The sequence below is a fragment of the Catharus ustulatus genome, chromosome 3 (assembly GCF_009819885.2).
Source record: "Catharus ustulatus isolate bCatUst1 chromosome 3, bCatUst1.pri.v2, whole genome shotgun sequence".
Lineage (NCBI taxonomy): Eukaryota > Metazoa > Chordata > Aves > Passeriformes > Turdidae > Catharus > Catharus ustulatus.
The window spans coordinates 10,647,350-10,791,528 of NC_046223.1; the positions used below are offsets into that span (position 1 = coordinate 10,647,350).

A 144,179-nucleotide genomic window follows, 5' to 3' on the forward strand; every position below is an offset into this window, starting at 1 on the left:
GCACTAAAGCAGTAGTTCAACAATATCTAGCCCTGATGCAATTTTTCTAAAGTAGATTTTAGAGTATTATCATCCTCATTCCACAGGTGAGGAAATAGCTTATGCAAATTGCTGAACGTCACTAACTAGTCAACAGTGCAGGCTCAAGGCTCTCTCCCCCCTCCACCACACTTTACAGGAAATGGAATTACAGAAAATTTCCAAATGAAAAATGTTATTTTTCGTTTTAAGTCCTGTCCTTAATAACTGACACAGAGACCACCAATTCTATGCTCTGAAACATCTGAGAAAGGGGAGACATGTCCAAGCTGATTTAGCTAGCAGGAGCTCGTATCAGTAAATGAGTGAGAAAAAACATTCAAACACACTTTCCTTCTGGCAGTGTGAGTGCTGAGGTTTTACTTGATATTTTCTTATTTCTATAGCTGTACATGCATCAACTCATAAATATCCAGGCAGCCCCAGTGCATTTTTACCGAGCAGAACTTTCCAGCCACTAGGTTTCCCATATTCAGGTCTGCAAAAAACCAGAGAGGGGACGCACAGCTCTTTGTCTTGACCAGAGGTAAAAAGGATCTCACACCGAAGAGATTCTCCTGCTCCAGCATGCCCCTTTAGCTTGAGAATTAACATAACAGAACAGGTTTAGTTCATGAAGACTTGACACCACATGTGCTTTGCAGTCTTCTTCTACTCTCAGCAGCTTTCAAGCTCAAGCAATGAAAGACCAGGGTGAGTGGGAATAAGAAAAAGTTTACTGCTGCCAGTGATGCTAAAAGCCCTCGTGAATACTGTGGTCTCCCAGCAGCTTGGGATTCCTTGCCAATTAGTTATCCTTCTCTCTTCAAAATAATTAGTCTTTTGCCCTTCACTTTATAGATTTTTGCACCAGAATTTTCTTCTATGTTTTTGAACAGTGTTTGGACAAACTCACAGTATTTACACAGCAGAGCTCAGTGGCATGAGGCAGCCACACTGGTTTGTGTCAAACCCATCTACTTAGGATATCACCTGCTCCATGCAAAGCAAGTTCTTGAATTCAAACAGTTTCAGCTGGCCCCTAAAGAAAAGTGATTTCCATAAAGCTTGCTCTTCCCATGATAGGTCAAACATTTTAACCTGCCAGCCATGCCTCCTGACAAATCTTGGCAAATACAGTTCATTAGGTGTTGATCACTCATTAGAAAAATAAACAAATGCATAAATAAATAAAATCACAGATAGCAAAATCAGCGTAGCATTTACAGAACACCACTGCTGGTGGCCTTACCATGACAAAAACCTCACACATTTAAGGACATCCCAAAGCAGAATGCTGGAAACTCATATCAGTGCGATGAGACTGACTCAATTTGGCATAAGTTCTAAAGGTTTTTTTAGGTAAGAACCTATTGCCTTCAGCAGGATATACCGATGCTCAGAATGTCAATTGACTCTGATTTCATGTCTTTTAACTCAAGTAGATGCCCTCAAAATTTTCTAGTCTTATTCTCATAGACTACATAGAACAGGTCAGCGTTCCCCGCATTAAGCTCTATCTGTGCTTCAATACAGTATGTTTTATGTTAGTAGCTTTTTCTACTTTCATTGCACTCTGCGCAGGGTTTTTATAACTAACATACAGTAATTTCAGGAATACAAGCCGCACCAATTTGACTAAGATTTTGCTCCTAAACTGGAAATGTGGCTAATACTCAGGAGCGACTAATATGTGAATAATTTTCTGACATTTACAACCTCAGAAGTGCCAACCAGAGTGCCGAGCCGAGCTGCTGCAAAGTCGGCATTTTGCGATTGTTACAAATTGCTACTCTGTTGCACCGCGGGTGGAGCCTGGCTGCCTGCAAGCAGCACGGGGGATGGGGAGAGAGGAGGGAGAACTCTCTCCTTCCCTCCTCTGCCGCAGCCCAGGGGAGAGACGGGGGGGCCCCGCGCCGCCATTGCCGCGGCTCGGGGAGGCGGCGGGGGACCCGGGCCACCCCTGCCGCGGCTCTGGGAGGCAGCAGGGGGCTCCGTCCCCACCTGCCGCCACTGCCGCGGGAGCGGGGGGGGCTCCGTCCCTGCCTGCCACCACAGGGCAGCGCCGGGCTGTGGTGACCGAGCCCAGTAGCAGTGGCGGTTGGCCCCCAGTGGCCCCGCCGAGCGGCAGCGCCGGGCTGGGCTTCCTGGTCCCGTCAGCAGCCCCTAGCGGGCCAAGCCTGCACAGCCCGAGCCGAGCCAGTAAACCCCGCCCTGCCGCCGTTCTGTTACTATTTGGCAACTTCATTGCATGCGGGTCCTCACTGCGAACGACAGAGCGGCTTATATTCAGGTGCGGCTTATTTATGGACAAAAAACGAAATATTTGCCAACACCCAGAGATGCGGCTTATACTCAGTGCGGCTTGTATTCGTGAATTTACTATACTCTGATTACACTGAAAAAGGTCACTTAATCCTCAGCCAACATTGCTGCACAGGGAGGAAGGGATACTCCCAAGCTTCACTGCAACCAGGACCCAAGTGAAGGCAGCACTGTTCATGATCTCTTTCCTGGGAACACTCTTGGGAAAACACAGGGCACCCTTTCTGGAAAGGAGAGGACTGGTGCTCTTTCCAATGAGTGGTTTTTAATTTACATACATTGACATAGACATTGTAGGAAATGGGTTTGTCTTCCCCAGTACAAGCCAGGCATAGACATACCGGAGGAAACCCAATGAAGAGCAACTGAAGTGATTAAGGGATTGGAGCATCCATCATGGAAAGATCCTGAGGCAGCTTGGGTTGCATGGGCTGGAGAAGACTCAGGATCTTATCCATGTGCATAAATATCTAATGGGGATTTTGGATGGCAGTAAAGAAGATGGAGCCAAGTTCCTCTCAGAGGTACTCAAGAGGCAACTGGCACCATTTGAATTACAGTACACTCCATTTAAACATAGCAAAAACATTATTACTGTAATTGTGGTCAAACAGTAGCAGGTTGCCCAGAAATTTGCATCATCTCCATCCTTGGAGATATTTTTAAAAAATCTCTATATGGTCTTGAACATTTTAAATTGAAATAAAAAGTTAGTTATCAGCATTCATGACTGTGAACATCCACAAAGTATGAATGTTTGCTTATTTAGATTGAGAAAACTTTTCCAGCTGCCTGGATGAAACCTCTCCTAAGAAGATTTGCCCTTCATTAGCAACTAGAGATGGTGAAGTACCTTAGCTTCCCTTACCATACATGCCTTGCCTGTGACCAAACAAGATGTCTCCTTCCAAAGGAAAGGTGGGAAGTCTGACTTCAGTACAAGGCGAGCAAAAGGGACCAGGACACTGGAAGTTCAGAAACAGGAAGGTTAGAGCACAGTGGCCTGAAATTCAGTGACACCTGTGTCCCATGGGGAGTCTGAACTACATCCAGAAGTCTGGGCTCCAACATCTCCAGTGCTTTAATACCACAACAGCTCGATTAAACACAGCTCAGGAGCTCTGTCCTATTGTAATAGCATTAAAATGAAAATCTTCCTGTGAGGGTTTCTTTTAGGATTCCTCCACACATGTCCCCCCACCAAAAAAGCCCCTGAGCCTTAAAAATCTCATATAAGAAGCAAAACTGTTCTATTCTCACTTTCCCCCCCTCCAGCACAGATGTATTTGTAGTGCTGGCAAAACCAGATTAGAGTATAAACAAAGCAAGCAGGAATTTAAGGTATACAAGCCTTACCTTGATGAAGGTAATTATTAGGTCAGCACAAGAAAAATTGATGAGTCTAACATAACACTCCCAAACAGATCAAGAGTCTTCATATAAATTTTGGTCCTGGCTCCTATAAAACCATTATCATTCCCTAGTATTGTAATTTACAGCCTGATGATGCACTGAATCATATTTTAATTTATCTGGAAGATATAAACAAACATTCTTGGGTGGAAATTAATACCTGATCTTTGGCTACCTCTTGTGGTATAAAAATCCAGAGAGAAATTACATTAAAAAAAAACTTAAAGGAAATCATTGCACAACTGATGAGCTTATCAAATAATTCTAAGGACAAAATTAGTTCTTAGGGGTTTTGTGTATAAGATGCCTAGAATATTTTGCTGTGAAAATGAATACCAGGGTATTCACAGGGTGAATATTTCTGTAAGTATATGCCAGGGATGGCATCTGTTTTCATACACAAGTGGAGGGAAAATAAAGAACTAAATCAAAGCCTCAACTCTTCCATTTTCCTAATGCTCACTGTTCTGCAAAATGTTTCATGCTCTTGTAGGAATTCTGTGTTTAGAGAGAAAGCTGTGAAGCACTGCTAACCTAAGGAGAAAAAACCCAAGGAGCTGACATGAACCTCTGCTATGCAACAGGAGCTCTCCCACATAAAACCAGGCTCAACAGCTCCAAGTAATCACAAGTATAGTAAAGATGTAAGATATACAGTTATGGAGAGGAGAATCATAAGTACAGCTGGCATGCTGAGAGAACATCTGTACACTCATTGTACCACAGTTCATCAACTGTTTATTCCAGCAAGTAGCAGATGCAAAGGAGAAATGGGAAGAGTGTGAACATGAATCAGAATTGGTTCAGATATAGAGATTCAGGTGGTCTGAGTCAAAGAAGAAAAGGTAAGAGATTCTCAAAGTCAGACAGAAAGTCTATCCAGCCTCCAACTGGAGAAAATCAGTGTAGCCCAAACAAGGCTCATGGCTCTTATAAGTTCTGGTCTGCATGTAGATGAACCCAAAACCTTCTTTGGTGGTTACAACAGAAATTCAAAAAGTGGACACACTTCCTATTTAACATAGGAACAGACACTTGTCCAAAGGAAAACAGAATTTGTGCAACTTCAGTGTCTTACAGGTTTTTAAAAAGGCCTGACAGTTTGGGTTCTAGAGTAGAAATTCAGGTCTGGCTCAAGTAATCTCCCACTACCACTCAACCAACTGGAGAACCAGCAAGATCCCTGGATCACATTAAATGGGGGAAAAACACACACTTCACTTATACAGTTTCTCTTCTGCACGACCAATTCAGTATAGAGAAGGGAGTTCTTTTTCCCGACAATTTAGCATTCTCTAGCACTCAAGAAAATGTTCCTACCTGTATTGTCAAAAGCATGGCTTGTGGAAACACTGTCCAACATGTCCTGCACATTCTGCCATGGAATTTAATCCAAATTCATAAGTACTACACTCCTCTTCATGCTGTGGGTGTTAGGAAATAAGCTCTTCTGAGAAGACTGCAAAGTGCCCAGTTGTGTACCAGCATTAACGCACCACACTAAAGCCCCCAAGTAGCTGGGAAAGTCAGTGGCAGTCTGTGAAACAAGATAGGCAACACAAACACTACCACAAAGGAAATTGAATACTCTGCTGGATGATAAGGAACTACAGGGAGATGACTCCTGAACTACCAGGAGCATACTGCAAAGGAGATCTCCACGTGGGATTTTTCAAGAAAGTAAAGTGCAAAAGGGAAAGTTCTCCTAAGGAGGAGTAGATCAAAAGAGTTCAAAAACATACTTATGTCCAAGTGGTCCTTTGTAGCCCCACATCCTACAGAAAAAGGCACAATCTCTCCTTACATGCTAACCTCTCCATGGCAAGCACTCACATTCAGATAGCTACAGAGAGAAATAAGATTTCATCACCAACTCAAAAAGCCATTATAAAATTTGCTGAGGAAATTGCAAGCCCAAAATGGAAGCCAGCTGAGACTACACCCTGCAGGGTCATGTATCATTAGCACCAAGTGAACCAAGTCCAAATGTCCAGCTCACTGTTCAGGAGGAAACAAAAGCACTACTATATACGTGGGCAAAAGCATCATCTTTTTCTAATCAAACCTGTCTTAGGCTTGGGTTCAGAAAAGCACTCAAGCATGTATTTAAGGCTCTCTTTTTTTATTTTATTTTCAGAAAATAGCCCAAAACACACATTTACCTGTGAGTACTTGTTAACAGCTGTGAATAACAGTGAAAACCATAACTAAAATTTTCTGAGAAAAAGATGTTATAAAAAACAGCAAAATGTGATGTGATTGTCCACTGTATTGCCTTACCTTTTGTCTCTCTGATAGGAATACTGTGGGGCAAACAATGAACAACACAAGACTGCTTCCACACTAAGACAGCCACAGACAGTAGGCACAATATCCAAGTCACAAAAAATATATAACCAGCACATAAGCATATTCTTGGTTTTATTTATGGCAGCACCACAGAGCCAGTAAAAAAGTGAATAAAACAACTCCAGGTTTGAGACCATTCTCAGCCATACAACTTCCAAAAGAGATCATTTGCAAGAGTCTGAAGCAAAAGTTATGACCCCATTTAGTGCCATTCACTAATAGCAGTAAACATGACACAGTTTTCTCACCCCAGCTCAGCCCAGATGCCTGCAGTACATTAATAATCCTGTCAGATCTGTCAAGGGGACACAGCACTTGCTGTTCTGGTGATGCTCTGTCCCTGTCTCCATTCAAATAATTTGTCTTTCATCACCATCAGAATTGTTTTCCAGCATTTCTGTTTGACTCAATGACTTTTGATCTTTGGCCTAATATTCCATTCACCCTTACCAAAAATCAAAACCCGCACAAATCTGAATAACTAGCTAGAAAGTTGCTGGCTAACAAATCCAAAAGATTGCAAAGGTAAACTGTAACCTATCTTATCATGTGATTAATACAAGTTGACTCACATTCCAAGGAGGCTACATTACCTCCCTGGGAAATACTCTTCTGCACCAGTTATTCTTAGGTGTTATTTCTGATTAATTATGCTCTCACTCCATTAGAAAACTGATGGCCAACTTTGCGTCTGTCTCTTTGCTTTGTACCTTACAGAGACAAGCAGTTATAAAAAATTCATAGGAAGGAATGAATAGATGGTCAATGTGTCCAAGGAGGTGCAGCAGCTCAGGTTTTCCACGCTAGGAGTATGAAAGTAAAGGTCATAGAAGCTTCAGTTTATACAGAACCATATTTCCCAGGTAGAGTTGTAGTTTTTCTCTCACAAAAATGCATCTGTAGTTTCACACAGTAGCATTATTAACAATTCTGTGAAAAAATACCAGCTGCATCCTCAGTTTTATGAATGCAAATAGCCCTATTGGAGCCAAGGGGAATACTCACATGTATTTTAGACACATGCATAAGCAAAGGCAGGACCATAGCCTCAGCTATAAATATTTATGTCTGCAGTACAAGACAGCCTCAAAAATGCATTCACAAAACAGAGTATAATGCAAGATCCTGACAATACAGGTTACTCCACAGAATATCAATGGGAGGCGTTTCTTTCTTGCATCCCTTTGAAAACCCCAGCCTCTATTCTTTTAATAAAGCTACCACTGTCATTTCAGCAACCTTGGTGAATAGTACCCACAAGATGTAAAAAGAAATAAAATAGAGTAAAAAATATAATAAAAATAATTTGCTAATGCCAATGTAAAAATCTTTTTAGCTCATTTATTGATTATTAAACGGGGTACTAAAAGGATCTGACTTTGGAGCACTAACATACATCTTCAACTAAGATTAGCACAAATCAGGCAAACTCCCACCTCTCTCTTCCTTAGAGATTTAAAATTAGATTCAAGTGACTAATGCAGATAAAAATATTCATTCATTTCAACTATACAATCTGGTTTCTTGGCACAAGTGTTTGCAGAAAACAAATGTTAAAGCAAATGCTGTTATTTAGTTTGGAAGAATATTTCTACACAACCAATAACAGAATAGAAATACCAGCAGGTGACTTATGCAGCCAGTCAGAAAAAATATCCCTCATGTTTGAAACAGTCACTTCACAGAGGAAGAACACTTGTGTAAAAATTTTGTCAGAACCATTTGAGCTCAGAACATATAAAATAGAAACCACAAAAGTACTGAAGGAGAAGATAGACTTAGTCAAAACAAATCCCTCAATCTAAACCCAAGCCAATAGATTGTTTTTCCCCTTCAGTTCAAAAGATTTTGGATCAGACTCCTCCAGCTCCATTCCATTTCAAAGGCTCACACAAACCTGGAAGCATCACCCTGCAAGCAAATTGCAAGCACTTGGTCTGTATATCTTTGCAGGATCAAGTCTTGTAGAGCATCACATACAAGTTGTAATTAAAATAATTTACATGCTGCTAGCAAGTCAGCTAAAGCAAGCACATCAGGTTCCCAGCATGGATTTCAATTTGCCTCAAAATTACTCAAGGATAGGAGCTCATATTTTCAACATCATCCTAGCTAGCCTAGAAAAAAATGCGAGACCCAAGTGACAGCTATTTGATTGGAAGGTGGTGGGGATGGCTATTACTTGGTAGGTGTTTACTCACTGCCTGGATTCATCATGAAAGCAAACATCCAGACTATGCATATGCTACCTACAAATGTGTCACAGGAAAAAAGAACAGGCTGGGTTGGTTTCCCATACAGAACTATATGCAGAATCAGAACAGCTCAGAAATTTGTAGTGGAATCTAGTGGAATTAGGAAGTGAGAACCTAATGGGAGTCAGTCCCAACACATGGATCCCGTCCTCACCTGCCCTTGCAATTCTCAGCAAACCCAGTCCTGAACAGAGCTGTTCTCTACTGACTTCTTTCTTCACCTTGATGCTGTTTCTTCACAAGTTGCAATCACTTAGTTGGTTGTAAAATCCAGAATGAGCCGCCTAGATGAATCTGATGAATCTTTTAACTTTTGAAATACTGAGATTAGGTCCAGTGGATCCTGAAAGAAGCAGCTATTCTTCTACAGGACCACTTATCTCTCCAAAAGGACAGTGGAAGTGGAGACAGAGTGTGAAAATGAACTGGTGTGTCAGAAATCCAATTTCTCCCTCTATGGGTAAAGAACCTCAGAGAAAATCAACTGATGATGGAAAATACCCCCACAGAACATCACCAAGGCGACTGCAGCATTTTCTAATAGCCATGTATATTACCTAAAGCATTAAAATACACATATACTGTTTGGGTATTTGGTTCAAGCTTTTATAAATCGTTCATCTCAGCTGAAGCATGAGTTCTTGCTTTAAGGAGAACTGGAGACAACTAGTTTTCATTTTTGTCGGTTGTTTTTTGGTTTTTTTTCTTTTACATAGGAGCAGCACAGTTGTTGAAATCTCTTTGTTTTGTTTTAGATCTGTTTGGTTAATCCATTGTGGAAATAATTATTTTAAGGTCAGAAACAATTCCACTCCAATATTTATCCTTGCTAACATTACAGCACAGGTGCTGGATATTCAGGGTGACTCCTACCCCCACAAGCCAACTGCCTTGTCTCTGACATATAAATTGTGACATGTTTAATTGCAAACATTTGAGGAGTTACCCTACGCAGGAGCTCAGCCTTCAGAGGTAACTGTGCCTGCTGCAGAATCGTCAGATTGGAACATCTCTGCTGGTGCTTCTGAAAATCCAGGACAAAGCTTGGAGTTTCTTCTTACAAGGACAGTAGTTAAATTTTAAAATTGAAACCCAGTGACTGGCAGAGACCAAAATTTTAACTTCCTTGATCTTTTTCTGGATCCTCTACTTTTGGACATTTCTAAAGAGGCCTCAGAGGTTTTGATAGATCTCACACACCTCATCTGCTGTGACAAGTCCTTTGCTTCTCAGATCAGTAATATAAAACTTTTTATTTAAGGTTTTGCAGCAGAATGGTTGGTGCATTAAGTCTCATTTATGCTCTATCACTTACTGAGCTGACAAGTAATTTAATTATTGAATTTAGGAAACAGCAAGGTTTATGTGTTTTCCTGAACTTACTAAGGATAATATTTAAGAAGCCTAATTCATAGGATGGCATCTGAAACCAGTAGATCAGGAGGGAAAGTTATTAGCCTGGATTCAAGGCTTTAACTGGAATAATGTGTGTTCTCGATCTCCGTGGATTGTGTAGTCAGAAGGGAGATATCTGGCTAGATGGGATTTTGCACATCTGTCAGTTACATCAGAGATCCAAATGCAAAAGCCAGCATGTAAGAACATTATGTGGATTTGTGTCCCTCTCCTGAGGATCTGGGGTCCATAAACCAATGACTGGATTTCAAAGAAACATGGTTATAGTATTTTCATCTGTGACAGGTACTCCTGTCACAACTCCAGAGTGGCTCCCAATATTTAAAGGGAAAACATACCCATTCTTCCCACAGCCCCTGAGAAAATGCAAAAGGCACTGCTCAGTATGAAGAAAACATATACCAAAAGTGGTTTAGCACCTGACTTGAAAACTCCAGAACTGGTCAGAACCAGCACAGTACGGGAGTATTTTTCTTCATTCATATGTGCTCTGTATATAAATCCATGTAGAAGAGTGAGTGGTTGTATACTCTGAATCACACATTAGAGATATGCAAGGAAGCTCACTAGAGGGGCTGGAGCTCCTAATAACCCAGAATCAGATGCTATTTAATAAGAAAACTCCATGACCCTATTTGTGGACATTTCCTATCAATCCAACCCATACCCCTCAAACTCTGCTTCAAGTATCTTAGCATGACAACATCTATTTGAATGCTCTCAGAAAAACCCAGGAAACACCAAGAACAGTTGAAACTGATGTGTTACAGAATAGAATTTCAAAATGCCCATGCCCAAATTCAGCAAATTTCCCATTTTCACCTAGGGAGAAGCTGTGAAACTAAAATTCCAACAGAATTTAAAATACTGAACAGCACTAAACTCACAAGTGAACCCATGTGAAACACAAATTTCCCCTTGAAAAGAGACAAATAAAAGCTAAATCTGGTACAAAGAGGTGAGACAACAGAAATCCCTAGTTCATGTAAGCCTGTTCATGCTCACACAGACAGCACTGGTGATGACTTTTCATCACAAAGGTGACCCCAAAATGTCTCAGTGCTTTGCTTTCAGTGCTCCTCACTTTGGAGAGTGAACTGCTGAGCAACACATCTTCTCTTGGCTTCTCCAGCATGGAACCCACTAATGCAGTTCTCCATAAACCAGCAGAAAAATCACATTCTCCCCACTGATCACCCTTCTTTTCTTTCCAAAGACTAGGTATTTTACAGTCACAAAGGTCATATTCTGATCAAGTTGCATCCTTTAAAACACTTCCCTCACTTTCAATTTTCTTTTTCAATGGTACACACAGGTTCCTAACAAAGCACAGGGCATACCAGCCAAACAGGAATTTGCATGAGATCTCTGAGGGTTTTACTCCCCAGAGTGATAAGCACATCACTGTACAGGTACTTCAGACTTAGAAAGCTAGGAAGGCAACATAGGAACTTCTTTTATTTACCCACACAATGTAAAAGTGTTTACTTGACCCACCGAATTATTCTGATTACATCCTTAGTCAGAGGGCTCTTTGTTCCTGTGATCTCATGAGGGTGGCACCATTAAAAGGAGTCCTATTTGTTTCCTTTGGATCTTGTTTGGAAAGGCAGTCATTTTAATTTGAAGCAAGGACTGACACTTTTTGCATCATGACAAGACATTTTCTGTTGGGTTTTCTCCTGAGTTCACCTGTTTATGTTTAATAAAAATGCTCTTTTGTAACTCATGATGGGCTAGAGAATTCCCAAACCATTCAAAATACTTTAAAGTTCTTTTGGGACACAGCCAGATACTTAATATTGTATTACATTTTATAGTTGTCACTTAATCAAGCTATTTAATATTATAGTACATTTTAAAACTGTCACTTAATCACATTTTCTTGACCCTTTTATGTGAATTAAAGATCACTGTAGATAAAAAATGGCATGCTTTAGTTTAAATAGATTCAGTATGTCCAGTTTGACAGTTCCTTCTGAGACATTAAAAGAATTTTCTGTGATTAATGTGACCCCCACACGTTAGGTAGTATAATGTTCCATTTCTTCAACCATTAGTGGAAACAGCATTAGACAGAAGGAGCCAAAACTTATCTGATTGTATGTAAAGCTTAAAAAGTCTAAAGATAATGTACAGCTCTGTCTGGTGTACTGTGAGACCAAGTTAAACCAACTAAGTATTTTCAAATGGGAAAAAAATGTTCAGCAGTAACGCAGTAACCCTACATTCCACAATGAAAGATCTTACTGCAGCTTGCTCAGGAAAGGAATAAATGCACTTTCTGCCATGACAGGTGAGCAGGATTGTCTGTGCTTAGTATAAATGATTGATATTCATGCATTCTAGTCTTGGAAGAATTCTTACCTACACATTTACTCACAAGAGTATTTACTCACATAAGACATGTCCATCTTCAGAACCATTTATAATGGCAATCATCATCATCATCATCATTTTATGTACAGTAATTTCACAATTATAAGCCACACCATTTTGACTAAAATTTTGGTCTGAACCCAAAGTGTGGCTTATAATCAGGTGCGGCTTATATACAGACAAAGAACAAAAAGTTGCTGGTTTAGTTTCTCCTGTTGAGAAAGGCAGGAGCTTCTCTTTGAAATGGAGAATGTAAACCCCCTCGCTCCAAATTATTATAATTTTGAAATCAAGGGGCTTTCAGGCAAAAATATGGAAATTAGGAATAACAGTTCTTTACTAGGGAAATTAAAATAGAAATACAGTAATACAAAGAAACAAACTCCAAACCCTGACAAAGTCAGAGTACAACCTGACACCCTGTCAGGAAGGGTGTTGGCAGCAGTTCCATTAAATGGTGGCTGCATCCTCCTGCAGTGACAGATGTGGTTCAGTTGAAGCAGTGCTCCTGTAGAAAGTGCAGTTTCCCTCCGGAGGTCCAGTGGTGATGTGGAGAAATCCCGTTTCCCTCTGGAGTCCAGTGGAAAAAGGGGCTCCCTTAGTGTCCCAAAACCTCTGTTTTTATTTTGGTAAGAAATGCTGGGCTCTTCCTCCTGGCTGGAGCAACTTCCAATGGGATGAAGTAATTTTATCAGTCACACAGTGGGACTCAATGGGCCATTAGCAGAAAATGACTCTCTGGAGGAAGGATGGGTTGTGAAAAGATAAAGAACAATGTCCTGCCTGGTTTCAATGGATGACCCACTAGTAGAATATCTGCCATTGAGATAAGGATCACTGCTCCCACCCTCAACAGATGGTGATAGAATAGATACCTTTTATCACACCCTGTATTGTAACGTTCGGCTTATAATCAGGTGCAGCTTATATATGGACAAAGAATGAAAAGTTGCTGGCACCCGGAAGTGCAGCTTATACTCAGTGCGGCTTATAATCGTGAAATTACTGTAGTTGATCCAGAACTGTGTCATTGAAAAATTTTATGCTTTGAAGTTATACATAGTAAATTACCTTCTCTTATAGGTATGTTTAAAACTATTGTCTTTTACTGTAATCTTGATCCTAATTTATTGAATTCTAATTGCTCTTCCTTTGCATCTTAATCTTGAATCAGATGTACCACATTTGTTAACAGCTGTGACTCTAAGTGCTGCCCATTTTTAGAACATTCTGTGTGCTTTGCTTGATTGTTTAATTAGAATAAATACCCTTTTTAATCCTTGAAGTGGGGCATAGTATAATAACATTGATCTTTCATTTGACAGCAAATTTGTTTGATAACAGAACAAGGTTTAATGTAACCAAATCAGCAACAGTAATTCATTTGGATAGTCAATTAAAAATACTGTGTATACAGTACCTCTGCAAACAGTGAATAGTGGGCTAAAATAATCAAGACTTGAAAAGAACCTGCACAGAAATCAGGATGTTGATGTTGAAAAATAGTTCAAACTTATTTACAATACCTGCCAATGAGATGCATGTGGGTATAAAAGCGTCTCTAAAAATGTGGTCGCTGGGACACAGACAGGACAGCCTTTGCCTTCTCCCTGGAGAAATTAACCAGCTTTTGCATTGGACTCTCAGCAGCTTGGGAAGAAGACACCTTCCCCTCCATCCAAGGGCAGGTATCATCTCAAGCAACCACATTGGCAACGGCCCACGATCTGACAGCAGTAGAGCCTCAACATGTTGGGCTACAGCTTACCTACACCCTTCTCCTATCACCCTGAATAAAGCATCTAAAAACTAAGGTACAAGCACGAGGTGCAGTAGAAAGTTAGATACACACTTTTCCCTCAATCCAAAAGAAATTCTAGCCAACCAGACTAACTGAAGACCTCAATGAACCCAAATTGCTGAGCCTCCACATTAATACACATTGTTGCTGTAGTAGGGATGTCACAGGCATTGAACAGTGCTTGAATGAAGGAGCAGAGGAGTAGAGAGGACAGGTACTATTGCCATCAGTAGGTAAATTGATATTATCATTTTCCCTTCATCTATTTTTTCCCTTCCTGTTTATCATCAGCATTCTTGGATCTTCAATTAGATTGTAAGCTCCCTGGGACATAAACCAGGTCATTACTGTGTCTTCAAAAAGCGATCATCACAAGGGGCCAAAACTGTGTCAATGCTGCTTGGAGCCTTTGGGCAAAATATTACTAAATTGCCCTTCAACTCCAACCCAAAATTATAGGCATGCTGTGTGCAGTATTTTGTAAGCCATTGTTTTGCAACGTGGAAATATGCAAGTGAACATGATACTTGAACAACATAATTCATTTTCCATTCATGAGCCACAATGGATATCTCATGGCACTGTTTGCTCTTCAGTTTCAAATGTGAACTTGCATACAAAGTCAAGCAAATGAGCTTTCCTTCACGTTGTTTTATTAATCTCTTGGACTACACTCTAAGCCCTAGAAGAAGAAATTACAGTTGCTGTTGTCTCACAAAAGCAGTGAAATTGCCAAAGAACTGAAATTGGCCCTAGGTTGTGTATGAAAATGGCTGTAAATCCTCTGCTGCTTTTCTAATCCTTCCTTATACCAGCACTGCATTTTGTTTAAAATTAGGTTTTACAGCAGCATTCCTTAAAAACCCTCATCTTAACTTTTGGAGGATATCCTTAATGACATTATTGGTTTGAAAAGTTTAAAGATAGCTTTGTTTTAATTTCTCTTTAGCTTTTCACTCAAATATCCCATGTATGACATTATTATAATTCTTCTGTTGGGTTTATACCTGCAAACTCCTCTCCTATTCTTTTGTTCTTGGGCTAATCTTTTCTTTTATATTAATGAAGCCCTTTGAAGTATCTCTTCAAATCTTCAACTAGATTCCTTTGTGACTCTTCTCCTCCCCCTAAAACTGATAGGGTCTTTTTATAATGAAAATTATTAATACTTCCCCCATTTCTGGCATTGTACTGTCAGCTTTAAAATGTTCTATTATTATTTCTGATCTTAAGCTGCTTTCTCCTGACCCAGGAATATTGGCAAATTACCGACCTATAGCCAAGCTTTTATAGGGAAAGTCTTGCATCAAGTGGTAGCCTTTCAAGTGCTTAACCACCTAGTAATAATCTTTATGACAAATGGCATCCAGGTTTGCAGTTATGCCTAGAGGGCTAAGATTGTCCCTTAAAGTGGTCAATGACTTTTTATAAAACCAAACCCTGAGTATCATGTCAGCTCTTACCCACCTTGCTATTAGCACACCTCGAGACACTGTAGATCACAGTAACCCTTTCTGATCAGAGGCCAGCTTATAAAACACACGAGGCTTTGTTCAATCCGAAGACATCAACTTGTCACTCCAGAACATCATTTATCCCTATCGAGCAACATGTATCATTTTCTTGTAATCAATGCAGAGTCCATTGCTCCTGAGTGTTAGTGCAGCTAATCATTAAGATAAATATAATTGTTAAGAGTACTGACACTCCTTTCAGCTGCTTTATGCAAAGAATTGATTTCTACACATACGGTTTGGCATTTTACTGTGAATCAGTCTCTTTTTTCTCTCTTTTTTCTCTTTCTGCGCCTTTATCACATTGCCCTAAGGGCAATGCAATGGTTTAAAATAATGGATTTTGCAACAGGAAGTGTTTATAAGTAGCTATTTTCCAGAATTTTGTTTTAGGTCATCTCTTGCAATCAAAAGCATTCCTAAATGCTTACTGGTGAGGTTCCAGATGACTGGAAACTGGTCAGTGTGATGCCCATTTACAAAAAGGGTAGGAAGGAGGATCCTGTTAATTATAGATCAGTTAGCCTGACCTCAGTACCTGTTAAGTTTATGGAAAAGTTTACACTGAGTGTCATCACGCAGTGTTTACAGGATGGCCAAGATATCAGACCCAACCAGCATGGGTTTAGGAGAGGCAGATCGGTTTGACCAACCTGATCTGTTTTTGTGACCAGGCGACCCACCTGATGGATGCAGGGAAGGCTGCGGATGTTGTCTATTTAGACTTCAGACAGACCGTCTCCCACAGCAAATTCCTGGAAAAGCTGCAACCCATGACTTGGGCAGGACCATTCCCTGCTGGGTTAAGAACTGGCTGGATGGCCGGGCCCAGAGAGTGGTGGTGAATGGTGCTGCATCCAGCTGGGAATCTGTCACCAGGGTGTCCCCCCAGGGGTCAGTGCTGGGGCCTGCTGTTCAGTATTTTCATTGATGACATGGATGAGGGCATTGAATCTTTAATTGGCAAATTTGAAGACGACACTAAGCTGGGAGGATTGTCAATCTATTGGAAGGGAGAAGGGTTCTGCAGAGAGACCTGGAATGGTTGGATGGATGGGCAGTGTCCAATTGGATGAAGTTTAACAAGTTCAAGTGTTGAGTCCTACATTTTGGCCACAATAGCCCCCTGCAATGTTATAGGCTGGGGATAGTGTGGCTGGACATGCCCAGACAGAAAGGGACCTGGGAATACTGATGGACATGAACATGAGCCAGCAGTGTATCCTGGTGGCCAAGAAGGCCGATGGCATCCTGGTCTGTATCAGGAATAGTGTGGTCAGCAGGAGCAGGGAGGTCATTCTTCCCCTGTGCTTGGCACTGGTGAGGCCACACCTTGAGTGCTGTGTCCAGTTCTGGGCCCCTCAGTTTGGGGCTTAAGCACATCCAGAGGAGGCAACAAGGCTGGTGAGGGTCTTGGAACACAAGCCCTGTGAGGAATAACTGAAGGAGCTGGGGGTGTTTAGCCTGGAGAAAAGGAAGCTCAGAGGTGACCTTACCATGGCGCAACATGAAACAAAATGTTCCTTAACAGGTTTTTTCCTGGTCACCCAGCTGAGTATAAGTTCTACAGGCAAACAGCTTTTCACCTCCTAACCACAATTCATTGCTTTAAAAAATTGCCTCATCATAATCAGAGGTTTTGTCATGGCTTTCATCAGAAAAACAAATCCAGAAACAAACACAGATGACAAGAACTTTGACTGTGCAAAATAGAATCTAAAACAGTGAAAACATGACAAAGTATTGGGATCAACTGCCTGAGGAGGTGGTGGAGTCACCATCTTTGGATGTGGTTTAAAAAGGACTGGATGTGGCACTCAGTGCCATGGTTTAGTTGAGATGTTAGGGCATGGGTTGGACTTGATGATCTTGAAGGTCTCTTCCAACCTAGTAATTCTGTGTGTAAAATTTACTGCAAGCTAGAAATCAAGACTATTAGCCATGGAGCAACATGAAACAAAATGTTCCTTAACAGGTTCTTTCCTGGTCACCCAGTTGAGTATAAGTTCTACAGGCAAACAACTTTTCACCTCCTAACCACAATTCATTGCTTTAAAAAATTGCCTCATCATAATCAGAGGTTTTGTCATGGCTTTCATCAGAAAAACAAATCCAGAAACAAGCCCAGATGACAAGAACTTTGACAGATGCCTTTGTTTGATGCAGTGATCCTCCCTAGGTGGATAAAGAACACAGTCAAGAGTGGTGAGTATTTTTTGACAAGTCTCATTTTGCTGAAATGGAAATATTGAGGGAGGAGGTGGCTGATGAAACTCGTTCTCTTAATAAGAAAATCTTCAGCTAGACCACAGACAATGATATCCTGCTGATTTTCTTTAACTTGGTCTCCAATTATCAAAAAGATTTTTTAATCAAAATTAGAACAATCAAGCTTATAAAGTGACTTTTTAATGTTCAGTTATGTTTATCTCCATTTGGTCTATTTGCTGTGTTTAATCTAAAAGATGAGACAAGTATCACACATGAATGACAAACATTTGGCAAATGCCCTGTTCAAATAGTCCTGTTCTCTCATATGCCCACCAGCACAAGACTATTTGCATATCCTCAGCACTCCCTAACACAACTCAAGTCTTTCAGCTCTCACATTAACTCCTACCCTGATCTCACAAAAGAACAAATTAAAAGGCAGTCTGTAGACTTCTCGAGCCTTGCACAAAGAGACTAGGACAGAACTAAGAGCGCAGAAAGCTGAAATCTGCTGGTTCCAGTAAAACCAATCTGAGTCAGCTGAAAGCTCCTAAGGGACTATCAGAGTTGTAGGTCAGGTTGCTGCTTACTCCCTTGTTTCAGTCCTTGGTCACTGAGAAACATCACAGGTAACAGTTCCATTTGCACACTCAACATTAATCTGAAAGTTCTGTCTTGAAGCTGGAGGGGAGCTTCACAATTGAAATACATTTGAAAACACACACACATACACATGCAATTCTGATGCTCCAAACCTGAACTTGGAGCATTAGATGCATACACCAAAGGACTCCAACACAAACCAACACTTGCTCCTGGCAAAAAGCTATTCATTGCTGAACTGGGGATTCGCCTCTAAGCCTGTATACAGTCAATGTTGATGAGGGAGGGGAGCAAGCTGAATATTAAAAACTGCTGCCTCAAGAATAATATAATGTACAGATTTAATCATAGTAAAAAATGATCTGCAAGTAATTGTAGTCATTACTACATCTACTCAGAGCTGTGGGTAATCATTATGTACGAGTGAATTAAATCAAATTCCATATCATGGGCCTGATCCTAGAATTTCTTCAGTAACTTCACCTCCTATTAATAATCTCCCTGAGTGTAGAGAGTCTATTTGCTTCTATGGATACATTTCTTACGTGAGTAATCTTGTGACCCTTCCACATTTTACCTTTAAATTTAATTAAAATTTAACCCCAAAAACTTAAGAAGTAGACTAAAACATAGATATCCAAAGATGGGAAATGAATTTGTTTCACTTTGCTCTTCTTTCTGTAAAGGCACTAAAGGGGGTAGAGAGAAAGAAGTTTCAGTGTGGAGCCTACATAATGGAAAAGGCAAAGCCTTCCAAAATGAAAAGCTGAGCTCAAATTCCTTCCTTTTGTCACTAAATCCAGGCATTAGCATGGTACTGAAGACACAGGTGTAATCTACTGCACAGAGTGGGAATGTCAAACCCCGACTCATGAAGATAACCTGTTTACAAAAAAGCTCTCGAAGGGTAGAGCTGGAGCTAAACTCAACCTAGTTCAATAGCTGTATGAATTATTAGTAAAATAAAAAAATTATAGGTGCAGTTTCTTCTCTGACACTTATGCCAAATGTAAGAGACTGAATTTTAGTATACTGCAGTGAAAATATATCCAAACCACAAAGTTTTACTCCAGTGGTCTTGTGCTGACCTCTGTGTATGTTTGAAATTAGGAATAAGAACTGAGGCCCCACACATACCCGTTGTGGAGAGGACAAATTTTAACCCTCCTAAGAGTGCCAGGCAGGCATCGTGCTCTTCCAAAGATGCAGGAGAGAAATCAAACTAGTCTGAATTCTTCCTCTCATGCCTGTGGTGAGGTCACGAGAAAATATGTTATAAATCGAGATTGGGGACATTTCCAATGTTTTTCTCATGGTGGACAATCTAGTAAAAATAGTGTTGAGGGCAGCTGGTGCAAGGAGAGACTACAGTGGTTTGCTTCTGAACACCCACAGCTAGACACGTACACTCTCACTACTAATACAGGTAACAGAGAGCAGCAACGCAAAGGATCAGTTTTTCTCCTGAAACAGAAATGAGCTGGCAAGTATAATCAAACAATGAGAATAATTTTTTTTCCAAAGAAGAGCGAGAGCAACAACAAAAAAACCCCAGTGAGAATTATGATGACAATGTAAGAATGCAATCAGTAGAGAAATCCTGATAAATGAGGACCTTATATTTTTAAATGCCTTAAAACCAGTACAAATAAATATAAATTTGAATAGAATTCAATGCACAATTGAATTAAAAGGGGAAAATTCATCCAAATTATTAAAATTCCACTATAGAACTTGCAAGTAGTTTATCTAGATAAAGCTATAAAATTAATAAAACAGCAGCAAAAAGGATTGAACTTTTGCTGTCAGTAAGAAATCCAAATCACGGATGAGAGTATTAAAAATGCTGCATAAAGAACCCTGCAAAATATCTTCCAGTGGAGAGGAACTAATGATAGATGAATGTGCACATGTAATTGAACATGCAGAAAAGAAAACCAACATTCCAAGAAGGAAAGCATAAAAGCTATCAGGGGTACTGTCTCTCATGTGAATATCCACAAGAATGAGATGCATACAAGGAGAAAAGGTACATTACAAAAAAATGCAGCCTGCTCTGTAAAATAATATACACGTTTGGCTCTACATATATTCTTCATTAGATTATGATGGGAGCATGTGTCACACACACAGTCGTCAGGAATGTGGGCAGGAACATTCAGCCACATAAAACTTGGCTGGTTTTGGGTTTCATTACCTACATCAGACCCCATGTTGTTCCCATGATGGGAAACTTCCCTTTGACTTCATGGATAACAGGATCAGGCCCTTGCTCAGCAAAGGGTTAAAAAATAAAGTGTAGCAAAATGCTTGAAGTGCACCTCAGCTCAGAAGCAAGTCACTCCAAAGAACTAATCCATTTTGCATTCTGCACCATAGGAAATATGATTTTCCTACCTGTGTTTTGTGTTAAGTTGTTGGGCTCAGCTAAATCAAAATTCAAGCAAAGCAAACCCACATGAACTTAAAATCAAATGAAATTTCACACTCCCCCTGCACACTCAAACAGCCCTACACAAAGGTACTTTCAGCAGACGAAGCCAGTGCACCTTCTAAGAGTAAGCAGAAATAGAGCACATTTGTAACAGACAAATTAGAAGTGCATCAAGGTACTGGATGAAAACATTTTTTGAACATACGCCAAATACACAGTAGGAATGGGTTAGAAGGTTAAATCCTTTCTAACCACAACTTAAAGAAGACTTCATAGTAAAAATATCCTTTTTTAACTCTTGTCTTTCAAGAACACATCACAACTTTTGTTTCCATTTGTTTTAGTCCTTATTTCAAAAGAAGCATTTGCTGTAACAGCTCATTTTTTCATGCAAAATACTGAATCTAATTGCGGAAATATGTCATTCCCTCCTCTCCGCCACATGGCATGAGTTAATTATGATGAATGAAAGTAATAAAACCCAAATCTTTTTCAAACTAAAGCTCCTGTTAAATTACTGGAAATTATATGCATGCGTCTACAATGAGGACACTGCAGAAGGTCAAAGATCTTGCTTCCTGCATTTGGCCAAACTATTCAACAGGCAGCTTGGCTGAACCTGCACAGACACGTTTTTGCTGAGCTCTGGGGGAGCCACCTAAGAAAAGCAGCTTAGTTCAAGGCTGGTGATTTCACTAGAGCATTTCTCCCCATCCCCATGGAACACTAAATATTGTTTACCAGAGTCTATGACCTGCCTTATATGTTCATGGCAAGCTATTTTTGGATGTTCGAGACCAGGGCTTGGAAGAGTAATATATCACCTAACGTGATATACATGTTTAATGGAGGGCCCAATTTCCCTAATACAAAACTTTATTCTGTGGCATTGACATGAAGCAGAAGGAGTACAGCAAATTTAGAGCCAGATGCTGTCCCTCTTATTTACTCTGCATCACACCCAATTTCTCCAGTTGGTCCACTAAGACAGGTAAACCATTAAGGCCTGTCAGGGTTTAACCCCAGCCAGCAACTAAGTCCCAAAGCAGCTGCTTGCTCAGTCCCTCCACCAGTGGAGAGAATCAGGGAAAGAAAAAAAAAAAATTGAAAACACATGCATTAAGATAAGAACAGTTTAATATTAAAAAGAAGTTTTAACGCCCCCCCCCCCACTCAAGTCTAGTGTTACCACCAATAATAATGACATTTTTAATAAAAGATGAGAGAGAGATGAAATAAAACAAGATAGACAAGGGATTCACAGCACAATTTCTCACCATCCACTGAACAAGTCCAGACAGTGGTCAGCCCCTCCCAGCCAACTTCCCCCAGTTTATGTACTGGGCATGAAGCTCTATGGTATGGAATATCACTTTGGCCAGTTCTGGTCAGCTGTCCTGGCTGTGCTCCCTCACAGCTTCTTATGGTACTCCTCGCTGTCAGAGCATGTGACACTGAGAAGTCCTTGACTTAGGGCAAGCACTGCTCAGGAACAACCAAAACAACAGTACATTAACATTGTTCTCATCCTAAACCCAAAACACAGCTGTGAACCAGCTGCTAAGAAGAAAATGACCTGTATCCCAGCTGAAAACAAGACAAGGTCCTACTCAATAAAAACACAACAGGCAAAGCGTATTCCTTTCCTGTCTGCAGACTCTGTTTCCAATTCTGCGTGCTGCAAACTGCATCAGCTTATTGCTGTTCTCCCCGTTGTTTGTTTCCTCATTTTTGCTTAACTGGCCAACAGTTCTGTGGCCCCCTCTTTTCTTCTGGGTATTCAGACACTATGTTCTCCTTTCATTTCCCCCAGCTTACCCACAGCTCACTTTGGAGTCTTTTTGTCTCCCTTCCTTTCATCATCAATTCATTGAGGTTTCGTTGTTTTTTTCTTCCCACTATGCTGATCTCCCACTCCCTATGCTTCCCTCTTATGGTCCATTTCACAGATGGACCACAGAAGACATGGAAAAACCAATAAGGAGAGGAATTCCTAATAATCGCTGTTAATGTATTCGCTTCCCACAGATGAGTTTGAAAGCTTTGAATCTTGGTATAAATCAAGGTGTTACTTTGCACAAGTCAGCAGGGGTTATTTTGCATTAAAAAAGTATTTGTGGGAGCAGGTTTATCAGCAGCAAAGCAAAACTTACCATCTTTGTAAGTTTACTTTCTCTAGCCATGATAAATGGCAGTTTTGCAAAACTGAAATGCATAGAATTAGAAACATTGGTTTTTCAGAAACAAAAGACCTAAATTCTGCACTTACGTTCACAATGAAGGATAACTTACTCTCTAAGCAGTACTCATTTGGAGTACTCATTTGGAGGGCTCCTTGAAGCCATCAAGAAATCAAGTGGAATTCAAGTCTCTAGTCCACTCATTGCTCATTCTTTTGTCTTTCACTGTATAGGCAAGAACAGAGATGTTACTAGCAAGTAAATAACATAAGGGTACAAGTTCCATATTTTCCACTCATGTGGATATGTGAGCAAGAATCTAAAAACCTTTCATTTGTTCCAGCCCTAGTCAGTGCACACTTGGCTTTCAGAAACTGGCTTTGGGATGGTTACCCAGAGCTCCCATGTCCCCACTACACTATTGGGAATAGCTAATTAAGCTACTAGGAGGAGGTCACTTAATTTTGAACTTGGTCATGCACAAAAGGAGGAGGAAATCTCAGACCCACTCCAGGTGGTATTTCACAAACTATTTTTGAATGCAATGGACAACCAGAAGTTTCAACAGCCTCCATCATCTTTGCAAAAGAAGAAATATAAGGATGAAAGAAAACTAACTACAAAACCCATCTGCAAGCAAAATACTGATCTCAATTTTTGAGGATTAGGTTTTTTGGTTCAGCAGTTTGGCATGGAGCTTATAAATATCATACAGAATATATTGTTGTTTTCTAGCATCCTATGTCCCCAAACAGAACTGTGTGTTGGAGTGGGATTAAATCCATTTGCAAGGCTGTAGTTTAAAAGAAGCATATTCTAAGCTTTATCTCATTGTAGGTTGAGACAAATACAGTAATTTCATGACTATAAGGCATACCCTTTTGACTAAAATTTTCACCCGAACCCGGAAGTGCGCCTCATAGTCCGGTGCACCTTATATATGGACAAAGTTCGGAAATTTGCCAACCCAGAAGCGTGAGCCGTGAGCTGCGGGGGGAGCCGGCAGGGCCGTGGGAGTCGGGTGGAGGCAAGTCCAGGGGCCCGCGGTGCCGTGGCTGCTGGGTGTAGGGGGGTCGGCAGAGCTGTGGCTGCTGTGTGCAGGGGGGCCAGCAGAGCTGCGGGTCCTGGGTACAGGTGAGCCCGGGGGCCGGCAGAGCCGTGGTTCCTGGGTACAGGTGAGCTTGGGGCCCCGTGGCTGCCAGGTTCAGGCGGGCCCGGGGGCCTGCGGCGCCGCTCCTGCTGGGTACAGGTGGGTCTGGGGGCCCATGGTTGCCAGGTGGAGGTGGGGCCTCAGCCAGCAACCACACGGGGGGAGCTGGGGGTGGATCCTTGCTGCAAAAAAAAAGTGCGCCTTATAGTCCAGTGCGCCTTATATAATGTACAAAGTTGCGAAATTTGCCAGGTCCCAGAGGTGTGCCTTATGGTCGTGAAATTACTGTACCCTCATCCTACAACTAGAGGCACCACTTCTGGACACAGGTCTTCAAAGGGCAGAATGACACCAACTTCAAGAAGTAGGTTTCATAACCAAAGCTGGGTCATGTGAGTTTTTACATTTTAGCTCAATATTTATAAGAACATGTCCTCATTTACTAAGCTTCTGGGAACATTTTCACAATTAAAAACCAAAACAAAACAAACTGAAAATAATTGTCAACATACTGACAACAATTGGCAGCTTTCAGAACAACTTACAATGCCATCTCCATGCCTTCAAAATCTCTCCCACAGTGAAACTTCATTACCATCCCATCCAGATGCTCATGTTAAGCTTTGAAGGTTCCCTTCATTCCCATGCCCCCTTCTATGTAAATGAAACTCTAAGAGTTGAATCACAAATCCTATGTCATGTTTAAGAGTCACATCAAGGCAGTTCTTCAGACTTGCTTCAACCTCATATAATGGGTTATTAGCAATGTCATGGCCTGAGTAGATGCAATAATTTATACTAAGGTGAAAAACAGATTTATGGAAACATCATATTTGTGATCCCTCCTGTCAAAAGGGAACTGCAGTGAAGTTATACTGTAAGTACTCCTGATGAAGTGTAACTTACCATCAAAAAGCTCCCAGGACCACCTCAGGAAAAGGGCAATGTGTAGCATCAAAACTTTTTGCAAATTTATTGCACCCACACAGATTCTGGCAACAGCAGCTGAAAATGGGGAACTCCAAATCACAAAATCATCTCCTCTAAAACCTCTGGAAAATGAAGTGGAGAAGCTGCCCCAATGATTCAGCCTTGGCAAATTCTACAGGAGCACTAGGACTCAATACCAGCACAGGGAAGCTCAGATTTAATCTGAGATGATGGGGGAGCTCAGATCATACTTGAGGTGATAGAAGAGGTAAGCCTGATGAGCCCATTTTGTATTCCCTAAAGGCAAGTCCAGCAAACACTGCAGCTCTTCAGAGCAGAGGCTACTCACACAAGAAAAGTAAAACCAGAGCACCTGGAATGGTGCCCTGCATAGACAAAAAAAAAAAGCCATTTCCAAAACCACACTATGCAAATTTCACCTACTTGCACAACATTCACTCTTTGTTGCAAATGTTTTGCATAGCTGAGATTTCACAACGTTCAGCGCATTTTAGGAAAGCAGGAGAGACAAATGTATTGGGCAGAAGGCTCACCTCTGGCTTTGGCACGTGGAACTTTGGAGGCATGAATCATCAGTCAGCTCCAGAAGTGCTGAGTTTTGGAGTCTCTGTGACCCGCACCCACAGAGAAATTATCTAGGAGGGATAGATGTCTCCGAGTAGGACCATGGCGAACCATGTAACACTTTTACCAATGGCACAGTCCTAACCATTAAACAGTTTTGACCAGCTTGAGTGAGAGAGTGAAGAATGTGAGCACAGGGTGATAAAACACACCCACTAAGTTGAGAAAAATATACATATTCTGATGGGTTCTGATGGGTTATCAAAGGTAAGAGAGCCCTCACTACAAGGCAGTTGGTTGGATTCTGAACTGTGGCTCACAGATTCACAAATGAACCCAGTTTTCTGGAGAGAGGCGGAGGGGCAGGAGGGGTGAGGGGGTGGAGAAAAAACAGCCCAGGTCTCTTTTAGCACAATGACTCTAGTACCGTCAAAAGGTTTTTTCTTCTCTCCATCCCTGACCCCATATAAGTGCTATCTTAAATATTCCTAGGTACCCACTGGTCTGCAAAGAAAAAAACTTTAAAGAAAACATAATCTTTCATGGGCTGACATTACCTAGCTCCCAGCACAGCTACAGACAAGTTGCTGTGAAATGCAACAACCTGGTGGGAATTGGAAAGCTCTCTTTTGACTGCCGTTATTATCTCTAAAGCGTCTCTAATAGCAATCCCAGAATACAGGTTTAAAGAAAAATCATTTTAATGGAGGTCCCAGTACTACATTTTTATGTTGCACCGAGTCAAACTATTGATTAGGTTTACATTAATTTTAAAAGCACAAAGAATTCGTCATGATTTTTCTCCCTTTGATATCAGCATCCATCAGCAATTGCATCAGTTTTCCGCTGAGCTGCCAAGCAAAGTTAAATAATGATGCGCTTCCTCTCCCTGACTTCTTATTCAGTTTGGTTCAGCAATCTTGACCAGCCACTTCCTGTCTCCCTTATTGCACCGTCTGGCACTTACTTCAGGCAAGTCAATATGTTTAAATTATACCTGTACCAGGCATAATTAATCATAACGCTTTCTGCTTTGTAATGTTATTTGAAGTTCTGCATGGTGTTCATAAGCAGAAACCAAAACAAAAGTTCAGTAGTGAAACCTGTGCCATTCCCCCCTGCCTCCTCATTGAGTTGGACCTCCTTGGATTTCAGAACAAGAGATGATTTCTCAGGAAGTCACTGCTCCCCAGAGGTTTAGAATTACTGAGTTTTAGTAGACTGACAATACATATAACTCTGATAATCAGAGACATTTTGTATGGGACCAGCCATACAGGGCAGTTTTTTTGAAGTCAGAGCTTGGTGTTCCATGTGTAAGAGAACGGCCTTAGAGGTGGTGAGCATGGGACCCACCTCTGAGTCACAGCTCTACCTTTATAGCTGCAGTTCCCCAGGGCAGGTAGTAATTTATAGTTGTTAGAGGCCAGCAGTAAATTACTCCCCCCAGTCTGGCTTCAAGTCAAGCTCTCCAACCAGCCACTGGAGACTCGGCAGGAGGGAAATGCAGAGAGCGAGAAGTGGTTGGCATCCCTCCCTTGTTCATTCCAGCCTTGTCTACTTCTAGAGAAGAAATAAATAGACAACTTACATGATTCAGCTGGACAGGGTGCTGGGCCACCTAGTCTAGACTGTGCTTTTGCGAAGAAAGTTTGGGCCAGGTGATTCTTAAGGTCCCCTTCCAACCTAGCACTCTATGACCCTATGAGAAGTACTGTTTTATCCCTCTGCTCAGGCACTCTGCTCAGAGGTCTGGACTACTGTCCCATGGTGGAGAAACAGGAGCTCTGTCCAAATCCAAACACTCATCCTGAGAGGAGGGGACCCTCAGCAAGAGTTTAGTCGGCCACTGAGATATTTCTTTTAGGTGTTTCAGGAACAAAAAGTTTTTTGTCAGCAAAAATGAATTTTCTATATAACCCATGGCACAGGCGCCTTTAAAACACTTCAAACAAAAAAATAAAAGCAACAACGAAACCTCTTTTCTAAGAGCATTCCAAGCAATTTTACAGGGATTAATTATCCTTATTCATTTTTGTCTTTCCATATATTTCAGCTCTCCCACAGAAAACTAATCCACTGGATTTCAAATTATGGCATAATTAGCATGAAATTAATTAGCATCTGACCTATCCCCTAGTTTTCCTCCAGCTGAGACTGCCAACTTTTAAAATAAGCCTAAAGCAAGAATTGTAAGAGTAATACAGTAAATGGGACAAAGGGTTTTTAAATTAAAGAGAGTTTCAAAAAAGGCAATTTACAACCATAAGTCTTTTCCTGACAACAACCCCAAAACTTCAGTCCTCAAACTAAGTGTTGAGGACTATTTCACCTATCCCTGACACAAAGAGTTCATTTGCAAAGTCCACAATCATCCCTTCCATCATTTAAAATTCTCATGGCTTTTCAAAAGCAGAGCCTATAGTTATCAATTAGCAATGCCTTTTAGTCCCATAATGCAAATTTTCTTTTTCACATAACCTCTCCAGATACCTGTAAGAATTTTTAAGTCCATCACATATATATAATCAGTCCCCCAACTGTATCTTAGACGTCACTATTTCCTTCATCATTTACAGACCTCTGCAGTGTCTCTTTTTGCCATTGTACATATTTTCTACATTCTTTCAGGTTCCTATTCACTATCTAGTACTCAAATTTGTCGCCCTCCTTCCTCCTTCCTCTTCAGATTTCAACCAAATGTCCCAGTCATTCTTTTTCATAGTTGCTTCAATCACTACCATCCCTCTCTTTCACATGAAGCCTCTTAGTCACACATACTCAATAACATTTAACTCTTTTGCTTTGCTGGGCTGGAGTGGCACACAGCATCCTGGCAGGATTCATTGCCTCCTGTGGAACACAAGTTTTAACCCATAAAAAAAGGACTGTGCTAAAAAAATAATCAAAAGGAAATTTTCCTCATTTTCTGCCATGTTCACATGTTGTTACAGCCTCTGTGAAGTTTAGTAACAAACAGTTTCCTATCTTGGAAGCACAAGAATTCCAGGTGCAAATGCCACTGCCTATGCACTAGAAGGAAGTACTACAGACACAGCTTCAACAGGAGGATTTTACAGCCCTGAAAGTGAAACATTCAGATGTCACCAACACCACAGCAGAGAAACTAACAGCTTGGATAAAGCTTGCAGCAAAAATTGGACTAAATTTTTAAAATTACATGTGCAGGAAAAAAGTACCAAATAAATGTAGGGGTATAGAAAATACACACAGTACATAGAAGACTTTGAGAATCTACACACACCCTTAGAGATTCCACGTGTAGAATGCAAAATACACTTCATTCTCTCATCATTAGAGGTTACATTGAAACCTAGATCTTGGTCAACAGAGCCACAGTATTGTCAGTCTTTGAGAACACTGCAACTCACTCAGAAACCACAGAGAACAACAACCAGAAAGAGAGGGAAGGAAACGTTCTGTACAAACACAATATATTTTCAATATTAAATTTTCATTTCACAGGTCTTTTGTTCACCTGGGCACTTACTGATATTGTGGTCTAACAACTCTGCTCTTATAGACTGCATGGGCTGTTCTTTCATTCTGTGGTTGCTAACATCGTTTTTTCAGTGGTTTTTCTTTATTTTTTTCCCAAAGATGAAAAGAGAGTGCTTTAGAGTTTTTTTATGGGGTGGCAGGAAACAGTGCCCCAATACACAACTCCCAATGCACTCCAAGCTGTTCTGCACTTGAGTTAAACAGCCCTGGACTCTCTGCTGCTGCTGTTCTTTTTCCTTTCAGCAATACAGAATCAAAAGAATCCTTCTGAACTCAGACAGATGAAGAGCCCAGTAAAAACTAGAGAAGGAAAACAGCAAAACAGCATCAATTATCACAGCTAGTCCAAGAGCAGGAGGAACCTGCCTCGTGGTCAGGTATATTTTGGTCAGAGGAGGTAGAAGTGGGGTGTAGTCCAGCTGCTGGGCTCTGCAGCTGCTGAGGTCACTTCTCATGCACACAGATGTCACCTGCTCTTCTGGACCAGGCACAAAAAGAGGGCAAACAGCAGGTCCTGCCCTGGACAGCTATTGCAATCCTATCTGTTGGCCCACATGTCACGTGTCAATGCATTTCCACATTGTTTGCCCAGTTCCCAGCAACAGTAGGCAATTTCAAAGACTTCTTTTATCAGGATGTCAAACTAATGAACCAAAATTAGGCATCCTTTAACTTAATTTCTCTTCTCGTATCCCTAAATAGTTCTTTCAGAATGGAACAGTTTTTGATAACACTAACCCTTTACCTCTCCAGAATCCACACTATTAATTCTCATAATAAAACCTATTTTAAATATATCTTTAATCCTCTGAGAAAACCAATTTCATCCTTGAATGTTCCATTGATCTACAGTAAATAAATAGGCATTAGGGAGAAACATTGTTTATTTATTTGCTTGCCACTTAGAATTTAATCCTGGGATTCTAAAGGGATGATTATAAATTTCTCTAACAGTCCCTAGGGTATGTTTTGAATGTAGTCATCTAAGATAGGACTCTTGCACTCCAGGATGCCACTGCATTACAGCTTACAAAGATTATAGCCAAACAGCACTCGTTTATTATAAAGAGGGATGAGTAGTAATTCCAGGACACACACTAGATGAGATTTCAGCCCTATCTAGTTTGTGTACAGTGTGGAACGTATTTGGAAGCTTTCCAAAGCCTGCTTTCATACCAAGCAATCTCACCAAGAGACTTCCTGGCAAAATCTTGTTGGTAAAGAGAGGGGTTTGGAGCTTCTTCAGTGAAATACAGTGTCTACCACTTATCAAGCTGAGTGTGTACAGCTGCAGATTTATGGTTATGTGGGAGGACTGCGGGCATCTGAACGCTTATACTAGAAAATCTAAGGTCAGTGGTTGCTTCTCTCAAACTTTCATTCTTCTTGAAAAATCAAAGGATGGGAGTTTTTTGGAAGACACAGGCCTAGGAATACTGTTCGGGAAGGGACCAGAAAAGTCATTGCAGCCCATCACAAGCCCATACAAGTGGAAGAATCAAGTCTGCTTGACCATGAGCTTTTACAACCACAAGCCATAAAACGCTCTCCTGACTCCAGAAATGAAAAGCTTAAGTTCAAAAGACTGAAAATTATGAAGACCTCAGCACATACCCAGGAAAGCAGTAGCTAATCACAATTTCAGGGGGGGGAAAAAGCAAACAAAACACAATAGAAACAAAATAAAGATACCAAAACAAAATCCTTATTTCCTATTTTGTCCAGCCTTCCCCTGGGATGGAAAAAAACTATCCACTAATAAAAAGCTCTTAATTCAAAGTACACTAGGAATCATTAGGTCATAGTGTTGGATAAACTAACTAGACTGAGCTTATCTGTGTAGGGTTTCCAGGTCTCTGATCATTTTCCTAATGTCCCTTTCTAAGCCCTTCCTGGTCTGTCATCACAACTTCAGCAAAACCAGACAGCGAGGAATGGTAACAAAATGAGTAAACTCTTCAAGCAATATATTTCTACTGCACTCTCAAGGAGTAGGAGGATGTTATTCAGCAGGGAGAAGTGAAAGAAATGGCTGCACCATGATACAATCTTTCTTAAACGCCTTGGAGACTCCAGATCCCCAGTGTATGTCAACACGCAGCCTGAAGGAGTAGCTGAGCCAGAGCCCTAGGTTGCACACAGCCAAACTAAATGCTCAACACAGCGAGGGTGAAGTCTGCTTTGTGTCACTGGAGAAAATTATGCTGATATCTAACAGATGACATTTGCCAGTAAAAAGGACTGTTCACATTGTGTTTGCTTCTGGGAGAACATTCCACATCTGACATGCATCCACAGTTCATTCAGGTACTGAGTGTAACCTTGCTGTAGATGGCTTCCAACCTGTTTCACTGGTCCTACCAGAACACAAATTCTCAAGATAACAGTCTTTTCTATTTAATTTATTAATCTTCTTCATGCTCATGCATGCTTCATTCTTTAATAAATATTAATTAAAGACTAATCATATTAATTGCATCCAGGTGCTGAACAAATTTGCCATTTGTCTTTGCAATGCAGAGCACCATGGGCCCTGGCCATGTGGAGAGAAAGGCAAGAATGGAGACCAGCTCTGTCCCTGCCTTGTATCTATTATCTCTGGGCTCCTGTTGCTCACTTTGCTGCTCAGAGTTACAGACTGCAGTCTCGTTGCATAAGGAGTTCTGTGAACACAGGACACTAAGGTGGTCTCTGCCTCAGAAGTATCTATTGTATCCTGGCATGAAGGCAAAATGCAGACCGCCAACACTCTTATTTTCCTCTCTTATTACAGATTCTGCACTGCAAATACAACTTCAGCACCATAATGCTTTACACGTAAACCAGTCAGTTATCACTTCTGGCTAGATTTGGGGGCAATGAAAAACAGAAAGGCCAATGACTTGCCCCAAATCGCAATGAAAATTGTCAACGTAATTGGAAATAGAGTCCTCATCTGCAGAGGTCTGCATGATGTTTTCAATTTATGGTCAAAATTAATCAAACTGAGTATTTTGCCACTGAAAACTGCACACAAGAACACAAGGGTTCGGTTTCCTTTAAGTCATTTGCAAACCAGAATTTGGAGAATAAATTCCTGTTTCTATGTTAACACAGACTTGGTTAACACTATGAATCACATAGTATGGAGTGAGACATTTCTGTCTCTTCTAGATCTTCTTTAAGTCAGACACAAAGAGTTTAGCCAGGCAGATCATGCACATAACAATTACTTGAATCTTATGAGAAAGCCCTCCAAGGGCTCACTTGCTTCTTGAAGAGCCAACACACAGAGGAGTTCCCTGCGATGCCTTTCATGATCTCTATTGTTCACAGGGTACTAAAGTAATGAATAGCCTTTATTTTTCCAAGTTTCAGTCACAGAATGCTCATGCTACCATTAAAAGGAAAACAAAAGCGCAGAAATGCCAAGAAACTATGTAACACACAGCCCTTCATCACTTGCCTTGATGCACAGTGTTACAAATTTTATCTAATCAACTGACATTTTAAGTAGTGGAGAATTTAACAAGAATAACAATGTGGTGACAATTTAGTCTTTCTTACCCCTCCATAAAAACACGGTCTTCTGTTTGGTCTAGATTTAGGTCAAGACATTTCACTAATTTGCTAGTCATTAAAAAGATATTTTTATACCCAGCCTGTAATATTATACTCTTCAGTGATTATGATAGTTCCCAACAGAATTCCAGACTTGAAAATGAAGGCTGGGAAGCTGAGCTGCAATTATGATACTTTAAATAATTCCACAAAAGTAGAACCACTGTTAAATAATTTATAGCCTTTGATCTTGTCACAGATCTACTGAAATCTTCACATCACTCAAGCTAAATATTTTCAAACAGAAATGGGATAGGTTACTTCCCTCCAACCCCTTCTGTCATGGTGGGAGCTGAGGAAAATAATGGTGCCAAGGGCCAAACTCTTCATTACTTTATTGTAAGCTCCTTCTCACGTGAAAATTCTTCCTCTGGGGTTCAAACATATCCAGAGATATGTTCTTTCATCACAGTACCTTGAAAAGTTGAGAAAGTAGTATTTATTTTAGAATCACAGAATTTTTAGGGTTGGAAAAGACTTTTAAGATCCTCAAGTCCAACCATCAACCCAGTAACACCACTATTGTCACTCTTTAACCGTGCCCTCAAAATAGATTTTCCTCCAAAATGACATAATTTCCAGTATGTTACAAAACAGAAAATGTAATCTTTCAACTCTGTACTTTGCACAGCTATAGAATCATAGAGTTGGAAGGGATGCACCAGGATCCTCACAGTCCCAGCTCCTGGCCCTGCACAGATCACCCCAGGAATCACACCATGTGCACGAGAGCATTGTCCAAATAACTCTTGAGCTCTGTCAGGCTTGGGGCTGCAACCACTTCTCTGGGGAGCCTGTTTCAGTGCCCAACCACTCTCTAGGTGAAGAACCTTTCACTAATATCCAACCTAAACCTCTCCTGACTCAGCTTCAGGCCATTCCCTCCAGGTCCTGTCGCTGGGCACACAGAGAAGAGAACAGTGCCTGCCCCTCCACTTCAGAAGAGATCAGTGCCTGCCCCTCCACTTCCCCTCACAAGGAAGATGAAACTGCAGTGAGGTGTCCCCTCAGACCTGTCTTCTTCACGCTGAACAGACCAAGTGACCTCAGCAGATGCTCTCAGGCCTAGAGAGGCACTGAATACAGCCACTTCACTCAGGTGTCAGCTCCTAAAGGCTGGTAAACAGGGACATACATGAAAATGTAGACTGCTGAACTGCATGGTTAAAACACAAAAAATAACTTGTAATTTGTAATCTGTTCAGTCACAATCCACCTCAATGTGGTCCTTAGCACAAGATATATGTGGGTCTGCTGGACTCAGCTCAGAGGAGATCACTGAAGATGATCCAAGGGATAGAACACATCTCTTATGGAGACAGGCTGAGAAAGTTGGGGTTGTTCAACCTGAAGAAGAGGACTCTCCAAGGAGACCTGATTGCAGCCTTCCAGTACCTATAGGGAGGCTTATGAAAAGAAGGGAAAGGGACTATGGGAAAATAGTAACAGGACAAGGGGCAGTGGTTTTAAACTGGAAGAGAGCAAGTTTAAATGACAGTAATTTCACGAATACAAGCCGCAGCAATTAGACAAAAATTTTGGTGGAAACCGGAAGTGCGGCTAATATTTGGGTGCGGTTAATTTATGAACAAAAATGTGATATCTACCCTTACCTAGTATCATACCAGTCTAGTCTCGAGCCGAAACAGTTTGAAATCCATGGTTTCCTGTTGTTCCGACGATGAACCAATCAGAGAACAGCTTCTTGCCTACCTGTGGATGGCGGCGTTACTGAAGGGCAGGGGTTGTTATCGGGGTGAGTTACCTCGGCGAGTTACCTCGGCAGTTTGATAAAAGTGTGTGATATTTCTCTGTACTTTTTAAAGTGTTTTCAGTCTTGTGCGGCTGCGGGGCTGGCTGGGCTCGCAGGGAGAGGGCTGGGGGAGCCTCTCGCCCCGCAGGGAGAGGGATGAAGCGGGCGATCGGCTCGCAGGGAGAGGGCTGGGGGAGCGGCTCAGCCCACAGGGAGAGGGGTAGAATGGCCACTCGGCTCGCAGGGAGAGGGCTAGAGCAGCCGCGGGCCCCGCAGGGCTGAGAGGGCTAGAGTGGCCACTCGCCCCGCAGGGCTGTGACGGGTAGAGCAGCCGCTCCTGTGCCAGCACGGAGATGTGGCTCCGCTCGGAGCTCAGCTGCCTACCCGCGCGGCTGAGCGGCTGTTTAAAGGCAATGCGGATCCATTGGGAATGCTCGCAAAATGACCACACTATTGTTCCTGTCTTTTTCAGCTTGTAAATAAAGGGTGTGTCTTTTTTCACTTGGAAACAATGTTTCCAAGGTCGGCAGTAAGCCAGTAAGCCCCGGCGATCCCACGATTGCGTTACTAAATGACGACTTCGTGAAAGTTCGCAGCGAACTAAAGTGCGGCTAATATTCGAGGTGCGGTTTATTTATTGACAAAGACATCAATGTTGCCAACACACCGGATATGCGGCTTATACTCCGTGCGGTTTGTAGTCGTGAATTTACTGTAGATACTAGGAAGAAATCCATTACTCAGAGGGTGGTGAAGCAGAGGAACAGGTTGTCCAGAGAGGTTTGTGAATAGCCTATCCCTGGAAGGCAAGGTCAAACAGGGCTTTGAACAATCCAATCTAGTGGGTGGCATCCCTGTCCATGGCAGGAGGATTAGAACTAGATAAACTTTAAGATCCCTACAAACCCAAACCATTCTATGATTCTCATGTCCTGCTACTCAGAGATACAGACTGCTCAGTTACTATCAAGTTCAGTGGCCAAATAATCTACTCTCCAGTGAAAACTGAGGTTCTCAATCAAACACATCTTACAAAATCAAATTCAGAAGCGCTGGTGTAAATTAAAGGTTCGAGCACAAGATCAAGCTATGCTGTTGGAAAAAACTTACCTCTAATTAGATGAGCCCAGTAGCTAAGAAAGACAACATATCTTAAGTGCCTTTCACTGGAGGCAAACCCAAGTCTGCATCCCATTGCAGCCCTCAATGCCTACGTGCATGTTTATGTACAATAACAGCAGCTCTGCTGACTGATAACTTGTTAAATTGACACAACTTGACTGTCAGGGTCCTAAGACTAATGAAACATGTAAAGTATGCCAGAAGTAAACAGCAGCTTTCCAGGAAACACTTAATTTGCATTCTAATTAATGCAATGTGGGGCAGAAGTCATAAATAAAGGATTCAATCACGACTCACTGTATAATAGGCAGACTAGTTCTACACACTGATATGACAGGCAAGCACTAATGTGGGGTTATGGAAGATGCCAGACCTAAACCAGCTCTTCAAATCTGCAAGAGACAAAGAGGTGCAGCACCTAAAAAAAAAAAGGTTTAATGCCGCAAATGTCTTTTAAAAGTTTCCCTTCCTAGGAATAAATTACTTTTTTCTTTTCTGAGAAGATGAAAAGTGTAAAGAAAATTTCATCTAGAGGAGTCCCTGAAAGTGTGACAAATAGGATCTGTACACCACACCTTCAGGTTTATTACCACTGGTGATGAGTACTGCTCATACCCTGAATGCCCTGGTAAAGATTGGAGTCTCACTTTTCAAACAGCTTGCAGAAGTCTTCCCAAAATAGCTGCCACTACCAAGGAACTCTCTGCATGCTCCTTGGAATGATGAGCACCAGGTCTGAATCTTGCTATTACAGTAATTTCACGATTACAAGCTGCACCATTTTGACTAAAATTTTGCTCCCACACCGGAAATGCGGCTTACACTCAGGGGCTAATATGTGAATAATTTTCTGACATTTCCAACCCCGGAAGTGCAAACCGAGGTGCTGAGCCAAGCAGCGGCCAGTAAAACCCGGGTTTACGCGATTGTTACAAATTGGTTACTCTGTTGCACAGCGGGTGGCAGCGCAGGAGTAGGAGGGAGGCAGGGGAGCTCCCTCCTTCCCTCGTGTCCCGCAGCCCGGGGGAGGCAGGGGCTCCGTGCTGCCAGCCCCGCGGCTCGGGAGGGAGGCAAGGGGTTCCCTCCTGCCTGCTGCCGCGGGAGTGTTCATTCCCCTCCTACTGCCGCCGCCGCCATGGGTGCCAGCGGGCTCCCGTCCCCTCCTGCTGCCACCGCCACAGGTGCCAGCGGGCTCTGTGCCCCCACTGCCACTGCGGGGCAGTGCCGGGCCAGGGTGAGTGAGCCCAGAGGCAGCGGCCGGCCCCGAGTGGCCCCGTCGAGCGGCAGCGCCGAGCTGGGCCACACCAAGCGGGCCGAGCCCTCATGGTCCGAGTCGAGCCAGTAAACACCCCACCATGCCACGATTCTGTTACTATTTGGCAACTTTGTTGCATGCGGGTCCTCACTGCCAACGACAGAGCAGCTTATATTTGGGTGCGGCTAATTTATGGACAAAGAACGAAATGTTTGCCAACACCCGGCAATGCGGCTTATAGTCCGTGCAGCTTGTAATCATGAAATTACTGTACATTTTTCAGACCTGTCACACATAGCATATTGCTTGCAATAGGCATTTTTTGAATTAGGTAGAGTTTGAGGATGGCTTCCTGCTATGATCTCATGTATAGCCTCACCCTATCACAATTATGGTGTTCCAGCCACTCCCTTCTAGGGACTATATTATGCATTTAATGCTAGCTGGTGAGCTCTGAACACAATGCGGCAGCAGAAAAGGAGACCAGTTGCATTTAGCCACAATAAATTAATCCACATAAAACCATTCAGAAATTCAATTTTGATGTCCTTTTTCTTGTGGGATGGTGCATGTGGTTTACGTTACTTTGAGAACACTTTGGTAAGCCCTCTGTTGTATTTATTAAATGCAATCAATTCAATTTAAGAAAAAGAAATTAAATTACTTGCTTTCTAATTACAAATAAACAAAATTATTTAAACATCCAGCTTTTCTTCCCTGCTGAAACTACAGTAGAAAAACTAGCCTGTGTAAGCGACAGAAGGTTATTGCAAACCAATCTGATGAAATGAAAGGGAACAGTAAACATCAGCACCATAATAAAAGTAAAGTGCCTTTTTGCTTTTAACTGTTTCTCCTCACTTGCTTTGCATTTCCCCACTACTCCACCACAAGCAGCAAGTCTTTCCATGAAACCCTCTATGCTCATTTGTTTTTGTGAAAAATAATTTCCCAGTAACTATTTGGTTTTTTGCAACCATACTGATAAAATATATTACTGGCAGAACTCTCAGGATTATAAATAGGTATCATTCTTTGTTTAATTTCAGTAAGCCAGGACAAAATCACTGAGGACTTTTGCACACATTACTTTAATTAGGAACAACGTACAACCAAAAACAAATTAGGGTCTTGCCTTTTATTTGTGCTTATTTCTGTTTGTTGATGCCCTTCATGTAATTAGAAGGCTGAAAATTTTGGTGGTGTAATAGCAAAGGTCCCAGGGTCCTGACAAACGAGGAAGGGGCAAAGTCACTCACACTAGGACAGTAACTACCAATCTGTCAGAAAAGTGTTTTGTTTTGAGGTTTTTGCTTGTTTCCATTTTTGTTAAAATGTTTAAGATGTGTTACTTTGGTAAATATCCATCTAATTCAAAGTGCTACAAGTTGAGCATGCTGTCAACACTGTGCTTGAAGAAAGCCTAGTCTGAAAATTTAATACATCATTCCAGCTGAAACCTAACAGACAGTTACTTTCCTCCCAAATGTTCACAGTCCCTCACTGAAGCCACGAGAGACTAGAGCTGACATTTTATATACCTCGAAGTCAGACAAGCAGTGCCAAAAATAACCATAAAAAATGAGTGCGAGCTTTTCTTTGGGTCAATTCCTTCAAGGATTTTCCTTAAAATTCATGTAAATGATCTTCAGGTAGGACTTTCAGTCTTGTGGGGGCTTGCAAGCACTCTGTATTATGAGCAAACAATAAAACAACACAGAATTGATATGATAAAAAGAGGAAGTCCTCACTTCACATAGAGGAAGTCTACACTTCACATTTGGTACTGAATCCTGCCACCATGGCCATGGACAGAGGAATCACCACCAGGACTAGCAGATCTCCAAGGGTTAACCAGCGATGGGTGAGGGCGGGGTCATGTTCCAGACTAGTAGTGGAGCTAAGCCACAGTATTCACAAGAAGGGAGCTGGAAGGATTTGCTGTTTGAGAGCCGTTTCATGCCACCCTCAGACAAGTATCCTGTAGAAGCCAGCAGGACACTCCTCTGGTTATGGACTGCAGCAGGATTTGGGTTTGGCTCTGAAGAAAAGGGATTCATAGGGGGAGCTTCTGGTAGCAGCATGTACACAAGGGAAGTTGGGCACAGCAGCATTTTTCTTTCAAAATCTCCCTGCTCCTGAAAGGCCACCCATGGGACACAGCCATCTCTCATGTAGCTATTGTTTTCCGTGGACATGTGCCATGTATTAACAGCCTCTCAGGCCTTGAGCAGAGAAGACAAAGACTGCCCTCTGCCTTTCTGCCTTCAGAGGCCACTTGCAGCACAAAAAATGCAAGACACCAGAATACAGCTACCCTCCCAAAATAGGCTCCAGCAGCACCCAAGACAATTCAGGGCAGCAACAGAAGGAGCCTTCCTGGAAGAGATGAAGGGTACCTGGAGCAGATCACCTCCAACCATTGATTTAGTAAGCACATAGTCCAATTTAAGAGCCAGGGGTGGAATGGTAGTGAACCAGGAGAAAAGAAAAGGAACAGTTTCACGCAAACATTTTATTAATTTCACCACTGTCAAGTCAAGCTTATCTACTACAGAGAAAATGCTGAGAGTAGGGGCTGGAATAAGAAGGCTTGACTCCTTTCTCAAAGCAGTATTTTAAGGAGTGCAATTAGATTTCCTTGCAACCTTCCCCTTCATTGCTTCCTGAGGATTTTTTGGGGGGGGGCAGGGCAAGCATTCCCATCAGAAGCAGGATAAAATTTAACAACAGCAGAGTTATCAGAAGCTTCATGTGTCAAATAAACACTACATTTCTCACAAATAGAAAACATACAAGTCATAAATCAAGCGTCCAGCAGAGAGGTTTGTCACTGGGAAGGTGTCAGTGCACATGGCTTCTGCCCTCAGGCTGCCTGAAGGAAGTTTTGACCCAGGATATTAATACAGCTTATTTGATACAGAGTGAACCAGGCTGGGGCTCCAAGCTCTGTTTACATTACAAGACTGTGGGCCTTTGGGAGATTAACACCTAGAGAAAACACATCTGTGTTTGTTCTGGGTGAGGCTACAATTTAAATTCTTACGTTATCACACAAACTAGACATGATAGATAATCAATGTCCTGTGATAGTTAGTACTGAGGAACTGAGCTAGGTTTTTTTTTGCAGGGTCATTATTCAGCATATCATTCTTGCCATGTTCATTTCTATTTAAAGTCAAATCAGGCATTTATTTTCCTGAGACTTTTATGAATGCATTCGTATATTTTCATCTCTCAACATAAAGCCAAACTGCCTGCATTATGTCAGTTCTGTTCTTTTTTTTTTGCAGGGGTATAAAATATATTATATTGTTGCAAAACATTATGTCACAGAAATCATACAGACATCAGACTAAAAGGAGTCTTAAGAGAGCCTCCATCTATTTTGTTACCCAGAAGCAGTAGCAAGTTTACTTGCAGTCATGACATATGTCCATCAAATTTCTCAAAACTTTTAGAAGAGAGTGTGCAACATCCCTGGGTAATTTATTCCAGTGATTAACAACCCTATCGATAGAGTTATTTTTTAAACAACCAAAAGTCTTGTTTTGCTACTAGTGAAGCCAGTGTCTGGATTTTTTTTTACATCTTTCATCTACACCTTAGGTTAATCTACACTTTAGGAAACACTGACAGCTGAATGCAAAGCTATGGACACACTGCCCCTATAGATATCAAATGAAATACAGAGACACAATGGAAATCTGGGCAGAGAGAGCAGCAAGCACAGATCAGGGTCAGTAGCACTGTTGAGAGCTAAGTGTGTGATACACTTTTTCACATGCCTGAGCAAGAAAAGCACTGATCTGATAAATCTGAGTTCAGTTTAGCTTTTACAGAGAGCCTTCTATTAAACATGTGAAAATATAGTGCTTGCAATCCTACACTATACAGCCACAGTGACTGATAGATCTGCACTCCCTTTCTAACAGCAGTTGCCTACAAGACTTACACCCTTCCTCAGACATACCTTTTCTAGAAAAACACACACAAATCTTTCAATCTTTCAGCACAGATCATATTTTCTAAGTCTCAAATAATTTGAGTCATTCTTCTAGATTACATCCCATCTGTCTGCATCACTTTAAAAGAAAAGAAAAAACACAGGTCCAAAAATCCAGCTGCTGGCTTTTGGCCACTGGACAGAGACGTCCTGCAACTAAGAGCTGGTCTCTTAATATCTCATCTTTCATTCCTGTTCCACTTTCCAGGCACTAAAGCTCCATCTTCTCTTCTGATGCCAACTCTCTGTGCAGCTTCAGATTCTCTGACACATACCACTTTTTCAGTTCTATAATCTGAGTGCCTTCATACTGATATATTTTTCCCATGTGTCATGTTCATTTGTTCTTCTAATCCTGTGTGCTAAAGCACTTCTGTATTCTCAGTCTAAATTTTACATGTTCACTTTCTATCCCATCATTCAAGCCACTAATGAAAGTATGGATGGGAACCAGGCCCAAAATTAAGCCTCTTCAAGAGCAAAAGTGAATTCTCCTTTTAGCAGGGTATCACTGCTAACTGCCTTCTCAGCGTGGGGTTTTTAAAGAATCAGGTTGCCCCCTGTTATCCAGGCAAAATTTCTCCAGTTTACATGAGAGCATATAATCTCCCATAGTGTCAAAAATCCTGGTTTAAGTCAAGATGTATCACATTTACAACTTTTGCCTTATCCACTAAGCCAATTTCCCTGGGAAGGAAGGAAATTAGATTGGTTTAACATGATTTGTTCTGGACAAATACATGTTGACTCTCTTTTATCACCTATTTATCTGAATGGTGTTTACACATGGACTACTTTATAATTGGCTCTAGTATCTAATACCTTTTAAGATATCAAGGTTACACTGATCAGTGCATAACTCCCAAGACCCTCTCCCTTCTCCCCCTCTTATAGATAGATTCTACAGTCTGTTAAGAATTCAGTGCAGAAAAACATGTCTCCAGGAGAAGCAAGACTTTGAGTGCATGGTGATAGTGCCATGTGCAAATTTAGGCAAGAAACACTGAACTGTTTTCTAGAATACCTGGGAAAAAACGTTAAGTTGAATTTATCTTTTTATCATTTTGGGATGAGATAAAAAATAAACAGTCTAGGGTACATGACCAGAAATTAATATTGTATAAACAGAATCATTCATTGTCACAGAAATACGATCCCTATTATGCAACCTATTCCAGCTTCCTGCCAATGGGTGATTATTTCCTACAAAGTATTTTCCACTGCTTTGTTCAACAGAGATTTAAGCAAATCAGTAAATAGCTTCCCCATACTTCCCTTGGGAAATTGTTGAACAGCTATATAATAGTCAGTTTGGTCTCACTGAAAACAATAATACAATACTGAAACATATTTAATAGCAGCTAATTGTAACAATAAATATATAGTAGTAATACTACTCTTCCTGGCTTTGTCCCACAGAGACAACTGTTTCCATTCACAGATATTATATCTACTTTTTCTTCTGTTCCCCCTCTGATTTCCAAATACTCACACTTTTTGTGTTTTCCAGTGTACACAATCACAATGCACTTCAGCATCTGCAGAAGTGTCTGGAGCATCCAGGAATGCCTGACCTATTTTTTGGGTGCAGTTATCCCACACTCTTGTTGGTATCTACTATGGTTCTTGGTGCACAGAAAAGCTTTCATCAAGGAGATGATCTTGCAAAGAGGAAGAACGAGAACACTACATGAAACTCCCTTACAATTTCATATATAATGCCTCATATATAATGCTTCACCATTTATTTCTTTACACCAACCCTTGCATTTTTTGAAATGGAGGGGGATTAGATATGATGTTGATTTTGGATGCCCAGCGTATTGCTCTCTCTTTTGGGTAGTGGCTGGGACTGAAGAATACCTGTAGTACCACATGATAAACCCACTGTATTAATAAATGCTGTTTCACATTCTCCGTGTGTTTAAATCAGAGGCAGTTGACCTGTTTAGGATATGATCTATTCAGATAATAAAATCCACATGGCACATTGTAAAATGTTTTAATCCATGATCCATGAATCTACTTCTCTAGAAACAAAGATGGTTACAGACTATAGCATATAAAATTTGCCCTGAGCGAGAAAGCCAAAGCCCTTTAGCACAGAGACATTTTTGAATTGTGAACTTTATAAAAGCCAACTCATAAGTTCTGCAGATGTAGCTTATTGCTGAGAAAAATCTAAGATGTTAGCTGCCAGTGTTAGCTCATATAAGCTGGTATTTTAAAGTGTGCTGTATAACTTGTATTGTTTTTCTCACCTTTTCTATATAGTAAAACCAAGATATTGTAAATAAGGGCTTGGGGGGGTGGGGGGCAGGTGGGGTGTGGCAGGAGTGTTTGGGAGTTTAATGTGGGTAAGGATGTGGTTTTGTCCACTGCCATTTCTAAAACTTGTACAAATCGAAGCATATTTTTAAAGGGGATTTTACAACCTGTTTAATAACTTTTTTAAAGCTTCTAGTATTGCATCATGGGACTATGGATATGGTAGGTCTTTTCCTGCACAAATGAACAAAGAACACACCCAAGCAATGCTTAGTGACATTAATAGCAGTTGCCATCCAAAAATCACTTCTGATTTTTAAGCAAAGGAATCCAGAAAAGCTAGCTGGCTTGAAATGTTATTTAAAGACATGGGGTTTGGACACAGACCCACACAAGCTGTTCAGCGGCAGATTACGCAGACTGTATCAGTTTTCCTCAACATTATGGCTGCCTACTACTAGAATTTTAAGTTGTTCTTATCCAACAGCAAAAAGGCATAGAAAGTTATTCAAGGTCCTGCACAGAGGGATGCCTTAGACGGATGATGACTGGCTCTTTCTTTCACCTGGTTGGAGGCAGACACCACTGAATTCTGTGTATCCATGGTAGAACTTGGCCAGAGGCTTTTCCTTTTGGTATTTCATGCTTTGGAGAAGCTTCTTTGCAAGCTAATAAAAATAACAGAAAGATGAACAGCTTTAAACAGTTTACAGGAAGGCAGATATAATTAATTCACAAGTTGGAAGCACATTTGACAGAAAGAATTGTTTTGTTACCCCCAAACAATTGAGAAGCTCATATGTGAAATGTATGTACAAATATATCTGCTCACTTAAATCCATACATTTATACGACCCTAACTGAAGACACTGCAGCCATCCCTCACAGCTAGCCATGAAGATGATTTGCAGAATAATCTAAATACTGCTGTGCAAGGAAAAGCTTGATCAATAGGCCCCATAACTTAGAAGGTATGAATTTATGTTACCTTAATGGTATGTCTAAGAACGTTAAGACCAATCAAAGTCTATCCAGCTGGCCACATTTACCAGAGCTTTGTCTTTCTTTGGGTCATCACAATTGTGACTTCCACCAAACCCAATGTCCAAGACTTACAACAATGAGAAAAGGATTATTTAAGCATTTTCTCCTGCTTTTTCTTTTTTTTTTTTTCAACCATATTCACATAAACTTGTCATCCATTTGCATATATTTGAGCAGCCTGCCTGACTATAAGGTATCTGCATTTTTATGTTCATTTCTCTGACATCTGGAGTGCTATAAATTCAATGTTTGCCTTCATTTTTTCCTTTTCTCTCTCCCTCTATCCCCTAAAGAAGTACTGGCAGTAGCACAGATCAATCCAGTCACATCCAGATGCAAACTCAGTGGAGATTTCTGAGTTTGAATGCCTCAACTGGACTAGGAAGTTAAGAGTGGTGTGGAAAACAACATCAGTGGTGCCTCTGTAAGGAAAAAGCAGAATTGCCATCCACTGCAACCAATTCAGAGGAAAATCCTAACAGTGAACAACTGAAACAATTGAAGTTGCCTCAGGGCACTTTGGAAGAGAACACTGAGGCAGGTATGATGAGCTCCCACCCAACTTCTGATACATCCCTGCTGGGGAAGCAGGAGTTGATTCCAACACCCCAGGGAAGAACATGCCTCAGAACAGCTCCAGGCTGACCAGTTGAGCAACTCAGCCTCCCTCTGTGTTTCCCTCGGGATGACTAGATAGGTAAAGAACCACCACACCGGTGAGTGTGGGGACACTGGATATTGTACCATGAACATGGAAGCTGTGCACGTGTTTACTGGGAATGTCTGGAGAAGCCAAGTGCCCAAAAGGGATCCAGGAGGACCACTTTGCAAATCTCTGAGATATTGCAACACACAATACAAATGTACAATTAAGTTTTGTAAATCTGGCCAGACACCAAAGGCTTTGGAATTTGGCTGAACACAAAGTTCCCTGATTCTTCCCCTGACTCTCAGCTTTCCCTGCAGACTGAATCAAAAAGTACGGATAATACCAGGCTGCTCATTCTCCTGCTGCCCATACAGTGATATATTTTTCTTGCTCCATTGGGACAGATGAAATAAGGGAAATGAAAGCAGGGTCAGCCTGGTGTCTGTTGAGGGATCATCTCTTACTAACCAAGAAATGGCAAAATCCTCCTAAAGGTTCTTTGGGGAATATGTATTTTGTCCCATGCTTTTACTGTAATTGTGTTAATCCGATAGATTTGCTAAGCAATAAAGCATTGACTGGCATGTCTGAGGAATGCCTGTTGGGGAATGTGTCTGCACGGGAAGAGGACTAAAAATGCAGTTTACATAAGGGTGCAGACTGTATCTGACAAAGAATACATTATAGTATATGTTTCCTTCATGGTAAAATACGATGAGGTAATGGGGAACAGGGTTAAAAGCTGAAGTGACTATATTTATGTGTCAGGTTCAAGGGGTTGTTTAAATTTCTAGACCCGATCAATGACAAATTTCAGCTCTGCTTCTGTCCGTGCTTCAATAGCCAGTGAGGGGTGGCTACTGCGTGTCCAGCTAGCAAACATTTCTATGCTGGACTACTTTTATTCTCTTAAACTGGCATTTTGAGTGGATAGTGTGGTGCCAAGCATGACAGAAATGGCATGTAGAACAGGGAAAGAGTGAAGTTAAATTATGTGGAATCGATCATAATGAAAAATTTCAGAACTAAAGCAAACCTGCAGCTATTTTGTTTATCACTCATCTACACATCTTCCCTCCAATGAAGAAATCACCTCTTTGAACAGGTGATTGTCTTTACAAGCTGCAGGGCACATCAGGAGAATATTTTAACAGTTTAATTTTCTCTCCTACTGAGTTATGCTGCCCATAACCTCTGGAATCACACAGGATCCAAGAGCCCACAGCTTTTTTTTGCTGTTGTTGGCTGTTTTCATTGCTAGAGCTCAAGTCCTGTCAGCAGAAGCTTTGCAGCGGATGCACAGGGAACCTGCCTAACATGTTATATACTGACACAATTCCAGCAGTAGTCAGTGGTCTCACATAATGCAGTTATTTTTTCCAGGCCTGTTTTCTTCTTCCAGCTGAGTTCCCAAAAGGCAGCAATGCTTTAATGGACCCACACAGTGAAAAAATTAACAACAGCAGCATCCAAAAGGCTTTTGTTTGTTATTGCATCCAGCCCTTCTGGAGTTCTCAGATGAACTGGAGGGCAAGCTTGGCTAACATTTCCTGACTGAAGTACTGAGAGGGACTGTCCCAAAATTCTCACAGGCCAGAGCCACCCTACTTTCCGCTATGCTACTTAACTAATGAGAAATAAGTGTATCAAAGTATGTCACACCTCTCAGACACCTGCCCGCTTCCTCCCCCTTCATTTGCCTGAGGACAGCTGATCATCTCCAAAGAAGAGAGGGCATTTCTCTAGACTGTCACATATGCAAGGGGTTTTGTAAAGCATGAGAAGCACTTGGGCCACCAATACAACATGATGCAGCTTTGCCACTCTGAACAGAGGAGATATTCCAGGCTCAGGATTGATTGTTTGGTGGTTTGGAGTTTTTTAAGCAACAACCAAGTATTGTCATTTTCAATAGAATCTAAGCTGCTGAAGGTCCCAGTTGCCTCTGGAAATCTTTGCCATGAGGCTTTCAAATCCACATTGATCAATGTTACAATAAGCCATTTCCACACATATAAAGCTCTGGTTTACTGCAGAGCTGGTATCTCAGGACAAAGGCTTGTCCATGATAGATGCAAGAGACAACCTGACACCTGCCCAGGTGACAGCCGGCTTGATCCATGCAAAGCCTTGTCAAATGCAAAGCCAGTAATGGGAATTGCAAAAGTTCGCACTGGTACAGATATGCTGAAAAGCTGCCTACTCTTCTTACCGTAGGAACAAAAATGAAAAATATCCCTTAATTCCTCTGAGGTTTCATCCACGCAGTTACCTACAGGCCATGCATGCATGCTGTTCTCCTGTATCATCCCTTATGCCTCCCCCCACTTTGGCACAAAGCGCCAGATAAACAGTTTCAATTGCTTGAACAATGATCTTGGAAGTAAAGTATTTCCCTCCTTGCCACAAATCTTTATAAGTAGTGAAATAAACACCACAATGTGCCTTCTTCCAACAGCTGGAAAATTATGGTCTGACTGAAATGACATCATTGTGTTTTCCTATGGAATTTCTGCGCTGTGAGATTTCAGGGAGAAACTGTGTGGTGGCTTGAGGTGGGGTGAGAGAATGCTGTGGTGAAGTGGACAAATAAAAAAGGTGAAACTGTCCTAAAAAGGCCCTACTGTGAAATAAACGTTTACAAAAAAACTGGAAAGGTTCCTTAAAAACAGATCAGACAGGCTGATCCTTGGCTCACAGTCATTCCTTGATTCCAGCCTTCAACAGCCCTAGCCAGTCTAGCATATGATATGAAGTCTCTCAACTTCTTATATGGTTCTTTCCCCTTGTCTCATTACATTACTAGAAAAAAAAAAAAAAAAAGATGTGGAAGATATACCCCAGTAAGGGAATATCTCTGTCAAAGCAACATTTCAATTCTAACAGTTTTTCAAACAAGACAGCACTAAATCTACACCCTTAATTACATACTCAGTTGTGGATGGCAACAGAATGTGTGTGACTACACTGGGTGTACTGCAATTCCCTTTCAGGTCAGGTGCAAAAGGAAGACCGCTTCCTAGCAATGTGCCTCACGACTAGAATGAAGAGTGAGCAAACTGTTTGGTGGTAACAATGTTTAAAACTGAATTTGACCAGTTGGCAAGAGTAGAAACAACTGCCCACTCCTGCCAAGAAATGGTAAGTTCAGTTTTTCATTGTCATCACATTTTTTTCCTAAATTTATTTTCAATTCCTTACCATGCCAGGGCCACCCAATTTGCACTCCCTGGTCCAGGAAACCCCGGTGTCATTAAAAGGTTAGGTCACCTTCACTGAAACTCCTCTGGGCACAAGTCTCAGTAGCACTCAATGCAACTCAGTAGTACAGTTTGACGTACTTGATAGAGGGATTTTAAAAAAAAAGTCACTGAAACCTAAGAGAAATTCTGAATTTACTTTAGAAATCAGTGTTTCACTATAAACCAACCACTTATGCCAAGTCATAGCTGTGGGAAACCATCAGCAGCACTGGGGTTGACTATAGGCAGTAACCAGGCTGAACATGAAAATTAGAAATGAAACAGAGCATGCAAATAAGAGAAAGACAAAAGATATCTTTGCTGAAATTTCCTTTCCATTTTAACACATATAGAAGGCCTTGAAACACCTTCTTAGCGCTTTGGGAAAAAACCACAAACATTTTCAATAGCTTTGGTTTCTTTCTATTCACTTTCTCTTTTCAGTTTTCACTCTGCCCCTCCCAAATAACTATATAAACAACCATGATGGAATTGCTAAAAAGTCAGTGTGTGTGGTAAAACTTTCCCCAAAACAGAGATAAAACGCAATCACCTTGCAAAGTTTTTCCACATTCCTTTCTGTTACACAAATGAGTGAACATCATATATTCACACCTGGAATTCTGTGCTTCATTTGTTAATTTTCTTGCAATCACTGCTGTGATAAGCAATTCCATTAAATTATTAACTTTCAATTGCTCTATTTAGTGGGGTCAAGAACGAAGAGCAATGAGGGTCTATCTTCAATACTTCGACAAACAACAAAATTGATGTATAACTGTGCATAGGATTTTAATGTATCCAGCCCTATATATAAACATAATTTTGCGTGATTTATATCCCTAATTAGATTCCCATGGCAACATTCTTCAGCTAACAATGTGTATCATAATCACCTTTTCTTCATACAAATGATTTTCTTAACTTTGCATGCATATCTTAGCAGGTTTCATTTTTAAAACTCATGTTTAACAGTTTCTCTCTTGTTACCAGTAGGGGTGCTACAATAAGAAACTAATTTGCTGTAAAAATTACTCATTTGTCAAATAAGCATTAAAATAATTGCTCCCCTTTTGACTGTTACCCTGCTGTTTCCAGTCATTTCCAAAAACTAAATTATTTACTCATTTGAAAGTTCAGCTGTGCATATTTTAATTGATATTCCCTCATAGGACTCATATTGTTAATGACAATAATTAACCCGAAATGGCTGTTAAATAATTATGCTGAAAAGATACAAAGTATTTGTGCAGAAATTAAAATCAGCATTTGAGAAACCATCAAAACATACAACTTTCCTATTTTATGGGATAGTATGGTAATAGTTCATAATCAAATTAAGGATGAAAAGGAAAGATGTAGATTGCATGCTTTGATGCAGAATACTTTATGTTTCCAATATAGCATGGTATTCTAGCTAACAATTCGTACTCAGTCATTTTAATAAATCCCTAGTATTGCTATTCCAGATAGTAATATAATGTATTCTCATGAAGTCAGTGCAGTTAGGAACGTAGTAAACCATCCATTAATAATATTTCTCTGCCATCTATCTATTGCATTTCATTCCAAGGAATCAGAGCCCTGTAATAATTTATAGCTTACAGAATTAATGCTGAAGGTTTACTTCTGGCAAGCATTGTTGATTTCAGTGATGAGAGCTAAAGCCTATTCAGGCCCAGCTTCTTTCTTTGGACACATCCCAGGCCAGATGCATTACCGACCTATTGTTTGTGGAACCATTTATATCAGTATAAAATCATTTTTTATTTAGCTCCTGTGCTTGTCGATAGTGCAAGTTACAGATGAAGCAAGCTCTGTATGCCCTGCAAAACAGACACAGGATGGGTTTGTCTACACAGGAAACAATCTAAATTAACTAAGGATGTGATTTTAATGTGGGTTTCTATATACAACTATATTAAGCCCATGTGGACTCACTCATTCAGAATTAAAATAGCTCTAATTCACTTTAATCTAATTCACTTCCAAAGACCACAGAGGGGTTTAAAGTTGTTTAATCTATTTGAACAGCTCATTTGAATCTACATGCCCAAGTGTTCCCACAGACACTCACACAAGCAAACAAAAGTCCAACAAAGCAGTAGAGAGGTTAAGAGAGGTTGTCAGAAAGTTTTACCTCGTGGCTTTTTGGTGGAAAATTTGGTTTTCAACTACATATTCTCTTTGAAAAAGGTGTTGACATTGAGTGTTCCTAAATTTCAGCTGGAAACCAAACTCCCTTTCTTTTAGAAATAAGAACTGCTGCTGCAGTATTATTTGGTTGACCATCACATATCCCTATAGTCTGCAGTCCAAGTAGCTAGCCCGGAACACTGTGGTCAACCAGGGTGACAGATAAACCAAGATTCCTCAGAGAAATGGATTTGGAGCCAGAATACACATTTACTATCTTAAACCAAACCACATCTGGCTTTTGATTTGTTATTAATATTCAAGATTTTGAATGTAGAAATAACTCTCTCACCCCCTACAGATCCAAACAGTCCTACCTGAAAAAGGTTTTTGAGTAACTTTAGTAATAGTATACCAACAGAGCATCCTCAAACTGAAAGGTTAGGTGGTACTTGCAATAACACCAAATACTCATCATCTATTTGGAAACCATCAACTCTATGATCTTGTGCTATGCTCTTGGAGGAATACAGATGCAGCTGAAGTCACAGTTTAAAAGTCACAAAGTCCTGGCATCTTGCTCTTGTTAGAGGAAAGCGGGGGGGGTGCTGAAGGGGCAACAGGGTCTCTGTTCACAGGTTTAGTTGGGGGTAGGCAACAGGCATATTTAGGGGAAAAAAATGTTGGCACTTTTGAAAAAGTAATTCCTAATTACTGAATGCTATCATTTAGTAAAATGCTTCATTACAGCAATTTAAGTACCCCTGGCCAGAGAACATTAATATGAATGCATCTGTCTTATTCACTTGAGTTACCTCTGCAATTCCTGTAAGTTTTCACATACAGTTCTGGGGTTTTGCATGTGTAACCAGCAGCATTCACAACTCAAACATGCCTCTGTGAAAGTTTGGCTCATTTAGAGCTACCTTCCACATGCTCTAAGATATTTTGGATTTTGACATATAAGACAAATAGCCAACAGACAAAGAGCATATTTATTAAAAAAATAAAATTCTTCTAATTGCTCAACCTACTCCTGCCTGAAAAATAAGTGCAAGCTATTACTGGCACCAAACGACTCCTAGTTTTCACTGGCCAGCAAAGCTGCAAGTTCAATGAGATCAGTAAACAGTGTAGGTTAAGTAACTGATTACTAATATTTTCCTTGAGCTACAAAACTTTTAAATAAACAACAACAACTGTGATCACAGTAACCTTCCAGAGGTTAACAGCATGCAGGTGGTCAATTGGAATTAAATGCAAACCAGACGGCTGTGGCATTATAAACTGAACATCTCAGTTCACTTTGCTTCAGGAATTGGATCTTCTTTCTCAAAAGCCTCAATGATACAACACATAAATGTCAAAATGACAAAAATAAGGAAGTATGTAATAGACTAAGCATTTTAATGCATTTTCTGGCTCACTTTTGCAGGCTGAACTGTCTGTGTTGACCACATTTGATGGCATCAGTACTTACAGTGTCTGTGTGCATGAGTTTTTAACAGCTGACATAAACAGAGATGGCCCATCAACCAGCTGAGCTGTGCTGCAGGCTTGTTGTAAACCACTGGTATGATAGATTTTATACTTCATTCATGATGCCACTTCACTGTCCTTGAAAGACAGCTCAAAGTATTGGCAATCAGATGTTTAACTGGGAGCAGGTTCAAATCCAGCTAGTGATGGTATAAACACTGATAAGAATGGATTATTTATATCTGTAGACCCTTTTTAAGGCAGGTCTCTCTCTGTTCCTAAGCCAAGAGGAACAGCTAATACAATTATTGGCCACCAAGAAACTTATTTGAAAGGTTCCCCAGAATAAGCGCAGATTTGAGTTACAGGAGCTGAGAACGGTCTTGTCTGGAACAAATGCTTTCTCCAATATCATCAACAGGGGCTGTGAATGAAATCCAGATACATCATCACTGATAAGGACTCCTCTTAGAGGACTGAGCAAAAGTTACCTATGTGGTTGCCAAACACAATTAAATTGAGCACCTGAAAATTGGAACATTTGTTTGAACCACAGTGAGCACAGCCTGGCAGAAAAGCTCCTACTGGAAGGGAAAATAAAAACAGAGGTCAAACCTTGAAAAGACCTTCATCTCACATCAAATTTTGGGTAAGTACAGTGTACAAAGCATTTGCTTAAACAGCTTCTAGAAGAATGCTTTTCAAAGCTGGAGTCTCCTGCTTCCTCACTGGCCCTATTCCAGCAAATGAATGCCCCAAACCTACAGGCCCTGCAAAGAGCAAGGGACAGAAGTATAAAACACAGAACCATGACTATGTCCACATGCACCAGCTAGCACTTGGATTCTACCAAAAAGCACTAGCACTTCTGAAACTTGACACTGCTCCGAGATGCACATTCAACTTGAGCGGGTGCCAGTAAATAAATACAAATCCGTTGTCATGGTGTTTTGTAACAACTGGTTCCTTAAAGTTAGTTACACTCATCTCCTAGTGAAGCATTTTGCCTCTAGGTAGAGTTGCTTCTCAGGTAGCAATATCACCTCCCAATCTGTATCTTAACCCAGACTGCAAGTCACAGGATCTCCAATGTGCTTGTGTGCAGCAGTATGGACCCATTGAGCTCAGGGCACATGGCCCCAGTCAGCCTCTAGCAGCTGCTTCAAACCAGGTAGTGGAAATAATGAAGTTCAGAGATCTCTAAAGTGTGTCTCTAAACGTTGTCATTTGTGCAAGGTTCACACAGAATCATAGAATCATTAAGGTGGGAAAAGACCTCTTAAATCATCAAGTCCAGCCATTAACCCAGCACCACCACCATGTTCTCCATCAAACCATGTCATCAAGTGCCATATCCAGGCATTTTTTGAACATTGCCAGGGATGGCCACCACTTCCCTGGGAAGCCTGTTCCAGTGCTTTATAACCCTTTCCATGAGAATTTTTTTTTCCTAACGTTCAATGTAAACCTCCCCTGGCACAACTTGAGGCCACTTCCTCACAGCCTATCACTTATTACCTTGGAGAAAAAACTGACCTCTACCTGGCTGTAACCTCCTTTCAGGGAATTGTAGAGAGTGATAAGGTCTCTCCCGATCCTCCTTTTTTCTAGGCTAAACACCCCCAGTTCCCTCGGTTGCTCCTCATCAGAGCTGTGCTCCAGACCTTTCCACACCTCAGCTGCCTTCCTCTGGATGCTCTCCAGCACCTTAGTTCCTTTGTTGTGCTGCTTATGGAGGAGGCATTTCCTCTGTAGACACGTGTACCTGCTCACAGCTGACCCCTTCTCCACAGCATTGCACAGGCAGGTATCTAGGTATCTGCTGGCCCTAGATCAGAGCTGCACACATGCACCACACCTCCGTGTTTCTCCCAGCCAGCCAAGCTGGGTGGCCAAACCTAAGGAGGGAGCAGCTGAGCTCCAGCTGCAACCTTTCCCTTACTGGTAGTACCAGTTGTTCCCTCTTCTTTCTGCTCAGCCAAAATTTTTCAGAAAATTTATAGGAATTTCATAACCTCCATAAAATCTGGTTTAAATTGGCCAGTTCAGAAGTTATTAGGGAAAACAAACACTTTGGCAAGCTTTTAACACACTAACAAGGTCTTCAGCCTCAGCAAACACTTAGAAAATTGAGTGAACAATTGAACACTGAATATTTTTAACCTCTTAAAATGCAGGTTAACCTGTGCTGCAGTGAGTGTCCAACTCTAAAACAGCTTTCTAAAAACAGGTCTGTACTACTTGCCATGTATTTGTTCTGTGTATACTTAAATCAGCTGGTAAAAAACACTGAACCAAGATGTACCTCAAAAAAACTATTTCTATTACTAAGAAATTAAAGGAATAAGGTTTTGCATCTCACCTGAAGCAATGGAGCCTTAATTCTTTAATGATACAATGATTCTGTTACGAACAAACTTTGACATCAGCTCCGAGGAAAGAACATGTAACAGTGGACTGCATGATGCAGAGGAGAATTTTTCAGCCTCTTCAACTTCAACCAGCATTACCTGTGAGTGATACATTACAGAACTGAATGCCAGAAAAGTGGATTTTAGAATAAAAAGTATAGTGTTTCGTAATTTGATTTAAATCAATTATACCATCTCTCACTGGAATACTCATGAGCTTCAGAAATAAAATATATAAATGAAACCAGCTGCTCCGGAAACTCTTTCCTTGGGATAGATTTCATTTGAACTCAACTAGCTTTCTTCTGCAGCAAGTTATTGTGATGCAGCATCAGAGTGGAGAGCACACAGTACTGTACAAGTTACTGCGAGGTAAACAGTTTTGGTTAAAAAATGCAGAAGATTAAAATCCTTTCCTGCAATGGCTGGCTAAAATCTGAGGAATTATTAATTCCTCTGGGGCTGACAGGGAAACCAAGATAGTTACTGGCACCTCAGCAAGATCCATTCATTTATAGCTATTTACTATATCACATAATCTTTCTGATTTGTCTCAGTCTGGAGCCCCTCTGTGCCCAACAGCACTGAGGTCTGCAGTGTTTACAGTGAAGAATAATTACAACTGGAGAAGCACATGCAACCAAACCTCCATGTTCTTTAATCTCCAAGTCTAATGCATGCGTAGATTTTGGCATCACTCTTAAAATGATTGTTTGTAACTAAATACCGTATCTCAGCGCTTAGATACCATGATGACTGAGCTTTTCATAAATCAGAATAAATATATAAGGCAAAATCCTGGCTGTACTGAACTCAATGGAAGCATTGCCAGTTACTTTAAGGGAGCCAGGGCTTCATGCAAAAGGTTTTCAGCAGCCCAAATTGTCCAGCATTTTGATTGTAGTATTTTCAACTCCATTTGAAGGCCTCTTTTCCCATCCAGCATCTGCAGTAGCGTGACACTGAGATAAAATTGCACACTCAATTCCCAGTCAAAGTAACAGGAGAGTATCCTTTGTTAAAATAAGGGGCAATTCCAGCTTCAGTTGACAAAAGCAAGGTACAAAACCCTCTGAATTTGTGTAGATTCCCCAGGGCTTTTTCTGTTCCATATAGCAGACAGGGTCCTGCCTACAGCAGAAGGGAGCATCCTCACTGGATATAGATTTTGAAAACATGCAGAAACAAAACAAAGGAAAACTCCACCTCTCCCCCTTTTCTGATCTCTTCTTAAAGAAACAATCATCTTCTCATACAGATGCTTATGTATCTTCTCTTAACATGTTATCCAATTGTCTTAAATTCTTCTGTAGTGTTACAGTTAGAACATTTAGTTCTGTTAGTCAGCTTCCTTCAAAGAGAGTAAATGTCTCATTCTACAGTCAGAGTACTCAAAGAGAAGAAAAAAACCAGCTTGTAGCTGAAAACAAGATTATTTTCACAGCCACTGTGTGCTTAACTTTCCCCAACTCAAATAACTTAGAACACAAAAGCAGGTGTCATATGCAATAAGTGGTGATTTAGGACAGCCAAGTGAAATAATGATGTATGCACTGCTCTATCAGGCTAACAAACTCCATTCACATTGATATACTTAAAATACTTGCATTCCTAAGAAGTCAAAACCAGGAATCTGTTTGTATAGGATTAACAGTGTCAATTAATATGCATTACGAGACAGTAGCTTCTATAACAATAAAAACCAAAATAAATTTAAAATTGTTTATGTCTGTAAGTCCAAATGTTCTTGTGAATGAAGAGAGAAAAGGAGGAGGAGACAGAAAAAGACAGAATTAAATAGGTTCTTTCATAATGACGCAAAAAAAGTTAAAAATGTGATTTCCTTCCTTTTCCTGAAAATTGAAAATGCAGATCCTGTTCCTAGAATATATCAAAGTACAGTAATTTCATGATTATAAGCCGCACTGAGTATAAGCTGCACTTCTGGGTTTCAGCAACTTTTTGGTTTTTTGTCCATATATAAGCCGCACCTGATTATAAGCCGCATGTTACAATACAGAGTGTGATAAAAGGTATCTGTTCTATCACCATCTGTTGAGGGTGGGGACAGTGATCCTTATCTCAATGGCAGATAATCTGCTAATGGGCCATCCATTGAAACCAGGCAGGGCATTGTTCTTTATCTTTTCACACCCCATCCTTCCTCCAGGGAGTCATTTTCTGCTAATGGCCCATTGAGTCCCACCGTGCGACTGATAAAATTACTTCATCCCATTGGAAGTTGCTCCACCCAGGGGGAAGAGCCCAACATTTCTTACCAAGATGAAAACGGAGGCTTTGGGACACTAAGGTAGCCCCTTTCTCCACTGGACTCCAGTGGAAAACCAGATTTCTCCACATCACCACTGGACCTCCAGAGGGAAACTGCACCTTGTACACCAGCACTGCTCCAACTGAATCACATCTGTCACTGCAGGAGGATGCAGCCACCATTTAATGGGACTGCTACCAACACCCTGCCTGACCGGGTGTCAGGTTGTACTCTGACTTTGTCAGGGTTTGGAGTTTGTTTCTTTGTAGTACTGTATTTCTATTTTAATTTCCCTAGTAAAGAACTGCTATTCCTAATTCCCATATCTTTCCCTGAAAGCCCCTTGATTTCAAAATTACAATAATTTGGAGGGAGGGGGTTTACATTCTCCATTTCAAAGAGAAGTTCCTGCCTTTCTCACCAGACACCTGTCCTCCAAACTAAAACAGCAACTTTTTGTTCTTTGTCCATATATAAGCCGCACCTGATTATAAGCCGCACTTTGGGTTGGGACCAAAATTTTAGTCAAAATGGTGCGGCTTATAATCGTGAAATTACAGTAATTTCACGAATACAAGCCACAGCAAGAAGACTAAAATTTTGGTGGAAACCTGAAAATGCGGCCAATATTCCGGTGCGGCTAATCTATGGACAAAAATGTGATGTCTGCCCTTACCTAGTATCATGCTGGTCCAGTCCCGAGCCAAAACAGTCTGAAATCCATGGTTTCCCGTTGTTCCGACGATGAACCAATCAGAGAACAGCTTATTGCCTGCCTGTGGATGGCGGCGTTACTGAGGGGCAGGGGTTGTTATCGGGGTGAGTTACCTCGGCAGTTCGATAAAAGTGTGTGATATTTCTCTGTACTTTTTAAAGTGTTTTCAGTCTTGTGCGGCTACGGGGCTGGCTGGGCTTGCAGGGAGAGGGCTGGGGGAGCCTCTCTCCCCGCAGGGAGAGGGATGAAGCGGGCAATCGGCTCGCAGGGAGAGGGCTGGGGGAGCTGCTCAGCCCGCAGGGAGAGGGCTACAACGGCCGCTCCCCCCGCAGTCGCAACGGCTACAACGGGGCCGTTGCCCCTGCGGGGCTGCGAGGGCCAGAGCGGCGCTCCCTCCACGGGCTGCGGGGGCTAAAACGGAGTTGCTTCCCCCGCGGGCTGCAAGGGCCAGAGCGGCGCACCCCCCGCGGGCCGCGGGGGCTAAAACGGGGTCGCTTCCCCCGCGGGCTGCGAGGGCCAGAGCGGCGCTCCCCCCGCGGGCCGCGGGGGCTAAAACGGGGCCGCTCCCCCCGCGGGCTGCGAGGGCCAGAGCGGCGCTCCCCCCACGGGCCGCGGGGGCTAAAACAGGGCTGCTAGCCCCCGCGGGGCTGCGAGGGTCAGAGCGGCGCTCCCCCCGCGGGCCGCGGGGGCTAAAACGGGGCCGCTTCCCCCGCGGGCTGCGAGGGCTAAAACAGGGCCGCTTCCCCCGCGGGCTGCGAGGGCCAGAGCGGCGCACCCCCCGCGGGCCGCGGGGGCTAAAACGGGGCCGCTAGCCCCCGTGGGGCTGCGAGGGCCAGAGCGGCGCTCCCCCCGCAGGCCGCGAGGGCTAAAACGGGGTCGCTTCCCCCGCGGGCTGCGAGGGCCAGAGCGGCGCTCCCCCCGCGGGCCGCGGGGGCTAAAACGGGGCCGCTAGCCCCCGCGGGGCTGCGAGGGCCAGAGCGGCGCTCCCCCCGCGGGCCGCGAGGGCTAAAACGGGGTCGCTTCCCCCGCGGGGCTGCGAGGGCCAGAGCGGCGCTCCCCCCGCAGGCCGCGGGGGCTAAAACGGGGCCGCTCCCCCCACGGGCTGCGAGGGCCAGAGCGGCGCTCCCCCCGCGGGCCACGGGGGCTAAAACGGGGCCGCTAGCCCCCGCGGGGCTGCGAGGGCCAGAGCGGCGCTCCCCCCGCGGGCCGCGGGGGCTAAAACGGGGCCGCTTCCCCCGCGGGCTGCGAGGGCCAGAGCGGCGCTCCCCCCACGGGTCGCGGGGGCTAAAACGGGGCCGCTAGCCCCCGCGGGGCTGCGAGGGCCAGAGCGGCGCTCACCCCGCGGGCCGCGAGGGCTAAAACAGGGCCGCTCCCCCCGCGGGCTGCGAGGGCCGGAGCGGCGCTCCCCCCGCGGGCCGCGAGGGCTAAAACGGGGCCGCTCCCCCCGCGGGCCGCAAGGGCTACAACGGCCGCTCCTGTGCCAGCACGGAGCACGGAGATGTGGCTCCGCTCGGAGCTCAGATGCCTGCCCGCGCGGTTGAGCGGCTGTTTAAAGGCAACGCGGATCCATTGGGAATGCTCGCAAAATGACCACACTATTGTTCCTGTCTTTTTCGGCTTGTAAATAAAGGGTGTGTCTTTTTTCACTTGGAAACAATGTTTCCGAGGTCGGCAGTAAGCCAGTAAGCCCCAGCGATCCCGCGATTGTGTTACTAAATGACGATTTCGTGACAGTTCGCTGCGAACTAAAGTGCGGCTAATATTCCGGGTGCGGCTTATCTATTAACAAAGGCAACAATGTTGCCAACACACCAGCAGTGCGGCTTATATTCCGTGCGGCTTGTATTCGTGAATTTACTGTACTGTAATCACTAATAAACACAATTATTTTGGACAAGAACAGGTTATTACTATAAATTCCAACTAAATAATGATTTTTTTTTAAAGACCTACAAAATGTTTAAGGAATGGAAGGATAACTGTAAATGGGGGAAATTTCAACACCAGGAAACAACTCACTTGTGATAAGACTCATGTTCACATTCTTTGACACATTCAGTTGTTGTCCCACATGGCACAGTGGTCTCAGGATCCCTCATCTCTTTACTACTATGAAAAAAAAAATCTTATTAAAAAGGGCTTAAGGCAAAGTGGGTCAAGGAAACAGGTGTGGTATATTTTAAGTAACAATTTCTTCAATGAGAAATGGAGGCATGAGGTTTGACCCCAAACAACAACATCACAGAGAGAGGATGGGAAAGTTTAAAGTTTGAATGACAACTCCCCTGAAATGTGCATGTGACCTGGTAACCCCTGTGAGACAAGGTAGAGCTGAGTTAAGAAAGAGAGAGGGCTCCAAGAAACAAGCTTAAGGTTTTTGGAAACAAATAAACCACTCAAACAGGAAACTACCTTTAGTGTAACTGCAGGCATCTACAAACTCTCTCTACAAAAAAACATTTTCAACAGCTGGAAGAATTACCCCATCTAAAGCATACTTTAAAAATATATATCTGTGGAGAGATAGGATGACCCCCCAAAAACACATTTTATTTCAAATTTCAGCACTGGACACTTTGCCTTTCACAGTATCTAAGTCAAATACCCTTCTGGCTTGACTGAGCTGTCTTTTAGAAGACATCCTTACTTTCAGTCATGGAGATGGTAATTCAAGGACCATAGAGCAGTAGATTATGACAATTGAAAATATATTTCCTTAAAAAACACAAGTAGAAAATTGGGGAATATTATCAAGAACCAACTTGCAGAGGAATTGCCACTAGTAAAAACCACCACATGGATTTCATATCCACTCAGTTTCCTTAAATGTAATATGAGATATTAAACTTCTATTTCTTCTGGTCTGAGGCATAATAGGAATTAAGCTTTCCCTCACTTTGCCAACGGACCTGCAAAGCTGTTTACCTGGCTTTAAAAACAAGCCTACTCTCTCAGAAGACAGAGTACAGAAATTAAGTAAGATCAAGTGAGCATTCAGCATGACACCTAGAAATATACTGTAGAAGTAACAGGAGAAGATTGGCCAGATTAGGCACAAACGAAATCATGTTGATGAGACTACTCTCTTGTATTACCAAAGAAAGGGCTAAAGCTAATGCTTAAGGTGACCTGGGACCTCTGGGAAAGGCCATAGAAAAATAACACAGATTTAAGGATCCTGCATTCGCCCCTTATTTTTTCTTTCTCTTTTTTTAAATTTATTTACTCTTTGTTTTTCTGAGCCTACAAATTGCAGAGAAGCAGATGGACTCCTCTGAACCCCACATTTCAGTATTCGCCAACCATCACCGAAAGCTGTGAAAACAGTTCTTGTGCCCTCAGGATGCAGCTGAAATTAAAGCACACAACTTTATTGAGGTCGGTGCAAGCCTAGAGATTTCCAAGTTGCATGTCTCTGTTAATCAAAGTGACTGTGCCAACATGATTAGGATACCCACAAAGCCAAGTCAATCAAGCAGCTAACTGAGGGAGACCACAGAGCAGATAGCAAATACCACTGGAGTTGTACATTGTCTCAAAAGATTATCACTGCAGTTGTTCAAACTCTTGTGACCAACAAGGGATTTCAGTGACTCATTGCTATTGTGTTTCTGCAGTTCAACATTATGTCCCATGCATATTCTGGAGCTCTATAGCACCACATGTGTATAACAATGTGCCACTCTTAATAAAATATCTCTGTGGTAAAACAAGTACCAAAAATATTCGCACAATAGCAGAATGCCAACCAAGTCCTGAATTACATTAAACAACTCATTGAATGCCATTCCAAAACAGCATCTGCCATGGCCTCAGGAAGTAGCTTTAAAATATATATATAATAAAATAAGAGATTTTTCTGAAAGATCACAGCTTTTAACATACCAAGGAAACGTCAAGAACAAATTAACATATGACTCACCTCCCTGAGGTCTATCCCATGGTTTCATTATCAGTCAAGCATAATCCATTGTTGCAAAAGTAGTTCAAAGCATCGACTCCATCCATGTGCCACACTGAATACACAGCAAGTCTTCATGTATATACAGCATTGTTAAAAAAGGAGGATGGCAGGATAACATTTAAAAGGAAAACAAACAACCCCTCCCAAACTGGAGTTGGAAAGACCAGCAAAGCCCATACATGTCAGTAAGGGCTAGGAAAGAATATTGTCATTTTTCTGACAGTCTTAAAACTTTCCCAGGAAAATGATGGTCTGCAGCTGGGGCACACCAATCAGCTCCTCTGCCAAAGGTCACTGGGGGAAAAATTCCCTGTGGTGGTTTCTTAAATAATTTTGAAACGACAAATAGCATGTGAACATGAATGCTTGCTCCCTCAAAGGATTCCAGCAGCAAAACAGGGCCCACAAAATTCCTGTTGTTCTCCTGAAGGTAATGCTTCCAAGCAGAGCAGAGTGTCTCCTTCGGATCAGACCAACCAAGCATGCTGAAATGAAAACAACAGACTTAATTGACAACCTGGATAGGAATCATAGAAGAGCCCCCTCCAAGAGACACGGTTTGGGCTCCCGCCACAACTAAAGAGGTAGATGTAACTTCTGACACAGACAAGCTCTGAGTGTCATATCAGATAAAGGTAGGAGATAACAAGGAAACCCTCAATATATCAATCTGTCACAGAGAGGTGTCAGGCACAGTACGAATCTGGCTGAGTTAAGGTAAAAAAAAAGAATCAAGATATTAGGCTTTTACTTGGATTACTGAGAGAAGGGAGAGGACTGTATTTTTCAATTAAAGTCCTAATTTAAAAAATGCATGTGCAGAGGGTGCTCTAATGGTAGATTTTGGCTGTTGAAGAGTGGATAAGCAGTGGGGGGAGCCCTGCAGAAGTTTCTAGGGATGCTGCTCCTTCCTCTTCTTTCTCACAGCTGTTGACATGATACAGGTGCCTCTCCATGCCAGGTAGGGACTGAACTGAAAATATTCATGCTCTTCTCTCCCCATTTTCTTTTTTCCTTTTCAGAGTCCTGAACTGAGTTAGCAACAGGAGGAGCGGGGGAGCCTTATGGATATGATGGACAGCACACACGGGCACCAAGCCATGGAATGGCATCAGACCTTCCCCTCAAGAAACGGTCCTTCCTCTGCTTGAACTCCAAGCACCAACAGAAGACAGGAATTCCACTCTCCTAGGGACCCTCATCCCTGGTAGAGTCACTGTTTGCAATCACTGCACTTCAGGAAACCTGGAATTTGGCGAATATCTTTTGGTGAGAATCTGTTCTCTGCGATAAGTCTTGAAAAAAAATATGTAGCTGAAAGGATGGCTGCAATAGATTGGAACTTCCCAGCCTCTTTGTGGTCACTACCACAGAGACAGAGGACCCAACTCACAATGGTTCACAAAAACAACAAAATATAAAAAGCTTAAAATGAACTCAAACTTTGAAGCATCGCTGGAGTTTACCATGAAAGGTGAACTGTGCATATATATAGAACAGGAACACTGCAACACACAAAGTTTTCTACAGATATTCGAGACACCCTTTCAACTCTGATTCACTTAAGCAAAACATCACTGAAGCAATGTTAATCCTCTTGTTTACAGTTACACCCACGAGAGAATGGGAATTCACAGCTCAAGATCAAACAGATACACTAAAGGGAGCTATTTAACCTCACTAAGGATAGCACCCTGTAATTACTGTATTAGGGAGGCTGGATCTTTCAATACAGGTTTCGCTTAAATAGGGAGTTTTATTCAGCTCCAGTTTTGCCCCAGCCTCATATCTATTTCAAGTTAAAACTAAACAAAGTACCAATTTATCAACCATTTTTTCAGGACACCTGATCATCAGAAAAATATATGAAAGAGGCAACACAGCTAAAGCATCATTAAAAGCACAGAGTAATCAAATGCAAATATAAATATTTTTACTTTTGCACCTGCAAAGCACAACTGTTTCCAAGGACAGGGTGAAAATTGGAGAATCTTGAGGAGCTCAGGGCAAACATAACCCTTGATGGTGAGACTCTAAACATCCTACAGTCTATGTGTGAGGTCTTATTAACTGTCACAGAGAATTTTTTGGGCAACATGAGTGCCTGCTTTTCTGATCCTGTATTCACATTACCGTCAGGAGGTGGCTTTTCCACCTGTAGCTTTTTCCACCTTTTTCCAGCCTTAGCCTTAGGAAGTAGAGTGCCTTGGCTATATGGAGTAGATGTTCCAAAATGCAAATCTGGGGCCTTTTGTCACACTGAAAGCATTTCAACAAAATCTAGGCTTGGTACTTCAGTTCTAGTAGTAGCTCTAGGTTCAACATGAATGCCAGACTACAGAAAGTCCTCTAAACTATTTAAAAAGGAATTATTTAGTTAATATTCCTACTGAAGTTTGCAGTTAATAAATTATCCACAAGAATTCACCATGGAGTCTGCAAGATTTTGTGAACTCATTCAATGACAACACTCAACATACAAGTGCAGGATTCCTGATAGCAGAGAATTTACTCAAATCTTGATATCTTCCACAAGGAAGAAAAAAATAGAAGGAAGCCTGTTCCTGTGAAAACAAATGGATTTTGCTAGCAACTTCACCCGAATGATCCCTGTTGCATTAAAGTCAAGTAATGCAACTCCTCTGCCCTTGAGAAACCCCATCCACTTTTAGCAGCTGAAGCATTCGAGATCTACAACATGAAGCAATTGGATTTTGAATGCAGGTTGCTTCATTTTAAAACATTACTGCTCTTTGATGTTTATCTGTTTAAGAGAGTTTATTGCAGATAATTCACAGCAGGAGTGCCCTGTGGCATCCTCAAAAATTATATTAAAAATATAAAAGATAAGAAAGGAAAACATAATAATTATATAATCTAATTTTTTAGGGCTCACAACAAAAATTAAATCCTAATTTTGTAATGTGTATGCATAGAACTATTTCTGACACATACCAAAAGCATGAAGCCATCATACACAGGTCTTTTATTGGAAAGTCTGACAAAGTGAAACAGCAAGGGACTCAATACCATATTAGTTAGGCTTCAACTTTATTTAGAAAATGAGTTTCAAGGATAAGCCAGAAACATATGGATGGCAGGTTGTTATTCACAAACAGAGTTAATGCACAAATGGCATTTTTTGATGAACCAGTACTCCAACAACTTCTGCAGTCACTCCCCTGCATCGCTTAAATTAATTAATGTCAAAAAAAGACCACTCTGGTACATGGCTTGGTTTGCTCAAGGTGTTGCTGAAGGTGCCCATAATACACTAGCAAATGTAGTCAGAATAAAGCAAAGCCATTATGACCCAAAACCTCCATTGCGCCAAGCCCAGCGTAGTGTACAATTAGCAAAACACAAACATCATTACCATGCTTTAACTGTATCTTTTGGAGGCAGAAACTTTCAGGCTGCATCTTGAGTTGCTTCCTGAGTAGCTGATCTGGTCTAGCTGCAGTATAGATCAATTATTATGGATCAATTTACCTGTAACTTCACACACAAGAATCAGAGAGAGTTATTCTATACTACCATTGCAAGCAGAAGCAGTATTTGTAGAATCACACTGCAAAGGAGTTTTCACAAAGGAAAGCCTCAACTGACAGATCTTCCACTGAGTCATCCCTTTCAAAACAACCCTTCAAAAGAGTCCTTCTTTCCAGAGGTCTTAGGATTAGACTGAATTTTCTTAAAGCCTAAAAGTTCTTTTGGGGTTAGTGCCTTCACAACTCAGCCCCAACTCAGTCCACATTTAACTAGATGATCTGCAATTCATGTCACTCCACAGGACTGGTAAACCTAGAGAGTTTCTCAGAGAAGGGAAGAGTTTAAAGATTATCTATCCCAGATGCAGTGGCTGGAGAAAAATGGGTGATTCCAAAGGATAAATGAGAACAGATATCTAAGTCCCTGTTTCTGCCAAAATGAATGAGGATGGATTCACCACACATTCAAGGGTCAGCTCTGAGCTCCTAAGTTTCATAGTCTGAGATCCACATGTTGGGATCAATACAAATGCCTTTCCAGGTCAAGAAGGGTTAAGAATAAAGACTAACTCTGAAGAAATACAAACAAAATCAAAGATACTCTTCCACAATGACTAAAATTTCAGATAGCAATGCAGTTCAACAGAAAAAGGGCATATAATTCAACACACCTGAATGGGCTCAAGTAGATACCCTAGGAACCAAATTCTTTGAAAACAGACAAAAGAGTCTTGATTTAAACACCTTGGGAATCTGATGTGATAAACAGCCTAAACAAAAAAACCACACAAAACTGTAGAGTATTTCTTAATTTGAGGAGAAACTGTGCCATGGACTTCATTACATTCTCAGCTTGCCCTTTTATCCCAGTGCTGAAGACTGCTGATACAGTAAATCCTATTCAGTAAACGAAAAAATGCAACACAGACAGGTACCTTTCAAGAGAGGCATGCATAGGCAGAGGACTATCTGAGGAAACAGCCCTTGTTCCAGCTACTGCACTCTGCCCATGTGCCTCCTTTTTGCTGTTAATATTACTCTATCTCAAGACCAAGCAAAACTGAAGTATTTGCTAAACTTCTAGATGTAAATCCTCTTAATTTTTATGGCGATCAACCAAAAATTAGATGCTCCACCTTGCCAGACACACTGAAAACATTGCTTTCAGACAAAAAATATCCCTTGAATACCAAAGGTTTAAATATTTCCTTCTCCAAAATTATGCCTTTATGGGAAAACAACACAACAGACTATGTTCTGTCTAAAACTGAGTAACATTTCTTCCTGGACAGGCACCTCTGAGTGCTTACAGCCAGCAAAAGGCAGGTGGGAGGATCTAAGCCACTTGACTACAGCCCTAAGTGCATATTTAGCTCAACAAGTTGACCAAAAGACACACTTGTTCTGCAGAGGGGATCTGCAAAGGCAATTCAATCCCATTCTGCCCTTTGCCGCTGAGATATGGAGGCCTTTAATTGTCCTCTGTCACTATTTTACTAACACCACATGTATATACTGGCTTATTAGTGAGGGCTACCTCACTAATTTCTGCTGACCAGAAATTTCTGCAGAAAATGAGAATTTAGGAAATTTACACAAGTCTGATTTAAATGTACATATTTCTTCTGCTAGAATCCAACTCAGATTTGAAAAGAGAAACAAATAAAATTGGAGATTTGTTACACTTAACATTATCTCCATAAACAAAGGTGTGAATGAAAGACTCCAAACATGTATTGACTATTTTTATGTAGCTTCTATTTCATGACCATCACCAAGGTACTTCTCACACATGAGAGAGGGAGGGAGAGAGGAAAAAAAAGATTTAATATATAACAGAGAGGAAAATCCTGATGACGTTAATCTCAACCACAGAGAAACAATAGTCTGAAAGCACACCAGATCTCTCTCCAGTCCCAGGCTGAAGCCCAGCATCCAGCTCATTAAAGTAAATAAAATATAACGGTGAATGAAAAAGAAAAATAATAAGAAAGATCACATGAATAATAGAGAGAATCTGAGCACAAGTCCAACCAAATGTTGTCAACTATTATTTAATTTTTACTTTGCTCTCTCAGAGAAAACACCAGAGAGAGCAGGGGGAGGGGGAAATGGAGAAGTGTGTTAAGGAGAGAGAGGCAAGGATATTCCAGAGGGGTTTTGATAATATAATCACTAAAATAATATATATACATTTTAAAGCCTTTTGACATTATTCTCTTCCAAAGATAATACAATGGAGAGTCAGGAGGGAAAAAAAAAAAAAAAAAAAAAAAAAAAGGTAATGTTCAGAATTGCAGGAATATTTACACTGAAACACTGAAAAGCTCTGGGTCAATATATCCCAAATATTCACTTCAGTCAGGATGGAATTTGGCACAGCATGGACAGTTGTTTACATAATTATTATGTGGGTTGAATCAGTTCTTGACAAAATAAAGAAGATTGGTATTAGTAAGTTAAGTCACTCGTATATAAAATTGTTAGTATTCAACCAGAGATAAAATTTGGATGTAAAAAAGATGTATAATCTTTTTCTTCTGGTTTAGGAGGAACCTAATCATAACTGTTCTGAGAAGTCTTTTATGCCCAAATTCATGCAGATCTTTCCCAAACACCTAGGATAATTTTTAATACACTCTTCTACCTACCAAATCTCAGGAAAACATTATGACTTCTGATAAACACCGCCAGAACTTTTTGGGGCATGTTCAAAGACCCAGGAGATTTAGTCTGTCACAGACAACGGAAATCCTACTCCACAAGCTCCCAATTAACTCCTGGCAATGTTTTGCCAGGTACTGGCACAAAGCATCTATGAAAAAAAAATGTATTAATAGGTATTTGAGTAAAAAGTTTTGGATTCTCAGAATCCAGGTTGTGCAGGTTACATAAATTTAATTATTACACTACCTTGAAAATCAGTCCTTACTCTTAAATCCAGAAGAAAACCAAAAATCATGATGATTGCTGTTAGCTTCAGTGATGACAGATTTTCATCTCAAGACACAGAAAGGTCATGAAAAAACCAAAGGGTTACCAGGTACATTTTCATTTCTAAGCATTGAGGAAAATCTCCGTCACCTTTGTTATCAACCTGTGAATTAATGACTAATAAAGACTTTTATGCTGACCTGAATACGATTCTTGTAGAGCTGAATGGACAGTGGTAGGTGGGGAGAAACTGCCCATGACTATGCATTTCAGTACAGCAAAGCAGATTTACTAATTTTTTGGTTGCCTTTGCTGTCATTTTGGGTTTTGATTTGACTGACCTTTTGTATCACCCTTCCTCAGTGTAATATACACATGGAAATTGAGTGTATAAGTAGGCATTCAAATCCAAACTTTGATTCTTGGACACAAATAGCACAAGTGATCAAATATTGAAAGTACCATATTTTAAGTAAAAAACAAACAAACAAAACTATTTTAAAAATCATCTCTACTTCTACCTCAATTCAGAATTGCAATATTCACAAGTTACATTTATTAATCAGGAAAGCTGATTGTCCAACCAGACAGCAGGCCAAAAAAGACTAACAATTATAAAATATGAATTACAAATCACAAGCACACAAATGTATTTATGAACAATCTTCAAACAATGAATTATTAATTGAAGAACTTTGTGAGCAACTTCCTACAGCAAATAAATCAGAGAATTCTGCAATCTGCACAAACAATTTATTGAATAAATTATTAATTGTGATTCAAATATTCACTCAGATCTGAATCTTTCTTTTTTAGTTAATCACTATGAAGATTAACCAAAAATCTGCCTAATTCTATTACCGTGGTGTAAATTAAAATGTACCCACTACCTGTAGTTTTATTGAAAGTAGTCAAGCACATGGCAGGAAGATATTGAGGGCATTCACACCATAATCTCATATTCTAATAATCTATTTCACTATAAAGTGAAATTTGGGGGTTTTTAGAAGCACAGTGATATATGAGAAAAGTTTCAGGTATGTGCAATTAATGGACTTCCTGAGAAAATCGGAATATGACTGCATATATTTAAAGCCCTTACTTGTAGAAGCAAATGCAAAACAGATTTGAGAATAAGATCAGCCTTTGTTATCATTAAAAGCCGGGACCGGAAAGAGGTGCTTTGCATGGATTTGCTTAGCATGCCCTCCAAGTCATCCCCTGCCCTCCAAAACCTTCTGTGTGAATTTGGCAACTTTGAGCTCATTTGTTCTCATCCTGCCTCAGTTGCCCACTTCTGTAAAGCAGATAACTTCTCTGGGCTGGAAAATAGACACACTGGGCTGATCAGGGCTTAAGACGAACAGCAAATAGTAAGATTGAAAGCCAAAGCAAGGGACTTTGACTTCTAGGAAAGAGCATCACGTTTACAAAACAGGATCACAAATAGCAGCTTTTAACTTCCCATCTTGACTAACCTACACCTTCTGCCTTTGCAGCTAACATTTATGATTACTAAACTGATTTAGAAATACCACTCTAAGCTACAGTGAACTCACAATATGTTGGGTAATAACATAGAAGAAAATAATCCAGAAAAAAAAACAGTATTAACTGCATGATCCATTATTTGGGACATACAACGAGCACTCAACATAGAAAGAAGATCTGTGATGCTTCTGACTGTGGAACATGGGGATCCCTGAACACACCCCAAAGCCACACCAGGCAGCACAGTAACCCACAAAACATGGCTCTGCTACTCCCAGACTAAAGGCAGGGAAAGAAACTATGGCTCTGCTATTCCCAGACTAAAGGCAGGGAAAGAAACTATGGCTGTGCTCATAACATATCTGGCATTCCCAATAATCAAGGACGGACTGTCAATTTTTTTTTATTATTATGGGCCTTGAGGTTTCCAAACACTGTGGGATTTCATGGCGTAATTCTCCATGAGCAGCACAGACAAGCACATCCAGAAGAGGCTTGGGGAAAACAAGAAACTAGGGAGGCACAGACAGTTTTTGTTTAACAGAGCAGGCAAAACTTTTGTGAATCATCCTGTTTAACACAGAGGGACATCTTGAGGTAGAGATGTAAGAAATGCACATAGCTAATGAAGCAACAAGAAATCTCCAGCAAATTATTTCTTAATCTCACTTTAATCTCACTTTATTAAAAAAACCTTCTAGCGGGCACGAGTGTCTATTTCCAACAAAATCCATCTTCACCCACCTGGGGATAGGAAATTTGAAGCAGAATTTGCCCAAGTTACCTTAAAAACATTGTAGAGCTAGTGCAAAGCAAATTGCAATCTCAGTTTGATAGTAAAAATTAGAAAACAGATTTTTAGGTATATTGCTGCTAATTATCTTTGACCCTCAGAACATATTACTCAGTAACTCATGGCTTTTAACTAAGGTTTTTAATAATGGTATTAATAGATCACATTAGGAACTGGTTGCTCCAAGAATTTGTAATTTTACTGAAGCCAGTGGGGATAACTGTGGATTTATACTGGTACAGTTGTGGTAGTAATCCACTCACTGTCTCTGAGGGTTTAGGTTTGGTTTAAACAGTAGAGTATTATCATTAGTCACCACAAGAGAATGAGTTGACATAAGTGTCTTCCAAGACTGAATACACACAGAAATAACTGGGTGCTGTATCAGGAGGAACCACTTTAACTAATTTGGTGGGTTTTTTATAAAAAACCAGAATTTGATATTTTATTCACCTCTATTTTATGCATCCTGTACAACAAAATCTTATCTCAGAGCCTTGATACAGAATCCACTGCATTTATTCTCTCACTGCCTACAACTCACCTTCACATCTGTCTTGTTTGATCAGAAGGGCTAACCAGTACCAAGGAAAGGATGACCCATTTAGAGTCACATTCCTCCAAATTCTAATGCCCTGTTGAATGTTCTCTCACATCTGTCTGTTGCAGCTGCAAATGGTTTTCATGCTTATGTTGCCCTCAGAACAACAAGAATATTTGCTACAGTTACAGTGAATGCATTCATTTTTTCACTTCAACAACATTTTTTTAAACTACCTGGTTTACCCTTTCAGTATTTAAAATTTAAAAATAGCAAAGCCATGGTTAGAATAAATAGCATGAATTTGCTACCTAGATTTAATTTCTGCTTGTTTCATCAGATGACTTAATTTGCTGTAAAACTTTAACCACTTCTGATCCCGGATTTGAGCATCCTTAGCTCCCTAAAGAATTTTACTGCCCCTAATATAATAAAATGTAGTTTAACCTTCACTACTAATTTTAGAATTAACTACTACAAACCTGACTAAATGGCCTTTTTTATCCCATGCACATTATCTGCTCATCATTCACTTGAACCTGCCTTCTTTCCACAGCTTAAAGTTCAGTACAGGGTTCAACAGAAGATTTAGCATTACAAAGGGTTTCTAAGTACAGAAAAGCTTCCAAAGTAAGGACATCTAAAATATTACTGCAGGAGAAGTCTTCCAAATCTCACACCTCTACAATGCAAAATGATCACAAGTTGTTGCTAATCAGGAAACAGGTGAACTGTGCAGATTAAGTGTAATCTTTCTAATAAACAGGTTTGATTTATAGTAACAAAACAAATGATGCTATGAACTAAACCTCTGTAAGAGATAGAAAACACCCAACTTCTGGCACTGATGGTCCTTAAGAAAGAGATACTCACTAGTCAAAAAACAGGCCTTTGGAAAGCCAGGTAAAACACAGCAAAAACCTTTCCATGTCCTTCCATGCATTTCCTTTTGGCAGCAGCAAAACCAGACAATCCAGTAGTATTCTTTTCATTTGGATAGGCACATGAAAAGGAATATGTTGCTTATTGTAAAGGGAATATTGCAATATTACAGCGAGTTTATTTGCTGCAGGATTAAAGAAACAGAAATTTAATTAAAAATAGGAAAACAGTTTTGGTCTCCAAACCTGCTTCAGTCAGTCTTTAAAATCCCATTAATTCACATTTCCTACTGCCAGTGTCCTGTTGCATGGAATGCCATAGGCACTGTAATGGGCACTTGCAGTGTGGGTGCAGTGATGAATAAAACCCAGTTTAAATTCAGTCTTAAGCCAGATATTCAGCAATGAAAGCACCTAAGAATTAGCAGATATTCTTAAAAACCACCAGCTTTAGGGATCCACTATGCCTATTACTGCACTTTCTGTGCTATAGTAAGACTACATTATAAAGCTGAAGTAGGGATTAAATGACACAAATCTTAATACAACCTTAAACCTCACACTTCTCATTGAAACTCCCAGAGCTCAGTTCAGAGAATCACTGAGTGTATGGGAAACAAAGTTGGACTGATGGGCAATTCCACCACCATCCAATATTTTTCATTCCTCAGACATGCCAAATTGCTCCCTTTGGAGGCTATGGCTGGGTTGTGCCAGCAGCTCATGCTGAAGGCTTGAGCTGACCCCCACAGGAAAAAGGTTGCTTTGACACCAGACATCTTCTGTGACCTTAGTTTGCCTGCATTTCCCACAATAAAACATTTCAAGCCTGCCTTGACTCCCTAAAGCACATCTGTCTCCCACTTCTAATCTGGATAACACCCTGAAGTTGTCTGAACAACCCTCTACCGACACTCTTTTGTTTTCCCCTTCCCTTATTCTGCTCAATAAAGCTGGCTTTTGGCATATTAAAGCTTAATTTGTTTAAGAACAAACAGTTGGGGGCCTGCATCTCACAGATGAAAGTGACAGATCACACGAGGAAACCAAAGACTTCAGGGGCAGAAGATTTGGCAGGTTTGTGTCTCAGCGGAGATGCAGAGCTCATTGTCATGTTTCCAAAAGGCATTACACAGGGCTCCAAGGTGGAGCTGTTTACCAATACCGCGATCTCTCCCCAGATGCAGTTGCTACTGCAGCTAATTAAGAGAACAATTAAGACTAAGGCAATCAGTCAAGTACACAGATTCGAGTCATTTTCTCCACTCTCTGATGCTGTGCTGGCTCCCAGAGGGCTAAACCTTATTCACTCATTCAGAAAATGACAGGAAGAAGCTATTAAATATCTGAAAACCATAAAAATGCAATCATACTGTTCCTGAGCGAAGCCACTCACCAGAGACCAATGCCAGGCAACTTAAGAAACTTGCTGGCCCCCAGAATTCACATACTTACAAATAAGAAAATTAATCAAAAGCAGTTCAGATCAAAATTTAATTAAAAAGAAAAGGATTGCAGAAGACTTCCTGAGATTTCTCTGTTTTATGTTTATGACTGATCAATATTACGTGTTATCAGCTCGGTGTATGACAAATTCCACTGGGCATCTTTAAAGAGGAAGTAACAGATTAAATATTGAGCTAAACAATTTAATCTCTGCTTTAAAAGGTTTTCAGATATTTGTAAAGGTAAATCCTATTAGAGTATAAATGTCTCCATGTGCTAGTGCTGTAGTCTCGTCACAGAGGAATTTGTAAACACCAGGAGACAGGCCCTCATTAAATACAAATTTCCTTCTTTTGTAGAACTATTGATGAAAAAAGAGAAAGCATTTATGTCTTCAGTGGAGACGGGAAAGGGTCTTAGGAGTGAGATTTAAATGTATGTATAGATTTAAGTAAATATTTATCACATTTCTAGAACAGTCAATGCCAACTGGCTCCCTAAATCCATTTAAACGCAACTGAGAGCACTGATCCTTCACAGCTCACAGTGATGGTGGAAAAGACTCATCTCCTGGAAATGAAAACATAGTCAGCTGTGCCAAGCACATAAAAGAACAGAGAGCTACATGTGATAAAGAAACAAATTAAGGGAAAGGCTAAATCCAAAACATACTGCATGCCTATTACATACAGACACTATTATATACACATGCAGGTATGCAATAAATACAGTATGTCATGCACACAAAGGTCAGATTGACAACAGAGATGTTAAAACCATGTAACATCCAGGAAAAAAGCACAATGCACGTGCCTTCTCAGCTGCAGGGCAGAAATGTAGAAGGTGCACAAGGCCTTCAGAAATACTGCACCCTCTCTTCACTGGGGAATACCTTACCCCACTGACCAACATCTGTTCTGCAACATTTGCACACACGTATCTTCAGTGGGACATGGAGCACACACACAGCCACAGGAGGCATTGTTCCAACCCTTGCTGCAGTCCAGAAACTGGGTAACCTTCAACAAAGCATGCAGTCCACAATCTGTGCTTATCAACCTGTATTCCCCTGCCCCAAGGACCAAATCCACCTCTAAGAAATTAATGCCAATCAGTAATATACCAGCAGGAACATCACCAGCTCCTCAAAAAGCACTTAAGTGTTTTAGCCACCTAGGCCCATCCAACCACATGACTGGTGGAGCACCAGCCCAAGCCAGGCTCCTGCATCCTTTCACCCAGAGCCCTTTGGGTAGCTTTTCTGTTTCTGAACCAGTGGCATTCTTCATTTTGCATTTGGGAATTGGTCTATTTTTTCCCCAAATTTTATATGAAAAGGGATTAAAGTAATTAGAGGTTTCACACGGTTTCCTCTTCTATCCCTCTTCACCCTCACAACCATTAATCAGTTCTATTCAGTTTCAACCCAAGACAGATAAAGAGGCAGAGGAGAAGAAATATTTCAAATGTTTGTTGTGGAAAGCTGGGTGACTTAAGAAGCAGAAATACAAAAAAGATACAAACAGATCTATTGTATATAATGTCACTGTGACAAACAAGAACATTAATAAAATGAGGCAATTTTTCTATCAGATGAGAACAAAATGACAGTAATAAGGAATTTAACAGTTTCTCAGTCAAAACTAAATAAACTCCCAAGAGCTAAATTTCAAAAAACAATGTGTTTTAAGTTACAGTAAACTTCTTCAGTACAAAAGTCCAAGTTAATAATACATACTTACTACAGATTTCTTTAAATAAAATTACTAATATTTCAAAATTATGTCTTTGTTTCAGAACAAGCCTACATATGAAAGTGTTAAACTTGGTCCTTCCAATTCCCACTCTCCTGATATTTGCATATATGGAAAAAGAGATAAAATTTTGTCATGAAGATGATGACCAGGATGGTCAGTCTTTTCCAACCCTGAACTGAGGGATGCCAAGTGAACTTCAAAGGAAGTGGTATAAGATGAAAGGGAGACTCTCACCTTGGTGGTCCTGCCCCAGGGCACCAAGAACACTAACAGCCAAAGAAGGAATGAAAAAGTTATGGGAGAGAACACAAAGGGACAAAAGCTCCCCACTGGCGAGTTTTACATAACAGCTAGCACTTCAGAAAACCCCATCACAACAATCTGGTGAAGGCTAGGAGAACCTGTCGAGGAAATGCATGCTCACAGACTGTCTCCTGCTGCCTGAGACAAGCAGCTACACCAGGCTGAACTGAACTATGGCCTTGTCTGACTATCAAGTTTTATACAATTGATTTTGAGAAGAATATCATCATTTGCCTTCTAACTCCTGTTTAGTCTTAGATTCCTATATCTCCTTAACATCAGTGTACAGATGTTTGGGGGCTGTAGTTACATATTTTCATGAGTAGTGGAAAAGATCCATGGCCCTGTGTGATTATATCTCAATACAAAACAAGTAGTGCACAGAAAAATAAGGTAGTTTTCCCGCCCTGTCTTGGATGGAATCACCACAGGGTTTGACTAATTATAGTTTTAGTATCAATAGCACCACAACCAAACTGTACATTTAACACTTGGGATAAGAGACAAGGATACATTTCTACAAAGAGGTCCTCCATCCTTTACCCTCAGCTACATACCCGGTGCTGAACCTAAGCAGCACCCATTAGGCAAAAAATTCCTGGAACTCCTTGCAGGTACAGAGATCTGGCTATGAACAGCTGGTAAACCTTTGTATCCAGCTGCTCCATGCAAACTCTTACACAGGTTTGCCTTGACTGGAATGTGCATGGGAGCTGCCATGAACAGAATGAGCCCGACTTCTTCTTTCAAGATTAACATTTGGTCTGAATTAGGATTTTTACCTTAATATACTCTAACTGTACACATGCATTACCTGTCCTTATTAATCTCCCTTCATCAGCACACTTAAGTAATCACGGAACAAATAAGCAGTGGCGAATAGATGTGAAAATAGAGCTTCAGAGGAATCTCATGCCACTAGACAGTGGAAAAATGTAGAACTGGAAGAAGCAGATACTGTACAGGTTCATCACCTTCTTCAGTTTACTTCCCTCTGAACTATCTTATTTCTGTTTTTTGCCAGAGTATCTGCCATTCACAAGATACTTAGCAGCTTTACAAAACAAACAAGAACATGCAACTTATCCAGTACATTTAGACAGGCAAGTATTCCATTTGCTGCTTCTGCAAAGAGATCAGGAAGCACCACGAATATGTTCAGTACAGCATTTGAGGACATACCAGGGCTAATCTGCCTGGAATCCCAAGAATAAAGGGGAGCTTGCCCTTTAAATGAAAACCAGCTCATCTTCTTTGTTGTTTTAGAAGTGTTTGTTAAAATGTCAATTCCTTGATATAGTTTCATATTGTGCTATTGATTATTATGTGGAACCTCCCACTCCCTTCCAGCTGAAATTTTGCAGGAGTTATGCTTTATAATCAATAGCATGCTCTGCACTGAATGGACTTGCCAGTGCAGCAGTTCTCCTCCAACACCCCCAAGGACAGCTGCAAAAAATGAGCAGGCTACCTCCCGGAGCTATCTAAGGACCAGATCCAAACTTCATTGAATTCTATGGAAAAATTCCCACTGACTTCAATGGGCTTTGGATCAACCCCCTGGGGAGGAACACTTTTTAAAATAAACATTAGGGGGAAAAAATCATTAGGACTGTAAAGCCTTTCATATTATCTCCTGGATACATTTTAAAGCAAGAGGGTGGGAATGTGCTCTTTTCTCCTTATTAATGTGTGACTCCCATTAATGTCAGGAAGAAGTCATTCAATTGTGAGATTGCAAAGGGAGAAAAAGAAATATGCCCTGACTTATATAAAATCAACCTCTGTCTAGACCCAAGTTTCATTAGGTAATTTTTAAAAATATGAGTTAGCCACACAAAATTTCAAAAATCCCTTTAGAAAAAAAATAATTTTAAACCTCCTCAATTCGTAAAGCACTTTGACAGTAAATATAATCTTGGAACTGTCTAAAATAAAAGAAGAAGAGGAAAAAAGTTATAATAAATTACATTCCACATGAGCTTTTGATGAAAATGTAATATTATGAAGACTTAAATATTATTAAAAAAATTCATATTTGTTTCCTGTTCTTTGTGCAAATCATGCTTAGCAGTGCAGGAATAATTCCTGGGGTTTTGCCTCTCCAAATGTACTTCTACCTGGGAGCTGTTCAGGCCGAGCTCCCAGGCAGGTACATACACTATACCCTTCCAAAGTGTGCAACCAGAATGCACTCAGAGGAATGACACCCAGGGCTGAGTCTGAAACCAGTAAGTTCTGACAGCTTTGTAAGCTCTGAAACAAAGTCTGGTCATTTCTAGGATCAGGATCTGAGATTTACCATCCATCTTTGCTAGTTCCTGGACAGTTCCTTCCCAGCAAGACAGAGGATCTCCTATTAGCAATCTTCTACAAAAGTCTCATTCTGCTCAAGACCTGCAGATGCATTTGCTGGGCCCAGTCATCCTTTTAACCTCAGCTTTTAAGTTGCCCCTGCAGATTGCACACAGGAAAAAAAACCTCAGGCGTGGTCATGAGTGTTGACCAGTTTGAAGAGGTCACCCACAAAGGAGTGACACTGTCAGGACCACGGGGTGGATGGGCTCCAAGGTAGGTTTGGCTCAAGGTCCAGCTGGTTGCAGGCATGAGCTAATAAACTGCTTTATCGGAAGGAAGCTCCATGCTGTGAGAAGCTTCTGCAAAGGCAGTGTCCTACAACTCTCCCTTTCATTCAATTATCCCCATGATCTAACCTTGCAGATTTAACTACAGCTACATGAATATGAAAGAAAGTTTTAAAATGCGTAGGCTCAGGGTGACCAGAAACCAAATTTTTCTCAGCAAAAATGAATAAATAAGAAAATCTTTGGGGATAGAATGAAAGCGTCATATTGCACCAGAAGTATTTTTTAAAAATATATATTCTTTAAAAACTAAAAATGTTATTAAAAGAAAGGAAAATTTCCTTTAGATCTATATTAAAACATTTTCTTTATACTTTCTTGAGATTTTGTCCTTTTACTCAGCCCAAACTAACATTTGAATTTCATCCAGACTTGCAAATAATTTCAATAACCACAAAACTGAATTTTCATTTCTCTTCTGGGATAGCTGAGAATAATATTGACTGAAAAATAAAATAATTCTAACAGGAACACTAAGAAAGAGTAAGTCATGCTCAGGACCGAAGTCACTGCATGGGACATTTCAAACATTTGTGCAAGTCTGCATTTGAGCACACATGCAGTTTTGGTTCTAGGAATTCAGACACAATCCTTTCAGCTCTCCAGTTTCCAACAATTTGTGACAAATACAGTATATTTAAGGATAGAACTAGTTCTTTTTCTATAATTACTTCATGACACTAGTGAAATGATCAAAGAAGTTCCAGAAGCTGAAAATTCATTCCAATGCAGACATTAAAATAACTGGGCTAAAGAGTCATGTTTTAGCACTTTCTTCTCAGTTATGCCCCAGAGATTCGCTTACAGCCGACACCAATCTCAAATCCATACTTCTGGGGAACAGTACAATATAACCATAAAATTACACTTGATATAAGATTTCATTGTCATTCTCACCTTTCCAACTTTCGAGAAGTAATCCTTAAAAGCCTCACAAGAAATAATATTGCAATTAAAATTATAGCATGCAACAATGATATTAAAAGAAAGACAAACTGCTTTATAGGTTTTACAAGAGCTTAAGTTCAACAGCTTTATTCAAAGATATTACAAGTGATCCTGTCTGATGGATTTTAGATATTCACTCTGGGCCCAAGGATGTTAGAGCTAAATAAAACAAACTGACATTACACTCTAAGAGATCTTCTTATTCGCTTGAGTCATGAGGCTGAAGAAAGTCAGGGGAACTGCAGCAGGTGAACCATCACAGAGGAAGAATCATGTTCTCCTGTGGTTTCATTTCACTGCTGTTGGATTCACAATAAAAGCAAATGCTACTGTGTAACAGCACTACTCCATGGTACTAACTTCCTTCTCCCTTTATTCGTTCCTCAGCTAGCCCCTCTACTCCATGTGCTCTAGTCCATCAGCAGTACAACAGGAAAAAAAACAGAACAAATGGAACCACTCTGGACTGCAGGATGAGGATCACCAGCAGCTAACTTAGCCTTACAGTCTTAAGGCAGTTAAGTTGTCACACCTGAAAGATGTAACTTCTTTGTAACTTGTCTCTGGAGCAGAGCCCAACCAATTTGCGCTTGGGAGACTTCAGGCACAGAGGGAGAAAGCTTGGGAGGACAGCCAGTTCCATGAAACTGCCAGCGTCTCAGGAGGGCCAAAATCTTATGCTGTAGCTGTCATTTTGGTCTCCTATGCTCTCAGGGGATGTATAAATCGTTCTCCTACTGTGCAGGCACCTCAGCAGAAGGGAAAGGGAAGCACAGCCTGTCACGTATCCCGCAGCCCACATTATTTCCCCAGAAGATGAAAATGCTGGGGTCAGCTGGACCTTCCAGACAAAGGGGACCTGTGCCCTGTACACTCACAGCTATCTGGAAAAGCAGAATTATTTTAATTGCTGCAGGAGGAAGCTCTAATTTATGTTCCTAGGAAGGTAGTACTTCTTAAGGCAGGGAGTTCACTTCACTGCCTGAAGCATCAGACAAGATGAAAGACAAAACTCAGAAGTTGCTGGTGAATCCCTTAAAACAAGTATCTTCAGGTTCCTGAACCAAAGGCTAAATAGCAACTTTTATTCAACAAACTTGGAAATTAACACAGGGCAGGGGGAGAGAAAGGAATGGTCTGATCTTACTTTTTAACCAAAGGATGCAATCTCTTCATAAATATTCCCAGAAATGCTCCCAAATACAAAGGCTGAGTCTTCATTAATGATTATGCATGGAAGGGAAGGGTTCTATTCGTTGCCTAGACCTTCAGCAGAGGAGAAAGAGCACCTTCTAATTAGATGAATACCTATGAAAAGATTGAGTTAATTTTATACTCCAAATGAATTCATTGGGGTCTGTCAAACCAAGAATTCTTCCTCTCTTTCCAGAGCAAAGAAAAACCAAACCAAAACTATTACATTTTTATATACTTGCAAATAGAAACTTTCCTTTTATTCTTTCTCAAGCCCAAATCCAGCCAGTAGTACTGTTTTTAAAACTCCTACAAAGAAGGTAAGACTATTGAATTCAGAAGTAAAATCACTGCAAAGAATATTTTACATTAAAGCCAAACACCACATCCTCCTGAAGCAGTATGAATGCCTTCAAGGGAAGATGGAAAATGTAAATCACTGGAAACCCTGAATATCCAATAAATCACTGGCAAGCTGGCCTGGGTTTCGGCGCTGAACAGAAGGAAAGCAAAAGAGTTCCAGAGTGCAGCAAAGATGGAAAGAAAGCGTTCATTGTATTGAGCGTGTTACACGATCCATATCGGACCTTTGTGCACCATGCTGGGGCAAAGAATTTACACGGATGCAAGGAAGTGGGAGGTGTTAAGAAGGGAACAGCACTAGAGTTTATACAAGTGTTACCAATGTTAGAATAATGTTTATCAGCTTACAGTATTTGACTTAGCATAGCTCAAGGGAAAAGGGAGAGATAACAACAGTCCAAAACACGTTCCTTTACCTGAAAAGCCGGAAGGAGGTCTAAATTCTCCATTTGAAAGGGAGCCCAATTAACTTTATCTTGTATATCTGAGTTCCTGCTGGGGAGACAAGTTCACTGGGGGTTATAATAATAATAACCCATGTGTGAACATTTTGACTACTGTATATACTGAAACATCAGAGGAGGAATATAGTATTGTGGAGAAGGTTTATTGCATCAACTCCTTTTCAGCACTGTTCTTTGGAAGATGCTTGAAGTCAGGCACACACTTGACCACTTTTATGATAGGAAATTAAGCAGTTCCCATACACATCAAAAGACTTGGCTAACCCAGCTGTACTGCTTTTCTGTAATCAACAGGGCTGTGCAGATTTATATCAGCCCAAGAGCTCACTGTCCACAATTCATTCCTCTATACCAGCTCAGAGCAGGAACAACAAAAACAAAATATTCAGCTTCTCTGCAGGAGAACTGGTCAACAATCAACCCTATGATGATGTTGAGGGAAAGAACAAGAAACACTTCACTAATTCCAAAAATAAGCTGCTGGGAGTGGACAGGCATGAAAATGCATGAAACTTGGATTCAGCCACCTCCTTTGCAACAGCTTTCATACACAGCTTAGTCATCTGCAATAAACCAGAGGCAGAAAGCTAAGTTTCATCCACACACACCTGCACATTGAACAATATTTCTGTGCAAAACAAAACATGCTGTGACACTGCAATCTGGCAAGAGAAATTATTTTGGGTGTGGTAAGATCCTAAACAACTGCACAAAATCTCAAGAGGACAAAATCTTCCAATACTAGAGCAAAGGATCATCAAATAAAGCTTGTGGAAGCAAAATTCAAAACACACCAAAGGAGGTCTAAACCCTCTCTGGTATGAAGAGCCACCTGGAGAACTTCTTAGCAAAGGATGGTGAGACCACATGATATTTTCAGTAATTCAAGATGATAACTCCTTCTGAAAACTCTACACATTGATCAGGAAATCCCCTGACTAGAAAGTACTAGAGGATTAGGAGAGTATTGGTAAAGACACATTAATCTTAGCACTTACACACTTAATCTTCTCCAAGCATACATCTACAGCTATCAACAGGAACAGGACTCTGGATTTGCTGAACCTTTGGTCTGAAGAAATAGAGCAGTTTTTATTTTATTCATTTGTCTGTGGAGATTCTTATCGTTATTTAGTTTATCTTTAAATATAAAATACAGGGACAGAAAGCTGAAAGCTGGAGAAAGATAATGGATGGTGAACAATATCCAGTAAAAAGGACCAGAGGACATTAACATTTAATAAGGAGCCATTACACACAACCACATAGTCATTTAGGTTGGAAAAGACCTCTGAGAACACCAAGCCCAACCTCTGATCACCACCTTGTCAACTAGACCATGGCACTGTCTCATACAGTCATTTCTTGAACACTTCCAGGGACAGTGATTCCGTTCATTCCCAGGGTAGCCCATTCTGATATTTAAAATCCCTTTCTTGTGAAACAATTTCTCCTGATGTCCTGCCTGAATTCCGCCTTGAAGCAGTTCGAGACTATGTCCTCTTGTCTGTCACTGGTTGCCTGGGAGAAGAGCCCAACCTCTGCCCGATTACAGCCTCCTTTCAGGGAGCTGTAGAGAGTGATGAGGTCACCCCTGAGCCACCTTTTCCCCAGACTAAACAACCCCTGCTCCCTCAGCCGTTCCTACACCAGCCTTGTTGCCCTTCTCTGGACTCACTCCAGCATTTCCTACCTGAATTGAGGGGCGCAGAACAGGACACAGCACTCACCAGTGCCAACTAAAGAGAAAGAATCACTGCCCTGGTCCTGCTAGCCACATTATTCCAGATACAGGCCAGCTGCCATTGGCCATCCTGGCCCTCTGAGCCCACCTGGCTCATGTTCAGTCTGCTGTCATCCAACACCTCCAGCTCCTTTTCTGCAGGGAGCCTCTCCAGCCACTCTGCCCCAGCCTGTGGTGCTGCAGGGGTCGAGGCCAAAGTGCAGGACCTGGCACTTGGCCTTGTTGAACCTCTTACAGCTGGCCTAAGCCCATGGATCCACCCTGTCCAGGTCCCTCTGCAGAGCCTTCCTGCCCTCCAGCAAATCAGCACTCCCACCAAACTGGGTGTCATCTGCGAATTTACTGAGGCTGCTCTTAATCCCCTCACCCTGGCCATTGATAAAAGATATTAAACAGGACTGAGCCTAATACTGAGCCCTGGGGAATACCTCTTACTAGACCAGATTATAGGTAAGCAATTTAATAGGAAAGATGGTGAAGTCCTAGAATTAATTATAATGTCTGCTACACACTGCTAAGGTTAACAAGAATTGCAAATATTCACATAGGAGTTTTGGACCTGAGCCTATTTTCATCATTGAAAGTTAACACCGAGTCCACAGCAACCAGATTTTAGGTCTTTGGTCATCAGAGCTGCTGCACAGAGATGTGGGAGATGCTGAATATAAAAATAAAAGAAAGGCAATAATGAGAATTATCATCTTTTCATGCACTACAAATTATCCTCTCTCATTTAAAAGCACTATTCCACAAAAATAATTCCTCTCCTTTGGGTTAAATTGTCTATGGAAAAAGAGATACAGTAGCATTAAACATCTCTATGCCAAATAGGTCATTTGTAAGGCCCACAAAATTTCAGAAACAAAGTTTAGAAGTTTCATTTTCAGACACATAATCTTTAGATTATGCATGTGAAAATGTGGTATAATATCTACCTGACTGGTAAACTCATTCTTGCTGTAAATCTTTGAATCAAGGAATATTTTCCACCCTGCTACAGACGTAGCTTTATGTCCAGAAAACAAATCTGGCAGAGGTGCACTTGCCAACAGATCTTAAAAAGTTCCAGTTCTTTGATTAAACACATCTATTTCTGCAGAGTTCAGTAAATGCGTGAATGGAGCATGTGACAAGCTGTTGGCAGTGTATTTATTTCTACAACACTCTGTAAATCTTGTCTAGGCTGCCTGTATCCTCTCATTTTCTTGTCTCTATTACAGTTCTTCAGCACAGTAGGTCTGTGCCCTTCTTGGGAACTGAGATGTTTGGGGCCTGCTGCCCTTAACTTCTGAGTGAGATGTACAATGATTCCTCCAAAATGCACTGGCTCTTAGGTCATACTACTTAATACTTTTTAAATACTTAAATATTAATATACTACTTAAATATTAATATACTACTTAAATATTTTTGCAAGGAGTACTTCTGCCGTGTAGATCTTGCAGAAAGTATTGACATTGCTAGAAAGGAGACAGGATGGGAGTGGAGGTGAAGCAATCTCTAAACTCAAAAACTTCTGAGAAAGACAGTCAAGGGTGTGGATGAAGTTTTCTAGGGAGTCACTTTTCACTGTCATATGAATTTTCTGACAGGAAGAGACACCCTTAATGAAAAATGCCATAGTGTCATTATGATCTGATGTAGAAACAAATAAAACAGCAAATTAGGTAAGACAGCTTAAATGTGAAGAATTACCCTCTGGCCCTGAAACTCCAGGTTTATTTCCTGCAGGAAGAGGTAAAGCCACCAACAAAGAACAAAAAAAATTTTTTAAGGTTACATGGACAATGGGATCTGCAGAACAATGTATGTCAGCTGTTCATGGTATAAGAAGAATAATTATGATTTGACATTCCAGTTTAAAATCAAGGGAGAGCAAAAATTCATTTGTACAAAGTTTAGCCCATTTTACAGTAGCAGAGAGCTGGACAAAGAGGATTCAAATGCTTTGGACAAATCACAGAAATAGACAGAAAAAAAATAGGGCAAAATTAAACTAGGACCAGTAAAAAGTGATGTTGGAGTTTTAACTGCTCAAACACAGGAAGCATGTGGTTAAACAGCAGTTCTCCAGAAACATGTTTAGGGGTTATTGAATAAGAGTCAACATGGCTCTGCAGGCAAGAAAAGAGAAAACATAATGCTGGAAGAGATAAACAGGGTCTGTAGCCTGCAAAACACACAGAACAACCCCTCTGCTCTCTGCAGTGTCAGTAGACCTTCACATGAACTCTGCATCTTCTTCAAGAGCGGATGGATCTGAGCAGCAATAGGATGAAATTTCTGTTCAAGACACATCTATTAAAAGTAAAGACTACAGCAAACATCACAAAGCACCATAAAGAACTGCCACAAAAGAAAGGGCAGCTACATAACCTCCATAACTGATTGTCCTCAGAATGGATTGGGCAAAAATGCCACAGGAAAGCATCCAACCATTCTACCCAGATTGCTGTAACGCCATACACACAGGAGGGATACCTTCCAGCCCAACTTTTAATGGATTCTGTATCCCATGGAATTGGAGGGGAATTCCTTGAAAATGAGTCAAGGGGATTCTGCTTTCTCTCTAACATTACTCACACTTCCCACTCTTTTAGGTCATTCTTACCTTCACATTCAGAGCACCTTTTGGGTTGGAAAAGATCACTGAACATCATTTTCAGTGCTGTTTGGCTTGGCACACCTGTAGAATAGGTACATACATTTAGACCTGAATGTTTCTAGTATTCTGGGGCTGCATCCCATTTGCTCTATCATCAGTACAATTCTGAGACCTTTCCTTTATTCAGGACTGATCTTGCTTTGTGCTGGCTTGGCTTCACATATAAGCATCTCTGCCTTGTGCTGCATCATTCTCCATCCCCATGCTTCCTCCCTTGGAATTCCACTGGCATCATCTGCAGCCCTGCACCAGCCTGCTACAAACACTTCTCTGCTTTAGGAGCTCTCCTTTTCATAGCTGAAGCAGACACACTGTTAAAAAGGATCTCTGCTGCCCTCTTTCACTACTTTTAGTCTGGTTGAATATGACATAGCAGACAGAGAGAGAAGCCAGCATTTCAGGGAAAGGAGAGATGCAATAATAACATTGGAGAGACCTCAGGCACTCAAATGGAGATGGCTAGAGAGGATCAAGCAGAGAACTTACGGGGTTTATCCCTGCTGGAGAAATAAACTTGAACTGAAAACAAGCTCAGACCAAGATCTATTCTACTGATCCGGATCATAGTAAAAATCTTACTGAATTCAAGCCAGCTTCAGTCACAGCTAGACCCAACCCCAAAAATAAACAAGAGAAATTACTGTTTCATTTTCTTGATATTTGATCAGTGATGTGTAAGGTAATGCCAGAGATGATCCTAGAATTAGGATCTCAGCTGGAAGACTGAGAAGTCAGGAGGATGAAGATTTCCATTGCCAAATTAAAGGAAAAGAAAAAAACCACCACAGCATAGTATGGCACTGATGTCAGTAAGCAATCACTGACATGATTGTGCCTGAGGCTTAGGCTAAGACTCCTCCTAGGACAATCTTATCATCAATTAACAGGAGTGACAAACAGTCACTTTTTAGGAACTTTTTACAGTCTTTGTTTTGCCTTCACTGTCAATGTAGAAGGATTAACAGAAAAATCATTGTCTGGACATAAGGGCAAATATTAGGACTACCCTACCCAAGGCCCACAAGGACTTGTTCAGCACTAGGTGGCTGGACAATAAAATGCCACGAAACTCAAGAACAAACAAACTCACAACACATCCATGTCTGGAGGACTGCAGATAATTCTGATTGCCCCATCTGGAAAACAGTCCATCAGAACAGAGAAGGAGCAAAGAAGGAAAACCAGTTCTGGACCACAGGAGGAGACACTCAGAGTAGGAAGGCAATAATGTTCAGGGTGGAAAATAGCTATCTAAAGAAGACATAGCAAATTTAAAATCATGAAGGGGACACAGGAGGCAAATATGCAAGACAATATTTTTCACAAAAGAGCTCCAAAACACCCAAATAACACTAGGCAGGTCAAAATCCTAGCAAAAGGAGTAACATTTCAACAGCTCTCTACTAAACTGAGGATGGCACTGAAAAAAAAGGAGGCTGTGAAGACAAGAGACTGGTCTGGGAAGAAAAAGAACAGCTTCTTCAAGAATAGTCTTTGCTTCAACATGACAGAATAGAAACTTTAAGGTCAAATTGTTCATTACACTGAGATTTTGAGTACTGCAGAGAACACACAGGTGAGAAAGAAACAAAAATTTTAAAAATAAAGAATTGTTCCCTTCTGCAGGGACCACCCTAAGTACTCCTCAATTTTCCTTGCCCCAGCCCTAGCATTTGGGGATAGTCAAAACTACAGTAAATTCACGAATACAAGCCGCACGGAGTATAAGCCGCATATCCGGTGTGTTGGTAACATTGATGTCTTTGTCAATAGATAAGCCACACCCGGAATATTAGCCGCACTTTAGTTCGCAGCGAACTTTCACAAAATCGTCATTTGGTAACACAATCGCGGGATTGCCGGGGCTTACTGGCTTACTGCCGACCTCGGAAACATTGTTTCCAAGTGAAAAAAGACACACCCTTTATTTACAAGCCGAAAAAGACAGGAACAATAGTGTGGTCATTTGCGAGCATTCCCAATGGATCCGCGTTGCCTTTAAACAGCTGCTCAGTCGCATGGGCAGGCAGCTGAGCTCCGAGCGGAGCCACATCTCCGTGCTGGCACAGGAGCGGCCGTTGTAGCCATCGCGGCCCGCGGGGGAGCAGCCGTTGTAGCCCTCGCGGCCCGCGGGGGGAGCGGCCGTTGTAGCCCTCGCGGCCCGCAGGGCGAGCGCCGCTCTGGCCCTCGCAGCCCCGCGGGGGGAGCGGCCGTTGTAGCCCTCTCCCTGCGAGCCGAGTGGCCGTTCTACCCCTCTCCCTGCAGGTTGAGTGGCTCCCCCAGCCCTCTCCCTGCGAGCCGATTGCCCGCTTCATCCCTCTCCCTGTGGGGAGAGAGGCTCCCCCAGCCCTCTCCCTGCGAGCCCAGCCAGCCCCGTAGCCGCACAAGACTGAAAACACTTTAAAAAGTACAGAGAAATATCACACACTTTTATCAAACTGCCGAGGTAACTCACCCCGATAACAACCCCCACCCCTCAGTAACGCCGCCATCCACAGGCAGGCAATAAGCTGTTCTCTGATTGGTTCATCGTCGGAACAACAGGAAACCATGGATTTCAAACTGTTTTGGCTCGGGACTGGACCAGCATGATACTAGGTAAGGGCAGATATCACATTTTTGTCCATAGATTAGCCACACCGGAATATTGGCCGCATTTCCGGGTTTCCACCAAAATTTTAGTCTTCTTGCTGCGGCTTGTATTCGTGAAATTACTGTACTCTGTAGACACCACATCCTTTTGGTTGGGCTACAGACTGAGACAAGAGGCAACACTGTGGTTCCACAGTGCATTGTCTGATGGGCACCTCCAGCAGTTTCAGTAGGCAGCACGAAGTGGCCTAAGCAGATCAGAGAAATCAGATCCAGTAACCTCGCTAAGGCACCTTTGTTCTTTCTGTCACTAGCTCCAAGCACAAAACACCGGTTGGACTCAGCCACTGGTTTTAATTTAAAACATACACAGATTTTGCTGAATATTATCAAGTGGAGCTTTGAAAAGGGAGATGAAAAAACACCTTCTATTAGTCACATGTTAAAAGCTGGGGTTTTTTTCTCTTGGAATAGGTCTGAAACCCTGTCAGCTCCAGAACCTAATCTACTCTCTTGGGCTATGGGAGGTTATCAGACAGGCCTCAAGAAGGTACAGTAATTCCTAGAGTTATAGAGGCCCTCTAACACTGTTGCAACTAAATATGATTTACCACTACAGATAGTGTACCACAATGCATGAGGCAGCTTAGCAGATGCAATCCAACAGTGCTTTTAGCCGAAAGAATTTTTTTTAATGCCTAAAGGTCTTAAGACAACCTAAAACACACTGTCAGTCTAACTGAACTAGAGATTTGTGTACCCTTTGGCGTGGAATAGCCAAAGATGTTCCAATCTTGTGCCCTGAGCAGAGGCAAGGCAGCTCTGCTTCTGCTGGGCAGTGATGCCAGGTCACTGCCTCCCTAACCTGGCAGGAGCCAGGCACAGTGGCTCAGAGCCAGCTTTGTGCCCCCTGAGGACTTCCCTGAAAATGAGGCACCCTGCTGCAGTTTTTAACCCTGACAATTTGTAGACTCAAGTACGAGCAAAAGAGGGCTTGGCTGGGGCTGAAAGGCAGAAGAACACGATCATCTCAATCAGGAAAATCGAACATACCTGGCAAGAAAGAATAACACTGCAGCGCAGCCTTCAAGACAGATTTTTCAAGGGAGGAGAAGGAAAACAGCCATGAATCAGTAGGAGAAATACGACTTTAAAGCTCTAACAAAGGGGAACAGATGGGACCATAGCGAAGTGCGCACAAACTTGAACTGGAATAGCTGCCCTTAATAAAACCTCTCCAAATATGAAAGCTCCTCAGACATCTGCAATTAAATCCCCTATTAATCCTGACTATATTTTAAAGGCAGTTGAGGCAGGCTACTAATAGTGCTATCGACAGTCTGGAAACTATACCAGGAGGACAGAGGTGGTGAAACAGAAATGAGAAGAGCCAAAATATAGACTTAAAACCCAGGATGACAGCGCTGTTTTTCCACCTCTCTCTCTACATAATTAAGATCCTCCTGTAGGTTTTATCTCTAAGTGCTGGAGGGGGCTAGGGCTTTAGTATTTCTGACTCACCCTGATTTCTTACATGCTCACAGGAATGGAGATAGGGAAAGTATCACCACTTCTGTATTATGGAAACCTTGCAATTAATAATTGAGAATCTTTTTATCTCTCTCTTCCTTTTTCTTTCAGAACTAGAGTGCTCTCTTCAGCTTGTTAAGCTTAGTTCACTCCCACTGATAATTCACTAGAGATCATAATTTATGGACAATTGAAGCTGCAGAAACATCTCTTAGAAGGAATAGAGCAGATCCATAGCAACAATTCTTCAGGGGAATATTAATCCCCAGCTTTATGTAGTGCTAAGTGTACAATAGTAATCAGAACTTGAGTAGAAGCTGCTAATCATTGAGGGAAAAGGCTGTATAAAGAATTCATAATGGAATTAGCCTGCGGCAAACAAAGAAAGACAAAATTAAATCAGCCATCAAATTGCACCAAGGAATTTTAATTTACAGGTTAATGTAGGATTATGTAACTAATCACAGCTAACATTTTCAATGAACAACCAATAAAATTCAGCTCTTTTTTTATTCCTGCTAATAGTATTCCAATAACACACTTTTATCACCATATAATGTGTTAAGAATGATTTTCAAAAATTCTAAAAAATCTTCCAAAAAGCATTATGACCGAGCAATCAATGCAAAATGCCGGCTTTAAGTTAATTAGCATAAATATACATCTAGATGATCTACTGCTTGTTTCAATGCAATACAATAAAGTTCCTTGGAGTCTGCATGGGACAGATTTACATAACCAAATGTGCATAACTGTAGCCTTAAAATATATGCATGACTTCCAAAGAGGGAGATACAGCAATACAGAAAGTCTCCAAATTAAATAAGTCAAAACAACTTCTGAGTACTAAAGTGCACCACCTAATTCTAAATAAAACCCTTATTATAGTTTTTTCTATCAATACAGCATATATATCCTATGACATACGCACAAAGGATTGCTCTAACAGAGTTTGTGCTGTTTATAATATGAACATCATAAAAAAGAATAAGGTTTCTGGGATAAAAAGTTGATTTGCTTCCCCTAGAGAAAAAAACAAAGACCTTGTATTTGACCCAGTTATATTTTGATATTGGCCAATGCAAGGATATTTTTAAAAAGACAGAAAGAAAGGAAAATCTCTGTCCAAAAACATGTATTAAAAAAACCCACTCGTTCCCGTATGCTAATACATAGAAAAGACTCGCATAACTCTTTGCACGTTTTTAAAGGGAAACACCAAAATTATACCGCATGCTTCAAAACACATCAGCTTAATCAAAAAGATCTTTTTTGCAACATATGGCAGCATGAAAATTTTTATAAATGGAGTAAAAAGCACTTTCATAAGCTTTACTTCACTTAAGAGGAATGCTGGGAAGAAAGGCAACAGCATTCTTCCTGCATATGTTTTTCTTGTTCTGAACAATGTGGGAAAACCTCATTTTACTTTAATCTAACAGTTCATTTTATGGAAGCAGCAACATTCTGCCCATTTATTAGCACAGAGGGCTTGGGGTTGTGGGTTGTTTTTTTTTTCCCCCTTCCTTTTATAAAGTCTAATTTTAAGATGCACACTTCCAAAAAACATTATGGTGTCAATTGCACTACCCTTCAGCAATCCTGTAATAACTTTATTCAACCATTTCTAATTATAATTATATTTTCAATTCCTTTTAGCTATAGAAACTCTTTATCAATCAGAGCACAAGACAGAAAATTACTTTATTACAGCTACAGCTCGTTAGTCTGAGTGCTCTTAATGAAGCAGCCTCATAATCAGATGAAAATCATGCTGAAGAAAACTTGCATCATTAGTCTGGGCCTTAATTACCAAGAAATATAGTCACTAACAATGATACTCCATTTCATGATATGGTGCATGCACCTTCTACAGTACTTGCAATTAATAATTCCACAGACTGCTACAGAATCTTTCTATTTATTCATAACAATGGAGGGGAAAAAATTCTAAATTTAATTGAGCGGCTCCAAATGCACTCTCTCACTCTCTCCTGCTCAGATTAAAATGTCAAAAGGCTAATATTCTATCTTACAATAATTCATCATTTTAATTACATATTTTATGTGTATGGAATGTCCTTTTTATTTTTTCTCCTCTTGATCATTTAGGGCGACATTTTGGGGGGACATGTGTATGGAAAAAAACCTTTCCTTGTATGTTGGTGGACCATGCCACACAGAGTTGCAATAAAGAGAAGAAAAAAGCATTTAATTTCCTTGCTTGCCAGTGAACGAGGATAAGCTCCAGACATAAGCACAAGACATTCATTTAAATTAATGTCCTTCATCCAGTACACTTATCAGTGAGGATGGAAAGATTCTTGAGCGAGGAATATGTTGATCCCTAAAATCCTTTATGAATATGATCCATCGTAAGGTTAGTAAATTTTATACCCAAGCCTCTCCTAATCCACTGCATTTTCTGTATTCTTTCACACTGAATGCTCATCTGATGTCTCCAGTAAGCTTCCTGCACACGAGAGCATGAGGAAATGCCGTGAGAGTCCCCTTCATCCAGCTAATGAACCCGCTAAAAGATCAGATCACAATCCTTGACACCGAACACCTGGAGGATATTTCGCTCTAATTTGCAGCATGGCAAATGATTCCACAGCCGTCAGTGGGAACGTTCACACCTCACAGTAGTGCCCCTGAGATTGTGCCTGCTCCAGCTTTCTCCCTCCTCGTTCACGCTGAAGCCCGGCAGGCTCCCGAGGGGGACAAGGAACGCGTTTTCCAGAGGATCCACTGAGGTAGGGAGCAGGTCCTGCTGCTCTGCCAGCTGCAAAGCTGCACTTCGGAAACTGGGGATTGCACTCCACATCAAAAATACCTGACATTACGATTTTTGTAAAGTGCCCAGTCCTTGGCTGCTCAGCTGCTATCTAAGTCACATTAGAGCAGAAGAGATTGCTCTGGAGTTGTTACCGAGCCTATGATTAATCTCAAGGGCATAAGCTAAATAACTCCCTTGCACCATTGAATTTTCTAGCACTCACACGCTGCTGTGCTTTCATGCAAGCACTTCAAACAACAACTACCCATTAGACGGGCTAGATGAACTTGCTGTAAATATATTCAGCATATCCTGCTTCCCGGCACTGTTGCTGCACAAGGCATCCTCTCTGCATCTTCCCATGATCTGCTGTATCTTCCCATGATCTTTGATAAATCATTGGCATCTTTTGAAGCCTTTTGTGTCCCCTCCCAACACAGAAAGTGAGCTCCCTTCTCCTGAAACAGAAACTAAGAAGCTCTCCGCTCTGTTTTTGCTACCTCACATATGTGGCACAGTTGAGGGCTAGTAAACAAAAGAAGGAAAAATGAAAATCAGCTTAAAGTTCTGTAAAACAAATCCGTAAGTAGATTGAATGAATAAATAAATGAAATAAACAAAAAGGCTTTCTGCCCAGTCTCTCCTGCAATTCTTATTTTCCTATCGTCCTGCCACACCTCAGTATTTTTTATTTTAGCAGAATTTCTTTTACGTAATTGCTTCAAGAATTTGCATCTGGCACCAGCAGTTGACAGCGACAGGAGAGTGACAAGATGGACTGTTGTGGCAATTCCTATGTTCCTACTACATTCCTAAGCTGTGTTTTTTGGCACTGAATATGGTAAAAATAAAAGCCAGAATATTTAGAAACGTGACAACTGGAAAAAAAATATTCTTAAACCTTACAGCGCCTTCTAAAATTGCGGAATAAAATTAATTTATAGCATGACTATAGCTGGCCAAAAAACAGGGGCTCACAGTAAACCAAATGGGGTAAAAAACTGGCTCTGCAAGCGGTTCTGAGGTTTTGGCTCTGTCCAACACTTATAAACTTATTGTATAACTTACCGGCAAGAGAGCAGCATCAGACTGACCTCCACTTGCATCACAGAAATTACACATTCATTGTCTTTGAGGGGAAAATGTTCTTATGGTACCATATTAATATCCTTTGTGGGCTGGGTTATGAATCAGCATTGGCAGCCACCTCCGAAGCCGCCTGCCTGCCAGCCTTCCCAGCTGGAAAACTGGTAACGCAGGAGAGATGTATACAGAAGGGAAGTGATGGTTTCCCAATTCCGAATTGATTTGTACATGAATCCGCTCAACTTTAAAGTGCCCCAACGTGCCAAAAACCCGGTCCAACGATTCCATAGGATGGTGAGCGCACCCCGCGTGGGCTCGTGGTGAACGGCAGCGTTTGTGCACCCCCAGCCCACGCAGGCAGCGCTGCTCCTCGCGGGGGATGCGACGCTTCCATGGAGGGAAAAGTTTGGTCTGGCTAAAACTGGGAATTTTTAAATTATTTTTATTTTATTTTACTCTCCCCACACACTCCTCCACACACACGCACATACTCCTTTTCTGCGCCGGGCCCCTGCAGGGAGAGGAGAGGGCGGTGTCCGGGGCGGTGTCCGGGGCGGTGTCCGGCGCTCTCCGGCCTCGGGGCAGCCCCGGCCGCTCCTCGTGCCTGGGGGCCCGGCGCCCTCTGCCGGCCATCCGCCGCAGCGGCACGGAGCGGGGGACGTGGGTTCGAGCCCCGGCTCCACCGCGCCCCGCGGCTCTCCGGCCCTGCGGGAGTGCTCGCAGCGCAAGCCTAACTAGTGCTTCCCGAACAATCAATATAAACCACCGCGCCGCCACTCGGGGTACAGCTCTCAACCTCCATCTATAAGCATCAAGCAACTGGGACAAGCAATAATTTCTATCTGCCGGTGCCAATTATTAAACAGTAAGAAACTGCTTCAGTAGGTGCAGGTGACCAACTGTCCCCAGGCCACCTTCCCTGGCAGGAGGAGAATCACGACTGGGCTTCAGCAGGGCTGGGTGGCAGAGCTGGACCCTGAAAATCCTCCCAGACCATCCAAAGATTGGAGCAGCGGTGCCACAGGTTTCAAGCACTATTGTAATCTCAGTCACAAGACGTCCACCTTCAGATCTTCAGGCCTTAAACCTGGAGGAGGACATTCATTGATCAACACAGAGAGGAACTATTGTATTTTACCTGTCCAGGTGTTTTCTGTAGTCCAAGCCTCAGCTTCACAGCTCACATCCCTGAGCTACGGTATCAGTCTAAGTCCGGATTTCTTCACATTTTCTCTTCTTAATTCTTTTTCCAAGTGACAGTTGTGTATGCTTACTCCTCCTCTTCTTCCCCCCGAAAGATTTGTCCCTTTCTTAGAAATTAATCCCTCAAGGAGAAAACAGGATTAGAGTGGCAGAGCCATGGTTTTGGTAGTAGAATAGCTGTGTTTTCCTAAACTCATAAATCCAACCCACAGGTACAAGCCATTGGTCTGAGTTGCCACCGAGCTGTTCCAAATGAGCACCATGCTGCCCAGGTTCCTTGGCCACGCACCCTCCTCGGCTGCACTCCCTGTGAGCCGCCAGGGCAGAAGCTCCAGAAAAACACAAGGAAACTCCAGACATGGAGCCAGACTGCTGCAGCAGTAGGAAAGACAGTTTTTCCTCAAGTAAAGACATGCCAAGTCTCTTGGTTCCTGTGCCTCTCACTGAAATTGCCTGCTATAAAATACAGGTGGAATGTAAAATGCAGTTAAAAAAAAAAAAAACTAAACCAAGACAAACAGGATTTCCTGACTTTTCCTTGAGAAAGTAGGTAGGACTGCACACAGGGTCCTTTTCTAGGCAGAGATTACAGGTGAAGGGCATAGTCCACCTAAATGGAGAGCAAAAGGCAGCTAAGAGAATATGAAACAGTGACAGTTTGATCAGAAAAAGAGGCCAGACATAAGACATCTTGAAGAAATTAGAGTACAGCTATACTGTGTGAGTCACTGGGTAGATACAATCCACTTCCACATGACCTATTCCACCTTTAATGAAGGTATAGCAGCTACAGCAGCAGAGATGCCATGTGAGATGCCTGCACTTCCCACAGGAAGACCTTTCTTATCCCCATCCAGGTTTTGCACTTGACTTCAAGGCACCCCTGCCTGCTCTAAGACTGCAGGACATCCCAGAGACCAGGGCAGAAGGATGGGCCTGGAGGGTCCCCCAGGTCTACCCAGCTCTGGACAAACTCCCTGCCTTCTCAGGGCAGAGGGCATGGCTGCTCTCCTCTGCCTCCTCCCAGCTGGTGGCCACAGTCACTCAGGCTGTGAGCACAAGAGGGAAGTGCAAAACTGATCTACAGTGACCCCCAACCCGGCAAGGCACCCAAACCTCTCCTTTTCTCCAGCCTGCAAGAGGCATTGCACAGAGGCGTTGCAACTGGCCACCAGTCAACCACCAACAAGGTGCACAGTGTCTTCTCCTCCTACACCACCATTCCCCTACCTCCTCTCTTCCTGCATTTAGGCAAGATTCACTATTTATCTTCGCCATGTGCTCTGGGAGAAGGGAGCCATTGCAGGATTTTTTTGGTGGTGGTGAGATATTATTTTGTTTGTATGTTTTCCAAAGCCAGTGGGCAGAGGGTAAGCCAAGCCCATGCAAGTGTGCAGCCACACTGCTGTGAGCTCCCATCAGCCCAAGTGGCACATTGCTTGGGGACACTGATGAAATTCTTGGGATTCCGCCTGATTGCACAAAATGCCCCTGAAATTGCCAGGTCAGGAGAAAAGGTGCAGTGCAGGAGGTGACAAACAGCAAAACCCTAAAAGACCAGCCAAAATCCATGACCCTTCCTGTTCCTATACCGCTGCCCATGAAACAGGAAACCTACCTCACACCCTTCAACAACCAGAGATGGAGTGCACAGATACTGAAGGTTTATCAGCTCTTCCTTCACAAACATTGACAGAATCACCCCCAACCTATATCTTCCAAACACTTTTAAGACTCCTGCCATATGAAAACATTTGGGAGTTTTTTGCTGGCGTTGGATGATTGTTTTTTTCCCCTTCTTATATGATGACGTGGTTTATCTTATTTGCTCAATGGGATCGCTGCCTTTCCACTGAAGAGCCTATTTTAAATATCAACAGAGGTTGGTATTTTAAGAGTTATTTAAAATGTCACCAGTCACAGAATGTTTAATTATTGCAAACATCTTTCAAAAAATTCCACCGTGGGTTTCTTGCGCCAAGTGATTTATTTCGGATATAATTTCTGTTTAATTAATAGGGGATTTCGCTCTGACCTGGAGGGTGTGAGAACCAGCAGAGAAGCTGGAGTTGTGTCGAGTTAACATTAAACCTGCTTGTGCCTGTTGGAGACCGAGAAGGAAAAAAAAAACAACAAATCAGGCTGGCACTTATTCAGGTGCTGCGTCTACCCAGCAATATTCTCATGTTGATTGCAATGGAAAAATTGTAAAGGCAAACAAAACTTGGGGGAAAAAATTAATCACCAGGATATGAACACTGTGCTTTGTTATTTATTTTAACTATGTATATAATTTGCTATAGAGTATAATTATCCCTAATTTCAGGTGAGATAGTATCTGTTATAACTCTTTGTTATTCATATAAGCTCAGAGAGAAGTTTCTCAATCAGTCTGGCCTGAATTTCCATACACCTTGAGAACAATTGGAATCAAGGAATAAATGGCTATTTTGGGAGGGGCAAAAAAAATAAAAAAGCACCTACTTTTAAAAAAAATTACTAAATTGGAAAATGCCTAATCTATGCTGCTCAAAACACCAGGTTACATCAGAACCGACTTTAATATCCTGTAAAAATCTCTTAGTATGACGCATATACAGCTGTCTAATATTGCTGCTTAAAATGTCTCCGCGTTAAATAAGATTCTATGCTGTAAAATTTTGCAAGGTGATAAAACAAAAAAATTATATAATAAATATAAACCATCTGCATTTTTTAACAAGCCATTTGGAAATGGATTTAATTTATATTTAGAATTGTTTTGAAGTGTTCTCTTTTGTGAAAATGTCCCAGTTACAGTATATTAGGTTTTCAGTAGAAAGATTAAAAGAGCTGACGCACAAATAAACATGCATGCACACCCAGAGCAATTTCCAGAGCTATGAGAGCATTTGATTCTTCAAGGATACTACAGCTGGCTTTTAGTCACATAAAAAGGGTTAGTGTGTGCAATCGACAGCTCTGGAAAATGGATTCATGAACACAAAAATGCATTAAAACAACATTAAGATTTTGGCAATAATCAACATAAGCCAGGAAACTGAGCTTCAGGCTGAACTCGCATCCTTAACTCCTTCCACGGTGCTTGCTGAAAAGGTTGGTCATATTCTGCAGGAGGGGAAAGCCCATCCTGGAGCTTTTAAGCATCACAGCAGAGACACCAAGGGGAGCCAGGACTCAACACAGTCAGGGCAAAAGAGAGAATGATGATTTTTGGTATGACCTAGCTCCTGTGGCATTGTCTCCTTTAACAGACTCAAATCTTATGTCACAGGTCTGTTTAGCCTGGCATCGCCACTGACAAAGCTTTCCACTTAACTCCTTCGTGTTACTTCTGCTGCCATGCACTCCTACCTCCGCTGCACAGGACGCTCTCGAGTGCTTCCTGAGCATTTGTTTTCAGCAAACCTCCAATGTTGGTGAAACAGGGATGAGCCAGCACTGTTCAAGGATCTCAAAATTGTAAAAACCTTTGTATGCCCTTGCACTCCTCGCCGGCACCTTGGGCCCCCTTCCCTCTCAGCTTGCCATCAGATGCACATTAACCCCCCAAAGCTTAACTCAATCTGTGGGAGGCTGGTATTTGCCTTTTTGAACTCACTTCAGTTCAGCAGTCCCAAAAATCATAGGTTGTTTTTATTCTGAGGAATCCCACTCCTAGAAGAACTGATGGTTTTGGCTATTTTTGCATCCTATTAGTATCCTCCCTACAAATCCCTTCTGAAGATTAAAAATCGATTTTTTCCCCCCAGTATATGGATGGTGGTATAGTACAAACAAAAATCTAAAAAAAAATTTTTTTTAAAAAAGGGCATTTTGTGCCAGACCAAGCAGGTAATGTATAAAAAGGATGGGGCTGCAACCACTTCTTTTGCCATTCCTTCTCCAGTGGAGCGACATCTACCAGGAAGCACTACAAAGTACAAGAAGCTACTTTTTAAAATAACAGGCATTATCATGCCTACTAATAAATATCTGAATGGTCATTTGTTTAATTTTAAATCATTCACTCTATTAATAAGCAAATGCACTATTGACCAGATATCAAATGCAACTCTTCTGCCTAAAAACAGCTACTGAGAATGTTAAGTTCATCATCATTAAGAAAAGTCTTCTATTGGACTTTTATAATTTAATTACCTAGTGCTAACATCTGATCAATGACATCAAAGTTTAAAAACTTTGCCAGGGATTTTTCAAATACACACCTCTGGACAGAAAACTGCATCTACAAGCCCAGCATTTTGCCTTGTTTGGTGCCTAATTGCCTTCCTGCACAAATTAATGTATAGCTAAGAGAGATCTACTACTCTCTTTGCTGTAGGATACACAATCCAAATTCTCTATTCCCCCTCTTGTGTGCTCCTTCACAGCTTCTCTGTTAGCATTATCACAGCTCACTGTTTGCTTGAGTATTCGAGTTTGCTACTTGTTTTGGTTTTTTCTTTCCTTCACAGAAACCCTTCCCTGCTCATGCAGCCTCAGGAATGTCAGGACTCATAAGGAAATTTCTGAAATCTAATTATAAACTTGTATTTATATTTTCACCTTGCAGTTTTCAAGCTGTGAGGGACAGGAAGAATTCTTTTCTACCTCTGAAATTGGGAAGTTCTGCCAAAAATATTTACACAGCTGGCACCTCATCCCCAATGCATGAGATGGGGCAGTCATCTCCAAGCAATTCCTTTTTCCCTTGCTATGTAATTCCTCTGCTCCTTTTTCTTATTTCTGGGGACTTTGAGTTTGTGGTTTCTGACCTGAAAAAAAAATAAAACATTAGAAACAGAGAAACTTCATATCTCATTTCTATCTATTTCCTCTCTCAGTGTTCACTCACGCAGCCAAAGAGAAAGGAAATTGTATTTCCAGAAGAGAGGAAGCATTTAGAGAGTAAAGCATCATCCTTTGACTGTTTTCTTGATTACTTGGTTCCAGATAAGAATGCATGCCAAAGAAAGAGTAGCTGCCCAGGGAGCTGGAGCTCTTCAAACAGAAAAGACATTGGAATGGCAAGATGACAAGACATTTCCAGCAGGAAGTTAGTCTTACAAAGAACAGTTTCTCATGTGTTCCCTAGCTGCCTATTTTCAGCATCAAAATTCCCCAGAAGCGGTGATGTTACAGCACCCACAGTGTCAGAATACGAATTTTAGACAAGGACTGGAGAAGAGAGAAACTCCTATATTAGGAAACTATTTTGTCCTTTTTTTTTCAGATCTTCAGAGGCATACAGAGAGCAGGTTCCAAATAACAAACAAAATCATAGATCTTTTTAAAAAAAATACAACCACACCATCAGGGCATTAAGCAGGTTTGGAGGTGTGTAACACCAGTGGAAATCAATGAACAGGACAACCTAAACCTATTCTGAATAATGGACCAAGATAAGGCACAATGCTGTTTTCAAAGCAGGATTTTTTCCTTTGTCAGTAAAAAAACAAACAAACAAAAAAAAAGCCCGACGAAACATCAGTTACAGGAGTTCAGTGCAGAACCATTCAGCACAAGGCTGCAACACTCAGTGCAGAAAAACAAAACCCCAAGTAATTCTCATATAGCCTGGTGTTTCTCCAACACCCCAGATCTCCTCTCTCAAGAGCATAGACATACACACACATGCACACTCGCACTCTCATGACCTCACCAATAATCCCTGTCCTAAGAATGCTTGAGGCACCACGCTGGCAGCCTTGGCTCCTGTGAATGTGGGCTAAGCCAAGATCTAGGTCTCCTTCAAAGGCTCTGGAGGGACTCCAGCTGGGCTTGCTTCAGGGGGCATATCGGCAAATCCACATTGCCCATCAGAGAAATGTTGTTCAGGGGAACACACATGACTGATTTGCTCACACAGGTTGGGGTGTTTTCATGTCCAGCTCTACAGGTTTTATGTTGGAACACAGGAAAAAGCCCAAGCCTGCATCCACCAGTAGTAATACCTCAACAATAAGGAAACTGACATTTTTCCCTCAATATCTAAAAATCTCATTTCTAGAACACACACTGTGTATCAGTTAAGCTCAGGCAAGACTGAAGTGCAGCCTTTTTTGGCCCAGCTCTAGTTCAGTACTAATTCACTGGGGCTGCTGGCAGTCCACTGGACAGTCACCCAAAATTGGGATAGTCACTCAAATTCTCACAGATTCAGGCTCTGCCCAGGGACAAGTGGGGAAGCTGCAGTCCACTGCAAAAACAAAATGGGGAAAGATTGCTTATTACTTGCCTCTACATTCTTAATTTACAGAGCATTGCATTGTAGAACACTCTAAAGTCCATTGATGGACTGTTGCACAGGACAGAGCAAAAAAAAAAGACATTTCAGGGGCTTCCTCTTTTCTTGACCAGGACCAACACATGAAGGATTCTCCTTTACCTTTTCCCACCCTGGGTTCAGATCCAATAATGTATTATTCCTCTTCTTCTGCCCCTTTCTCCTCCGCTACGTCTTCTACTGGTGTTTTTCTCCTTCGTGCTGCAGTAGAGACAGAGGATATTGATGAGGTAGTAGTTGGAGCAATTCTAGTGAAGCAGCTTTTCAGATAATTTTTCTCAACCTTGATATTCAAACCATTCCTTTTAACACAGAAAATAGATCTACTTGCCCATATATCAGCATGTATTTTAGTAGTCACCGGAAAAGTCTGAGAGCTAGGAATATTTGACAGGAGCCCTGATTTCACTCTCTCTCATCCATTCTCTCATGAAAAGTTACTTGCAATCATTATCTTTGCTCTGAGAGTGCACATGTCTAATGGGCGGTCAAGACTGCAGCAGGAAAAACAAACGGTAAATTTCAGTAAAAGCATTATTACAAAATCTAGTCAAGCATTGTAAATAGAACTGCCATATTATTATTGAGAAAAGGTGTAGTGCCCATGCAAACTACATATTTGATTAGGATCTGAACTCTTTGCTGAACCATGAATCTGAAATAATTTAGGTGATACATATAAATTTAATTTCTTTGTTCAACATTCCACATCTGAAATTATGCACTGCAAATGTGCAGCTCTCACTGAAGTCTGCAAAATGAGTCTTCTTATAACTCGCCTATACTGTGTGGAGATAATCTGAAATAATCTTAAAGGAAAAGGAATAAATCTATTTTAAAAACAGCTGAGTCCTTTAGATCGTATACCATAACCAATTTATGGAGATAAATGGAATTCAATATTAAAGAAATACTGGGTTTTCCCCCTCCTGTGGAAAATTTAAATGCAGAAAGAAAAGGAAAGAAAAAAGAAAGGGAAAAAAAAGAGAGAAAGAAAAAGAAGGAAAGAAAGAAGTGGTAAGATACAAGTAACACTTGGTCATTGTTTCTATATCAGTGCCTGCTAGAGGCACTGCACCTTGTTTGTCCTGGCCCAAGCTAAAGGCAAGCTGATTGTGGAAATGACTCATTCTGTCTCTATAATGAAGATACACCAGCTATTGGACATCTTTATTTCTCATTCATTAAATGAATCCAGTGTCGACTGCTGTGATAGCCATCAACAGACACAGATGAGAAAATAAAAAAAAATGGGGGAAAGAGAAAGAAGGGGAATACAAATGAATATTATAGACTACTCTATGGGCCCTATTTCTAAAAATGAATACAAAATACTCGAAAAAAATACATTAAGCTGGTATTGGCTTACAATGAGGTCAATATTGTGATTCATTCAACTCTGGGGACAATAAATCTTGATATTGACTGAAAACATAAGTCAATATGCGTACTGTTGTGTGCATTTCATTATAAAAATGAGGAGGTAAGTGTAATGGAGAACACTTTTAGAAGAAAATTAGTTTTGTCAAAAGGTTTTGTCTGGTTTTTAAATTCACCACTGCAGACCACAATATCTGAATCCTTGGTCCTCACCTGTGAGGCTGTAGGTTGGGCTGGGTCTGGTGACCATCTCATCCCAGACCCACTGGAAAGCTCCAGCACAAATGAGAGCCTTAGAGGCCCAGAAAAGGTGACAGGTTCTGGAAGACAGTGACCTTAAAATGGCTGATCTGGCAACATTTAAGGCTATTTGTGCCATCTCCAGGGATAACTTCAATGAGAAGAAGTCATATATAATGAAACCTTTCATTCTAATATGGAAGAAAGAAGTCAGAGCATCTGTCTAGATTTCTGCAGCTTTAAGTTGTTTTGAGCCTGTAAGATTCTCCCTCTCTACCTCCAATGATCTGAAAAAAGGCATTATTTAAAAACAAAACAAAAACCCAAACAAAAACAAATAAAAAGCATAGAAACCCACGTACATGCTAAAAGAAAACTCTCACATTTTTAAAGACATCACATAAAAGCAGAGGCTATATGCCTAATATCCATTTATCCCATGTGGCAGCTCACCTCCCACTCTGAACTCTACCAATGCAGCCTGGCACTGACACAAGACCAGGCAGAAAAACCAATAAGGCCTCACAGTTCTCATAGCTCTGGAAGGCTGGAATAAAAAGCTCCATTTTTACAGAAACATTTTGATGTCAGCAGACTGGCTGGGCCAACATACTGTTTGCTGGAAAACCCTCACCTACACCTAACTGTAGACAATGGGCTTACCAGCCTGTGTTGCAAAAGCAATCATTCTCTCTTCCTGCAAGGTCTTCCTTCTCTTAAAAAATAGCTGGGCCAAGTACCACAGGGATCCATGCAGCTCCAGCTGATTACATTAGCACCTGACCTCCTGCATTCATGTACAGGACAACCTACTCTACAAATACTGAACATGTAGAGTGGGCACTTCCTTGAAGTCAAAGAAAAAGCACTACAGTAATTTCACAACTATAAGGTACACCCTTTTGACTAAAATTCTCCCCCGAACCCGGAAGTGTGCCTTATAGTCCGGTGTGCTTTATATGATGTACAAAGTTGCGACATTTGCCACCCCGGAAGTGTGAGCTGTGAGCCATGGGGGAGAGCCAGTAGTGCCACAGCAGCCAGGTGGAGGCGGGCCTGGGGGCCCGTAGCACCGCCCCTCCCGGGTCCAGGCGGGCCCCGGGGCCCACGGCACCTCCCCTCCCGGGTCCAGGCGGGCCTGGGGGCCCATGGCTGCCGGGTTGAGGCGGGGCCTCGGCCAGCAACCGCGTGGGGTCAGCTGGGGGTGGAGCCTCGCTGCAAAAAAAAGTGCGCCCTATAGTCCGGTGCACCTTACATGATCTACAAAGTTGCGAATTTTGCCAACTCTGGGGGGGTGCACCTTATAGTCCGGTCATGAAATTACTGTACACTGCTTTTAAAAGCCCTGCTCTTGTAAAAGCATCCTTTTTAACTGAAAAATGTTGTGCTACTATCAGTGAAATGCTTCAACTGTAAAATTAAGTTTTCCATGAGCTACAGGAACAATATGTGACATCCCAGGCAATCGTCTGGCTCCAAGTTACTGACCTCTGAACTCAATCAAGGTGAAGAGCAAAACTTACTGACTCAACATGTGACCAGTTTCAGCAAGTCAGCAACTGAGGAGGATTCCCTTTCTGACTCTGTATTCAAAGATGCTGAACCCTCATCATCACTGCCCAGATTCCCAGGAAAAGGGAATGCAGATAAGAGGAGAAAAAGATCCCACCCACCTGTAATATTGCAAAAGGAGAATCACAGGACCAGTACAGAAGTTCTTATGCAAGCCTGGATGACACCCACCCTGTATGGGTACATGTGCACCTATATGCACACACATATCTGTTAGTGACAGTAGTTCAGCACACAATCAATCACAGGGAGAAGGAAATGTGAGTAGGGATACCTGTAGTCAGAGTTTTCTGCATAAAAAGTAGTATGGCAACATGCTACAATATAATGTAAAGGAGTAGACTACTTCTCACAGGACAAGCTTGATGTCACAGAGCTAGAATGTCACCCATGCTCATTCACAAGCCAGCACTGCCCTCTTCAACCTGTTTTCATCCACACTGGCTCTGGGACAGACGGCAGCGATCAATACCCACATGCTGAGCTGTAACGACTGAGAGCACTCCTGGGTTAATGCATCTCAGAGAGAAGTCAGGAAGCTCCACACTATTGGCATGCACAAAATTCAGAGGTTACAGAAACAGGGACCCTGCATAAGCAAGTGGAAAATGCCTGCAGTTGTTTAAGAAAGTGTATATCCAGGCAGGCTTAGAGACAGAGCACTGAGGCCAGGTACCACAAGCCACCTAACATCATCATTTCACTTAAATATCTAGGAAAGAGTGGCAGACAGTAAAATTACTGCTCCTTAGTCCCACCACTCCGGGCATGGTTTTAGTAATTCCTGCCTCTCTCCTAGTCCAATATATCGTCCTGGTTCCAGCCAAGACAGGGATAATTTTTGCAGTAACCAGGAGAGGGTAGGCCAAGTATGGTCAGGGCCCAAAGGTTATTCTATACCACCTCATGTCATTGCTGGGGCTGGGGGAAAGGGAGTCTCTTTCAGAGATAAGGGGTCTCTTCCAGTTAGCCTAGCATGGAGAGGAAGCAGTTGGGTGTTGTCTGTTGTCAGAGGGTTTCCTTTTTTGTTCACCTCTTTCTTGTACCCTCTTTCATTATTACTGCTGCTGTATATTTTCTTATCTCATTGCTGTTTCCAGTAAATTGTTCTTATCTCAATATGTGAACTTTATCTTTTGTCCCTCTAATTCTCCTTTCCATCCTACTGCAGAGGAAAGTGGGAAGGAGCAAGAGTCTCATGGTCCTCATGGTTTGGAGATTCTCAGTGACAGCACTAAATTGGGGAGTACTACTCCTAGACCATGACCTGTATTCTTAAAGGAAAGCAAAAAATTGCATAGGCAGTGACCACATCAGATTTCTTGCTTTATGTGACATCCTTCTTAATATGCAGCACTGATTCATGTATCACTATGGTACTCCTGACAAAGACCGCTCACAAGGATCAGGCCAGCAGCAGAAGCAAAGGGAAGGGCATCTCACTAATTTTAATGGACACGCCAGCACACTGCTGTCCTGCCAACCTTGTTGAATAAGATTTCTCTCAGTAGAGAACACATCCTTGCTGGGAAGGACTAGTCAGACCCTTGACCAAGACCCATTTCAAACCTCAAGTCTGGCTATAAGCGCTGTTGGACTCCAACAAGCCTAGATGCAGGTCTTGGTTATCTTACTGCATGTCAGCATTTTACAGACATGCTACTGCAACCAAAGCTTTGCCTGAAACCCACCCAAGAGGAAAACCAGCACATGCCTGTGTTTTTGTCTGTACGGATATTACAGATATCACTGGCTTGGATGCTTGCAAACAAACTCTGTGCCCTTTCATGCTGAGAGTTGAGAGCCTGGTGTCTTGAATAGAAGGCGACTTCCAGCTGAGAAGATCTTCAGGTCCCCCAGGCAGCAGCCAGGTGCACTCTGCCAGTGGGGCACTGGATGAGGTGGAACTGGGATGCAGCTCCACAGCAAGAGTATGCCCAAACATCCACATATGGGCAGGAGTTCTCCTCATTGCATATGGACCTTACAGTGCCTGCTGACAACTGGGAAGGAGGCTGGGATCCTAGCTCAGCTACAGCCCAGCCAGAGGACAAGAGTGGGATAGGGAGGATGAAGATAGTCACTTCCAGCTTAAAAGAGACACTTCACAAATTTTGTGTAAGCTTTGCTGGTTTGAGCCAGTGGTAAGTCAGAGGAAGCTGGCCACTCCCCTTCACTTATAAAAAATAACAACCAGGCAAAAAAAAACCCAACCCCAAAGACCCCTAAAATTGAACAAAGGCATAATATGCCACTGCTTTACAAATTAAAAATACTAGAATTTGTTACCATGGAAATCTTCAGGAGCCTTTATTCTTTTCCTGAGTAAGAAGAAATCTCTTTTCTGTTTTTAAAAGCACTAATTCTTTTGGACCCAAAGCCACAGAGAGACTCTGTTCAGTGTGTTCACATTTTCTCTCCCCCTGCAGTAAGTGCTGAGGCAGAGCCCCAGCCCCTGCAGCCAGGCTCTCATCTGGCTTGGAAGTCACTGCCAGTTGGTGCCAAGGTACGTTAGTTATGAGAACACTCTTCCTGCTGCTCAGGTGTAAATCCACAGGTGTGGATTTCATGCACAGGGGTGACACAGCAAGCCCAGACAACAATGGGAAGCCAAAGGTGAGCTCAGAGCCTGCAGGCAGAGCCCCAGCTATTAACAGATTATTGTAGGGACACTAACCCCTCCTCCTTCTTACCCATGTGGCTGGGACTTTAATTCCTCTCCCTGGGTTTGGCCTCCCTGCTCATACCTCCATCTCACACCACACTGCCCCCTCCCCTCCTGAATCTCTCCATAAGTCCAGAAACCAGGCACCCTGGCACAAAGCAGAGTGTTCACGCCCCAGACTGCGAGAGGTTTGGGACTGTTACATGTACTTCACAGCTCAAACCCAGCTCAGCATAAAACGTTCTGGTTTTCTTTCTCTCTTTTTTCTTTTCCCCTTTTCTGAAAGATTCCTCCAGAGATAGACAAGGAGTAAGCATTTCTGCCTCCAAGAAAGAATGAAAATTATGGCCCTATCTACATAGCAAACGATACTTTACCCCTGGGTGCAGAACAAGAAGGCTGAAAGAAATGTATGCTAACACAAAAATTATGAGCAACTTTGGATGTGGGTAGGTCTCTGGTGTGAGACTGGCATGCAATCCTTTCTTATTTCTTCCTCCTTTCTGTTTCTAAGATGCAGATAGATATTCAGATCATATAGTGGGCAAGACAGATAAATAAATAAAGTTTTCAAGATTGCAGAATACGCACAGCTCTGTGGTTGGGACTCTAATCACACAGGCAATGATGAAGAATAAGTCCTGCAGAACTAGTAAGTACAGGAAGATGAAATACATTCAGTGCTGTGATAATTAATTAAGCTACTTCAGTTAGGGACACAGGTTGGTGCCATTTCTTGTGCAATGTGTTTATAGGCATGTCAACCCAACAATGATGGAAAGTGAAACCTTGTCTGAAATACTGCTCTTCAGCAGCCAGATAAGCACAGTAGAACAGCTCTCATACATGTAAGCCAGCTCTTCTTCAGCTCTCAGTTATTCTCTTCCAGCTGTTTAGTCTTCCATAAAGAATACCTACATTTTTCCTGCATTCAAGCATTTTATCAAACTGCCATATAAAACTCAATGGATATTAAAACACTGTAGTACTGTATATTCTTGCTACAGCCCCGAATTCAATTATAATCCTTCAAGACCCCAGGGAAAAGTTACAAGTGGAAACACTGTGTGTTGAAAATATGAGAAATGATGGCATTCAACATTTGTAAGTTTATTTCTACTGCCTTTCCTCAGGAAAGCAGGTACAAATAATTTGCAGTCATGATATTGGTTTTGTTTGGAATCCCTACTTTGCTTTGCTGCTAACCACAAGTAATCTTTAGTTTAAGTTGTCTTGCATATGAGGATCCAAAAAGATTCCCCTCCCTACCTAGATGCTTCCAAAGCATTAGGCTTGTCACTAATCGAGGGAGTAGATTCATAAGATTCATAACCCATAACATTTGTTGCCCACACCAGTCACTAACAACTGCATTAGAAAATCAAACAGATCAAAAAAGGGTTTTTTTTTTACTTCCCCCGCTTTTTTTTTTTTTTTTTTTTTTTTTTTTTTTTTTTGGCATAGATACCTTTAAAGACTTTGATTTCGAGCAAATATGGGACTCGTCACTCGATGATTAATTTGCATGTTGATAGGCAGTCAGTGTAGCAGCTTTCAGATTAGGGACATTCCGCTGCACACTAAAAGGCACAAAGAACAAAAAGTGAATTTCAATCTTGCCCTTCTTTTCCAGTCAGTGCATTCCCAGCCCATGTCTATTGATGAGCAGTTGGAACAATACCAAAATGCAGTGTAAGATCAATCCTGCTGTTTACTTCGCTGAGCTGAAGGAACAAAGGACAGAAGAAAGGACTTAAACCCAGCTATAGTAAAAGAGTGGGGATGAAGGATGAAAAATGTGCCTGATGGGCAGTAGCACAGAGTAAACTCATTTAGAAAATAGGCAGCTCCAGCTGAGATAAAACCAATGATGATTTGTATTTTGTACTGTATCTTCAGGGGATAAAAGCACTTCTATCAGATACCATTGGAGGCAAACTTGAAACACTGCAGTAAAACACTATGTTCCCTACCAGGGAGAGAATAAAAATTCCCATAATTGCAAAGAAGTGTTAAATATCTGATTGTGCATGCCTTTTTCCTCCCATGGTGAGATAACTCAACCCGGTCCTCTTTTTAACTTCACAGGACCTGTCTAATAGAATATTCAGCTGGATACTTTTGTATCAAATGCAGCATGACACCATGTTTTACTTTGATAAATACTGATAATTTTAATTTGAGGGATTATTAGCCTTTAAGACCTTTTTTTAAAAAAAAAAAAAGAGGAAGCTATTTCAAATGAGAAGGCACTCATTGCTTGAACAGGCAGGAAGATGTGAAGAGAGAGGAAAAAGTTCTTCAAATGCAAATGCCTTAACAAACTGTAACTAATGAGAAGGAGAGAATAAAACACTCCCTTCTATTGCAAAACATAAATTATCCTAAATCAAAAATCTATTTACTTTAACTGAAAAGCAAGAATACCTGACACAATGAGCTACCATCCTCTCAGGCAAGGACAGAACAACACAGAATAATAGAATAGTAAAAATTAATAGGAGGAGAATTGATGGTATCCTTGTTGATATTGAAGTACAGGGGAATTTTGTTGTTTACTGATCACCATTTACAGGGTTTGTTTGCCTATTTAGCTCAAAGAATTACTTCTCAGAGGCCATTACCTGCTGATGGGGATGTGTTGGCTCTTCACTTACACTGATCAATGTACATTCTTCCAGTAAGGATAAAATTTGAAGTAATTTACTTGATTTTCTAGGATGCTTCAGAAGAATCTCTGACTGTCACCAAGCAGCAGATAAACAATGCTCCCCTTTGCAGGAGTAAACACTTAGAGACAATTATAAATTGACCTACCTAGACACCAGCACACAAGAGTGTGAATATTGTCTTCACACATAAGGACATACACGCATATATATATGTGCATTGTGGGGTAGGGAAGGTTGTTTAAGAGAATAAGAGGTAGCAATAGCAGAGAGTAAGAAGAAAAACCTTGAGAGACTTGCACAGACCTCACATTTGAGAAAAGCCTCTGTGGTACATCCAAATGCAGCTGAGCCAGCACAGCAGGAAGGATAAAAGGCCTAAAGTTAGGTACAAACATCTCTACTGCTGACTCAACAGCTGAGATTTTTCTGTGGGTTGATGAAGATCCAAAACATTTTCTCCATTTCACCTCACTTTCCAACCCCACTGTTTACTCTGAAGTGACCTGACGTGTCTCTTTTGTTCCAAGATACAATAGCTAAGAAACTTGGGCCCTGATTCTGCAACTCTCTTCTTTCACTGTTATTCAGCAACAGACGTCAAACCACTGCTGATTAAAAGCCAGCATATTAGAATTAGAAAGGAGGTACACTCTGTCTTGTGTTAACATCACTGCTACCAGCCCATTTCTGTGCTAGAAATTTAAACCCTCTTTCTTTCTAAAATATTACACCTGTGGGTGCTCTCCTGCAGTCTAGCAGCCTGCCAGAAATTAGTTCAGCTGGACAATAACACATCCACCTTACCCTGGTGAGAGAAAATTGCACTGCATATGGACCGGTTCCCAGAAGAAGGAAGGGGTTTAGGTCTATTTACGGCAACCTTCTCTGAATTCAGAAGTATTTCTGTTTAGTTCTGAGTGCACCCTCTCTCCCCTTACATAACAAACAGCAGAATCAGATAAACTGCTGTTAATTTTAACTCTCTCTTCAGAATATTCGTACAAGCACACCCACCATGTTTGGAAAGAATCCTCTATATTTATCCATAAGCATAAATATTTGGTACACTCATGGATCTTAAATTTTTAACTATGTTCTTCCAAGCTTGAGAGTTCATGTTTCTTCAGAGACAACACAAGCCAGTTTATAACCCTCTAGAAACTCACAGACTCTGATAAAGGTTCACAGCTGAAATAACCCTTACTACAGTGGTGAAAATACAACACTATCAGTATAAAATAAGGCAGCATTATTCTAAGCAATCCTGTGTCCATAAATAGTGCGAGATTAAAGTGCCTATAAATTGCAGAGTCTTATTTACTTCTAGATACAATTACAGTAATTTCACGAATACAAGCCGCAGCAATTTGACAAAAATTTTGGTGGAAACCCGGAAGTGCGGCTAATAGTCGGGGGCGGCTAATATGTGAATAATTTTCTGACATTTACAACCCCAGACGTGCCAGCCAGGGCGCCGAGCCAAGCACCTGCCAGTAAAAGCCAGCATTTCGCAATTGTTACAGTGTTACTGTGTTGCCCTGGCTCCCTTGCAGGCAGCACGGGGGGCGGGGAGAGAGGCGGGAGAGCTCCTTCTTCCCTCCTCTGCCACAGCCCAGGGGAGGACGGGTGGGGGGGCGCACCGCCATTGCCGCGGCTCCGGGAGCCGATGGGAGCCCCGCGCAGCCATTGCCACGGGGCCCGGGGAGGGGGGGGGAAGTGCGCGCCGCCATTGCCGTGGCTCGGGGAGGAGGCAGGGTGCTTTGTCCGCACCCGCCGCCGGCGCCACAGGTGCGGGAAAGCTCCATCCCCGCCCGCCGCTGCTGCCGTAGGAGCGGGGGAAGCTCCGTCCCTGCCTGCCACCGCGGGGCAGCGCTGACCCGGGGTGACCGAGCCCAGTGGCAGCGGCGGGTGGCCCCAAGCCCAGTGGCAGCGGCGGGTGGCCCCGAGCCCAGTGGCAGCGGCGGCCGGCCCCAAGCGGCAGCACCGGGCTGGGCCACCTGGCCCCGTCAGCAGCCCCTAGCGGGCCGAGCCTGCACAGCCTTAGCTCAGCCAGTAAACCCCGCCCTCCCGCGGTTCTGTTACTAATTGCACACGGGTCCTCGCTGCGAACGACAGAGCGGCTTATATTCGGGTGCGGCTTATTTATGGACAAAAACCGAAATATTTGCCAACACCCAGAGATGCGGCTTATACTCAGTGCGGCTTGTATTCGTGAATTTACTGTATATTTACAACAGATAAATGTCCAAAGTCTTTGAAATCTTAAGTCCCTGCTGTGAATTTCTGGATACAAAACTATACTGCGTGTATGCGTAATGCACATTTCTGGCAAGAATATAATTCACAGGGAGTCTAGTGAGAAAAAACCTACATGCTTCTAGGTTTTTTTGGTCATTTGCCCTCTGATGGAATCCCTGACAGTTGTCTTGAGTTTCTACAGTACTACAATTAAGAATAAAGAAACAAACAACCCAGTAATATTTTTTTTCCGTTCTAATTAAATGGTATCAGCAGGTGATGCTCAGGTCTGTGACGATGTATATTGCCACACCTCCCCACCACTTTTCAAGGTAAGAAGAAGTTCTGTTCACGTTTTGGGAACGGCCTGCTTGCATCCCCAGCAGGGTGAGCACAGCAGCTCTCAGAAGACCCACAGCTCAGAGCCAACAATGCGAACACCAAGTTAAATTTTTGGTAGCTGCCAGGCATTTGATGTTCCCTGACACATCAGCTGGATTCCTCAGGTCAAGGAAGTTGAGTATTTCTGCTTTTGAAAGAAGTTGTCCTTTTGCAATAGAAGGGCAGGAAAAGAGTGTTTGAATGCTTTATTCTTCCTACTAAATGAGAGAAGAGCCTTAAATGGATTGAGAGCTGCAAGGGGAAAGCACATCATGTGAAACACGGGCACACAGACCAACAGCGAGCACTGATACGGAACATGTTCAGCACACCAAGGACAAGTCCTCTGCACCCCTCCCCAAGTTCATGCCTAAACAGGCACAACTAATCATTGACCTACACACTGCAAAACAGAACTATAGCAAACAAAATACACCAAGAAACATCATTCAGCCTCCTCAAAGAATTTTTGAAATCTCAATGTTATTTAATTCCTTAATTACTAATTGCTTATATCCTAATTACTTGAATCCCATAAGCAAGATTTTTATGTAACACATTTTTAGAGATTATCCAAAATTTCACAGACCTTGCCAATTCACAGACATCAAGTTAGTTCTCTGAACAATTCCCTGGAGTCATAACAAAACAAAACAAAACAAACAAAAAAAAAACAAAAAACCAAACCAAACAAATAAAAACCAAAAAAAAAACCACCGAAAAAACAGACAGCCAAACAGATCTTCCAGATCTTGACATTGCACTAACGTCTTTAGAATTTCATCATCTTCCTCAGCTCAGTTCTTTTTTCCAATCAGTGCAAATATAAGAATACAAAGATAGAATGTAGACTAACATCTTTTTGAGGTTGGGCATGCTGGCATCCTTGTTTTAAAGGGAGGAAAAGTTCCCAAAACTTTAGAGACCTTATGATCCTAAAGATGGACTGGTGGCACGAAATCAGGCACAAAATCCAGACTAGGTGGCTTATCTTGAAAGTTGAACCACCATCTCCGTTTATCCCTGAATTTAAGTACAGTAAGGGGTATTTACTGAAGGAAACACTCCAACAGCCTCTGCACAGGTCTTGGTGATGCCAACAACACAAGTAGTTCTTGGCATTTCTCCAAGTGGCTGGTGGGCACAAAATTAATGCCCAGATATCAGGGGAGATGCTCCATGTAATCTTACCTTTCTTGCCCGATTCTAGCATAGATTTTCTCAACCTTGCTTTGCATTTCAACTGTCTTGGACCAAAGCCTATTTATTCCTAAAGATTTCCACTAACATTATTCTATCCCTGCCTCCCTCCAAAGAGCTCAAGTCTTGGAGCAGACACAGCTGGCCTAGTCAGAGCATCCTGCCCTGAAGCATTTTGCTGTCAAAGCAGTGGGCAGCATCCACTTTGTCTCAGTGACCTTTGTTCTTCAAGCCAGAGTAGTAGACAGACATACCCTAAGCAGGCATGCAATTGTTTTAAAAGGCAGGAAAGAAAATAAAATATCCAGTGCAAAGATGGAGAAATGAAGAAGGGGGAGGACTAAGAGTCTCTCCAATAACTTTCTACAATTTGCATCCAAAAAAAATAAAGAGTTTCACAACTTGAGCCTTGACAAGAAAACCAACTCCACAGGCTCTGTGGTAATTACAACAGTTTCCAAAAGCAGTTCTGGAGCACACAGATGACAGAACTAGGAGTCTAAGAATGGGAATAGCAAGTAACAACAGGTCAGAATACAAGGCTTGAACCTCTGCTTTAAGTGGTTATCATGGAAATAAATAAAATAATAAATAGAAACCTGAAAGCCATAGAAACCTGAAAGTCAGTGCTGACTTAAATCAGGGACCACGGTCAGTGCTGTGAATGACTGCTCTAAAAGGCTGGACTCCATCAGCCCTTGAACCGCTGACATATGTGGGATTTACAGATGATGGCAGTACACCTCAGGCTGATGCCCTGCACACCATGGCTCTGACCTGCCGGGACCTGCATTTCCAGAGCTTTTCATAGGACCAGCTGCCTTCCCCAAGACAAAACCAGTTTAGGCTCCAAGTATAGCCCATTAACCCTCTCTGTGCTCCATACCACAGCAAATCACAGGAGGTTTCAGAGCTAAAACCAATGCAGTGGGGCACATCTCCAACAGCTGCTGTTTGAGGCTGACTGCATCCATTACATTTGGGTGACATATACAGTGTTCTGTAGCTATAAAGGCTGGAAACTTTCCCCAAACACACATTTCAACACCAGCACCAAATGTTACTATGATTCCTATTTCTTTATATACCTTCCCTTGCTTTCTCAGCTTTCCCAAGCTTCTGTGTCATATACTCCATCCTAGTCCAGCTTTCCCCAGAATTATGGGGAGGATAACAGGTTCAAGGTGTTAAAAAGTAGCAATTTTCTAAAAGGCTCAGTCATACAATGGACTAAATCAGATGTTCAGGCTCTGCACAGCCAGTTCTCATGGAATGTCTGCTATGCAGGAATCAAAGGTTATCACTATCTGACTGATGTGATTAAATGAAACACGTCAATGGTGTGTCTGGCTCCACATGTTCAAATGTCGAAACCTCTTTCCACCCTCCTGAAAAACCAAACCAAGAAACTTGTCTCAAATTACACCTTCCACAGTTTCCCAGAGGTTAGGAGCTCCACAGATAAGAAGAAACTATTCCTTATGCTACAAGAGGTCTAGCGAGTATGATTCTGTATTTGCCAACTGAGCAAAAACTCATACAGATCCAAAAATAAGGTCTTCTAAGGATGTCAGGGAGGATCAGCTCAGGTCCCTAAGTGAGAATAGCATAGAGAAGTCTGCTCAGATGAACCATATACAGGCAATAGCACTAGGAAGACCAAAATAGTCTCTATGACATCCTGCACACCTCCAGATATTTACACATTTTCCCTAGAAAAATGGTGCAAATGACTGAAGTACAGAGAAGAATCTAATTTTCTAAGAGAAAGCCCTCACACTGCAAGCAGAAAGGGGGTTTGGTCTCAGACACATTTGCTCAGTTTGGAAACCTTAACAAAGAGTTTCACCATCATTAAAAAAAAATATTTTAAAATCCTGGAAAATTAAAAATCTGCAGCTGTGGTAAGAGCAAATTTACACCAAACTATCCCTCCACCCTTAATGAGAGCAGCCAGGGTCAAGGGGAGATAATTAGCAAAACGGGATTTAAAAAAAAAAGAAAAACAAAAAAAAAAAAAGAAAAGAAAAGAAAAAATAATAAATCAAGGAGCAGGGAAGAATGGATGTCTGAGCTCTTCCCCTTTCGTACTTGGGGTCAGTAGCTTAATTTTCTCTTACATTTGAGTTGTTTTTAATTTCCAGGAAGTCTTCTCAGATATCTTGAAACTTTGCCAAACTATCATTAAGCCAATATTTTATCTCCTCATAAAAATGCTACAGTATCTCCCCCACTCAATACATACTGCAGGAATAGATCTTAAATCAGGCAAGATAGGAATTTGTTTTTAAAATGACTTAACTATTTCAACCATCCTAGGGAGAAGGAAAAGCTTTAAGGGAAAAAAAAACCCTTTAGTGCTGTCCTCCCCAAATATAATAATTTTCCTGAGGCTCTATTTAAAATATCAGCACCACATATCAACATTATGTTTGCTCTTCACCTTGTACAGCTGACCACAAATGAAGTATCACAAGAAAAATAGCTACTAAAATTCCATGTGTGAGGCAGTTACAGACATGAGATCTACATAGAAGCTTCACAAATCCATCATTAGTCATGGTCTCCAGAAGCCCTGTAGGGAGGAAGCAAGAAAACCAAAAGCAACTGAAGTACAAACACTCCTTTGTGGATCATAACTTGAGAGAGAAAAGGGATGCTCAGACAGTTAACAAGTATGAGTCCAGCCCAAAATGGATGTTTGACAGTTCTTCCCTTTATTAAAACAGTGCGTTTTCAGAGCAGAGATTTTTTGCTGCTGTCACTACTTTAAACAAACAAAAAACAAGCCCACTAAATTTGGCCCAGCAGAATAGCTGCACCATTCAGTAAACATTTGGTAGGCAGTTTGGTGAGGTCCCTTGTCATCATGGAAAAACCTAGTGAAGAGCACAATTCCAGGTAAATGATGTATAGGAATTGCAGCGAACTTATCTAGCCCATCATTAACCTCACTCTCAGACAGCCCCAGAGGCAGTTCTTTAGCCACCAGCACAGCCAGCTGTCAACTGTGTCAAACCAGTAATGGGTTCGTTAGCTGGGGAGCAATCTGAAAAGCCAGCCATAGATCCAAATGCCTAAAAAATATTCTCAAATGTGGTAATTATGTCCTGCAACTGCCAAGAATGTCCTCAGAGAGTTCACAGATATTGGTTGCACCAGTGAATCAGAGCAGATAACCACTGTAGCTTCAGCAGGAGCATTAACAAAAGGCAAGGTTCCCTGAAACTTGGAGGAAGAGATTTTGAACCATCAGCAACAACTGGTATTGTAAGTGCCATGCTACTTTAAAAAACCTGCTTATTTTTTTTTTTTTAAAAAAAAGCATGCCAACCTAGCATCTTCATTGCTTAATACAAAATTATTTTTAAACATGATGTAGGACATGACATGGTAAGGATAAGCTACAAAGAGGGATCCAGAGAGATCCTGGAAAACGAGGTTCCCTTTGCAGTCCCATAAGATGGGCCACTAAGTGTGGATGCAGGTCACAGAGAAATCAACATCAGCTTTCAAAAATGCTCACACATTTTGAATGGTGACTGAAGGAACAGCCTGTGTGTAGCCTTCTGTAAAGGCTCCAAAGGGATTTACTAACCAGCCTGAAATTAGCAGGTGTTTCATGTCCATCTTGCAGTAGAAAAAATTGCTTGTGAGTGATATTTGGCAGCTAGTAGATGACAGAGTAAACTTTTGCTTGTTTCAGTGATAAGCAGCTAGCTAGCAGGACTGATAATGTCTGGCAATAGTGACAAGAAAAATAACTATTACCTCTGAGCAATTTCCAAAGGCAGAGACCAGAATAACCAGGGCAGAAGGAGCCATAACAAAGAGCAGTCCCAAGAAAACCAAATCCCAGATTCCAAAACCCACTGACAAAATGCAACTTTTTAAACACTATTGTGCAAAGCTGTTAACTTTATGTTTTCAGTGGGGAGGAAAAAAAATAATGGGTTGGTTTGGGGGGAGGGTTGTGTGGCATTGGGTTTTTGTGGGTTTTTTTTTTTATTATTTTTCTGTGGTATCAAAATGCTACATTTGCTAATCTGAAAAATTTTGATTCAACTTTTCATTTTAAGAAATAATTCAAAACAAAGTAACTCAAGGTTCTAGGTTTTTCTTATAAATCTCCCTTCTCTTTCCATCTGTGTTTTCATTCACATGCAAAATTAAAATTATTGTTTCTAAGAATTTGATTTTTTTAAAGAGCTCTTAAATGTAGTTTCATTTACCACAAACCAAAGAGAAAAATCATCCAGATTTGTCTGGAGTCCTCACATTCCTGAAGTCAAAATGGCCAGTATAATCATACACAAAGTTTGCCTATCATTCCACAAACCAGCTTTCCTTTAAAAAGTTACCACAATTGATTAGAGTAATAGAATGCAGACACATCTCACATATAACCCAAAGTACATCCTAAAACATTAGGAGATAAGGGCTAATGAAAACTAGAACTTCTGGGAATGGTCAAGTGAAAATAAAGTCTGTTCTGAGCATTTCAGAGACAGAGCCTGGAACAGAATCAAGATTCGATGGTCCCTGCTGACACACAGTTGCAACAGTTAAAACTAACAATTTTAAAAGACAGTATACAGGAAAATCAACTACAAGCAATTAAGACAATCTGGAAAAGAAAGAGCCCATCATTAAAATCAGCTAGATCAGGTTTGCTTTTCAAGTTTTGTTTAACCAGCAAGCGCAGGTTTATTTGGAAGACCTGGAATTAAGACTCAACAAAAACACTTACAAAGCATTTCTTGATGGCCAAATGCCAACGTTATGGCATTCTCAGAATGCAATGACCAACATTTGTCCAACTTTAACTGTGAGAGGCAAAAAAACTCAACAAAAAAACCCTACATGAACAGCAACTTAAGAAAATCAGTTGTGTTCAGAAGAAAGTTTATGTTTCATAGAATTTTCAAAACACATGGAACACTTGAAGTCTACACCAGAGAACAAAAAATAGAAAAAAGCCAGAAGCAATTTTAAACTAGATCTCAGAGTTTGTTGGTGTGACCACCACAAATAAGTGAGGAGCATCATCCACATACAGAGGCAACAGAATGCCCAACACCAGCTCTGACTTTGGAGCAGGCAGGTGGCCATCCATACCCTTTGAGGGATTTTCTCCTGCAACCATTTCTTTTTCATATGTTAATATAGCAGAAATTAAGCAGGATGATAATCCAGGAAAGAAAGGAAGGATTGACCATGACAAACTCAGGTAGAAGAGACCCTTAATTTTTAGTCCTTTCCTCACATTTCTTTCCAGAACCTCTCCTTCCTCTGTAGTCACTAACATCCTTTCCTCAAATTTAATCTCACTTCCATCACCATTACAACAGCCAAAATATCTACAAACCTCTGGACATTTGCCAACACTGGAATAGCACTTCCAAAGTATAAGCCAGAAATGTTTAATTGAAATTAAATAACAAAAGTATGGCATTCCCAATGGTCAAAAATACATTGTTCATTAGGCTGTGGCTGTTGCACAATGGAAACAGTTGATAATATTCATCTGTTTAAAAATTCTGAGCACTTTTGTTAGGTCAAAGAGATCAGCTACTATTCCTGTTCCATTCTTAAACACATGCACATCTAAAATGTTCTTGTCAATATTATTTGAAAAGACAAGGCAACATTTTCAAGTCCACCCAGGTGACATTATATTTTCAACACCTGTATTCATAAGTGACTTTGAACTTTTTAGTTTATCCAAACTAAAACTGTGAAATTTATGTAATTAGTATTTTCTTCTGTCGAGCTTTCATCAAGTTGGATAGGTAGACAGAACTCCTGAGTCTACTGTAACAGGAAAGCTTATTTTATTTAAATACAGAAAATGTCTGTGACTGTCATTGTGACGAGGTCATTAAAGAAGAGCATATATGGCTCTGGCTTTCCATTCTAGACACCTAGAATCTTGAAGATAAAAATATGCTCTCAAAAATCTTAATTTTAACTGTTCCATTGCTCATTATTTTAGCAGAAATATCCTGCTACCAATAAGTTTCTTGCATGCTTTCTGCCCACAGTGGTGGGGTATCAGCTGAACCATATAGCCTTTGAATACTTCACATTCTCCCTCAACAAATGTCAAAAAACTATGGCTGTGTCCTATCAGAGAAAAATAATCAGCACATACAAGTCAGGTGGCACAAAATGGAATGCTCAAGAGAAATAAATAACACATTCCACACTTCAATTCTCTAACCAGAACCAATGCCCTAGGAGGATTTGTTTCCTGGGAAGTGCTCATTTTGTATGATTTCTTACATCCTAATGTAATGTTCTTTAAACAAACTTTGTCATTTAAAGAAAAATTTAAATATATTAAGTCATCAGTAGTCCTCTGGTTACTTCAAAACCCTCAGGTTCATGTGATCTTATTGCAGGAAAACTAAACAGGTTACAAGGATTTTTCTGTCTATGAGGTCCTCATGAACCTCAAGCACTGTGAACAGTGCAAAAGCACCTTTTTAAAATCAAATCTTTTAGAACACTAATAAGGCCTAGAACATTGTGATTCAGCATTTCTGATGATAAATAGATCAGCAGCATGACCAAAGGACACTACCAACCCTTGCACCTCTCTCAGGAACCCCTTTCCCAACATTTATTGACTTGTCATTTTACAGGCTCACTCTATTTCCTAGGTCATCATTTCTTCTCAGGCTCCCCAGTAATACTCAGGAAGCCCAGGCTGCCTAGGGTTCCCTCAGGGAACACAGCAAGCACACAACTTTTGTCTTGTTTGTCAGGATGCCAGAGGTTCAAGTTTGGCACATGGCTGCACTGCTTACATAAAGATGAACAATTCTACAAAACTTGCATCAATTTGCTTTTCACAAGCACCAGGCATCTCTCTTTGACTCTCCAATACTTCACCAGACACTAATCCAAGGCACAAGTTTGGCTTCTGCAATGGTTCTCACTCCTCCCTCCTCCCACATTCCCTTTGCTGGACTTCTTGACCATGGATAAGAGACAGACACTGGTGGCTTACCACAGAATTTTTTAATGTATTCACCCTGTAAATCTGCAAGAAAATAATCAGCCAAAAAAATGTCTCCTCTTCACCCATGCCTTAGCCATGACATACAATATCTCATATCACAAATAACTTAGTGATGACCTGCTTTGGGTCTGTAAGTAAACAGTCTGTTTGCAGGAGGTATCAACACTTTTTAGCACCTGCTGGGTTTGGGGGTTTGTGCTAAAAGGGCACATGCTAAATTCCTTCAGGCTGGACCTGCCAGGCTGACTTACCCCATTTGCAAATGAGGTTAAACTGTTCTTAAATAACAGACTAAGTTAATAAAATTCCTGACAAACACAAATACCTTGCTGAGACTGAAGTGTTTCACAGATTACTGTCATTCACCAGCAAAGTACTTTGCAGCTGCCACTGCCATCAACCTCACCAGGGCCCATGCTGGATCCCACTATGGGTGCTCTCCTCAGACCAGATCTGCATCCTGCTTGGGTGGAGGGGGACTGTGTCCAGGTTGACAAGTCCCTGTCTGCACCCCAGTCTTCACCAGTTCCCTGCCAGCAGGTAACAGCCTATCCACACCATGTGCCCTGTAAAGCACAGGCTTCCTTGCAAAGAGAGGAGACACATGTTTGAACAGGTGCTTTAGCTTTCTACTCAATTTGCTTTTAAAAATATAGTGCCAAAAGAGTGAGGATTCCTCCACCAAAGCCAGTGGGAAGCCAAAAGAAAACTATTCTTTTACCAACAACATTAAATGGACATCTAATAGATATTCCACATACAGGTGAAAATGGTCAGTGCAAAGCTGTAACACTGCTAGAAATACTTTCATTTACAGGCTTGGCTCTCACAGTCAAATATTTAAGATGATAAAATAACTGGCCAAACACCAGATTTGGCTGTGGTTGCAATAAATATTTTTGTTTTCAGTTGTAGTTCCCTTTCCCAAATGCTGCTAAAAGTCATTATTTATGTCCCCAAACTGGATCCATCTCTCTCTATTTTTTTCTCTGGGTTTCCTACATTATCCCAACTATTGATTGTGGGAATTCATTTTCCAAGAAAAGGTAAACTACTATACATCAAACCAGATTTTGCATCTGGTACTCCCTATGAAAGCAACTGGCACTTATTCAAGTGTTCTGAACTGAAATCTTTGAAACTATTGAAATCTTTCACCAGGCACAAGCACCAAATCCCAGTTTTTACCCCAAGTTCCAATGTAGAAATGTATCTTTGTGTATTAAGTGGCCACTGCAACTTCTGCAGAGTGTTGTTTCCTACCATCTTTTCCCAAAGAGATGGAATCACTTCCTTAAACACTCACTCTGATTGTGCAAACCAGCATTCACCTTGAGATTGAAGCAGATGACACCATGTAGGTGAAAAGAAACATGACAGAGGCCACTGCTACTCAGCACTTCACAAAGACAAAAGCGGCCTCAGGGTACAGAACAGAACGAGAAACTTTTTTTTCTCCCCTTACCACTGATGTTTATTGATTTGTCCAGTTCATAGGGAGCATCCCTTAATGTTCTGCTTTCATGTTTCTGCTTTGTTGCATGGGTACAGAAAAGAATATTGCAAATTGATCTTTCTTCCCTGCCTTTGTTGGGAATGCACTCCTATTACGTTAGCTCCCCTGACCTGTCAGCTCCTGCTCACTTTGCCAGTATATAATCAGCATGGCTAAACACCGAGGGCTGAGCTGATTAATTTCCGTCCTTGGCCACTGAGCCCATTGATGCACTCCCTGTTTGATGATCTGTGCAAGAGAGGACCACTTTTGATTGCTTGACCCTTGCCCTTAAACCTCGAGCTGTCGGCTCCAGCACCTGTCTAAGTTAACAGAACACACATTGTGTTTATTTTCAGTTTAAAAGGAAACCCTAACAATGGATTAGCATTCTCAGAGCACAAAGAGCCTGATTTTCTGCTCAGCACTGAACTCTTGCAGCTCCCGCAGATGCCAGATGATTTCAGGGTACTTGGTACCACCACAGACACGCCTGGAATACAACTTTAAACAAAATATATCTCACTCCATATGTGGAGTGATACTGGATACAAATTTATAAGCCATATCCATTAAGTAAAATCAAGATGGAGAAAAAAAATCCCACCAATTAATTCACATCTTCATGCCTAAATTATTCACCTGAACTGGTTCTGTAAGCACCAACAGTAAAATTTCCACTGACTACATTTAAAATAAAGTGTACAGCATTCATTTTTTCAATGGTGCCAGAGATGTTACTGCTGTTTATTTCAAATTAATAAACAGAGTTGGTTTATATTCCAGGAAGGAGCAGTGATTAGTGTTAAGGCTGCAAGAATCACAACACCTTCCCTTACACAGAAAAGAAGTTTTATTTAAAGGCCCAACATCGATTTCAAGAATGTTGTCTTGGAGTCCTAGGGATGTTCAGAAGGAAAGAAGGGAAAAGAGAGCAAAAGAATGCCAAAACACTTAAAGGACAATTGGTTAGCCTGATTTTTTTAATGTAAATACATGTGTATAATTCTGTATCTAATTATTATAAGTGAGTATCTGCAGACATAAACATTATGGATCTTGTAAAATATAGATATACAATTTAACTGTAACAGCTCACCCTGGCAGCCACATTTTCACAGCAGCCTAGAATAACATGCCTGGTGCAGCAGGGGTGCACCTGTGAAGCAAGAAGAAAAGAAATCTCTATTCATGAGTGCAAATTGGGTAAAATTGGCAGACTAGTAGTAGTGAGATTTTGCTTCCCTTAAATCCCGTCTTTACTGCTCATCCTGCAAATGCTTCAGGTAATGGCTCTCTGGGAGGAGAATTTCTGCTGTTCCAGAGGTCCTGGTCAGTGACCAGGTCAGACCCTGCTGTCCTCATGCCAGCTGGCAGATCAGACTAGGGGAACAACACTTCTCTGCTGGAATGCCAAATTCACTTCCAGGTGCTGCTTTTAGTTTTATGTGTGACTTAACCCCTTTGTGGGTATTTGTAGAGAGGATAATGGGCTCCAAGGGCACAACCCCATCCACAAGCCTAGTCCCTGGAAGTGGATAGAGAAGACTGCTGACTCCTCACAGAAGCCTTGGGGAAATTTCAGAAGATACGTCACCTGCCAGAGCCCCATGGTAAGCCAAGGTTTCATGACGACTTCATGGAGGATTACAGAAATAAAAAGAGTACTCCCAGCCTATGAGTAACTGTTTATTCTTAATACTTATTATCCTTTATCATAAATAGCTACTCCCTATCCTGAATCTTTTCCTAATTTGTCATGAAAAGGTCAGATGTCCTTGATTTTAAATGGACTATGTAGGCCATTGTTGCCTTCCTCGTAAAAGGAAACTTCTCTTTCACCTCTCTGCATACGTTCCTGACTGAATTCTTCCTTCCTTAAACATGGATGGCCAAAATGGTGAACAATATTTACATAAATTTTCACCTGTGTTTTCCCACTGCAAAAATTCCACATGACAAATCTGAGGCTTGTGTCGCCCACGTTAATTAATAATGACCAGAAATTTGGTCAGGTTAGCACTCAACACAGGTAGGTCTGGTTCCACCATTATGTCCAAATGCAGCATTTTCCTGCTTGTGGTAGAAATTATTTCTACTCCTTACACTTGTGAATTAAAATTCATTGTAATAATATTATCCCATTTTTGTTCCTCCTCAATGACAATAGGCTGTCCAGTTCTTTATGATGAAATGTTCATAATCACTGCATCATCTGCAAACTTCAAGAACGAGTTTCAACAGTTTGGGCCCTATGACTCCTGAAGAAACCATTAAGTATGACCAGGTTTAAAATTCCATTCCTGAGGATGACCTCTCACAGGCTCCCTCCAGTCAAGCAGCTCCCTTTCAACTCTGCATTTTCAGTCTTCTATTTAATCAGCCTACTGTTGTTCTAATCCCCTCTCACTTCACTTGAGTAAATTCCTTCACAGCCATAATACCACACTGGATGGAACTCAAAAATTTGCCAATGCTTTTCCTTCTTTAAAATCAAAGTTACCAACCCAAGATATGAGGTTAGTCTTGTGCAAACATGAGTAATATTTCCAGATGTAATCTAATTGTCCAAAGGGAAGATAATCCGAGGTTTCACAAGCAATACCTACAGCTGCAGAGCTGATTCTGAAGAAATCATCTGTTCTCCATAGCTGCAGGTCTCAGGACCAGAAAGAATGGTCTTATGTTAGGCATAAAAACTTAAAATGGTATTGGGAATTAGAGTGGAACAGACAGATTGGGAAGCTCATTTTCATGCTGTCATACAGCTGAAGACCATGGATTTGACAGATCCTTGGAAGACCAAAACTGACTTGATTTCTTGCAAATTTTCTCTTTGTTCCCTAACCTTCTATTGCCACACTGCTGAAGTTTATGCTGAATAGTGTTTCTACCCACACATGTGTGCTTTCCTGTTTTTTTCTCTTATTCTTCCTTATCCTTTGGACATGCCAAGGTAGCCATTTTCTACCCATCACTCTCTGAAATGCAAATATGTCTTCTGCTTCTTGAGGTTTTTAGTTTATCTTAATTCTCACATTTGCAGAAAGCCAAATCATAGATTTTGAAGACACGGTGAGACAAAAATCACACCACCGGCATATAAATTCCAGTCAATCTCCCCAGCACCTACAAAAATTCTGAGATTCTTAAAGTTAAGACCAAGTTCACCCTTCCTTTAATGGGGAAGAGAGTCAGACCCAAACATGAGCAGAATCCAGAAGTGTCTGGTTCAGGATTCCTGTTTACCAGAATTCTTGATTTGAATAATCAGTAGTTTTTCTTTCCCTATCCCCCTTCCACTACTACTATACTGTAGACTAACTGTATTACTGCAGAATTTCAATAGTTATGTCAAATTACCATACAATTGGCTTTAATTCTACTTACCACTGTTTCTAATTAAAACATAATAAATAGGAAATTATATCACTGTCAAAACTAAAACTACATTGTTTTTTAAAAATCAGTAGGTACTTAAAATACAGTAATTGTCTTAATGCAGCTTAATTACATCCTTACAAGAAGACAATTTGAAGAGTGACCTATTTTATTCTCTAGATTTACATAACACAGTAAGCAATCAACGGTGTTCCAGATACATTAAGGAAATATTTTAAAGATTAAAATGACTGATGAAAAAGCTACTTTCAAAGGATTTGTTTTAATACTTTGTTGAGTTTAACCAGAAAACTACTCAGAGTGAATAATGCCCTATGATGGTAATGCTTCCAAGGAATACTGAATTTAAAGCTCTGGAGGAAAAGTCAACAAGACTTAGTAGAACACATAGTGAGAGACACAGCATTGTCCACTGTCCTGTTTGAGACACTGAACCAAGGGTTTGGGAATGTGGGGAGAACGCTGGGGGGGAAAGCACCACAACACTTTCTCATATTCCTCCCACAAAACTGTTCTCATGCAAAAACAGCCTTGATTTAAGGATATACTCCTTTCCATGAACCACATTCCTTGGCAGTCCTCAAAACAAGTGTTTAACTGCTTCTCTGGATGGGGTCTTTATTCCCAAACAGCATAGTATTCCACTGCCAAAGCCATCAGGAGCTCAATATTCATCTCCTCTTTGGTCCCCAAATCCCAGTTCAGGAAGAAATCGCTTCCCCAGCGCACTTGCACATGTGCTCAATTCCTTTGGGTGGGATGGTACTTTACAGTGTGCTGACTGAAGACCATTGCCCAGCAAGGATGGCCTTGGATGCATCAACTGCCACGGTGAGTTTTGGTACAAGTGAATATAGTAAGGCAAAACTGAGTTCTAAAATCACCGGCTTCCATTAGAGAAAGACTTCAGATAAACTAATCTCTCAAAGTAATTCTTTCTGTACAGTTCAACCCTCAAGTGTTTTCTCAGGGAAGTTTATGTTTCTATCAGCACAGGACAAATGTCCAGTTTTATCTACATTGATATGAAACCAAAGTCATGGAGATTTGAAACAGTTTTTAATATAGTAAATGCGACATGCATTCAAAACTCTCACCCTGCAGAAATCAACAGGCAAGAGAAGGCAATATTACCATAACTACTACCCACGTACATCCTGGGGAATTACTTGTATTTTTCCCAGAAGATCAAGGGTCAGGCAAAGTTACATTTAGCTAGCACACCAGAAAAAGAACATGTATGGCTCAAAGAGACTTTGCATCCCACATCAAAAGAAATTACTGATGCAGGTTTACCACAGTTTTGACACCATCAGAGGAGTAACCTCATTCAGATAAAATCTAAACTCCACAGTGCTCCTGGAAGCAGTAGTATAAAACATGAAGAAATTATTGAATATTCTTTATGCATTGAAAAGGAATCATACTTCTTCCCCAGAAAATCTATAAAAACAAAAGAACTGACATTGCTACACAGTCTTTGAACTGATCACTGGACCAAGGTCTATATTCTATCTAGATGCAGAAAATGGCTTTCTAGACTGACAACTGATTAGTATACAAGGATGATTATATGCAAATCTCCAATTTCTATTGACTTAATTGTGATCTGATGTAACATGTATAATTAACACATGCATTTAAAATAAATGTATGTTTAATTAACATGCATATTTATAAAATGAATATTTATAGTTAGCATATAATTTTGGGCGAATTTAGGTGGCACAAAATTGAGGGGTTATCATTACTGATGAGAGCTAGTCATAGCAGAACAGCTTTCACACCTCAGGCTCTCCTTGGGGATTTCAGTCCCAATTTATCTCACCTCTGGCAGGCCAGCCTTGGGCCTTCCTCCACTAAACAAAGTCTGCAAGTCACACCAGACAGATGCGACTCTGGTAAACATCTTCATTAAGGATGGGGGAGGGGAGTCACTCAAATCATAGTTTGAATAGGAATCTACAACAGTATGACAAGCTGAGTCCAAATTAATCTGAAGCCAAAGGTCAGGAAGCTGGGCATCAGATTGCAAAAAACTGTTTTTTATTTCCATGATGGATACAAGTTTTTTGACTCCAGCAGTTCACGTAAGTTTATTCCCATGAAATCCTCTTCTGTAAAACAGAAAATATAAAGCTTTTAAAAACAAATTTGAGACACTATTTTCATAGCAATGCAAAGACATGATGCCTTAAACACACTGGAGAAACCAGTGCACCAAACTCCAGCTGTAAGAAATGCTCATCTGGAGAGTCCATCCAAGCAGCCTTGCTCCTCACTACTCTCATGATCAACTGGGCCATGATACTTATCATCAGGGCACTCTCTGCCATGAGTACATGGCACCAAAAGCATAAGACGTGACAAAATATTTATGTGGGACAAAATATCAAAGATTACTTCTTTAGAATGTCTCTGGTGCACGCAAGACTTCCTACAATCAATACAAAGCTCTCATTCTCAGGTGTTCCCCATGAAATAAGCAGCCTCAAAAAGCAAGAGAAAGTCCACTGTTTTTCACAAACAAACAAAAAGAAACCCCAAACAGAAAATTAATAACATTCCCATGGCTCTGTGTCTATATTTCATATAATCTCTCCTTGAGGAAGTAATACTGAACAAGTACCTTAATACACTTACTGAGAGGTGCTCAGTTGTGCTGGTGATCAGCATCAAATGGAAACCTATGTGAAACCCAACCCAGAAATTCAGTCATGGGCTCCCTCAATCAGCATTCTGAGGCAGGGCTCATGTCAAGCAACCGTTTTTTTCCTATCAGCCAGAGCCAATATTTGTATGAAAACAATTATTAAATACCTAGTTTCCTTGGGAAAAATCAGGGGGAGAGTAATAGCACATCTCCAATTGAGTAGTTATCCATTTCTCCCCAGGGAGAACAGAACTACATTTTCTTCTGCACTTCCAAGGGGAAGTAGAAATTCTGACAGCTGTTGAATTGTTCAAAAATACCCTAGTGTGCTCCCCTTCTACAAAATGACGGTGCATATCCTCTTTATAAAGGCCTAGAACATAAATAGTTCTATCATGCTATTCCTGGAGTATTTTGATCAAATGTCATCAAATTCTAGACAAATACTTCCTCCTTGATATTATTTAAAAATCAGGTTTAATGGTTCCCATACAGTGGATGCAAGTTTCAGAAATGACAAAAGGGAAATTTCTGATTAGATAGACACTGTGCCTTCCAGCACCTATCAATGGCAAGGGTTGCAGAGCCAAAATGACCTAGTGCTGCAAACACCATGTTCGGCAGTGATGTACTTAGACAAAAATCAAAACTTACAAAGAAAAAAAAGGATTCATCAAATGATGCATTTCTTCATTAGCAGGATGTGATCTTTCTTCTATTGCACCAGATCTATCAAATCACAGATTTTGTAGTTAATCATTTGGATTGCACATCTCCAGGAAGCCAAGGAATCAATTTACAGTCGCCTTTGTCCATTTCTTCTTCTGCCCCACTCCCCACACTTTTCTTATGTGGTTTTATTGCCTGTCCCCTCAGACAAATCTTTTCCCTGCTGCCATGAGTCTCCCATTCTACAGCCTCTGTTCCCTGGAATGGTTTTTATTTCTCTCCCTGAATGCTCAACTTTCCCTTCCATTCTTTACATCTTTGCCTATGTCCCTTAACTCAAAGCAATAAAGAAGAACAGATTTAACAACTGTCAGGATGCCTTTGATAGGGGACCATGTACAAGAAATGAGCCAGCATTGTGCTGAGTAAAGAAGAGCAAAAAAAGAGTGTTAATATTTCTATTGGTATGAACAGGTGAATCAAAGCTTTGTAACACGGAAGGCAATATCATTCCATTATTGCCATGGTTAGTAAACAAAGCTTGTATACATAATGGAACTGAACTTGGATGCCTTAGGAATAAGTCTTTTTGCTGGCCTGGATATAATCTCAAATCATGGTCAAGGTTACAGTAATTTCACGACCATAAGGCGCACCGGACTATAAGGCGCACCCGCTGGGAGTTGGCAAAATTCGCAACTTTGTAGATCAGATAAGGCGCACTGGACTATAGGGCGCACTTTTTTTTTGCAGCGAGGCTCCGCCCCCAGCTCCCTCCACGCAGTTGCTGGCCGAGGCCTCGCCTCAACCCGGCAGTCATTGGCCCCCGGGCCCACCTGTACCTGGCAGGGGCAGTGCCGCGGGGCCCCAGGCCCGCCTGCATCCAGCGGGGCCGGGGTATGGCCGCCACTCCTCCGTGCTGCCTCTCCGGGGCCGGTGGGTGCCTGTGGAGGGGCGGCTCCGCCTCCACGGGGCTGGAGGGTGCCTGTGGAGGGGCGGCTCCGCCTCCACGGGGCCGGTGGGTGCCTGTGGAGGGGCGGCTCTGCCTCCACGAGGCCCGGGCGTGCCTCTGTAGGGGCCGTGCCGCCTCCACGGGGCCAGGGGGTGCCTGTGGAGGGGCGGCTCCGCCTCCACGGGGCCAGGGGGTGCCTGTGGAGGGGCGGCTCCGCCTGCACGGGGCTGGGGCGTGCCTCTGGACGTGCGGCTTCGCCTGCACGGGGCCCGGGCGTGCCTCTGGAGGGACGGCTCCGCCTGCACGGGGCCCGGGGGGTGCCTCTGGACGGGCCGTCCCGCTTGCACGGGGCCGGGGGGTGCCTCTAGAGGGGCCGTCCCGCTTGCACAGGGCTGGGGGGTGCCTCTGGAGGGACGGCTCCGCCTCCACGGGGCCGGGGGGTGCTTCTAGAGGGGCCGTCCCGCCTGCACGGGGCCGGGGTGTGCCTCTGGAGGGACGGCTCCGCCTCCACGGGGCCGGTGGGTGCCTGTGGAGGGGTGGCTCCGCCTCCACGGGGCTGGAGGGTGCCTGTGGAGGGGCGGCTCCGCCTCCACGAGGCCCGGGCGTGCCTCTGTAGGGGCCGTGCCGCCTCCACGGGGCCAGGGGGTGCCTGTGTAGGGGCGGCTCCGCCTGCACGGGGACGGGGGGTGCCTCTGGACGGGCGGCTTTGCCTGCATGGGGCCGGGGTGTGCCTCTGGAGGGACGGCTCCGCCTGCACGGGGCTGGGGCGTGCCTGTGTAGGGGCGGCTCCGCCTGCACGGGGCCGGGGCGTGCCTCTGGAGGGGCGGCTCCGCCTGCACAGGGCCGGGGCGTGCCTCTGGAGGGGCGGCTCCGCCTGCACAGGGCCGGGGCGTGCCCGCCCCTGCTCCGCCCCACCTCCACCTGGCAGCCATGGCCCTGCCGGCTCCCCCCGTGGCTCGCAGCTCGCACTTCCGGGTAGGCAATTTTTTTGAACTTTGTCCATCAGATAAGGCGCACCGGACTATAAGGCGCACTTCCGGGTTCCAGGGAAAATTTTAGTCAAAAGGGTGCGCCTTATAGTCGTGAAATTACTGTATTTTCATTCTGAACGATTTCCTGAATGTTCATTAAAAATGTGCATTTCCAATGCATGTGTTAATTTATAACATACATACTCAAATAGACCTAAGTAGTTGTAAAATGGCCCTTCAGTGACAGTGACAAAGAGCACACCAAATTCTATGCACAAAACTAAGTTATTCCAGGACAAATTCTCTACTAATACATATATATTGTTCACCATGAGAACAACTACACATTGAAATATGGTTTTCCTGAGAGGTGTGGAATCACCCTTGCTGGAAACTCTCAAGACTCAGTTTGACAGGGTCCTGGAAAAGGTTTTCAGTGGGAGGTCAGACCAGGTGATCAACAGAATTGCCTTCCAACATTTTTTTCATATTGTTTTCTATTTCTGCTACAGACCTGAGGTACAGTTTCTGGGGCACCCACAGATTTGCGTTAATTTACTGGAGGCAAATATCATAGAAGAGGCAGGGCTTAAACTGACAAGGAGAGAGATGCTGAATCCCCATTCATGCCCCCTGCAGCTTTCTGCTACGTCCTAATACCCTGCACTCCTGTTTGACTTATGTTTTCATAACAAAATTATTTTTGAAGAACCATATGGGAAAGGAAAAAACCCACAACAAATATGCATGAACATCTTTCCAACAAGAATATCGTCTGTCCCATATTACACTTTGAAAGAAGGTGTATTTACACAACATCACTGTTTACTAGTTTATATGCATCCCAGAAGGATCCCAGAAAATACAAGGGCTTCAAAGGATCATAGCAAAACACATCAGGTGGTGTACTGTGTTGAAGAGATGCTTCCGAGTGGCTGAAGATGCAGAGCTTTTCCTTTTGTGTATCAGACTCCTCAGAACATCTGCTGATCCAGCAGGTATTATTTTGGTATTTCAGGTTGGGTTTATGGGGGTTATAATAGCTGTTACTAAAAAAAAAAAAAAAAAAAAAAAAAAAAAAGCACCACTTGTTCATGTGAAATTACAAGTTACAAATTCCCATGATTCATTTTCTAATTAATGAAGTCTTCCTTTTCCTTTCTCTCCTCCCTGAATCCCTCCAAAACAACAACAACAACTACCAAAAAAAATAAAACCACTTTATAAAAATTGTCAACTTGTGCCAATGCCCCAGTGGAATTTCCTCTGCTCCATCAGGAGAGCTGGTAGCATACACAGCCTCTGACACACAGTGTATCTATCCTTGGATCATTTGTATATAAGATTACTGGATTTTACTGCAGTTTGTTACTTTCTGGGCACAGGAAATACTTTTTATGTGCAAGATGAGTAAATGAAACTACACAATGCGGTAATTCGTTCTCATGCTTGGAAAACAGAGTTATAAATAAAGGCAAGAAGAGAATTTATAAATAAAGGGAAGGGTAGGGGGAAAGAGCCATTTGGTTTCAGACACAGCACAGTGTTCAGTGCTACCATTTGTGTCAATATCCTGTAAACCAGTTTACCCTTTCCCTTCTTCATTGGTATCACTGCTAGTGGTGAATACAGCAGGAACCTTTCCTTGTTTGTCACTTGTGAGAAGAAACGGATGGGACAAGTGACCCAACAATGATTGCGAAGGCTCATCTAATTAGACAAGACAGAAGATGGATGTTCTTGAGTATTTCTGTAGTGAGAAAATCACAAGATAGGGAGGAGGAAAGTGAAAATAGAGACCAACGCCTTCTAAAGCAATTGCCCAAGAGCCTGCAGGTGAGTTTAGGAAGCTGAGTAACTGAGTAACTGATGCCGTTTTCAGGAGAGTGTAGGCACAGTAATCATCCACCAAAGCCCTTTGACTTGTTCCAAGTGTCCGCACCCACAAAGCAAGCCTCCACTCTGAGAACAACACTGTACATTTGCTTAAGAGTGAGCACAAGCATTTTTGCACAACAGGAAGATTAAAGCCAGCATGACCTTACCAAGGAAAAAATTCCAAGATAATCTCATATGATAATCTGTATTGAACAAAATGTGATTTTATGATTTCTAATGTAGAACATGTTTTTAAACACCACAAGCGAAACTCCACTGCAGCACCCTAAGCCAGGTTGCTAGTCCATGCGAGCAAGGCCCTGAGCAGCCTGCAGGGCAAGAGGTGACTGAGAAGAGCCTTTAAGCATGTCAGCTCTGCCTTGGGAATCTCAAGTGTTGGCACAAGACTCCTTAGCTACAGACACACACTTGCATTAAGTGTCAGAAAAATCCAAATTCAGCCCAAATGAAGTGCAAAAACTCCTTCTATAATAACTTGGCAGCAGAAAAATTCATTAATAATGAAATACGGGGCACAAGACTATGGCCTCACTTGCAACACTAATTACAGAATGTAATGCTGATTTGGACACTGAAACCTAATGGAGGTTATTCTTTCATACAGTTCTGTTATTTATCCTTACTTATTCATCTTTACTGCTACCATGCTGTTGACCCTATTTTCTGCTGGTGTTACTTCCTGGGTGGAGAGACTAAACCCATAATAAAATAACATTCAGGGTTTTTAGGCACTAGAGATATTTATCCCAAATACAAAGCTATTTGTATATGTAAGAATCCTCTGCTTCTAGAAACATCTACAGTAATTTCACGAATACAAGCCGCACCAATTTGACCAAAAGTTTGGTGGAAACCCGGAAGTGCGGCTAATATTCGAGGGCGGTTAATACATGAACAATATTCTAAAAGCTGCCAACACGGAAGTGAGAGCCCGCGGCAGCCCCAAGCCAAGCTGGAGCCCGGCCGGCCCCGGCAGAGGTGGGAAAGCCTGGCAGAGGCGGGGCCAGCAGTGTGGGGGGCGGGCGGCTGAGCCTGAGCCAGCAGGGCGGGGCAGGGGGGGCGGCAGAGCCCGGGCCAGCAGGGCGGGGGAGCCCGGGAGAACTGGGGCTAGCAGTGCAGGGGAGCATGGCAGAAGCAGGAAGCCCGGCGGGTGGGGCTGCCTGGCAGCGGGTGAAGCCCAGCAGAATCGGGGCCAGCAGCGTGGGGGAGCCCGGCGGTGCGGGGGCCTGCAGTGCCGGCCAGGGCGAGCAAACGCGGCGGCGGTGCAGACGGGAGGGGGCAGCCGGCGAGCCTGGCGGCGGCCGCCCCGCCGGCAGAGCCTGGCAGCAGCGGCAGCCCTGCCGGCCGGGCGAGCAAACATGGCGCGGGGCGGCCGGCGTGCCTGGCAGCGGCGGCGGCGGCAGCTGGCCCGCCGGCAGGGTGAGTAAACGCAGCAGCGGGGCGGCCAGCATGCCTGGCAGCGGCGGCGGCTGGCCCACCGGCAGGGCGAGTAAACACAGCAGCGGGGCGGCCGGCGTGCCTGGCAGCGGCGGCGGCGGCTGGCCCGCCGGCAGGGCGAGTAAACGCAGCAGCGGGGCGGCCGGCATGCCTGGCAGCAGCGGCGGCGGCTGGCCCGCCGGCAGGGCGAGTAAACGCAGCAGCGGGGCAGCCGGCGTGCCTGGCAGCAGCGGCGGCGGCCGGCCCGTCGGCAGGGCGAGTAAACGCAGCAGCGGGGCGGCCGGCGTGCCTGGCAGCGGCGGCGGCGGCTGGCCCGCTGGCAGGACGGCAGGACGAGCAAACGCGGCAGCGGGGCGCTGCTGACGGGAGAGGGCGGCCAGCGAGCCCGGCGGCAGCTGCAGCACCATACGGCCGGCCCTGTCAGCAACCGTGAGCGGGCCGAGCCTTCCTGACCCCGCCCGAGCCAGTAAACCCCGCTATGCCGCGATCCTGTTACTAATTGGCCAATTTGTGAAAGCTGCGCATGGATTCTCGCTACGAACGAAAGTGCGGCTAATATTCGGGGTGCGGCTTATCTATTGACAAAGACAGCAACATTGTCAAGGCACTGGAAGTGCGGCTTATACTCCGTGCGGCTTGTATTCATGAAACTACTGTAGTTTAATTATAAAATTTAAGCCTAGCTTAGACTGAAATTTGGGTTTACGAAGACCAAATGAACAGCAGATATTATTGCTACCCTCAGTGAAATGTAAGAGGGGAAATCCACCCATGTCTATCTCCTGTTTGAAGATGACAGGCAGCATTACCCACCTAGATGGCTATTCACAAACTGCTGGTAACATGTCACAGAGAAAGTAACACCTTATTGCTTTTATCTGTATTCTATCCTGTAGTCGGGTCTAATTACAGGGAATATGGACAAGCAATAAGAAATGAACACACGGTCTCAGGGGAAAGTATTAACAGCAGCAAGATCATATCAACAGTGACTCGGGAGGCATGACAAGAGCCAATCAATGAGGGATCGTGCAACTGGAAGCCCCTTCTTCAGACAACCTTCTCCCTTGCTATCAGTCATTGCCCGAGCCAAAGGTCAGCAGCTTGGTGCTTGTTGGAGGCAGACTTCAAATACCACGTGAAAAAGCCCGGAGCTGGGAGCAGGATTAGTGCAAAATGAGCACTGTGGAGAGGTAGCAGCTCCAACCACCCCGAGGCTCCTGCATCTGAATTCCAGGAGCTGATGCTTTCCCCCAAGGCAAGATACTGCTCTGAAGCCTAGGGTACAGCAAAATGTTTCTCAGTGAAGGACCATCTCCTGGCCTGCCCTGGGTTCCCAACTTCAAGCTTCACATCAAAACAGAGAAAAGCACAACCTGTCACAGTTTCCTTCCAAAGATGCACGTCTCTGGACTATGGACCTCACAATACATCAGTACAGGTCATGAAGAACACATTTCTGAGCAGTCCCTTTTCCAGACTGAAATAGGACATCAAAACTGAACAAACGCAGCAAGTGACTCTAAGCAGGAAAAATTCATGTACAAAGGTCATTTTCCCCCACTTCTGAGAGTATCACCTCTTGTTCTGATTAGTATGCCAAATCACAGGTTATACATATCCTTTGCAGGCTGGGAAAGGGAGTCAACTATGCTTATTCAACATTACAGAGTTGATTCAATTTTGCACATGCTATTTATTTAATTTTTTTTCTAAGAGAAAACAAAGAAAGAAAAAATACATTATAGACTATCAGTCCTGAATTACACTGGTTGGATGGGTCTGGCAACTATTCTAGGCTAGAAAGGACCCATTTTACAATGTACACAAAGTGAAATTTCAGACACTTCTTCAGCAGCAAAATTCCCTTTGACTACCCAAAGGATAGAATGTCAGCCAGATTCTCTTCCATAACCAAAGGTTCATTATATCAGCTATTTTCTTCTATTTATTTTCAGTCCAAATTTAGAGATGATCTTCTATTCCAAGCAATGCAAATTTCCAGAGGTGAATTCCATCTGTTTATCCGATAAGAGCCACCATATTTTGAATAATAGGAAGTTGGCTGAGAGAAACACCTGCCCCAGGCTCTACTGTGCTTCAAGAAATTCAACCAAAATTGTGTGTGTCTATTTTTTCATGGTTTTGCCTCTGTCTAAAGCCATAGAGCAGGACTGCTAATAATCATTCCTTCTCTCACACACCCACCTCTTGACCAGCTGGTTGCACAATCTTCTTTTATCCTTTTTCTCCAGGGTAGTTGCAGGAATCAGACCATATGTAAGAGTTGCCAGTGTTCCCTTATAAGCGTAGATATAAGTATACCAGATCTGCTAGGGTTCTGGTCAGGAACAAATGTGATCCTTTTTTTTTTTTAAATATTTTTGATAACTGAAAGAAAGTGTATTTAAATGCCCAGGAAGCATGACAAATCTCTAACGCTTACACCATAAATAGTGTTTTTCCAACGACATCTGGTTTATAAATGTCATTTTAGAGATGAGCATGTGTCAAATCCTTATAGTATTCTTAGTGCAATACAACATTTCTTCAACTAGGATGTTTTTTAAGTAATTTGGAGATCACTCTTCCCCGATCAGAATTTCCCACTCTGCTTTTCCATTAACAAATTAGATGCAAATTGAAGCCTGAAGATCTATCAAAGCTCAAGCATACAATGGAGGGAAAAATATTTCCTAAAACACTGATTCCAGTGAGACTGCTCATGGATCTAACCTTTGTTTTTTCATGGTTGTTTTTATCTGAAAAGGTCAGGTTTTGGGCATAGAGCTCCATGGCTAAGGACTCTCTGAGGCTAACAGGCTGGGACAGCCTCCATGTAACCTGACCAATTAAAGATCTGCTTCCAGCAGGAGCTACAGCACACAAGGCAGGAATTCACCCAGACATCTGGAACACACAAACCATCCTCTACAGCAGTATGACTTGTCTGTCCTTCTTATTGCTCTGCATCCAAAATTTCTACTTGATTTTTTTTTCCCAGAGAAAATAATGCCACAACACAGTTCCAATCGGTATTTGACACAGTATCAGATTCCTTGCAGTAAAAAATACTGGCTGAAAGTCTCGTACATGCTTTCTCCAAGAAGCCTATAGTAGCACGCCTTGCCTCAGCAAACCATCAATTTAAATGATTGGGAAAAAAACAACACATAATAAGTGACAGATTTTTCAAATCAGATAAAGATGGGAACCAGATTATCTGTCTGTGGGTGATAGATTGCAGCAATAATAAATTCACTTTAAGACACTGGATCAATTTTTAATCAAGCCAAGAATTATTATTGCAGAAAGATAAAATGACCCATGAGGAGATGCCTTAATTTTCCACCAATCAAATTATAGCCTTTCTAAATAAGATGTAATGAGATCCATGGAATATCCAGGTTACACAGCCTACCTAATTACCCATGTTCCATGTCATGTTGTGATATAGTAGTGGTAAACTGACCTCTGAATTTACCAAGATGAAAAGGTAATTAGTTTTTCCACAAGGCTGCAGTGAAAACAACAGCAATGACACGTCACCTCCTTCCACCAAGTCCTCCTTCACCAATCTCAGAGGTGTTTGTTCTTAAAATATATACAGGATATGACCTACTGGGTAATAAACTACAGTCATTAAGCGAAGCATACATCTGACAGAAAAGCAACCACTATCTCCAAGTTTAGAATACAAGGTCTGAAGGTAAAGCAAATCAACCTGTATTCCACATGAAACTTTATCAGTGTATTACCACAGAGGGTCTCAGGAGATAACAGAGTGCTTTCTAATTAAAGAGGTCACAATGACATATATAAAGGAAGCTTTCCTGAGACACAGGTATCACAAGTATAATTTTCCTTCCTATTGTCCTTAACCACATAGGCACTTGCTCCTGCAAATTGCAGCATAGCATCACTGGAAAACATTCTTTAACACATTCTGAGAACATGAAGGCACATCAAGATCAAATTTGGGAATCATAATCATAATAAATTGATAATTATTTCAGACAGAAAATTCCAGTTTTGTGCACACTGAACAAGACTAATCATCTCTTTACCAAGATTTTGAAAGTAGAATTAAGAACCACATTTGCAACAGCTTTTGGGGCCTGATATCTTCATCAAAGCTATTAGTAAAAACAGAGACTGAATTTTCTCTGGCAACCTCAGAAAGCAGGAAATCCCCTCAATGATTTGTCCCTGTCTATGTGCCCTTTCCTTTGGGCACCACTGCAGTTTAGAGATACAATGGCAGATGTCTCATGCAAAGAAAGCCATCATTAAATTAATGAACTACAACAATTCATTCCATCTGCTTCCTCTTTCTTGCTAATTTATTAATAACACTTACACAAAAAAAGGGTATGGATTATAAATTTAAATTTTTCCTCTTTACCTGAAAATTTAGTCTGAGAGTCTTAAAAATTATTCATATTATACCAAATAGATTTACGGCTTATTACTACTAATGTGGCAGTACCCAATTGGCCATAAAAGCTAACTATTTAAAAGTAACTCAAATTACCCCTTCTGAGCAAACTGGATATTTGGTTTACATAGCTTGCACTGCTTTTACAAGTGTCCCCCTTCAGTCACAAACCCATCATACTGCCCTTCTTGAATCTTCTTCAGCTTGTCATAGACTTCACACAGTGCAACAGCTTTGCAAGCCACAAGCCCATCAGTACAAAAGTTTTCCTGTAATGGCAGAAATGTAGTGATACATGCAGGACACGGAACATGGAATGGGTTTTCCAGGGGTTCAGATCAATTCCACCCCTTTATAAGACTGTCAGGCACGGACTTCAGAGGAAAAAATTACATGAAGACCAAGCACTGCAGAATGGCTCTTTTGTGAGTGAGCACAGAGGTAGAAGACGATGAACAGATCCATCGGTTTTCATGATACAGGAAGCATGAACTTCACAAAACCTGTGGAATTCTCCTGCAGACCATCTCCAAAGTGTGAGTGTGCATGAGCTAAGCAGGCTTCCACCACTACTGCTTCTCCATTTTGTACTGAGGCATGTGAAAAACCTCACAAAACCTTGCCCAGTCCCTTCAGGCTGGGTTAGGACACGCAGGAAAGCCTGACTCCCTTGTATCAGGCCAAAACTGGTATTTCATTCAGCTGGATTAGAGCTTCCCCTGAGGTCTGATCCCCACACCAATACTGCAGGAATATAACTCTCAGATAGTAAGGGTTTTTTACTTATTTTTCCAGTGTATCTCCTACTATCAATGCAGTTCTATTGCTATAAAACCCATATGTAATTCCCTTTACTGCAGAGAAATAGCCCTATCAATACAGCATATCTCTGCAACAATGTAAAGATCTATGCAATAGGCAAATTCCATGGCTTTTGTGGGACCAGGCAGTGGAGCAGTCAAACCTGAAGGGAATTTCACAACCTAGACTGATTTGCAAACACTACGGAAAGTTTGTTTTAAGTGGGATCACTGTGTATTACCTAATACGTGATGAGGTAATGCTAAAATACTAAAATACCCTCAACACTTTTTCCAGTAGAGATTACAGCTGCTGTGGGGGGAGCCTGTTACTCGGGAGTTCAACAGTATCAGAATGCTATCTGTTAGGATAGTTTCACTTTGTATCAATGGTCCTATTTAGATGTTTTGATCAAAACACATCAGTAAATTGAATGCAAAGGCTAAAAGTTGATTAAAAAAAAAGATACATTACACTAAGATTAAAGTCTTGGCATTAAGTAAAATATCTGAGCACTATTTCCTAGTTCTGTAATATTTCCATCAATACTATTATCTCCACGTAGTTAGGACATGAAAGTAAGTAAATTTAAAAGGAAATTTCAAACAGTGTTCTTGTTTGATTTTCTAGAAAATTAACACTTTTAAACCTCTAATGGGCATCTTCAAAAGAAAATGTTATTAACAAAATATGTGATAATTACCATAATTAAAACTCTCTAAAATATACATTTTTAATGGCAATTGTTTTGCTAAAAAATATGCAACAGCAGTGAATCCCACTCCCCTCATAATGTAGAAATGTATTAGATAGCATAAACATTGGACAATTCCTCATGGATATCCATTAACCTAGAAATTGCTAGTATTAACTCATAACAAGATTATCTTTTGTGGAACTGGATTAACTTTTACACACTCCCTTTAATCCCAAAAGGAGCTCAGCAAATGGTTGTGAGTGCTGCAATATTTCAAATTATGCAGTTATTAATTTAAAGTAGGAGTATTTTCTCTGATCTTATCGAAAATATTTTAATCCTCTCTTATTCCTCTTGTTAACTAATATCTATTCTGGCACACCAAAAATTATTAGTTATCTCTCACATTAGATCAAACTGGCAAAATAAGACAATTTTTGCCCTGTTGAAGTGTCTGAATTAAAAGATTTTGTGATTTTCAAAAGTTATGACATCAAGCTGAATAAGGAGTAAATATGTGTTCATCCTTGGGGTGTGTGGATACACCTCTCACCTAGGAAAACCATTCCATCTTTCATGGACAAACTCTAGGACTTCAATTACATCTTGTATGCCTTCTGTACTCTCAGAGATTTATGTGTTCCAACCAGCCTGGGATAAAAGCATAAAAACCTTTAGTTTCTTATCTGAGTTGTTCAAACCTCTAGAGTCTGCCCAGGGATTGAGATATCTGAGAAAAGGTTGTGTGCTTCCTGCTCCCAAACTGCTAAGAATTACCTCATGAGCTGGCACTCACGTCACTTCACATAGGATGCAGCAATGTCCTTTCATGTGGGTAAGTTCAGCACCAGGTGCAACAGCACTGCTGATAAGACAGAATAAAGGCAACTTTCTTCATGTTTGGCTTCCTCCCACATTTTTTGGGAGGGAAAATAAAAAGAAAAATATGGAGGAAAACAAGTGAACCTACTCCATTAATCTTTCCTGTTTTATGCTGAATCCACAAATGCAGAAGGGCTCAGGTACACCTGACATTTTTAATGAGCAGGACTAGTGGGGTCCACACCAGAGCGCCACATGGGTCAGCTTCTCCCTGAGGTACAGGGAATCCCGTGGTTGAGGCCTTACCGGCAAAACCCCAGCCCCACCACACCTTGGCACGGTGGCTAGGGCAGGATGGCACCCAGGGTCATCTCAGAGCTCAGCGAGAGGAGGCAAGATCAATCTGGGAGCACAAGTCAGAGCCAGGATCAGACATAGCCCAAGGGTCACCAGGGACATCCATGACGGCAAGACAGGCCCAAGAGAACAAGTGAGCCCCCAGATTAAGGATATTCATAACCAGCGAGGGGGCACAGCTGCAGCTGAACTGGAGACTAAAGCTCCTCTAACAAAGCTCAGCTCAGGCAGGGACAGAGTTTAAATAACGTATGTAGGAAGAGGGTGTGGTGGATGCTCCTGGTGATGTTGACCATGAAGGTCCGATGGTGTACTTGGGACACTGGCAACAAAAACGCACTTTCTTCTGAGACTATAGTGATAGGTGTCCCACAAACCCAGCACGCTCTTGATCCCAGGGCACAACATCACATCCCTGCACCTCTATGTCAAATCCATTTATATCAAGCTCTCATGTGCAGGTTCCAATATCTACCACCTCACACTACTGCTCAGGAGTAAAGTTCTATTGAGCTACTGTGGGGAAAAAAAAGGTTTTGTGCTGCCCAGTCTCTCAAGCAGGCTGAGTGCTCCTGCCCTGGACAAAGCCATACAGATGACAGCCAGGAGCAGAAGGCAGCACTGGATTCAGTAAGGCCCTTGTTAAACATGACCCCTCAGACCCCTGTGATGGGGGACCCCAATGGGGGCACATCAGCAATCCTTGTCATGCTGAGGCCCTGCTTCTGGGCAGGTAGGAGTCCTGCAGGACTACAGGAATTCTCACAATCAAGTAGGAAAGGGGGAGGGATATGAGAGAGTTAACAAGAAAAAAAATCTTGTTTCTCCAAAGAAAAAACATTTGCTCCAAGACCAAGAACTGGCTGAGTATTTGGTTTATTTTCTATTTCACTTGAGCCGTGCCAGCCACAGCTAATAGATATTACCACCTGAATCATGAGCTGATTTACTAAATAACAGCCATGACACTCTACTAGCATAACCTCATAATAAGGCAAATATTTGCCACCATCTGCAGTAAATTCAAAGCATCTGCTGTAACTTTTTTGATGAAAGTAAACTAGTATACCCCACTGTAAATTCTTTTGATATTGTTATTACGATATTCTGTGATAAATAAAACAAATGCGCAAATACAGCTCAGGCTAACAAAATAAATCAGCAAGGCTTAGCAACTGCTTTAATTATTATTAGAAACAATTTGGTGTTTTTCTCACCTGTCACCTTACAGAACTATTTTACTCAGCACTTAGAGAAAAACTCTTTGAATACCTAAAAAAGAAAATTGGAACAAAATCTCAGTGTTTGTTTCAACCTTGACTGAAATTTTTCAAAATAACTCAGAAGTTACTCAATCTCTGCTCCCACTGAAGTCTACATAGCTTCCTTCATTGCATGTATAGGTAGAAGCCAGAATGACGTGCTTCACAAAAATTCCAGCTCTAGGTATCAATGCTGTGTTTATCACCACATTATCCAGGAAAACTATCACTTTTGCACTAAGTATAAGAGATTCTCTCTGTCCACCCACTAATGGCAGCTTGCTGATTGTGGGAAAGCCAACAAATCTTGCTTCTTTGCTCTGTGGATGGATGAATTCCCGGGCATTTTTATCTCCTATGGAAGGGGTTCAGTTACAGCCGACTGGCCTTCATCCAGGTACTGATCTTTCCCAGGCAAGGCAGAAAGCTGGAGAAGGAGTCGGTTGCCTCTGGTATAAAGAATGATGTGCAGTAGTGTGTTCCTGGAGGTCCAGCTGTCACACAAAATCCACCACACATTTAAGAAAGATGCTGAGTAAGATGACATGAGACAAAAAAAAAAAACCCAAACAAACAAAAAAAAACCAAACAAACAAGCAAAAAAAGCCACAACAGAGTGCTGTTGGAAAGATGAATGAAATTAAATTGCCCATTACAAATTTTGCAGCTTTCTTGGAGCTTTTTGAAAGGAATAAAAAACACCATCTCAAAAATCTTCATACGTTATAGTAAAAAAGGCAGCTTTTAAACTAGTAGTGGTAACAGGAACAGTTGACGCAGCCATAGGACCGTAAATGACCATAAAATGTCAAATAGTCAAAAATAGTAAAAAAAAGACTGGACCACTCATGAATATAAATGTCATCATTTTGGATTACATCATAGCAGAAGAAGGATTCAAGACACCTGCAATAACCAGATGGAGTCAGAGTTAGCCATTTATTAGCTTTTTAGCTAAAAAAGATGAAAGTATTACACTGTTTTCAAAGCTTGGGATACATGGACATAGGAATTTCACCCTTAGAGATGATATTGGAGGCCTTGAAGCAGGCAGAGATCCAAGAAACAACATTCTGCTCTTGCTAAAGCTGGTTCAGGAAAACAGTCCTTTCCATACCTAGTAATCCCCTTTTACTTTTCACACTAAATGCAGTCTATATCTATTCACCTTCCACTAGGTATTTAAACTCATATTGTTAAGTTCTTCCAGGTTTGTTTCATGGTGGTGGTTTTTTAAACTCTCACTTCATATATAGCATTTTCATACCTTTTATTTGTGATTTTAGAACAATATTTTCCCTTTCAGCCTTGTTTTCTCTAGGCTAAACAAATTATACTCCCACAGAAGATAAACCCAGAGTATCCTAGGAACTCCCCTCCAAATTCCTCTTCTCGAATATGGTTTGCTGGTGTTAGCATATGGGAATATTTACAGAGGGTAGATTTTTTCTCATCCGATTTCTTATGGAGATACTTCACATATTTCAATCATCTCAAAGCAAGTACTACATTCCAGTCTCCCTCCTACTTACATGTTTCTAAATTATGAGTTTTCAATGGAAATAGGATATTTATGTGTGGCTTCACATTTTTCACTAGTGCATTTAATGCCTTTTATTTCACTTGCTTTCTCAGGGTTATCTTAATTTTCCCATGGGAGATTTAAGGCCTCCTCTGTACTGCCAGAGTATCTCATTTTTCTCTATCAATGCATGCTCCAATTTTCATGCCAACATCATTAAAGAAAAATCTTCAACCAAATCCAGTGCCAAAACTCACTCAGGAGACCCTCCTTTCATTACTTGCTTTCAGCATAACAATATTTCTTTTAGTATAACTGCTTTGTCTCTTACCAGTTCCACTCCACATTACTGCCAGTAGCTGCCTCCTTAATATTTTAAATTAAGAATTGCCTGTGTTACACCATAGAGACTCTAAAGATGCTATACAGCAGATCAGGCTGATTTCTTTTGTTTAAGTAATTAGTTATAAAGAGAAATTGATCCAAGGCACTTAGATAAAATACTTCTGGTAAGTTATATTTCTCTTTTTACTGATCCTTCCCTCTAAATATTTTTTCTTTATTTATTGCTGTCCTGGTTTCTTAAAACCATGACAATAACTGAGTCTGGAATTTGGGATACTCAGAATCTTCTCTGAGCAACCAAATAAAAAAAAAAAAAAAAAAAACTAATCAGCTCTATGGATATTGTTATCTCTCCAACTCCTGCTGACCTCAGTGTTTGATCATGAGTTGCTCATCTTCCGTCGCTACTCTTAAGCCAACTAAGTGTTTTTGAGACACTACGACACTGAAATTCCTTGAGTCTAGAGCATGCTTCAACAGTAAAATGTCCTCCCACAAATAATTTGCATTCTGGGTTGCCACCAAGATTTTCAGCTCGAACTACTATTGAGGGGTATGATGTCTGCTCATATGCAGACAATGACACAAAGTGGTCAGGTCCACAAAAGGGCTTATATGACTTTTGCCCTAAAAACATTTCTATTCATATTTCTTTGCCTCTAATGTTACAGTTGTCCTTACTTTTTCCTCAGATCACAATGACAACCAAAACCTGGGGACTTTTACAACATAAAGCTTCCAAGTACCCTGTGTGTCTACAGGGACCACAGCTAAAATTACTCTGGGCATTTGTTAAATTATTAAGAATTAACACCAATAAAAGTGATAAGTCCTCAGCTTCTGGAAGCACTAGACTCTATATCTATGTAAAAGAAAAAACAATGCTTTGAAAAAGCTTCCTAATCAGAAAGACAAACATGGCACTGTATTAATCTCTCTTCCAAATTTTACCTGTCTCTAAAG

General features: G+C 41.7%; 1 long non-coding RNA gene across 1 annotated transcript; it reads right to left on the reverse strand.

Annotated features, from left to right (window-relative positions):
• Positions 1–43,600: 43,600 nt before the first annotated feature.
• LOC116994509 lies at positions 43,601–100,312 on the reverse strand. The gene is made up of 5 exons (XR_004417505.1): positions 100,222–100,312; positions 60,960–61,486; positions 59,057–59,143; positions 54,002–54,149; positions 43,601–43,757 (listed from the first exon to the last, which is right to left on the reverse strand). It is a non-coding gene; the product is annotated as an uncharacterized LOC116994509 (long non-coding RNA).
• Between the last annotated feature and the right edge of the window lie 43,867 nt (positions 100,313–144,179).